This window comes from Populus nigra, chromosome 9, assembly GCF_951802175.1.
Source record: "Populus nigra chromosome 9, ddPopNigr1.1, whole genome shotgun sequence".
Lineage (NCBI taxonomy): Eukaryota > Viridiplantae > Streptophyta > Magnoliopsida > Malpighiales > Salicaceae > Populus > Populus nigra.
Genome location: NC_084860.1, coordinates 17406204 through 17528099, shown reverse-complemented (window position 1 = coordinate 17528099; position 121896 = coordinate 17406204). Strand labels below are relative to the sequence as shown.

The 121896-nt window shown below is 35.4% G+C and overlaps 15 protein-coding genes and 4 pseudogenes across 22 annotated transcripts; 7 read left to right on the top strand and 12 right to left on the bottom strand.

Moving 5' to 3' along the window:
• Positions 1 to 558: 558 nt before the first annotated feature.
• On the bottom strand, positions 559 to 6036 carry LOC133702872 (2-succinylbenzoate--CoA ligase, chloroplastic/peroxisomal). 3 transcript variants are annotated; one of them, XM_062127194.1, is made up of 10 exons: positions 5752 to 6036; positions 4535 to 4628; positions 4260 to 4428; positions 4067 to 4165; positions 3155 to 3252; positions 2772 to 2965; positions 2330 to 2457; positions 1431 to 1810; positions 1000 to 1211; positions 559 to 844 (listed from the first exon to the last, which is right to left on the bottom strand). In XM_062127194.1, the coding sequence occupies exons 1-10, from the start codon at positions 5949 to 5951 to the stop codon at positions 715 to 717; spliced, it is 1704 nt and encodes a 567-aa protein (XP_061983178.1). In that variant the 5' UTR covers positions 5952 to 6036; the 3' UTR covers positions 559 to 714. The 3 variants fall into 3 exon arrangements, with proteins under 3 accessions (XP_061983178.1, XP_061983177.1, XP_061983179.1); XM_062127193.1 differs by having other exon boundaries at positions 1431 to 1819; positions 5752 to 6035; XM_062127195.1 differs by having other exon boundaries at positions 1431 to 1819; positions 4556 to 4628; positions 5752 to 6035.
• A 480-nt stretch (positions 6037 to 6516) lies between these two features.
• On the bottom strand, positions 6517 to 12067 carry LOC133702535 (obg-like ATPase 1). Its single transcript, XM_062126833.1, has 12 exons — positions 11915 to 12067; positions 11660 to 11827; positions 10976 to 11099; positions 10531 to 10622; positions 10201 to 10299; positions 9614 to 9727; positions 9466 to 9530; positions 9103 to 9219; positions 8840 to 8915; positions 7860 to 7952; positions 7608 to 7658; positions 6517 to 6898 (listed from the first exon to the last, which is right to left on the bottom strand). The coding sequence occupies exons 1-12, from the start codon at positions 11999 to 12001 to the stop codon at positions 6800 to 6802; spliced, it is 1185 nt and encodes a 394-aa protein (XP_061982817.1). The 5' UTR covers positions 12002 to 12067; the 3' UTR covers positions 6517 to 6799.
• A 1266-nt stretch (positions 12068 to 13333) lies between these two features.
• LOC133702814 (heat shock cognate protein 80-like) lies at positions 13334 to 14132 on the top strand (annotated as a pseudogene).
• A 192-nt stretch (positions 14133 to 14324) lies between these two features.
• On the bottom strand, positions 14325 to 17756 carry LOC133702980 (protein YELLOW LEAF 1, choloroplastic-like). Of its 2 annotated transcripts, none has more exons than XM_062127353.1 (5): positions 17596 to 17756; positions 16781 to 16867; positions 15979 to 16130; positions 15233 to 15311; positions 14325 to 14762 (listed from the first exon to the last, which is right to left on the bottom strand). In XM_062127353.1, the coding sequence occupies exons 2-5, from the start codon at positions 16830 to 16832 to the stop codon at positions 14566 to 14568; spliced, it is 480 nt and encodes a 159-aa protein (XP_061983337.1). In that variant the 5' UTR covers positions 16833 to 16867; positions 17596 to 17756; the 3' UTR covers positions 14325 to 14565. The 2 variants fall into 2 exon arrangements, with proteins under 2 accessions (XP_061983337.1, XP_061983338.1); XM_062127354.1 differs by having other exon boundaries at positions 16781 to 16855.
• A 4535-nt stretch (positions 17757 to 22291) lies between these two features.
• Positions 22292 to 23920, top strand: LOC133703351 (putative germin-like protein 2-1). Its single transcript, XM_062127823.1, has 2 exons — positions 22292 to 22646; positions 22785 to 23920. The coding sequence occupies exons 1-2, from the start codon at positions 22535 to 22537 to the stop codon at positions 23318 to 23320; spliced, it is 648 nt and encodes a 215-aa protein (XP_061983807.1). The 5' UTR covers positions 22292 to 22534; the 3' UTR covers positions 23321 to 23920.
• A 4157-nt stretch (positions 23921 to 28077) lies between these two features.
• On the top strand, positions 28078 to 33044 carry LOC133702853 (LRR receptor-like serine/threonine-protein kinase GHR1). The gene is made up of 3 exons (XM_062127176.1): positions 28078 to 30051; positions 30207 to 31754; positions 32199 to 33044. The coding sequence occupies exons 1-3, from the start codon at positions 28995 to 28997 to the stop codon at positions 32780 to 32782; spliced, it is 3189 nt and encodes a 1062-aa protein (XP_061983160.1). The 5' UTR covers positions 28078 to 28994; the 3' UTR covers positions 32783 to 33044.
• Positions 33045 to 33316: 272 nt separating this feature from the next.
• LOC133702854 (small RNA 2'-O-methyltransferase-like) lies at positions 33317 to 40824 on the top strand (annotated as a pseudogene).
• A 931-nt stretch (positions 40825 to 41755) lies between these two features.
• LOC133703129 (uncharacterized) lies at positions 41756 to 45919 on the top strand. Of its 2 annotated transcripts, XM_062127562.1 has the most exons (6): positions 41756 to 42165; positions 42954 to 43166; positions 43794 to 43942; positions 44026 to 44094; positions 44230 to 45540; positions 45650 to 45919. In XM_062127562.1, the coding sequence occupies exons 1-6, from the start codon at positions 41947 to 41949 to the stop codon at positions 45651 to 45653; spliced, it is 1965 nt and encodes a 654-aa protein (XP_061983546.1). In that variant the 5' UTR covers positions 41756 to 41946; the 3' UTR covers positions 45654 to 45919. The 2 variants fall into 2 exon arrangements, with proteins under 2 accessions (XP_061983546.1, XP_061983545.1); XM_062127561.1 differs by having other exon boundaries at positions 44230 to 45919.
• Positions 45920 to 47044: 1125 nt separating this feature from the next.
• On the top strand, positions 47045 to 51579 carry LOC133702550 (histidinol dehydrogenase, chloroplastic). 4 transcript variants are annotated; one of them, XM_062126853.1, is made up of 15 exons: positions 47045 to 47201; positions 47369 to 47490; positions 47588 to 47709; positions 47830 to 47882; positions 47985 to 48057; positions 48190 to 48291; positions 48376 to 48477; positions 48597 to 48668; positions 48745 to 48807; positions 48905 to 48946; positions 49420 to 49479; positions 49628 to 49738; positions 50348 to 50518; positions 50903 to 50993; positions 51137 to 51579. In XM_062126853.1, exons 2-15 carry the CDS (start codon positions 47376 to 47378, stop codon positions 51418 to 51420), a joined length of 1461 nt encoding a protein of 486 aa, XP_061982837.1. In that variant the 5' UTR covers positions 47045 to 47201; positions 47369 to 47375; the 3' UTR covers positions 51421 to 51579. The 4 variants fall into 4 exon arrangements, with proteins under 4 accessions (XP_061982837.1, XP_061982841.1, XP_061982839.1 ...); XM_062126855.1 differs by having other exon boundaries at positions 47046 to 47201; positions 47388 to 47490; XM_062126856.1 differs by lacking the exon at positions 47369 to 47490 and having other exon boundaries at positions 47053 to 47201.
• A 1036-nt stretch (positions 51580 to 52615) lies between these two features.
• LOC133702683 (putative germin-like protein 2-1) lies at positions 52616 to 53635 on the bottom strand. Its single transcript, XM_062127006.1, has 2 exons — positions 53457 to 53635; positions 52616 to 53378 (listed from the first exon to the last, which is right to left on the bottom strand). The coding sequence occupies exons 1-2, from the start codon at positions 53566 to 53568 to the stop codon at positions 52843 to 52845; spliced, it is 648 nt and encodes a 215-aa protein (XP_061982990.1). The 5' UTR covers positions 53569 to 53635; the 3' UTR covers positions 52616 to 52842.
• A 1579-nt stretch (positions 53636 to 55214) lies between these two features.
• LOC133702559 (putative germin-like protein 2-1) lies at positions 55215 to 61024 on the bottom strand. The gene is made up of 3 exons (XM_062126867.1): positions 60830 to 61024; positions 60390 to 60663; positions 55215 to 55712 (listed from the first exon to the last, which is right to left on the bottom strand). The coding sequence occupies exons 1-3, from the start codon at positions 60939 to 60941 to the stop codon at positions 55451 to 55453; spliced, it is 648 nt and encodes a 215-aa protein (XP_061982851.1). The 5' UTR covers positions 60942 to 61024; the 3' UTR covers positions 55215 to 55450.
• Positions 61025 to 63091: 2067 nt separating this feature from the next.
• Positions 63092 to 63451, bottom strand: LOC133702813 (berberine bridge enzyme-like 24). Its single transcript, XM_062127127.1, has one exon. The coding sequence runs from the start codon at positions 63449 to 63451 to the stop codon at positions 63092 to 63094; it is 360 nt and encodes a 119-aa protein (XP_061983111.1).
• Positions 63452 to 67155: 3704 nt separating this feature from the next.
• LOC133702646 (tetrahydroberberine oxidase-like) lies at positions 67156 to 68771 on the bottom strand (annotated as a pseudogene).
• A 6372-nt stretch (positions 68772 to 75143) lies between these two features.
• LOC133702618 (tetrahydroberberine oxidase-like) lies at positions 75144 to 76755 on the bottom strand (annotated as a pseudogene).
• A 27288-nt stretch (positions 76756 to 104043) lies between these two features.
• LOC133703214 (tetrahydroberberine oxidase-like) lies at positions 104044 to 105861 on the bottom strand. The gene has a single exon (XM_062127671.1). The coding sequence runs from the start codon at positions 105834 to 105836 to the stop codon at positions 104235 to 104237; it is 1602 nt and encodes a 533-aa protein (XP_061983655.1). The 5' UTR covers positions 105837 to 105861; the 3' UTR covers positions 104044 to 104234.
• A 2360-nt stretch (positions 105862 to 108221) lies between these two features.
• On the bottom strand, positions 108222 to 110118 carry LOC133703213 (tetrahydroberberine oxidase-like). Its single transcript, XM_062127670.1, has one exon. It carries the CDS (start codon positions 110039 to 110041, stop codon positions 108437 to 108439), a length of 1605 nt encoding a protein of 534 aa, XP_061983654.1. The 5' UTR covers positions 110042 to 110118; the 3' UTR covers positions 108222 to 108436.
• Positions 110119 to 110998: 880 nt separating this feature from the next.
• LOC133703926 (tetrahydroberberine oxidase-like) lies at positions 110999 to 112899 on the bottom strand. The gene has a single exon (XM_062128673.1). The coding sequence runs from the start codon at positions 112679 to 112681 to the stop codon at positions 111056 to 111058; it is 1626 nt and encodes a 541-aa protein (XP_061984657.1). The 5' UTR covers positions 112682 to 112899; the 3' UTR covers positions 110999 to 111055.
• A 1512-nt stretch (positions 112900 to 114411) lies between these two features.
• On the top strand, positions 114412 to 115702 carry LOC133702659 (putative germin-like protein 2-2). Its single transcript, XM_062126965.1, has 2 exons — positions 114412 to 114692; positions 115090 to 115702. Exons 1-2 carry the CDS (start codon positions 114575 to 114577, stop codon positions 115611 to 115613), a joined length of 642 nt encoding a protein of 213 aa, XP_061982949.1. The 5' UTR covers positions 114412 to 114574; the 3' UTR covers positions 115614 to 115702.
• A 632-nt stretch (positions 115703 to 116334) lies between these two features.
• LOC133703387 (tubulin beta chain-like) lies at positions 116335 to 119634 on the bottom strand. The gene is made up of 3 exons (XM_062127871.1): positions 118983 to 119634; positions 117928 to 118197; positions 116335 to 117383 (listed from the first exon to the last, which is right to left on the bottom strand). Exons 1-3 carry the CDS (start codon positions 119374 to 119376, stop codon positions 116710 to 116712), a joined length of 1338 nt encoding a protein of 445 aa, XP_061983855.1. The 5' UTR covers positions 119377 to 119634; the 3' UTR covers positions 116335 to 116709.
• Positions 119635 to 121896: the final 2262 nt, after the last annotated feature.

Genomic DNA, 121896 nt, shown 5'->3' with positions numbered 1-121896 from the left:
CATGTGTTGGATTGGATTGTGGTTCTGTCTCATACATGTACCCATATCAACCAGTCATGGTTGAATTAATGGCATGTGCTACTTTTTTTTGGTCACATGTTAGCTGAAAAAAACTATGGTGATGGTGATGTCCCATCTTCGAGGCTGACCCAGTAGACATTGTCTGTGGTCAAGTCAAGCATGCTTAAAAATGCAGGTTAACAGTTAGAACAGCCAGTCTAGCATCATTCCTTGTAATGATTAGCCTAAAAGGTGAGAAATTAACCACCATAGGTTACAAGTTTCTGACTAGCATAACCACCACATCAATTAATATACTACTCTTTATAATATGGCACCTAGATGTGCTTAATTTCTAGAAACTTAATTGCTAGCTAAGAAAAGCTGGAATCTCCATTGAAAAATCACGTATAATCTGTTGCCTTTAATAGTACTCCATATCTTTTCTCAATCCTTTTATTTGTGCTATGACGTCTCGCGTTTCACACAAGCTAATTCTTCTTTACTTTATTCAGTGACTAGGGATATTCTCGGACCACCTTGCGCACCAAGACTAAATTCTCGGAAAACTAGGATATGGCATTTCACATAAGATTACAGCCTTGGATGGAATTTCTAAGCTAGGAAACTAGGATGTGGCAAAGTGATTTCAATGTTTTTACTTTGTTTTTTGCTAGCAAAAATGGTACATATTCAATCAATTATTCATAACAATCAAAGATTGCTGGGGAAGAATTGTAGATGAGACATAACTTCCCTTCGAACTTGGTCCCTTCTTATCTTTCCAGTCGTTGTCAGTGGAAATGGCTTCCTCCATAAAATAAATAGCTTTGGCACTTTAAACCTGCAAAAGATTTATCAGTAAGCCACTAAACATCTTCAAAATACACGTAAAAGGAAGAACATGCAATTGATGAATCTTTGCTGCTGAATATTTATCGATGTGAACAGGCCATTAAGTTAACATTTCTGGAACGGATTTAAAGAGAGCAGCAATACCCGGTTAATTTCTTTTCCCTACAGTAGTCTCTCAGAACCTCTCTGCATAAGGTTAGATTGTTTTCTGCAGATTGTTTACACTTGTTATTGGTCCAATGCCAACTTTGTCTTAATTTAATGCAAGCAACAACCATCTCTGTCAAACGAGCTTCTGGAACTCCCACTACAACAGTGGCAATAACTCCTGGATGTTGCAACAACATTGCTTCCACCTGTAACATTAAAGCAACTACACTTTATAGTAAGGACCGTTAAGGCATAAATCCAGTTACCGATCCATTAAAGACATGAAGCTCAAATTTATTATTGCACGATTCTACAGTGCAGAGGATCCAGCAAATCACTCTGCCCATGATTGTCCCAATGTTAGATTCAGTCGTCATTGCTTGATTATAAAGTAGATTATGAAGGCAGATATATATCACACTTACCTCTTCAGGGTAAATGTTCTCTCCACCGCTCTTGATTTGGGCATTCTGTCGTCCAACGAGCCATACATTGCCACAGTCATCTATGGAACCAATGTCACCTGTGTCAAGCCAAAAATCATTGGTGGATTCTGTTGCCTTCATTGGATTCTGATCCCAATAACTAAGCATTAGATGGGGACCTCTAGTTAAAATTCTGCCAATGGTAGAAGGTTCGTCAGCACTTATCTTTAATTCAACATTTGGTGGAGGTTTGCCAACACATACACCATTTGGTTGGTGAACTGAACTGGATTTAGTTTTATCCACTGTCTGCAGAGTCTGAGCAGGGGTTTGAAGTGTTGGATCATGAAGGGTCATGAAAGTTAGAGAAGAACATGTCTCTGTCATCCCTTCATAAAAAGATAGAGAGTGAAAAAACAAGAGAAAGACACTAATAAATCTAGTAGTATATGAAACATAGCTCATCCAAATTGATTTGTACTTTCAAGAACAATTTAACATAGGAAACATTATATGGAAATACAATTTTTTTCCATAGAGGTGTAAATATGGTTCTAATTTCTTCGTACTTGGCTTGTTTGGGTAGCTCCATTCAGTTCAGCTACACTCTAATAGCCTCATGTGGCTTTGATTGTCTATGAATCACTAGGATCAACACTTTAAAGTGACCTCGTCCATTGGCCAGCATTGTAGTGGTAAATGTTATGCAGAAACAATGAAATAAATTGCAGAACAGCCTAGAGCATCCACAAGCCCACTCCTCTAACACATTAGAAATCAACAATTCAAAATCAAATTCACATCTACAATGTTTTATCAAAAAATTGATCCCAAAAAGAAGATAACATGCCAAAAGATTATATTAAAGAATAAGACAACAAAGATAGACAAGTCGCTACCGTAAGCTGAAAGAAGCTTAGCTCTTGGGAACAATTCAGTGGCATCTTTCATAAGCTCAGCTGACAGACTCCCACCTCCATTTAATAGTTTCTTCACATATTGCCTCCCTTTCCAAGTTTCTTTCAACCTGACAAAATATTTCAAAATAGTAGTTTACTACCATGTGACTTAACGATAAAATCACAAATAAAGCAGTGTGGTCAATATTGGGGAAAAATGAAGAAAACTAAACAGAAGATTTCAGAAGAGCTTAGCAATAGAGATAAAATTTTAAGTGTATGCTGACAAATTGCAGCGTAAATGTTAATCATATAGTTCATGTCGTATGAAATGTAATAATGAATTCCAACGACAAAAACTACTGCGTAAAGATAGCTCTATCCAAGCAGTGGTTAGACACGACTCTGTTAATCTCCATTACAGGTGGGACTGCAACTTTACCTGGTTAAGGAAATCAAATCAGCCATCATTGCTGGGACAGTGATTAGAGAAGTAACACAATGTTGCTTGATAGCTTCTATGGCTAACGAAGCCTCAAATTTTGGTATCAAGACATGGCAACCTCCGACCATTAGCATGGTTATGGCTGATGACAATCCACCAATATGGCACAATGGAGCAGTGTGCAAATAAACCTGCAGAAGTCCAAGGAATAAGGAATCCAGCCACCAGTCATTTCTAGCTACCAATGCTACTATTCTCCAAATTATAAGAAACTCTAGAAATATCCTTAATGGTTTGCATTATCATTATCTCTTTTAATTGCCATGTTTTTCCAGTTACAAGTTCAGATCCATAGAAAACAATTCTTCAGAGCTGCATACATCATCCTCACTGTAACCAACAACAGCAACTTTCGCTAGGGACTGTACTATCATAGCTGAATGGCTTATGATAACTCCCTTGGGCCTTCCAGTGGTTCCTAAAGCCAAAAAAAAATTCAGCCAAAATAATAATTAGATCAGTGGATCATGCCAGTTAAGGATCTACACAGGAGGAACCTGAAGAATGGTACTAGAATTTAAACTTCAATCATATTTAAGATACTATTTTTTTTACATAACTTATTTTCCCTGCTGTTGAAGTGATTCTGTAAGTAAAATGTGCTCTTAGATGAACTAATTTAAGAGAGAAGCACAAAGCATTTTGTAGAAGCACTTTCAGTAGGAATCTTCGACAACGAAACATATCATAAAGGACACTCAAAATTCGAACCAACAGTGGCCAAGTTTAGCTCAAAACATAAAATTTTGAACTGGTCTCAGGGGGTTTGTCATTTGTGATTGGTGACTGCCAGTTGCTGACCTATCATGTAGCAAGGATTTGACATCTATTTCTTGCACATGGTTGAGAAAACAAACAGGAGTAGTAGAAACTGTTGGAATTGTATGAAATAAGTGTCATTTCTGTCAGTTTAATTGCTCAGATCTAAAGAGCTTTCCTTTCTGTGAAGTCATGAAAAGTGCTCTATCAATTGGAATCTAAAAAAGGGAAGCAGCTGATCTTTGAGATCCCTACGCGACGTACTGGGATGGATGATTGAAAGGAAGCAGGGAAACCCTCCCTATAAGGGGGATATGGTTGCTATACACAAATTCAGAATTGTATTTGTGCATTATACCAGGAACATGCACTAACAACACTCCGAAGATAAATTTGGTAAAAATATAATATTCCACTGAACATCAAGAGATTTCTTCTTGAATTTGCTTCCACACACATCGTAGGACTTGTACCTGAAGTGAAGCATATTATGACAGCGCCCTCAGGTGCCCAGGAGTAATCCAGTTGTTTAGTTCCTATGACATGCTTCCTAAGTGTTTCAGTAGTTAACACTGTCAAAATGAAGAAAGCAACAACAACATTATGTCTATCAGAACATGGAAGAAGAATAAAACCAGATGAAGAGATGTGAAGGAAGCTACACACCATTTGATGTTTTTTCAAAACCAGAAGAAAGGGAGCCTGAAAAAACATGCCACTTGACAGAAGGTAAAGCATTACTCTGGAGCTCTTGATACCAGTGTTTACAGCTTTCATCAGTGACCAGCATCACTGGCCTTACCATTAACATTGCTGATTTTGCTTCTTCGAAGCTCTGCAAATGGAGAACACAAAACCTCAATCTAACTCTTTTAGGAGTTGGCTAAAGAATTGCGCAGCAAGTAGATAGATGGCTGGTGCAGATGCCGAACAGCACATACACAGGCAGGTGATGTACTAACCCATCGGTAATTCAAAGGAGCAACTATGCCTCCAACAAATGCAACAGCAAGTAACCACTCCAAATACCAATCACTGAAACAAATACATTCATCAGAATTTGTAAAATCACATCAAATTTATTTAACACGGGTCACTATTTAAGATCACCAGATTATTTTACACCAAAGTTATTAAACTTGTCCCACCCATGACCCAACTCAAGGCCGGAGTCATGAGTTAGACGGGTTGACCTGGGTCAATTCAAATTAGCATTATTTCAAGATTTAAGAAAATAAAACAAAATAGTATTATTATGAATTTTTTAAAAAGTTAATCAGGTTTTGACAACGTCAACAGAGTACAAGTAAACTCACAAGGTCAACACCTACTTAGTTTAATTTAAAGCCTAATTTAAACCAAGTCAGGTAAATCACCGAGTTGACCCACAAGGCAGGGCTAGTTTAATAACATTATTTTACACAATCAACAAGGATTATTATCCATCAATACTTTCTATTTACATTGATGAACAAAAAATTATTTTGGAAGAAAACAAAAAATGGAGGGCTAGATTAGAGTAGTTTCAAAAACTACAAAAAGGTTAGCTAATCATAGTATAAATTTCAATAATGTCCAAACGTAATTTATCCATGATTCTTTATATTTTCAAGATCATAAGTTTTTTTTTAATTTATTTCTTAATATTACCAACTCAAAGATGAAAGATAAAAGTCTTCCATGACTTCATATTAAATTAAATTACATATTTTTTATTCTCTCTTACCAAACTAGTTTTGACAATGCCGCCAATATTATTAAACAAAAGGCTCATAAGCCCATCAATCCTTGTTTAATTAACCTTTGCTTACTTCTCCAAATTAATTTCCTTAATCAATGCAAAAAACCCTTTTGAAAAGCACCATTAATTCTAAGTTTAATACAACTAATTTATGCTCAAATTAATCACAAAACCATGAATGTTCACTCAAGAAATTAATCAATTGAACTAAAACAAGAACCTAATTCCCATTCCACTCTCAATTTCCTAGCAAACCAAACAAGAACATCGACACCAACATTTTCCAACAACCAACTTCCAGAACATCCTTAAAAAGAAAGAAAACATAGCTCAAAGTATAAACCACTGTCTAAAAGAACCTGTTTTTTGCCAAAGGAATGTGATGGTGCAAGGATAGATGATGATGATAATAAGAACCTGTTGAAACCACAGATGGCTACAATGTCACCATTGCCAAGACCAAGTTGAAGCAGCCCATGAGCCAAAGACAAAACATCTCCCACAAACTGGTGTCCTGTTTTTTGCCTATTACCAGAGATGGTAACCACAGAAGTTGAACGTAGAGTTGATAGTCTGGTTAGGCACTGGCAAATGTGGGCTTGAGAGTAATTAGCCATCTGTGTTAACGGCGAATTGGGGATATGAAAAAAGAACGTTTCTTTCTCTTTGGTCTCTTAATGGAAAGCTTGACAGTTGAAAGAAAGCGCGGATAAGATTACCTTATCAGTTTGGTAGTTAGGGTAAGGATAGGGGGATTAGGCTGTGAGGCTACGTAGGTCACAGTAATAAGTGGGATGGTTTAGAGAAAGCCACGTGGCTTTTTCCAAATGGAAGAGATTTTGGGTCTCTTTCTCTCTTTAAGATTTATTTTTTGTCTAGGAAAAAAAAAGACAAAAAAGAAAACAATAAAACATCCCCTGTACCTCTTGTTTTAAAAATAAAACAATTCAAATATCCGTGTCTGTTTCCATCCCTCCAGTTAAACATGTTGTATCTGTCATTTCTTGAACACTAACCAAACAAATCCTTTCTGGTTAATTAATAATTAAAGCCAGTTGCTCCTTACAAGTCCACAACTTCTTGTTGAACATGTAAAGAGAAAAAATCCTAAAAATGATCACTTAATCACTCATCCATCATAGCAAAAGAAGTTCATGAAGGAGAAATTTGTGGAAGGCAGTATGGCTATGAATTCTTTGATCCCATTTTATGGCCTCCCATGGTACTATTCGACTAGATGTATCAAAACAGAAATATATGCCAATACACCATAAATCCAAGAGCTCATGATTCTGATTATAAATTACAATTCTTAAATCATTTGATTTGGGCTGTGATGTTGTGATTTTACAGTCACATAAATGACCGCTCAAATCAAGTGTTTTTTCCAAGCACCAACCAAATTTCTAGCATAGCCACCAAAAATACATCAATCATTGCAGTGGAAGATTTGAAGGATAAAATCTCACTTCTTTCCACCCCCAGACACATTGAACTTGAAGAATATTATGTCTCCATCTTGGACAACGTATGTCTTCCCCTCCTGCTTATACTTCCCAGCAGCCTGAGCGAAATTACAAGAGAGATTCAATTCGTCAATAAAAAGGATAAGCCTGCATATTTTGTACAGCTGGGGTGCGGTGCATATAAATATAGACACCAATGTAGGAGTCATTAATGGGAACTTTACTACAATTTTCCTTTACCGTCACATTTCAAGTTCAAATAGATGCCATATTAAAAGCTCACAATAACAAAGGCTCATGAGGCAACAAGATCAACATCAACCATACTTCGAAAACCACTACCACCACCACATGCATGTGATCTTTTCGGAAGAGTACTGTACAACATGAGCATTTCACACATACATGCAACAAATTCGAATACATGCTGGATTAATAGGACACACTAGTTGATTTCATAATGGTTCCACAGCCAATGATCACTTGATATCATGTAGTTTATTCGGTGCATATTTTTGATGTATTCTGGACATATTCATCCTTATGTCATCAGTTTTACAACCGTGCACTAGATTCTAGGGCTGCTCATCATGTTGCATATTGCAGGCTTCCACGACAGACAATAGTATCTTGTTTTGTTTCCTTTTTTGCATCTCTTAATCTCTCCTTTTACCTATTAGTCTGTCCAATTCTGACTCCAAATAGGTACCGAGGGAATATATTGAAATATGGAAATTATCATTCACAACCCCCCAAACCCCTGAGGCTCTCACAGCAAGCAAACAATGTTTTATTCAAAACGCATACCTTAACAGCTGACTCACTACCAAGCTCCTTCAGATCATCGAATTTCATGACCTAAGCATTATCAGGAAATGCAAAGATAAGAAATCACAACGTTGAATTTTCAGTGGTCACTGATAAAAATCAAATATGCATCAAGACCATTAATTGACTTGGAAATAATGAAAGGCACAGACAGTTGAGATTATAAATTTATTGAGCAGTTTGTTAAAGACTCAGTTTTGAAAGTGGTGAATCCAAAAACAAGAAACAAACCTCAGCACATATAAATCCTCTTTCAAAATCAGTATGGATAGTCCCTGCAGCTTGGGGGGCTTTTGTCTGTCGTCTGATTTGCCAACATTTCACCTGCAAGAGCAAGTGATTCAGGACATTAGGCTTAACTTATCAAGTGATTCAGGACATTAGGCTTAACTTATCAAAACAGAGGCCACAGACAGCTGGCTGTAAAGATATTATGCCATACACAGGAAGGACTATCATGAAAAATATATGCCATCAATGAGAAGGATAATTATCATTGCGGACGAAAGAAAACGTGCACTACAAAATAAAAATTTTGTGTAACACAAAAAACCAAATCCCAGACTAATAGTGTTACAATCAGATTATGAGAAACTAATGAGAGCTTGAAAATCATGACCAAGAGGGAAATAGGCAGTAATAATTGCAACTGATGTTCAAAGAAAATCCATGTACAGGTGCCATCTGCTAAGATCTAACAATTCAGACCAAATCGTAGCAACTAAGTTAATTTCTTATAAAATTTTCCACAATCCACAGTGCAAACTAAAGCGCCAACGTGGAGAAACATTTAGTTGAATGGGGTAAAATTTTAACAAGAGAGATTCCAAGGCTACACTTCAAGTTTGTGAACATAACTATATAAATGATTGGCCAATACTTGCAGAAATAGTTTGTCATTGAAAATTTTCAATTACTGTTCTGAGAAATTGTAAATTACATGTCAACAGTTGCATTAACAATTATCAGGAAACTGCATACAAATGCACAATATGCCTTTATTGTGACATGCCATGGGCATTGGAAGTTCAGAACATGTTTTGGAGATAAGGCGTCATATAGCTGCAAACAAAAGTAAAAAACCACTACCTGCATACTCAATTCAATTGCAATAAATTTTCGAGCTAAGGCTTTCCATAAAACTTGCCGAAGATAAACTTAACAAAGAAAACAACAATACAAAAATTGTATGGGTATTAGGTATACATTACCTCGTCAGGGCCAGCAGTGAAAAAGTAAATTAGATTAATTGCTGAAAATCCAATCTTTATGATCTTTGGAAGGCAACTGCAGCATAAAAAGCACAATGTAATTAAAAAAAAAAGTAAAATATGAGTTTGGGGGGGGGGGGGGGCATGATCATTAGATTTTGTGAACACAGTACTGTTTTTTCTCTCAAATTATACAGATCTTCAAATGAAAAAAAAAAAACAGTTAAGAGATATTTACAAGCCACTGGCTCCTCAATACCAACCTTTGTAACTTGTTCTCCTCGCAATACTTAGCTGCTTCATCTGGTAGCATATCAGCAAGAGTTCTCTCTAATATACAGCTGAAAGGAATAATGGTTTCACCGCCATGTTCCTGCACCCTACAAAAGAAATCAATAACAACTTATTTCTTTTGTAGGAACACAATCTAAAAGAGCGTATGCTGATCAGAGACCACCAGTGAAATTTGACAATCAAACTGTCACAAGCAACAATAACTTTCTACAGGGGTTGTCAAGGAAGACATGACGCAAATTAAGTCACATGCAGGGAATGGAGTGACAGACTTCATAGCAACATACATGAATAGCTTGAAATGGTAAATACGAGGTAAAAAAAGGGCATACCATGCATGTATCTTGGGCAAAAACTTGTTCTTCTTTCTTTGGTAATCCTTTTCATTCATGTTAATCTGCAAATTCAATGCAATCACGCAACAAGATCATCAAAACTGCAAAAGATGAGCCTAAGATGAAAGGAAGGTGGAAAACTTACCAAGTAGACAACTGGCTTGGCAGTAAGCAACTGAAAAGTATTCAATATCTCGATATCAGCAGCTTTCCATTCTCCTAAACGGACATCTTTCTCTTCCTCAAGCCAAGCCTTGACCTAACACGCACCATCATTGCTTGAAATCATTTAAAGCAATAAGCCAGTAGTTATACTCCCTCAGTCACCTATTAAGTGTCCTACTTTCCATTTTTTGATGTTTCAATATAAATGCCCATTCTAAAAGTCAAAGTATAATTATTACCTTCTTTCACTCACTTTCCCTCATTACCTTTTACCATCTATCAAATTTACTCAAAACAAACATTTAACTATATAAATATATTAGGGGTAAAGGTGGGATCACATTTTTAAAATAAACACCATTAATTAATTTATTCAATTCCTAAAAATTTGTACAAAAACAATGAAGAAATTTATTATGGGACTGAGGGAGTATATATACAAAGCCAATAGACATCATTTAACATATGCAAATGAAGAATAAACACAGGCCCTTCACATCAGCATGTGATTAGCCGATAGATTCAAGGTAAAATATTATACAAAGTTCCAGCCACGAGAATACATACCTTTTGACACAACTCCAGCTCTATTTTTAACTGCTTATCATTGCTCCTCTTCATGCTCTTCTCAACATCCTCTATCCTCCTCTCTATGAACTCAATATCCTACAGTACAGTCATCCAGGGTTTAATAATCTAATTCATTTTGACTGATAAGTTTAAGACTGAGTGATCAAAAATACATCACAGTATCTTATAGCACATCCCATTCAAAAACGCATGATGGAGCATACTTTAAAATCAAAAATAAAATTCCAAGACAGTCATTTAGATGTTCAATTCATAATTATGGGCATTATTTAAGTGCCAAACAGTATCTGTAGGTAAATCACATACCTTCAGTCGTAGCTCTGCACTAATAACTTCAAGATCTCTAACGGGATCCACAATGTCGTCAACATGGATAATATCAGGATCCTCAAATGCTCCTATTATACATGGATAGATATGAATAAATTCCACATCAAGTGCACATTTAACACCCATGTACAACAAGCAGGAAAAAAATTCTCAGATATCAGGTTTAGATTGAACCCAATTTCTAATTTCTAATATAACAGCAGCAAATAGAACAGTTAACCCTATCCAATGGAAAATTTTTCTGCTATTCTCCCCTTAAAAAGCAAAGCACCATATTTCCTAAGAAGAATATTTCTTCTTTGACGCACATTTTATTGTCAATTTCCATAAGAGAATAGTAGTTCGGTAAAAAAATTAGAAAGTCACTGCGCTATTTGAATAACAGAAATCTAATTACAAAAAAAAGTGATAAATATCTTACGCAAAACATGAAAAATGCCATCAACAGCACGAATGTGAGATAAGAAACTGTTCCCCAATCCTTGACCTTGATGTGCACCTCTAACCAATCCAGCTATATCATGAATCTCCAAGAATGCTGAAACCTGAGCATTAAAAATTTCAATATATATTGCATAAAGTACTTAAAACCATAAGAATAACATAAAATGTAACTTATCATCGTATTCGATCAAAAATATCACTTCTAACCAACAAAATTGCATTTAAGAAAAAACAAGGAATAAATTGTCATTATTTCCATTTTCTCCCCATGATTTCAACCAAATCTAGAAATACCCTCATTTTTTCTTCACAGTTCAGCAATAAGAACCATGTTAATCAGCCTATTCATAATTCTAGCATATGAAGTATTTAAATAAAAGAACAAACATTATGGAACTACTCATCTCATCTCAACACGTCCCATCCAAAAAAAAGCATAAAGATTCCTAACAGAAAAAAAATGTTATCTTTTTAAAAAACCCAGTACTAAGTTTTCATTATTTTCACTTTCTCCCCATCACTTCCATCAAATTCCAGATTTTCTCATTTCTTTCTTCATTATCCAGCAATAATAACCTTGCTTAATCCGTCAGATTCAGCAGCTAATATCATCAGCACGAAAAACCCACAAATTATATTCAATAACTTCAAGCACACAAACCTCGCTTTTCGGCTTAAACAGCTGGCAGAGCCACTCGAATCTCTCATCAGGAATATTAACCCTAGCCTCATTAGGCTCAATGGTGCAAAACGGGAAGTTTTCAGCCGGTATTGACAGCTTCGTCAGAGTATTAAAAAGGGTAGATTTCCCTACATTCGGCAATCCAACCTAGCAAAAAGAGAAACAATTTTACACATCGAAACACGAAAAAAGAGGTTAAAGTAGGGGAAATGAGAGGGGTGAGAGAATAATTACAATGCCGATCTTGAGGTGCGACGAGAATCGGCCAAGAATCGGCCTCTCTGCCGGTGCTTCTTTGGATTTCGATGCTTTTGGTGGCATTTTTTTTTGGGGGGAGGGGGGGGGGGATTTGGTTTAGGGTTTTTGGGAGTGATGATATGTTTAGCGTGAAACAGCAGAAAGGCGAAAGCAGTGATGGCACTGAATTGGGCTTTTTTGGGTTATTGGAGGGTATGGGCCTTCAGGAACAAACCCATTTGGTAGCCACAAGTTTAAACCTGTATATTAATTACGTTTAAGTTGCTGATTTGGTAACGTGGCTGCGGATGAAGTTCACCCGCAGCCATATTAAATGCCGTTTAATTAAAAAAAAATGATTTTTGATGGTAGGATCCATCAAAATTGAAAGTCTGACCGCATATTTTGGAGAAGCAGCATTTTTGCTTCTTCTCGTGGGGGAAAAAGCAAAACAGTGGAGCATGTCATTCTTCATTGTTTAGAATTGTTCTCTAAAGTGAACAGTTTTTTTTTTTTTGAAAAACAATTTGGAAATTTTAGTTTTTTTTCTTCAAAATCAGTGCAGTTAATTGATTTCACTCGCATTGTTCATGTGATCATGAACAATATTGTTTTTTTAAAAAAAAAAATTAGTTTGAGGTGAATTAAATTTACTCGTACTGTAATCTCAATTTTATTCCTGATAATATTTTACCTAATTTTATTGCACGCTCAAAAAAAGATGGATGAAACTGTAGTTCTTGTCGAATGACTTTTGTACATAATGAAATTGTAATTTTTTTAAAAAAAATTATGTTTTACTTGAAAAACTAGTATTTAATATTATTAAATAACACTACATAAATTAGAAAGATATCGCATGATGACGTAGTATTTGTTGATCGCAATTTCAATTATGTTCTTACCAGGTCCGACCCAGTTAAAAAGAAATTCAATTTTTATTTTTATTTTAATTGTGTTTTATTCAAAAAATTAAAAGGAGATCGCTTGATGACGTAACAAAAAATTCAGTTTTTGTTGTTGCGTGCTTAAAAAACCATGGAAAATATAGTCATTGTTGGATAGATTTTGTATGTGATGATATTGCACATAGTTTAATGCAATAATAAATAATATTTAATATCAATATTATTTATTTCATTATGTAATAACAATAGTTAAATCTACAATATTTAAATTAAAAATCATTAATATATATATATATATATATATATATATATAATCTCAATTTAAAAAGCATTTTTTTAACCAAATACATTAAACTACTTTTTATTCAACCTCAATTTCAACTACAGTTTTAACCAAATATATATTTTTCCAAACTAACCTCAACTAAAAATACTTTTTATAAAACAATTTTTTTAAAACCACAATCATAACAACAATTTTAATACCAAACACACTCTAAATGTGTGTTTATTAAGATTAAGTGTGTTTACTGAGCTCCTCTTGGAGATTGCTGAAAACAAGGAGGATTACAAGAAGTTCTCTGGGTCCTTCTCTAAGAACCTCAAGCTTGGTATCCACGAGGATTACCAAAACAAGTCAAAACTTGCTGAGTTGCTCATATATCACTCTACCAAGAGTGGTGATGAGCTGACTAGGGACTATGTGACCAGGATGAACAAGGGCCAGAATGACATTTACTACATCACTGGCGAGAGCAAGAAGGCTGTTGAGAAGTCTCCATTCCAAGTTGAAGAAGAAGGGTTATGAAGTTCTCTTTATGGTTGATGCTATTGATAAGTATGCTGCTGGCCAGCTCAAGGAATTTGAGGGCAAGAAGCTTGTCTCTGCTACCAAGGAGGGCCTGAAACTTGATCGGACTGAAGATGAGAAGAAAAGGCAGGAAGAGTTGAAGCAGAACTTCGAGGGTCTCTGCAAGGTTATCAAGGATGTGTTGGGAGACAAGGTAGAGAAGGTTTTGTGGCAGTTTGTTACCTCTAACGCAGATATAGCCCTAGTCTTTAACTAGGGAGGTTAGGAGAGAGTGCTTGGTGAATGGTAGTGGTATTTCACATTACCTGGACTAGTGAATTAGCTACACGAACCTTTCGATCAAGGCTCTATGTGCATGTTGGTTAACCTTCGAAATTTACGTTTCTTTAACATTCCTTCTTCGGAGTTCAGACAGGGTCTATTATTGAATCCTGTCTATTATTGAACATGCCATGTCCATCACAGGTCATTGGTGTGACCAGTCTCACCTTTCCTATCGAGTATTTTTCATCCGTCAAGCTAGATATTGATATACTTCTTCGCCTTTTTTTTGGCCTGATACCTTGCGGAGTAGTTGAACCAAAAGGTCTCAGATTTAAGTCCAGGATGGCTTCATATGTACTCCTTTGGAAGGTGAAGTGCATGAGCACCAGTTTTCATGTCCAACATCTTAGAATGACCGGAACGGTGAATTAACAGAAAGCTTTTATTATAGGTTAGTAAAACAAATCCTTTTAGAGGTAATGGAAAACTGAAACAGAAACAATACAACATAGCGTTACAATTTCCTGCTTTGATGTAAGTGACATCAAAAGTTGTCCTATCTCATGCTTATGCTTAATAGCTATCCGTCCACCCAAAAAATTTCGGCTCACGACATATAAGAATTGAAGTGCATAAAAAATTTATTGATTCCAAATCCTTTTTCTTTATCTTCTCCTGCTGTCCCGGTAGTCTCCCTCGCTCTCTTTGTCTTTTAAGAACCCTAGAAAAGCAAGAAAGCCAAAGAAGAAGAATCCACCTGACCAGTTTCCTCCTCCTCCACCCCCACCACCGCCACCATCACCGTCATCACGGGGTGGGAGCCCAGGTCCTCCGTCATCAAGTTGAGGTGTCTTCGTTGGTTCTGGAGTTCAATTGACCAGTATGAGTCATCTTAAATATGATGTGTAGCAACAAAAATAAATTATCCAACAGACAGTTGTATAGAAAACTTACAAACTGGAAAACAACAAAAGCACATTTAATGTGAATTCTAAATAACCAAAAAATGAAGTTCATTAAATATTTACCATGCAAACAAAGAAAAATGTTGAGCAACCAAGACACATTTCCAGAAGACATCGATCCCTAGGACACTCATGAACAATTCAAATAGAACATGCAAATGAACATTGCAAACAAGCAGGAATAGGACTCGTTGATAACTGGAAATAGATGCTGTGTCAATGAAGGAAAAACAAATGGACGTGTAAAATCAATGCATGTACATCACTGTGCTTTTTCACATCCCAAGGAACTTGTGCGCCAAAAGCTAGCTGAACCGCATTCACTACGCAATTTGGCAATTCAGTTGAATATGCAAATAGCAATTACCTCGTACAGGAGCCTTGGTAATTGTAGGTGTCTCCTTGAGAACAGTTTGAGTTTGCCCTGAAGTAGAGCATCTTGCATTCTGCAGGAGAAAGAAAGTTTGTTCAAACCTTGTACTCCCTCATTTCTTAAATTGTTGAATCAGAATACTTTTGAAAAATGAATATTCAACATCTCTGTGCATGCATATGTATAACACTCATATTTCCATGGTTTTTCTAGGATTGGCATTTCCATCTTGTTTTATCAAGAGACATTCCCATGAAATTGATAGATTAATCTGCTTCTAAATCACCTAAACAAACTACAGAAGGGAAAGGTTAACTGAGTATCTCTACGCCAACTCTTGTGCATATTTAACTTGCAATATTCTTTCTCCTTAAGCAAACTTACACATCTCAAAAAAATTAAAGGAACAAGAAGTTCAGAAAGCAATACCCATAAATCCCTGTCCCAGTGGCAAAATGTTTACCTCTACAACCTAGGGAACAACAAAATTACAGGCTTCTTGCTTTAGAAAGCTATTATAGCATGGCTTTGCCTGTTCAACTTGTGTAAAGTGCTAATAGAAGACAGAAAAAATACTTATGGAAAAGGTTTCTCTGGCCAATTGCATTGATTCAGTTGACTATTAATAAAAGGCAAGAGCTCATTATGTTGAAATCATAGAGAAAAAAATTAAAACTTCCTACATTCAAAATATAGCACACGTGTATAAAGTGAAGTAATAGATCCAACAACAGGCTTACCATAGCAGCAGAACATATAATAGAAGCAGATCGCTTTCTACTTGAATGTACAAAGGGTTTTATTCTATCAATAGGCTGTAATTGTGTAGCAAGTCCAAGTGGACCTTGTCCTGCTTGCTTAATTTGGCCCTTGCATTGACCCCTTGTCTTCGCTGTGGGCAAAATATTACAAATTGCAGTATTTAGAATCAACACAGAATCAATCTAACAACCTAGCAAATTTAGCCAAATAACTTACCAGGTACTAAATTTTTATTATCATGTACAAGAAGAAAGCTACTTGCAAAAAGAACCATCAGGAATTTTGGGGGTTGGGGAATAGCCTTGATTGACAACATTCAAGAGAACTGTCAGGGATCATGGGGGATAGATACTATCCATTGCACTAGGGCATTAACAACCTAACGCATACCCACACTCAAACAAAGCTTGATACCACTATATAATATCAGTTCCCCAATAAGTTTAAATGCAAGGACTAGCTAATTATTAGAAAGGCACAGGGTAACCAAGCCATACTAGGGTTGAGGATGGAGCGGGGATCTATTACTATTGCAAATTGTTTATTCATGTTAACAAACAATTCAAAACTGTAAAGTGCTCGGTAGCTGAGCATCATCCACAGATATATATTCAATATATTATACTCATATCAACATGATTAATCCAAATGACTGGCATGCATATTTTATGGCATCAAATACCTGCTCACTGGAGTCTGGTCCACAATTCTCAAGTAAAAACTACTCACTATGAACATTTACATTATATTTTCCAAGCACTAAATTAGGGGAACACGAACCTGGCACAGAAACAGGCACAGAGCTGATATTACTTGCAGAAAAGGGCAACATCTCAGCAACAAAGGAGAAATAACCTGTAAATTTATCTGTTAAAATTAAATGAGATGAAAGATGTCAAGTGAAATCAAATGCTAAATAAGTGCCACCATAATGAACTGCATAGCTTGTAAACCAGATAACTAAAGCCAAAAGAAAGGAAACTTTTCATTCCAAGAAGTGAAATGCATTCTTCACGAGTAAATACGCACATTCCACATAATGAAGCAAACATCAGAAAGCTAAATCAGTACAGTAACAAGGCTAATTGAGTCATTTCCATTACTCAAAATTAAGGTTCAAAAAACCATAAAAATCCCATCTTGAAAAGATTGAAAAACTCTTGAAAATACCTTTTCTTTTCATATAATCCCAATTCAACCAAAACCCAAGTAAAAGCACAACACACCAGCCCTTCTCTAATCCATAACCCACCACAATCACCAAGACTGCGACTTTTCCACATCTTAAGCTACAAAATGTCACCAATTGAATTTTAACCCAACCACTGAATAAAGAAAACATATGACCACAACAAACAGAACAACTAACCAGCTAGATACCTAATACAACCACATAAGTTTCGCCTTAATTAACACGAAAAATGAAAATCAGACACAAATTGGAAGATGGGTTTTTCTGTTTTCACAGTCCTAAATAATGGGTACCTAATATTCTTCCTAAAGGTAGATCCTTTTCTGTCTTTTCTTGAATTTTCTCAGCGACCAACTAGTGTTAGAAAGAAAGAAAGAAAGAGAAAGAGGGGAAAACGCCGTACCTTTATTGACTCAGTGAAAGGAGAATCGGGACATGAAGAAGACCAACTGAATTTGAAAGTTCTGTGATGTTTTGTGGTTTTATTGCGAAAACATTGGATTGGTGGTAGGAAAATGAAGGCGGCGATGACGCTGTAATACGGTGCCGTTTGAAGTTTCAGGTTGTTTTTTCTGGGCTGGCTTAAATGGACGATGGGCTGAAATTTGTCTTTGTGTGGTTTGTGGAGTCCAAAATTATTGCTCAAAAATGATTTTGATATTTTTCCTTTTAATTCCAGTTAGTGATTAGATTAAATAGCAGGTTACTGCCCACGCTATTACTGCAGCTTAGACCAAAAAAAATATTTTTGGAATGTAAAGAAGTAATATGTAGATTTTTGTATTATTATTAAACTTGATATAATAATTAAAATTTTAAAAATCTATTATTTAATTTAATTTTTAAATTAAATTATATTGAAGTTTTCCCAATATAAATTTATAAACTGTGAAGGTTCAAAAAAAATAAAAACACGTGAAGTTTAACTTAATTAACCGGTCAAATTCACAACTTGAGTTATGAATTTCTCCAAATTGAATTAATTTTTTATTTTATTATATGATAAAAAATATAAAAATCAATTCACTATAAATATAAATATAGTACTCAATAATAAAATTCAATAAAAACTTTACATTAAAAAATAAAATAAAAAAAACTAATATATTCAATTAGAAAAATTCAAAAAAGAATTAAGTCTAATTTCTTAATGCAAGATCATGATTTTCCTTGCCCTAGTTCGATTTATTCGTAGTATGCTATTATTGTTAATTTTGCTTATCAAGAAAACTTGAATATACAAAATTCATTGTTTGATCAGTGGAATTTTAAGGAAATGGTAACACGAAATTGGAATCCAATGAATTGTCACAATTTCAAGCCATGAGCCCGTTGAAAAAGATCATCACAATTGCTTGTTAGAAAAGCTCAAGCACATCGGCTCAAGGGAGATCCACATGCTTTTTTTTTCTTTAATTTTTATAAGTGTTGGACGACTCCTTTTTTTAAAAAAAATATATAAACAACAAGTTATGTGTTATCTATTGATTTTAATCACTTTCTTCTTATTATTTATCAACCTATTTAAGCTATGAAATGCAATTGTTAACCACTTGAATTGATACTATCATCAACTATATTTGTTTTATATAGAGTTTTTATATTTAAAAAATTAAAACATAGGTCTATAATTTTTATAAGTACAACTAAATCGAGTTTTGTCATTTACAAACTAAAATTCATAATTTTCAATAGCACTAAAACCTATCTTATTAATTTTGATTTCAACTATTCGTTGATTTTTAAATCTACACTCATCTCCCATCTTGTAATATCAAGTTTAATACCCATATACACCATATCAATATCTATATTTTCTCATGAAAAAATACTTATAGTAAATTTTTTCTCAAATCTATATGAATTATTTTCTAGTTTTTCTATAGTCACACTTGCAATAAAGGAATGGGCAACCCAATGATCAAATACCACATAAACAGGCAGGTGATGTAATAGCAATGTATTTGCAATGACATCGAAAGTAGCTCGAGCTTCTTCTTATGTCATGGTGAATACCCTATCTTGAGTCCGGATACTCTGAGCTCTAAGACGGTCTCTGTTTCTACTAACCTTTAATTAAGTCTACCCACCTAGTCTGTCTACTGTGATCGACTACTGCTGGCTTTGAATCTGCTACCGAATATGTATAAACTCTAACCTTTAAGGGGGTAATCTTTTATAACACATACTTGCCCATGACAATAATAACATTCCTTGCCTAAATATTGATAATCCTTTCATCTATGCTCCCCCCGATATATATATATATATATATATATATATATATATATCATCGTCCAGGTATAGCAGAGTAGTCTCTAGGGTATTTCTGTCCACACTAAGTATAAGTAATTATCTTCTGCTTTGACATTCCTTTAACCAAATCACTCATACCACTATGTTGTCCATCAGTAGGTCTGATACCAGAAATCTAAGCATTCTCAGCTATTACCCCTTTCTTCTTTCTAAATTGACTAAATTAGGACTTTTTTTTAGGATTAAAAGGTCTATTTAAGGAAAAATCACCACCATTTTACTTACCCAACTCTGTTTGGCCTTACTATCCCTCTGTTATAGATGCTTCTAAGGCTTGAGCCATCTCTATAAGCTTTATAGCGAACTCAAACCATAAAGCAAACAGTCCTTGTCTCAATTTCTTGCACAATCCATCTCGCAATCTATCCAGAAACAAACTGTGAAGCAAATAAGGAGAGGTCATAGAACCTCCTTTTATACTCCAAGACTGACAAACCCCCCCTGTCTCAACACTAGAAACTCCTGCTCCTTGACCCTACACTGATAAGAGAAAAAAATATTGCATCTTAAACTATGTTATGAACTCACTCTAGGCCCATAACCTTGTATCTCTCTTGGACTGTATCATTTCCTATCATGATTGAGCTCTATCTAATAACAATTATATAGCATTGCTCACCGCCCAATCCTCGAGTACTCTAATATGAATTATGGTGTTCTTTATTTTCTACATCCATATGTTTGCAATCTCTACATCTTGTTTGCCCAAAAAAAGCTCACATCCCAGCTCCCTTATGCTTTTCACATTATGAACCAGAGCAACTACACTATCAGAAATAATAGTTGTAGGAATAATCGATGCTTCAAGTGGAATTGGAACTCTTGGTGTTACTAGGGCCATTTGACTATTGTACTAGACATAGCCTCGATCAAGCTTTAACTCTTCGTGTATGGTGCAAGGGTTGTTGCTAGTAGAGGTGTTGCTCATTGCCTCTGTAATTCAGATCTCTCAGGCGGTATTGCGCCAACTTAGTTAGAACCAGCCTCATCTCAATGTCTAGACGACTCCCCAACACTCAATTGATGAGATATTGGTGGTATATACAAAGCGTTATCCTCTAAATGATCCACTCGCTGACTGTCAACAGATCTTGTATCATGGTTTCTTCTGCTCGCTGAAGAGGAGTTAGTTATCACACCCGTCCTTATTTGTATCATCCTAAAACAAACCAATACTTATAAATTTTCCATTTCATTTCCTAAGCCCAGATCAGGGCCCTAATACCAAATGTAGTAACACTAACTTTCAAAAACAATATACACATGAATTCCACGATTAAAAATAGAAGAAAATCCAATAAATTTTTTTTTATAAGAAAAACAAATCATGAATTACTCACATTAATGGATTCACATTATATAATTTAAAAAAATCCTTGAATTTTCTTCTTTTTTATCTTGGAATTCATGTGTATATTGTTTCAAAACTTGGGGTTGTTATAAAGACTAAAAAATTGACCTGAGTCAACGTATGTTAACACACCAAACTCATGAATTGGATCATAAAACCGAGACAACCTCATATAAAGTAAACAAAATTAAATCATTAACAAAACACTAAAAGATATGATATTTTTACTGTGTACCACCTTATAAAACACTATTCATTTTAATAGTTTTTTGAATCCATGTTTTTTTTTTCAATTTCAATTTTATCTTTCAATATTTGGTTTGCTAGGGATTAAGTTTCATTATCTGTTTTGGTTTGCTTTCTATAAGGTTATTCTAGTCTAATGATTCAGGTCGTAAGTTTTGCGAATTACCTTATTGACTCAGGTTTTTTCTCCTTTATTTATTTGACTTTATTTTTTTTTTAATTTCATCTTTTGATATTTTATTGATTGAGAATTAAACTTCAAATAAAATGTTAAAAGATAAAATGAAAAAAAACAAAACAAAGTCAATTAAAAAGAAAAGAAAACTTGGGTGAACCAAGTTAATTCACAAAACTCGAGACCCAGATCATTAGATTGAAATAACCCCATAGAAATTAAATTGAAACAAATCATGAAATTTAATCCCCAACAAACTAAATGTTAAAATATAAAATTAAAATTGAAAAAAAAAACATAAATTAAAAAAATACTATTACAATAAATAGTATTTTTTGAGGTGAAATACATTACAAGCACCACCTCTTTTAGTATTTTATTAATATAATGTATAAGATATTTTTTAACATTAACATATAAGTTTTCTAGCTTAAAAATAAAAATTTCTTAAAAATAATTTAGTGATTTTTCATAGAATATGAATAAAAAACATGGGAAGAAAGTGCTAGCGGTGAAAAAGAAATTTGATTTAAAATAAAGTTATGTATAAAATAGAGAATTGTGTTTGTTAAAATAAAAAAATAGTTTATATTCAAATCGGATTCATTTTCATGACTTGTTTTAATAAAAACCTCTATAAATTAATATTTCTTTGGTCATAAAAATTTATTAAATAATCAAGATTTTATTTAAATTTTAAATTTACGTTGGAATCGAACAAAAATATCATTTAGGCTATTAATTTATCAAATGTTACACTGTATAATTCACTAAATACCTTAATAATCCTACCCTTTTGGAAGCAATTTCAAATCTAATCTCAATTGCAGATAAAGTTTGCCACAAGAACCGGCCACCCTTTATACATAAGAGCACGTACATTAAAGGTTAACCTCTAATTAATTAATGCCTTTCTTCCTTCATCTTTGCTTAATTAGTCCCACATGGACAAATCCTAAGGAGATTAACGCATTGCTAATAATGTTTGAAGTTGTCGACTCGGATTTGATCAAGTAAAGGGATGTGATGAAGACTCACTTTTAATGGGACGGCATTACATTACTTGTTAATTAATTCACTAATTAATTTGTTAATCATCTCTTTCACATCTCTCACAGCTATATAAATAGGAATTGGAGGAACCCTGTTTGATGAACACAACTTGAAGTTGAAGAAAATTATATACTCGATCGGTGCACTTAGAAAGTAGAATTGCTACATAGTGTTGAGAAATTCGTACATAGGATCTTGGAAATGGCATCTTCCATTCTTTTCTTCGGATTCCTTGCTTTTTCCTTCAGCCATGTCCTAGCATCGGATCCAAGCTCCCTTCAAGATTTCTGTGTGGCAGATGAAAACAGTAATGGTACGTACAAGCTCACTCCAAGCATTTGAAGGCCATGGAAATCATCCCAATGGCCAGTCTTTGATCTTCACATCGAAAATTAATTAAACTTTAGGTTAACTTCTGGTTCTTTATTAAGATTCGTTTGTTTTATGGCAGTGATAGTGAATGGTTTGGCTTGCAAGGATCCCAAAGAGGTTCAAGCTGATGACTTCTCCTTCAGTGGACTTCACTTGGCAGGCAACACTTCAAATGCTGTAGGGTCTAGGGCAACCACAGTAAACGTAGCCCAGATACCAGGGCTTAACACACTTGGAATCTCTCTTGTTCGCATCGACTACGCACCATGGGGCATTAACCCTCCTCACACACACCCTCGTGGATCCGAAATCTTGACTGTCATCGAAGGCAGTCTTGAGGTTGGGTTTGTGACATCCAGCCCTGAAAACCGTCTCATCAAAAAAATTCTACAAAAGGGTGATGTGTTTGTATTTCCTATTGGTCTCATTCACTTTCAGAGAAATGTTGGAAATGGCGACGCCGTAGCCATTGCAGCTCTGAGCAGCCAAAATCCAGGCGTCATTACCATTGCCAATGCGATGTTTGGCTCCACCCCATTGATCCCAGGTGACATTCTAGTGAAGGCTTTCCAGTTGGACAAGAATGGTGTCAACTACCTTCAATCCAGGTTCTAAACAATGTTGACAAAAATTCATGGAGGCTTTGGGATATAAGTTGTGACCCTGTGAAGGCTTTCTTCTTTGTTGGTTTGCTTGTAACACTCCTTTGTTGAGCTTGTATTTCTGTGTGCCTCTTTGTGGGGGATTCATTGATTCTTTTTTTTTTTTTTTTTTTTGATTATCGTGGGGTGTCCGGGCCAGCTTGCGCGCACTACGACTATTCCTCACAGTCCATTGAGCATCCTGCAAGCCCAGTGAGCAGGTAAGGCACCGCAAGGGTGACAGACGTGCACATAGAGAATCGAACTCGAGACGGGGGCGGAACAAGTCACACGATTGACCACTGATCCAGACCCTTGATTCTTTGGTCTACTAGTTATGTGCTTTTACACCATTGGCACCTCTCTCTTTTGTACAAGATGATGATCCAGACTAGATTTGTTGTGATTGCTTGTTTGAGACGTTGATACATGGCTTAGGCAGAAAGGGATCGGATTTTATGCATTGTGGTTGCTTTTGGAGTGTTGACATTGTTATATGTTAGCAGATATATAGAAGAAATTTGTAAAATAATCAGATTGTTTTAGTAAACGGCTAAATGATCATCTACAGAAACATTCTGGTGAAAGAACAGAAAGCTGCAAAAATCCAAGAATTCCAACAACATTTTCTACAGACTCAAGAAAGGAGAAGTGTCTTGAATTCACAAGAGGCTCGATCAGGATATTTCTTAATCAGATTCATCGAACAAACCAGCTTCAGATGAAATGGTCTGCTACAAGATGTGCACAGAAACAAAGCAATAAACAACACAAAATTTATTGCAATACCCAGTTTATACAACCTAGTGGAGTGGAGGGGATGGAGGAAGATTTACAGTAATTCAATGCTAAAAGGGTTAATTTCAACACCTTGGATAGAATAACTGTACTTGATTATTGTCGTAAACATGTTCGGTTGCAGAGATAGTCTCTTTGTTTCAATTATCTCTGTTTTTTCTGTTCTGAAACAGTAACTAAACATTAACAGTACTTGAAAGTGCAAATTGTCTGATGTAAAGTTACATTTGAGGTAAAATTGATAAATCAAAAGTTCTAGGACTTGGTGATGGGCTACGTTGATTTTCCTCCTTCGTTAAGAATCTTTGATTTGCAGTGAAATGATTAGTGTGTTTTTGGTTGATAATTGCGCTAGCAATTTAAGGGGTCGGGTCTTAGAAACAAGGCCGAAGAGTTCTTTATTTAGAAAAATGTAATCACAACTTCAGAGCACAAATCAAATGATTTAAGAATCATAATTTAGAATCAGAGATTTTCCTAAGGTGTTTGGAGCTTTCTCATATCTCTCATGTTCTTCTTCGATAGTGCATCAAACAGAACAGCAACTCATCGAAATTCATCCTAGTTCATCATATTGCCTCCCACTACTTTCAGCTTCTTTTACAACGTGGGATGGCTAATCCAGGTTTTTCTTTTTTGACTTCAAAATATCATTTTAAAGCTTGCACTACCATTGACAGCTCAACTTGAAATTTGATCATTTTCAAGCTTGGACAGGTACAAATATTAAAAAAAAAAAGAAAAAGGAAAAAAGTTTATGTTCTATCAAGTCAACCTGAAATCTGGCCACTTTTAAGTTTGGATCGATCTAAGCTAAAAATAAATTGAAAAATAAAAAATTACACCTTACTTTATCAAATATTTAAATTGATTTGATATTCTAAATAATCTTGATTCAATCAAAACTCAACTATTAATTTGAAATTAACTTTTTAAGAATTTTTTTGTGAATATAATATTATTTTAACTTTTTATTTAAATGAGTTGGACATAGGGCTTGCTCTTGATAGACTCTTGGAATAGATTTTAAACCTATGCTTTTAAGAATACTTTCAAAATAGTTTGTATTTGAACTGAAATTAAATTAAATTGTTTTAATAAAAACACACCTCTAAATCGCTAGAAATTAACAATCATGTCAAACTTAGACCAAGGCTATGTTTATTTCCCGGAAAGTAGTTTTCGGGAAACCACTTTCCAAACTTTCCTATATTTGTTTGTTATTAGAAAAAATGGTCAACGGAAAACACTTTCCGGTCAAAGAAAAATATTTTCTAGTCAAAGAAAAATTTAACTTGGTTTCCAGGAAAATATTTTTTCTTTTGGCTGTGTTTGTTTTCCGGAAAATGGTTTTTGAGAAACCACTTTTCAAACTTTCATGTGTTAATTTATTTGCCATTAGAAAAGTTGGTTAACGGAAAATACTTTCCAGTCAAAGAAAAATTTGGCTTGGTTTTCATGAAAGTGTTTTTCTGGAAAATTTGGGCGGAAAACACTTTCAGAAAGTTATGAAAAATTTAGAAATGTCATTATTTGCTGATTATATCAAATTTAATCCTTAAACTTTTGATTGCTATATATATTTTGTTTTGAATATTTATTTTTCAATTTCATCTCTTAAAATTTAATTTTTATATTAACTTTGGTCCTTATTTTTATAATTGTTATTTGCTTTTTCCTTATCATTTTTTTATTGAAATTTTTTATCTATCAAATTTAGTCCTTTTTATTTTGATTGTTACTTATTTTATTTGAAATAATTTATGAAATGTTAATTATTATTATTTTAATTTCTTCATCTTTCAATTTTTCTATTTTTTATTTGATCTCTATTATTTTGATTATTATTTATTTTATCTGAAATAATTTATGAAATTATATTTTTTTCAATTTTATTCTCATTCAATTTTTTAATTTGTAAGATTTGTTTCTCATTATTTTAATAAACTTGAAAAAAATAAAATATTAATAAGTTATTTTCCAGCTTATTTTTCATAATATAACTAAATACTGAAAAGTGTTTTCTAATTTATTTTTTATTATATTATCAAACATTTAAAAATATTTTCTCAAAATCACTTTTCTGTAATTTATTTTTTCTGAAATTCATTTTAAAAAAAATATTATTTTCTAGTAAATAAACGGGCCAAGTCTTTGATGTCTAATCAGGTGATAATATATGTATTTGATGTCTAATCAATATGTATAGGATTCTTCCTTTTAATTGATGGCTATCCATCACTCTCACATGCAAAGGAAAACAATATGCACGAGGAAGAGGATTCCCTTTTCCTTTCTTCTCTTTCCAATGAAGATCACACTCTCAAAAGCAAGCAAGCAAAGTCCGCTTTCCATGCTCTGCTTCCATACTTTTGGATTGTCTTTCAAATTATGTTTTCTATTTGATTTTGAGTTTTGTATTTAAATAAATATATAATTCCCTTTTTTAAATTTACTTTACGAATTCTGCTTCATCTCCCTAGCATAGTTATAGTTTAGCTTGCGTCAATTGCATTATATATGGAGGTTTTTTTTTTTTTTTAAATTCAAACAATATTGTTTTGTTTAAAACAAATTAGATTGATATATCAACTAACAAATGGACTTAAATAACTCACAATTCCATATTTAAAATCAGATTAAATTCCAAACTAAATCTTATAAATATACCACGTAGCATTAAATTTATTAAATTTGGATTCATCCATGACTCGAGTCACTGGATAAGTTAAACATGGTTAATTTGAATAATTTTAAAATATAATAACATTTTAAGATAAATAAAATGAAATAAAATGATGTATTTGAATTTATTTTTTAAAAGCAAAACTAAGCTTCTATCTTATAAGATTATGTTTGTTTTCGTGTTTCAAAAGTATTTTTTAAAAAATTAATTTTTTTATTTGTTTCAAATTAATATTTTTAGTAATTTTAAATCATTTTTATGCGCTGTTATTAAAAATAATTTTTTTAAAAATAAAAAAATTATTTTAATTCATTTATGAGTTAAAAGTATTTTAAAAAGCAGCTACAACAACGTCTTAAACATGGTATAAATAAATTGCATGAATCTTTTTTTTCTCAACCTAGTCCAAAACAGTTTGTTTTTGTGTTTCAAAAGTGTGTTTAAAAAAAATTGAATTTTATTTATTTATTTATTTTAAATTAATATTTTTTTGATATTTTTAGATCATTTTAATATATTAATATAAAAAATAATTTTTTAAAAATAAAAAAAATATTATTTTAATATATTTTTAAATAAAAAATATTTTAAAAAATAATTATAACCACATTAAATGACGCTACGGTGTAATATATGATTTTATAACCCCTAACAGAACAGAGAGAAATCCACTGTGGATCAGAACTCGGTGATCTGTTCATGTGATCGCCCTTGATTTGCTTACTTCATAGCAATTCCTACCCAAAAGCAAGACAGGTACCATGCCATAGCGTATTGGCAGTTAAGGGAGACACGTCATGCCCAAGTGTCAAAATATTACTGGTGGTACAAAAAATGTAGGACCCGTTGGTCCCACTCATCATAATTCCTCCACCCACTTCTCCTCTTGTGTGATGCAATTTATTGGAATTTGTAAAGTGAAGTGACCCTCAGAACCCCTAGTCAAAGGGCAGTAAGTGGGGCCCATTTTCCTACGTGGCACTAACCCCAAAAAACTATTTTATTTTATTCTTAGAGTACTTCCAAGCAGAAAAACAATATTAAACCATGCTTGATAAATCTTTTGAAGTCCACCATGTTAGTGCAAGATTCCATGTCTTTTTGGCGGGTAAAACCCTAAATTGTGCCTTGAAAAATGTTGATGACCCCAAAAAAACCCTAACATTTTCCCGCTTTATTAATATTTTACTATCTGACACCAAGGCCCTTAAAAGAAACAAAAAAAACAAGAAAGGGTTTATTTATTTTTTAAAAATCATTCAAAAACCAAGGCAAACAAATTAGGGTTTTTGTTTTAGGAAAAACCCCCCCTTGCCTTAGACAGAGAGGTTTGGTTGTTTCCTATATTAAAGAAAAAAGTTAGTCTTTTTGTTGTACAAAACTGTTTAAGCAAAGCTGAAATGGGCAGTAATTAGAGGGCCTTAAGCCAGAATATTTTATGGGTCCCTTTACATTTATGAGTGCTTACATTTTTGGTTTTTTTTTTCTTTTTAATTTATTGTCCCATTTCCTGTCGTATATCGTTGTAAAGTTCTGTTCTTTGCAAGAAAGTTGTGTTTTTTCTTTCGTTTTTGCTTTAAAGTTTGAGTCTTTTTAGAGTGGGAGATTCTACTAAGCCTACATTGTTAATGAAAGTTGAGATCTTGGTGAGAGAATGCTAAAATTCTTGTTCTTTTTAGATGAATAGATCTCTTTAAAAAAGGGCCCCAGTTTGTGTTGTTGTAGCTCATTTCAGCCATTTAATGCTTGGGTCGGTTGAAATTTTTTTTTTCTTTATTGAAGCTGAGTTTTTGTCATTGGAAGCAGTAAAGGTCTCTTGAAGCTCCATTGTCAGGTAACAGTACTGAGTTGGTGATTTTAGTTTAGTGGTACAGTTTGTTGCTGTCTAAAGTGGTCAATCCTCTTGTTTCTTGAAGGAAATGCTTTCCGAGTCTCTCTTGTTTTTACTATCAAATGGTTGAGACTTGGTTGAAATTGCTGGTTCATTTAGCTTAACAACCTCATTCCCTTACAAGATTGAGCTTGTTTCTTGTTGTCACGAGGCTTGTTTCTTGTAACTTTCAAGCAGCCATTGTTGGGTCTAGTTGTTGAGCTTTATATGGTCTGAAATTTGGTTTTCTAGTTAAATGGTAGAAACCCCCTTGTTAAGTTTTGATAATTGAATATGAAGCTTTTGAGGCTTTTGCTATTATCCCTGTTTTTCCTCTCCGCCATGGGGCAATTGCCTTCACAGGACATATTGGCATTGCTCGAATTCAAGAAGGGTATCAAGCATGACCCCACTGGTTATGTTCTTGAGTCATGGAATGAGGAGTCCATTGATTTTAATGGCTGCCCTTCTTCTTGGAATGGTATTGTCTGCAATGGTGGAAATGTGGCTGGTGTTGTTCTTGATAACTTAGGTCTCTCTGCTAATGTAGACCTGAGTGTGTTTGCAAATCTTACATTGCTTGTCAAAGTCTCCATGGCAAACAACTCTATAACTGGCGAGATTCCTGACAATATAGGTGACTTCAAAAGCCTTCAGTTTATGGATGTGTCTAACAATCTATTCTCGTCGTCATTACCGCCGGGGATTGGTAAATTAGGGAGCTTGAGGAACCTCTCATTGGCTGGGAACAACTTATCTGGTTCACTTCCTGATTCAATTTCAGGGCTTGCATCAATCCAGTCTTTGGACTTGAGCAGGAACTCCTTCTCTGGATCATTGCCAACGTTATTGACAAGACTGAATAACCTGGTGTATCTGAATTTGTCTTCCAATGGGTTTGGCAAGAGGATTCCGAAGGGGTTTGAGCTGAATTCAAATCTACAGGTGCTTGACTTGCATGGGAATATGTTTGATGGTCATCTAGATGGAATGTTTTTTCTTCTAACAAATGCGAGTCATGTTGATCTCAGTGGGAATATGCTAGTGAGCTCTAGTTCTCAGAAGTTACTTCCGGGTATGTCTGAGAGCATTAAGGTTTTGAATCTTAGCCACAACCAACTTAGTGGGTCACTGCTAAATGGAAGTGACTTGCAATTGTTTGCAAGTTTGAAGGTGTTGGATTTGAGCTACAATCAGTTGACAGGAGAATTGCCAGGATTTGATTTTGCTTATGAGCTTCAGGTCCTTAAGCTCAGCAACAACAAGTTCTCAGGGTCCATTCCTAATGACCTTTTGAAAGGAGATTCTTTGCTCTTGACTGAACTGGATTTGAGTGCCAATAATCTCTCAGGTAGCTCTGTAATAACTGCTTTAGCTTTTTGTGAGTTATCTAAGCTGTGCTTACTGATTATTATTATTATTATTATTATTATTATTATTTTTAGTTGGCTTTGTTCTGTTTAGTGTATTTTTCCGTGCTTCTCACATTTTAGCTTCATCTTTTAGGGCCTATAAGCATGATTATGTCAACAACACTTAGTGTCCTTGATTTGTCATCAAATGCGCTTGTTGGAGAACTTCCTTTGGTGACAGGAAGCTGCGCTGTACTTGATCTATCAAACAACAGATTTGAAGGAAATCTAACCAGAATGGTGAAGTGGGGAAACATTGAGTATCTTGATCTAAGCCAGAATCGATTGACAGGGCCAATCCCTGAAGTGGCCCCTCAATTTTTGCGTTTAAATTATCTCAACCTCTCTCATAATTCTTTCACCAGCCCTCTCCCAAAAGTTATTACTCAGTATCCAAAGCTTAGAGTCCTAGATCTTAGTTCTAACCAGCTAGATGGATCTCTGCTGACTGAGTTACTAATGTCTCCTACTCTGCAAGAAATCCACCTTGAAAATAATTTACTCAATGGTGCTATTGAATTCTCTCCCCCTTCCACTACTCAATCCAATCTTCAAGTTATTGATCTTTCTCATAATCAGCTTGATGGCTTTTTTCCTGGTCGATTTGATTCACTCAGTGGTCTTCAAGTTCTCAATCTTGCAGGGAATAATTTGTCTGGTTCCCTCCCCAGTTCCATGGCTGACATGAGCTCGCTTAGTTCATTAGATTTATCTCAAAACCATTTCACAGGTCCTCTCCCGAACAACTTGTCAGAGGGCATTGGAAGCTTTAATGTTTCATATAATGATCTTTCTGGAGTTGTCCCAGAAAACCTGAGGAGGTTCCCTACTTCTTCTTTCTATCCTGGAAATAACAGATTACGCCTTCCAGCTGTTCCTCCTGGATCAAACAATCTTCCTGGTAGAAATTCTGGGAGGAGACCAATCAACACCATTGTCAAGGTGGTAGTCATAGTCGCATGTGTGATTGCTCTGATCATTCTCATCATGCTTGCCATCTTCATACTTTACATTCGTACAAGGAGGAGAAACGCACCAGGTCAAGTTACAAATAAAGGTATCCGTAGGCACACTCAAACAAATCCCTCTGGCACAAGCGGAACAGGAAGTGGCGGTGCATTGATTGTGTCGGCTGAGGATCTTGTGGCATCAAAGAAAGGATCATCATCTGAGATTATCAGCCCTGATGAGAAAATGGCTGCAGTAACTGGCTTCTCACCATCAAAGCATGGGCACTTATCTTGGTCACCAGAGTCTGGGGATTCATTCCCTGCTGAGACCCTTGCACGACTGGATGTAAGGTCACCAGATCGGTTGGTTGGTGAGCTGTACTTTCTTGATGATACAATCACAATGACACCTGAGGAGCTGTCTAGGGCTCCTGCTGAAGTTTTGGGGAGGAGCAGTCATGGGACTTCTTATAGGGCAACTCTGGATAATGGGGTCTTCATTACTGTGAAATGGTTGAGAGAAGGGGTGGCAAAACAGAGAAAGGACTTTTCTAAGGAGGCGAAAAAATTTGCAAACATTAGGCATCCAAATGTGGTGGGTTTGAGAGGATACTACTGGGGGCCTACACAGCATGAAAAGCTCATTCTTTCAGATTACATCTCACCTGGAAGCCTGACAAGCTTTCTTTATGGTAAGATACTGATCTTCTAGCTTTGATCTTTATAGTTTAACTGCTACAGATTCCATGATAAGGGAGGAAGGAAGAAAAGAAACACTGATTTGGTCACACAGATGAAGTGAGACATAATTGTTATGCCTGCGAGATGTGAAGAACAGGAAGAAAGTCTTGCGATTGTGAAACTTGGAATCGTCATGCCTCACTAATTGGGAAATTTGTCTGCCTGACGTTGTTATAGTTCAATTACAACCTGTCTTATGAAAGAACAAAAGTAATCCTGCAATAAAGACGGTTTATTTCCTGTAAAAAGTTCACATGGACAGAGAAGTATAATCTGCTCACCACTTACTAGCTATATGTTTCAACAACATAGGATCTTCATAATATGTTGGTAATGGTATGGATTTCATATATTGGATAGAATTGCCTTTTGATTTTATAAACCTGACTTTTCAGATCGACCGGGAAGAAAAGGCCCCCCATTAACCTGGGCCCAGAGGCTCAAGATAGCAGTTGATGTTGCACGTGGACTGAACTATCTCCATTTTGACCGTGCTGTTCCACATGGGAACCTTAAAGCAACAAATGTACTTCTAGACGGGCCTGATCTCAATGCACGTGTTGCCGATTACTGCCTCCATCGACTCATGACTCAAGCTGGCACCATTGAACAAATACTAGATGCTGGGGTCTTGGGTTATCGTGCACCAGAGTTGGCTTCTTCTAAGAAACCACTTCCCTCCTTCAAGTCAGATGTTTATGCCTTTGGAGTGATGATTTTGGAACTTTTAACTGGAAGGTGTGCTGGTGATGTAATTACTGGGGAAGGGGGGAGTGTTGACTTAACAGATTGGGTGCGGTTGAGAGTGACAGAAGGTCGTGGCACGGATTGCTTTGATCCTGCTTTGCTGCCGGAAATTGTGAATCCGACAGTTGACAAGGGAATGAAGGAGGTCCTTGGAATAGCCTTACGATGTATAAGGTCTGTCTCTGACAGGCCAGGTATCAAGACCATATATGAAGATCTTTCGTCGATATAGCTAGCTTGTAGTCAGTTCCATTTTGTTTGTGCTTGAATCTGAGGTTTTAATATCTCATTGGCCTCTCTTTTCGGATCTTTGTTTTTCTTTTTGGCATTTTAGTGTTAGCTACTGAGATTAACCATCGTTGTATAAAAGGAATGGATAGAAGATTTTCAGTTCTAGGCTATTTCTTGATGATGATCTTTTGGTCAATGTTTGATTGCATGGCTGTGCATTTATGAATGAGGAATTGCTAGTGGTGCTTTTGATGATACTCTAATCATTCTCTTGCGCTCCAGCAATGTCCATGTTACATTTCGCTGTGAAACAAAATGTTATCTCAAGCTGTTTAAGACTTTGATTGCTTTCCAAGTTTTTATAAAATTAAGAATTAAAATTATATCTACTTTTAATTCTATTTTTCTACCTTACTGTCTTCTGTCTATGTGTTTTTATTTTTGATATCTATATTAAATATAGAGTTTTTATTATGAATTAACGTAGTTTTTTTTTTTATTAAACATGTTACTGTATTTGTTACACCACTAACACAAAAACAAACTAGCGTAAAACAAACGCAGCATAAAATAAACTATGAACTATGAAGACCACCTTTCCCTCCCCCGCTTCTCTCTCTCTAAAACCGCAAGAGACCCTTGAGGGAAAAAGCAAGAGTACACTCTCCATAGTCCATAGCATATAAAGAACTCCAAAAAGCCAAACAAACCCACAAACCCCATTTAGATACTTTACTCTTCTTCAGAGGTTGCACCCTCTCTCTCTGTCTCTCTATTTTTCTTATCTTATTGTTTTCGAATGTATTCGTGCATGTGTATTATACAGTACGTACAGGTGACTTTTGAGTGTGGCAGATGGTAAAGTATGTATCTTGGATAATTTTGAATTCTGGGTCATTTAAATTTTTGTATTTCTATGTTTTTCTTTCAATTACAGCTCAATTCTTCTCTGTTTCTCATTGACTGCATAAAGTGTCTTTTTATTTATGGGGCTGTTTGGTTTCTGAGAAAACTCAGAGACCAATGAATTTACTTTTCCAATTGCTTAATTCTCATCCTTGTTTCATATTGGTTGCCTAAAGTTTGTGCCTTTATTGTTGTTGTTATTTTTTTTTAAATGAAAGTTTGCGTCTTTATTAAATACCACCTGTTTGGTTGCTGGCAAAGGAAAAATAGGGAACTGGGACTTTCCCAATTTTGTATTTTAAGGTATAAGTTTGACTCTTTTTTTATCTCTCACTCATTACATTTTAATAATGTGTTTTTGTATTATTGGTTAGAACCTTTGAGTGTTGCTTATGGAAAATGGAGTGAAGCAATTTTTTTCATTTAAAATTGCTTGATTCATCTCTTTATCTAAAGGTTGATTGCCTAATGTTTGTGTTATTTATTTATTTATTTTTATGAATGTAGCTGTTTGTTTGCTGAGTAAAGAAGTTGCAAATTGGGACTTCTAGCATTGTGCATTTCATGATAAAGTTTTATTTTACTTTATGTAATTGAATTGGTTTTGTTATTGACAATGATATGCGTGGTTGTGATTTTTATGAGAACTTTTGGAGGTTGCTTATGGAAATTGGAGTGAAGAAGACAATTTTTTCACCTAAGGCTATCATAAACCAAAAGTTTGGTAGCAAGGCATGTTATAAGGTAGAGGAGGTACAGGAGGAGTCAACTCAGAATGGGTTCCCAGGATTGACAATTCCTCAGAAAGCTCCTCTTTTTCGGTGCCAGCTAGAGCTTCCAGAATTTACTGTTGTTTCAGACATGTAGAAAGAAGAAGGATGCCGAGCAATCTGCAGCAGATTTGGCTTTAAAAAGGGTATGCTTCAGCTTCCTTCTTAATATTATCGTTGGCACTTTTCAAATTTGATTAAACTTGACAGCTGAGGATGAGTATACAGCCTTGTGATTGAATGATATGCCTTTTCTTCATCATGATTGAATTTTTTATTTTATTTTATTTTATTGAGCATTGTTGCTGATAATGTGCAATGAATGTCATTACCAAATTTGGATGGATATGGAATTGATTATTTATTAGTTATGAAGTTGTGTTGGTTATGTAGTTTGCCTGTATCCACTCGTGTTGTGTAACTATGTGACGAGATTAATTTGTTCTTTGGGTAATGCATTTGGTTAGAGAGCAGCTATTGTATTTTTACAAGGTTGTTGTTTATTTGTTGTCTTTGCTTTGAGATTAATTTATTTATCATGCAGTTTTCAGCTTTGCTTCTGCTAAAGTTTAGTTCATTAATACGAAGACAGATGTATATCTTTCTTTCATCCTCACCCTGTTTTTTTTTTTTTTGCAATGCCATTTAATTACTTGACTATTTATTTACTGTTTATCCTGCAGCTAGGCCACCATTCCGTTGCTGAAAATCCATCTGATAAGGATCCTTGTGATGCTTTGATTGATCAGATCAAATATCTATTTTCGGATGAGGTTGGCAGTTTGTATAGAAAAATATTGTGAAACACGTTACAAATAATTGCATTATATGTATAGTATTATTTATTTTAAATAAATTATTTTTATGTACACTTTTTAAAATTATGATACTTAAAACAAACCACTTAATCTTAAAATCAATTAATTGATAAATTCACATTCCAATAAAGAGCAATGCCCATTATAATGAGATTTTTGCATCGAAAACATTATGAATGAAAACAATGGCAGTAGGGTAATTTTGCTCAATTTTTTGGTCATTTTTTTTATGTGAGCATTCATGATATTTTCATTGAAAAAATCGTTTTACAAATCATTAGTCCACCCACCACTTGCTAGTGTTATATCTATTTTCAGACGAGGTTGCTAGTTTGTATAGAAATAAATTGTAAAACAGGTTGTGTTGTACATATAATACTCACATGTCACTTGGTTTTTGCAAGACATGTATGTACGGATCCTTGAACTGGTTTGTCCATAGTGCTGTTCTCTAACCTCTCCTTTGTTTGTGTCTTTGTTAGTTCCCTCTACCTCTTCATCCATTGAGGGGTCACCTTAGAGCAGCTTTGCTGAGAAGAGGTGATCTTTATGGTCTGGTACCTGCTTCTGTCATTACTGCCTGTGATACAAAGACTAGTAATCTGTGTAAATTACTCAACCCTGAGGTGGAATTAAAACCTTCTTTGGCTTTGTCATTAATTATGAAGACTATACCAAGATTGTCAGGCTGTGTTACATCCAAGGGGCAGCTTTCAATTCAGAAGCAAAATCCATATCCCACTGAGATCATAGAGTCATCAGATATCCAGCAATCTGATTCCCCAGAATGCATATTGGTTAAAGCAATACAAATTCCAGCTTCACAGGATAAGACTGTTCAGCCAGTGACTCTTAATATTTCATCCGCCGGATATTACCTGGATGTTATTGCAGAACAACTTGGTGTAACAGATGCCAGCAAGGTTTTGCTCTCAAGGTAGGCGGAAGTGTTTGTAATACAGAAAGCCTGGGATGATGCATCTTTTCACCTAAAATGGGTTCCTCATTCCTTGCAGACATGACATGATGTGATGTTTTTCTTGTTTGGAAGATGCATTACTCTTCTCTTTGCAGCATTATATTCTGTTTTTTTCAAATAAAATCTTATTTTTTCCTATCAAAACAGGAAAGAGTGACTTGTTTTGGAAATACTTCATACTTTTCTCCACAGGATTATTGGTAAAGCTTCCTCAGAGACCAGATTGTATTTTGCTGCTTCTGAGTCACTTGTGATGGATCTGTTGTCGGACCTTGCAAATGTGAAAGATTTTCATGTGGAAGGACCTCCAAATGCAAGGGCAAGTTACTTCTGTGGTCAAGGAATATACGGTGATGCAATCATGGCTTCCATTGGATACACATGGAGGTCTAAAGTACTTTTCCATGAACACGTGTCCCTCCAATCATATTACAGGTCTCTTTTGAACTCTTTCCCATGAATTTCTTGTTTTACCATCACTAGCCTTTCTCTGCAATGTTGCATCAAACCTTAGGTTTGATGCAAACTTGATGTACTCTTTCTGTAGGCAATGCTTAATTCATGTTGAATAATGTCAGCAAAGGATAAGCTTTTTGTTTAAATAAATTTCAAGTTACTCATTCTAATATGATGTCATTTTATTGATGCATTTTCATTTGCACATAATATTCCAAATTATAACTCTTCTTTCTTCTTCTTTTTTTGTTATTTATTTTCTTAATTTATTATGTGAAGTTGAATACTTTCTTATTTAATCAACTGTTGTATGCTCTAACTACTTAAAATCTAGATCATTTTGTCGCTCCTTATTAATTTTTGTGGCAATGAATGGCTCCTACTGTTTATCACCAAAGGCTGCATCTCCTATGCGATGCCTGCAGCTCACATTGTTGCATAATGTACTTTAATACCCTAAGCCTTCAGCTATTCATAATTTAATCAATTTAGATGGTCTTATTCAGGATGCTTATAAGCAAGATACCTAGTGGAAATTACAAGTTGTCTAGAGAAGCAATACTTGCAGCAGAGTTGCCCTTAGTATTCACTACTAAAGCAAATTGGAGAGGTTCCTTCCCAAGGGAAATCCTATTCGCATTCTGCCATCAGCATCGACTATCTGAGCCTATCTTCTCAACTACAAGTGTTCCTTTAAAGGCATCATGCGAGTTACTGAGATCACAGAAGAAGTTGAAGGTTACTGAGGTAGCTGGACTTGCGACTGATTATGCAAATGGAGGAGGTTTAAATGCGGGCGATGGAGAATCAGTAGGACTGGAAAGCAACTTTAGATGTGAAGTAAAAGTATTTTCCAAGGGTCGGGATTTGATCATAGAGTGTTCCCCTAAGGAGATTTATAGGAAGCAGACTGATGCTACCCACAGTGCTTCTCTGAAAGTTCTCTCATGGCTGAATGCATATTTTAAGGACCTTGGCATGCCTTTGGAGAAGCTAAATTGCTCTGCTGATGCCCTTGACATTAGTTTTTCTCTGGAAAACTTTCATAAAGAGTTTACTTTATCCCAATCCATTCATAATGTTCAGCAAAGTGGGACTCAAGGATCCAAATTACCAGAATCAAAAAGTACTGATATGCAATATACTTTGTCAGGACAAGATGTTTGCTTACCTAACATTGAAGGTTCAGATTCTGGTGTTTTCCCCTCTAATGGATCTTTGTTGTGTATAAGTTACTCTGTATCCTTAGTGACAGAAGGTGGACATACAAAAGAGCTTATTGAAAGTAAAGATGAATTTGAGTTTGAGATGGGGGCTGGAGCAGTGATTTCTGCTCTTGAAGCAGTTGTTACCCAAATGTCAGCTGGTCAATGTGCTCATTTCAACATGAATCTGCCCCCTCAAGAGTTCATTCTAGCTGCAGTTGATGATCCTGGAAGGATTCACTCATTGTTATCCTCAGGTGATTGGTTCACACTTTTCAAATTCATATCATTTTTTTTTCTGGATGCATAAAGGCATTAACTGTGCTTCTTGACATCTGATTAATGAATTTCCTAACCTGGAATTTGAATTATTGGTCCCTATTATCAGATATGGATCCTCTCATGTTCCTAATCGAACATGACTGATCATGTTCTAAACCCCACTGTTGATTTTGAATTCAATGATCTAGATTAGATGAGAGAACATAAATTACAAGTCATTAAGTTGTTACCTTTTCTATTATGACTAAATCATGTCAGGTGTGTTAAATCCGGCACATTAAATTTAGATTTAATAGTTTAGGATTTAATGAACCTGCAGAAAGGAAGACTAGAGCATCCCAATCCTTTGTTATCTATCCAAATCAAGATGTAGCTAGCTTAATGTACTGAATCAAGGAATCTTTAGACATGAATCATTGGTTGATTTACATTGCTAAAAAAATGGAAGTATATCTTATCAATTTCTTTTTTTATCTTCGGTTGGGAAATTGGGATTGTTGTGTGCTATTAACTTTTAAGATGAATTGCCCTTTCTGTTTTTAATACAGATTCTTTTTTACAAAAATTAGCATGATTTTTTTCTCTCTAACTGTTAGAAACAAACCAGACTGACTATTTAATGGAACGTATGTTGTACGGCAACTTTTACTCTCTTTGGAAATGAAAATTGTTAGTTTATGACATAAATTCAGGTTAACCATTGGATCTGACATCTATCTTATAGTGCATTGATCTTCTGTGTTCCTGTTTTGGCAGAAGCTTGCTGGTTGGAATACCATGTAACGTTGTTGCGTGTGACAAAACCACCAGAAGAAAGAATGGAGCAGGCTCTGTTCAGCCCTCCGCTCTCAAAGCAACGGGTGGAATATGCTGTGAAGCATATCAAAAAATCTTGTGCTGCTACTTTGGTGCATATTTTGTATTTCTCATTAATAGTTAGTTAATAGGAAATTAGGATTGTAATTTTTATCCCTCATCACTGACATCTTTGTCTCCCTTCATCTCCACCTTTTTTTTAAGGTTGACTTTGGATGCGGCTCTGGAAGTTTATTGGATTCTCTGTTAGATTACCCAACTTCACTAGAAAAGATTGTTGGTGTTGACATATCACAGAAGAGTCTTGGCCGTGCTGCAAAGGTCTGAACCATCACCGAGCAGTGTTTCTCCACTATATACTCTGTGGCCTTTCTTTACTTGTCAGCGAATATCAGTCACATGTCTTGGGTATTGTTTCTGCAGGTACTGCATGCAAAACTGAGCTCAAAGTCAGATGCAGGCATCAAATCTGCTATTCTTTATGATGGTTCCATCACAGAATTTGAACCTCAATTGAGTGGATTTGATATTGGCACTTGCTTAGAGGTATTTATCTTCCTCCTTTAGTACATTTCCTGCTAGGTTAGAGCTCTTGGAATGGGTTTTAGCATCTAATGTGGTGTTTCTTTGGCTGGAATATCATACAATGGAGGCTGTATTAATCAAGAAGCATGTTTTACCTAACTTTTGATATTTTTGGTTGTTTTAGAACATTTAGAAAGGGGATTCATGTGTGCTTTTGAACACACAATGTATTGGATTCTCCATATTTTTTTGGGGTAATTGACACGTTATAGTATATTATTGTGCCAATAGACAACCTCCCTGTGAATGTGGGGAGAGCTCAAATGTGCCTTACAAAATTAATGTTATAGTGGCGTTTTTAAAATTGGTTAGCCCTGTGTTGCTTCTAGTTGTGCCGTCATTCTTATACTTTCCATGTCAGTAAGCTCTATATGCTGTGATGCTGTTAGTTTTTGCATAGGTAATTGTACTGCAACAATCTTTTGGCATGATTAGAGATGTTTCTATAAATCAATGAACTGTTTATCGTTCTCCTGCGATTTTCTTTTTTGCACCTGTATGTTTTTGGAGCTTACAGGTAATAGAGCATATGGAGGAGGACCAGGCCTGTCGTTTTGGTGATATAGCATTGAGATATTTTCGTCCGAAGGTTCTTATAGTTTCCACCCCAAATTACGAATACAACGTGATTCTACAAAGATCTAGTCCTGCAACTCAAGAAGAATACCCAGACGAGAAAAGCCAGTCAGAGTCATGTAAATTTCGCAACCATGACCACAAGTTTGAGTGGACAAGAGAGCAGTTCAACGACTGGGCATCTGAACTAGCGAAGAAGCACAATTACAGCGTCGAGTTCAGTGGGGTTGGTGGTTCTGGTGATGTGGAACCAGGTTTTGCTTCTCAGATAGCCGTCTTTAAACAGGAGAGCCTGCTTGATGAAGATGATCTTCTGACAAAACAAAATTCATCTCAGCATTGCAAAGTTGTATGGAATTGGAACTGCGCTGACAGATCGGTACCCTCTCTAACAAGTAACTAATACCAAGGGTTTTGAAACCACCCTGACAAAGATTTGAGCTTAATCAGTACAGCTTTAGTCTGTACTGATAAATTATATGATTTTTAGGAAGCAGAGGGTATCTAACAGAATTAGACAAGTGCAGGCTCAGAATGGATGCATGTCTTTTGCTCCTAGGCCAATTTGTTTGGTGCATGATTCTTTTTCTTTGAAAGCCCCCATGCCATTTATGAATCTTTTGAAGGGAAATCCAGCCTCGTTAATACAAGTCTCTATATGCAAAACACCCCACCTCTCTCTTCAAGATGAGTGTCCGTCGGGGACATGCAAAATCATATAATCTATCAGATTCGATAAATTTTCCGATTACAGGGATTCTCAGTCTCATAACATCAATCACTTTTGAAATTTCAATACCAAGGGTGATTAAAGCCTCGCACATAGCATGCATTTGTTCAGAATTGATTTTTTTTTAGGTATTTTAAGTTTAATGTGTTTGAAAGTGTTGTTGTGGTTATTTTTTAAAGTGTTTTTATTTAAAAATATATTAAGATAATATTTTTTTTAAAAAAATTATTTTTAATATCAGCGTATCAAATGATCTAAAAATATAAAAATATATTAATTTGAAATAAATAATTTTTTTAAAAATGTTTTTGAAACGTAAAAATAAATATGAATTTAATGATGTAAAAACAAGTTATATTTTATTACCAAACATATATAATTTAGTTTGAGTTTAGATAGAGTTTATCTTAATTTAAAATTTTTTCAGTCTCAATTTTGATTGAATTTCTTGTTATAAAAAAATATTATTTTTTTTAATAAGTGAATTAAAGTTATTTAATATTAAAACAACAATTCCAAATCTTTATTCACATATTCTAATAAAATCATTGAACAAAGTGGTTGTCATGAATTCAGATTTACACGATAAGTTAATTTAAGCCCAAAACCCTTCCATAACACAGAATATTAATGCCCTAATTCAATTCCCCCCCAAAAAATATTCCTTAATTCCAAATGAAAAAAACTATGATTTACTTGTAAAAAAGAAGAAGAGAGAATTAACTATCATGGAAAAAAATTACACCAACACACGTGCCCAGAGGCCAAACGTGCGACTTCCAACGGCTAGTTATTATAAAACGGCTAGTCTTTTCTTTTTCACATTTTCACCTTCTCTTTTGCTTCTCTCAATCATCACACCTCTCTGTGCTTTCTCTTCTCTCTCAATAAAAATTTTCCTTCACTTTCTCTCTAACCAAACGCAAATAAAGCTATCATTCCATTCACAAGAAACCCAATTCTTTGATTTCTTTTTATGTATATCACTTTCTTGTAAAAATTTAAGAAAAAGGGTCTTAAAGATTAGTACTTTCTCTTGAAAATGTGGTCTAACAACAGCAACGACAAGAATTCTCCGTCAAGGGGATTCTGGACACCGCCGGCGTCATGGAGGTCACAACAATCACCGGAGGTGGTGATGATGCCAATGTCAGAGAGGAAAGAAAGGGTGTCTCATCCTAATTGTAAACGTGATCTTTTTCATGTTGTTCATAAAGTTCCTGCTGGTGATTCTCCTTATGTTAGAGCCAAACATGTTCAGGTACTAATTCTCAATGGCTTTTTTGTTGTCTGGTTTAATGGGTTTTTGAAAAAAATTTAGTCTTGATGGGTTCTCTTGAAGAATAGTAATTATCTGTTTGGTTGAAATTGTGACAGAAGATGATAAACTAAGGATTTTTTTTTGCTATGGTATGATTTATTCTTAAACAAAAAATGAAAATGCCAAACTCTTGCATAAGTTGATTTTAGTCTATCTTTTTTTTTGCAAGTTCTTTTGTAATTTCTGGTTCGTGATAAAGTTGAATGTTATTGATCTTTGTTTTTATGAATTTTTGGGTTTGGTCCATTTGGATATTACAGGTTAGTGTGGGATTTGGTGTTGGTAGTTTAGTATTTCTTGTAGCAATTTGAAAAACAGTTACCTATTTTTCATTGTTTGGAATTCTTATCTGCATGAGAAATCAGTGGATTTCACATGGGAATTGCTGTAGGGAAAAAGAGTGAGAAAAGGAAAAGGGAATTGAGTTAAATAGCTATATGCACGAGACATTGTCACCCGATAAGAGGAATTCAGGTACTAAAGTAGTAAAGAACAATACAATTAGATTATACCACTAGGAGATGTCAGGTCATACATTAGTTTCCTCAGGATTGAAGAAAATGTTTTTTTTTAACTCTTCTTGTCTCCATTGACTTCCCATTACAGATTTTGACTTTCCTCAGGTCATCCATCAATGACTGATTTTTGGAACTTAATTGAATAGATTGATTCTCCGGTTTGGTTCCAGTGTATGCGTGTGATTTTGATATTTGAATCTTTAATTACAGTTGATAGAGAAGGATCCGAGCAAGGCTGTGTCCCTATTCTGGGCTGCTATCAATGCTGGGGATAGAGTTGATAGTGCCTTGAAAGACATGGCAGTGGTGATGAAGCAATTGGATCGAGCAGATGAGGCAATTGAGGCGATTAAATCTTTCCGTCATCTCTGCCCTTGTGATTCCCAGGAATCTATTGACAATGTGCTAGTTGAACTCTACAAGGTGAAGTGATCTTTTTTTTTTTTTTAATCTTTGCAAACTGTAGTGTTTTGGCTAGAATTGACCCTGATGATTTGGTAATGTGATTTGTCCGTTTGCATATTGATATTTCATGAGGAAAATCTATGTGAAGAACCCATCTTAAATGTTTTGTGAGTTGTCTTCTTAGTAATGCATCCTTGTAAGGTTTAGTAGTTTTCTTCATTAATGGTGAAGGATCAATCTGTTGCAATGGTGCTGTTTTAAACAAAAATTAAACTCTTTCAGTTCTTGATGTAGTTGAGGTATGAAATTTTCATCTACAAGGGCTTTTCAAGGAGTGCAAATGCTTTACATGGTAGAGATAATTATTATTTTCATTAGGAGACCTAAAATATATTGTTGACTTAGAAGCATATATTTGCAATGTATGTGGCTGAATAATTTTCTTTTTTTTTTGAGGAATCTGGTTAGCAGATCCATTTAGCCAACCCCATCAAGTTTGGGATTAAGGCTTGTTTTGGGTTGAGTTATAGTTTGGAGGAAATCTGATTACATCTTTGGTCTGCACCTGACTGAGGCTGATGTGATGATTCCTGTTCCTTTTGTGTAGCTGTATTGAGTTGTGATGCATGCTTGTATCTTTTGCAGAGGTCTGGAAGGATTGAAGAAGAGATTGAAATGCTTCAATGCAAACTGAAGCTCATTGAAGAAGGTATTGCTTTTTCTGGCAAGAAGACAAAGACAGCAAGATCTCATGGAAGGAAGATTCAAATAACTGTTGAGCAGGAAAGATCAAGGTGATACACCTGCTCTACTTTTTTTCCTGCTTTTACCGTATATCTCTGGATATCATTTCATTTTTCTACATTAAATGATGCAGAATACTAGGGAACTTGGCCTGGGCTTACTTGCAGCATCACGATTATGGTTTGGCTGAACAACATTATAGGTAAACTATATTTCTACGCTGGAAGATATACCTAGACATGAAAATGATAATCTTCTTCATGAAATAAATTTTGTTTCTCAGGAACCTAGACATGAAAATGATAATCTTCTTCATGAAATAAATTTTGTTTCTCAGGAAAGCGCTCTCTTTGGAGCCAGATCAGAACAAGCAATGCAACCTGGCGATCTGCTTGATGCACATGAACAGAATTCCTGAAGCAAAATCTCTGCTTCAAACTGTAAAAGCTTTATCTGGAAGTAAACCAATGGATGATTCATATGCTAAATCTTTTGAGCGTGCTTGTCAGATCCTGGCTGAATTTGAGTCACATTCGAGAGTTAACCCAACTGAACAGAATGAAGATCGCCAAAGATCTTTGACATTGCCTACCACCAGAAATTTGAAACAAGTTGCTGGCTCCCCGAATGGAGATCCATACGTTTCTGGATTCATAGACTCTATAAAGTGCACAGGAGGATTTAATGAAGAGAGAATGCTGGCAGATGAACAGAATACAAGATATTATTGGCAAAAGCCCTCTGAGAATGAGAAAAACTTCTTTGTATACAATAATGGGAGTTCTCATTGCATATCATCTGAACTGAGTGGTCCACAGTCGCCTCTACAAACTGCAGCTGACAATAGCTGGAGGAGAGGTTCTTATTTTGAAAGCCCAGTTGAAAGGCTTGGTTTTGTCAGCAAAATGAAGGAGAATCGGTTTAGTTTCACAGAAACAGGCCCAGCTTCCACGCAGAAGAAGACATTTACTTCCCCAGCACTATTTACACAACCGAGAAGATGCTCCTTGGGGCTTGATAAAGGAGATCAGATTAAGATAAGGTGGGGAGAGGATACAGTTGAGACAAAAAAAGAGAATGCAATTCGAAATCTCTCTGAAGAACTGTTAGGCTTATCTTATGATCGTACAAGCTGGAAAAGAAATGTTCAGGAAAATGTTGGCCAAAGGAAATCTGCAATGGAAGACAGCAACACATGTCTAAAGTGTCCGACAGAACAGACCGCCTTTATTGACAATGCAGGAGTATTGAATGCTTCCACTGATTGTGACTGGGATCAATCAGCAGATACCTCTGGAAGTAAATCTCTCGGACAGGACAAAATACTCAAATCTCGTTGCAAGAGTTGGGCAGATATGGTTGAAGAAGAAGAAGGAGAAGAACAGGAATTGTTTACTGCAGACCTTGGCCAAGGTTTCAATAGTTGGAACTATGAAGAAGCATCTAATGATGAAAATTTAAATGCCAACATAGTTCATCAAAATTCTTATCAAAAGTTTCAGCAGGGAATATGTCAAAAACTTGAAGCAGTTGATCTTCAAGATGGCACTGGTACCTCTATGAATGCTGTTCCGTCAAGGAATCCAACAGCGCGACGCTCATTGTCTTATGAATCTGCGGAGGATGCGAATACAAAGAGGAGAAACAGGTTGCAGGTTTTCCGGGACATTACTCCTACTCTGGATAGTCCATGAGCTTGAATCAAAATATGTCAGCTGTGAATATAATTCAATAATGTTTGAGTGTTTGAACTGCAGTTGATCTTCAAGATGGCACTGGTACCTCCATGAATGCTATTTCGTCAAGGAATCCAACAGCATGACGCTCATTGTCTTATGAATCCGCAGAGGATGTGAATACAAAGAGGAGAAACAGGTTGCAGGTTTTCCGGGACATTACTCCTACTCAGGATAGTTAATGAGCTTGAATCAAAATATTTCAGATGTGAATATAATTCGATAATGCTTGAGTGTTTGAACTGCAGTGATCAAAATCAAAGTAATATTGAGTGTTTATTCTTTTTCCTATATCATTTTTTTTTAACAGCTTGGTGAGTCACTGTTGCATCAAACATTGTATATCTCTGCCATTCAACTCTGTCCATGGTACAAAAAAAAAAAAAAAGTTGTAATGTATGTGAACTATACAAATTATGCATACTGTTAGATTGAAATGTCTTTATTCATCTTTGTTTTAAAGATATTAAACATGTTCATCTCAATGTCTCGGGTCAGAGTTAAGTGAGTTAACTTATGCTACCTTAATTATTTCAAAACAATATTATTTTAAATATTTATTTTTAAAAGTTAAAATAACATGAAATTTTCTCTTCTTTTTCTATCCATAATACAAAAAGAAATAGATTATAGAAGTAATAATTTGAACTATATAAATTATACTCACTGTTTGATTGAAATATTTTTTTTTTTCAGATATGTTAAAACCTGCCCGTTTCAATGCTTGGATCACAAGTTAAATGAGTTAACCCGTATTAACTTGATTATTTTAAAATAATATCATTTTAATATATTTTTTTTAAAAAAAGTTAAAATAACAAGGTTTTAATTTTTTTTTAAATTAAATTGAGTTTTAACTAAATTTTAATTAGATTAATTAGATTACAAGATGATCAACTAAATCAATCAAATCAACTTCTATATATTTTAATTTTAATTTGAAATCTAATCAAGTTAATTCTTAAATTATCAAGTCATCCAATTAATATGCAAAGCAGAAGTAGTTTAATAGCAATGATCTCTTCCTACCTTTATTATTTCCATGTATCCATGTCAATCATCACATTAAATACAAAATCCTCTCTTTATTGGAAGATTATCGACACATTTTACACCTTCTCCAAGCAAACTAATTAATTTAAATTGAAATATGGGTATTGATATTTTTTTTTCCTGTAACTTTTTTTCTTGGATTCAATCCCAATATAGGGAACCTAGTCTAAGGGTGACAATTGAGGGCCAATAATAGAAATCCAATAATCAGAGGAAAAAATTAAAAAGATATAACTTTGAAGGGCCAATAACATAAATTCAATATTTCAAACTATCAACATGAAATTCTAAGTTCCTACTGCAAAAGTGAAAAAAACCCATTTTCTTAATTATTTATTTTTTGAGAAAATCAAACCTTTTTTTTAATTTAAAAAAAGAGAATACAAAAACACCTTCTTTTGTTGACTGGCTCTAGTTTACAGACACTTGAACTTAAAAAGTTAAAGCCCAGCAGCACCACCACCACCACCGCCGCCGCAGCTTTCCATTAACCTTCATAACCACCTTTCTCACTTAATAGGTAACTCTGTAACAATCTCCTCCATATTTGTCTTTTATAACGTTTCCACCTTTAATTTCTCATTTTATACTCTAAAGTTCTAATCTTTAACATAAAGTTTATAACTTTATACTAAAATTCTCATTTCTCATTGTGCCCTTTACTGTGATTAATCTGATTGATTCAAGGTGATTAATGGACTCGCAGCTTCTATTACTTAACAAGACCAACGCTTTAATCAAACCTCCACTATTCAGTTTCTTTGCTTCTTCAAAACCCAGATACAACCCATCTTCCAATTTCTCTTTAGGTATTTTTCACTGGAAAAGTTTCAATTTTGCTTGTTTTTTGTTGTTGATGTTATTGTTAATTTGATGGGTTCTTTTTGTCTTTTGTTGTGGTTGAAGGGTGTAAGTTGAAGAGAGTAATGTGTGCAATGAAGTCTTATAGGTTATCAGAACTTAGTAATGCAGAGGTTGAAAGTTTGAAAGCTCGGCCTCGTATTGATTTCTCTTCCATTTTTGCCATTGTAAGTGACCCTTTTTTGTTTTGTTTTGAAAAGGGTGTAATTTTTAAAATTTAAGTTTGTTGTGTTGAAGTCCTGATAAGGTAATTGCTGATAGGTAGTATTGTTGCTTGTTGATTTTAGGTTAATCCTATTGTTGATGATGTTCGTCAAAGAGGCGATGATGCAGTTAAAGAGTCCGTCATTCTTTAATTAGTATTTTATCTTTATAGTTTTACCATTGTGTTTGTTTTAGTAATGAGGTTAGACCGATGGAGCTGTTTATCTGTTCTTTGTAGTTATACTGCAAAATTTGACAAAGTCAAATTGGACAAGATTGTCGAGAATGTTTCTGAGCTTCCTGATCCGGAGGTGAATTCCAATAATAAAAGAAATTCCTTGCATTTCTAATTTTCTATTTGAAGTTATTTGTATGGTTTGATATTTTTGGTTCCAAATGTAACTTTTGGCTATTATTGTTTTTTGCCTTTTGCTGAATGGCAGCTTGAGGCAGCTGTTAGGGAAGCATTTGATGTGGCATATGACAACATATATGCATTTCATCTTGCTCAAAAATCCACTGAAAAAAACGTTGAGAACATGAAAGTATGTCAATTCTAGTGATTGGTTCTAGCTTTTACTGTGTGTTTCCATTGATAGCTAAGCCTAGATTATTTCCAAATATTTCAGGGTGTTAGATGCAAACGTGTGGCTCGGAGCATTGGTTCTGTCGGTCTTTATGTACCAGGGGGGACTGCAGTTTTACCATCCACAGCTCTGATGCTTGCTGTTGTAAGTTGATTGGGTTTTACCAATTATTTTGGCTGGTTCAGGTTCTATAATTTTTATTATGATTGTCATATTCTAGTTAAGTTCATTTGGTTGACATTTTAGTTTGTTTTGTAAACTAGCCTGCACAAATTGCTGGGTGTAAAACTGTTGTCCTTGCAACTCCCCCATCTCAGGATGGCAGCATATGCAAGGTATTTGTTTGTATTTGAAATGCTATACTTTTGCAAAGCATGTTCTTAATGGGAGTGGATTTGTGGTCTTTCATAGGAGGTACTGTACTGTGCCAAGAAGGCTGGTGTCACTCACATCCTTAAAGCTGGTGGAGCTCAGGTTAGAAAACAAACTTATGGCGATATGTTTTGTGCACTGGGCGCGTTGTCTTTATTGTATTTAGTTCCTAGTGATCTTACTAATTTTTGATTTCTAGGCTATATCTGCCATGGCTTGGGGGACGGATTCTTGCCCCAAGGTATTTACTCATCAACTCGTTTTTCAATTTTTAGTATCCGAAAATCTGATAATAAGAACAAACAATCCTTTTATTGTTCCTCTGTGGAATTTATATTTGTGTTTTGTATTTGCTGTTTGTTAACTTGGGGAGCGTGTTGTTTGCTATGGAATTGATGGACAAAAGGCTCATTGTATTTTCCATATCATATCACTACATTTTTGTTATTTGTTTTTATGATACGAGAATAACCTGCATATATTGGCTCTTCTCTTTACCTCACTGTATCCTCTGAAATTTATGCTAAAATTGTTTTTGAAAAATTTGCAAAGGTTATTATTTAATAATTTCACAAATGAAAAGTCGACTTTAAAACTAGTTTTGTATTAACACAGACATAACATGCTTAAATATGTAGAAACTTTTTACTTACTCTAGAGATGTGTTTCGTTACTAGTTGTAATGTGCTAGCACCTTTCACCTGAAATTTGTAGGTTGAGAAGATTTTTGGGCCAGGAAATCAGTATGTGACAGCTGCAAAAATGATTCTCCAAGTATGGATACTTTCTCTCCAACTGGGCTTTATTGAAGCCTATTAGTCTACATAAATATTTTATTTCTTCTCTTTCTCTGCCTGGGTAGAAAATGCTGATCCTTTTTTCAATTTGACCCAGTTTATCCTTGCTTTTATTCACATAACAGAACAGTGAAGCAATGATTTCGATTGACATGCCTGCTGGGCCTTCTGAAGTTTTAGTCATTGCTGACAGTTATGCTAGTCCTGTTCATATAGCAGCGGATTTACTGTCCCAGGTGCTTTTTTTTTTCTTTTTTAACCATGTTCATATTCATGTTGTGTAGGTGATGCATGTAATATTTCATCTTTCATATAATTCTCCCAAAGTGAGGAAGTTCTAATGTTACAGATACTGATTGAATTAATGGCAGAACAAAAAATTCGATAAACTGATAAATAAAATAAATAAGATTTTACAATGTGTTTATTTATTTCACCTTATAAAGGTTACATGCATGCTCAGTATCAGGACATGTGTTTGGTATTGTGGGGTAGAGTGTTTTTCGCTTGAAAATGCATTAAAATGATATTTTCTTTTTCAGTTTTTTTTCTTTTTCATTTTTTACATCAGCACATCAAAACTATTGGAAAACACTAAAAAAAACATCGATTTAATATCTTTTCAAGCCAAACACACTTTTGAAATGTAGTTTCAACTGCAAAAACAAACAGACACCATTTTCATCTTGTTGCATTTTTCTATCATCAATGTTAAAAATTAAATCAAAATTTCCTTTATGATAATTTCAAAGGTTCAATTATCATGAATTAGATGTTCGTTGCTTTCATATATGCCATAGTTTTATCTTGCCTGATATTTTTATTAAACTCTTTGCATTTTCCAGGCTGAACATGGCCCTGATAGCCAGGTTGTTCTTGTAGTTGCCGGGGATGGTGTGGATTTGAAAGCCATTGAAGAGGAAATAAGTAAGCAATGTCAAAGCTTACCAAGGGGTGAATATGCTTCAAAAGCACTTAGCCACAGTTTCACCGTCTTTGCTCGTGACATGGTTGAGGTCAGTCTTTTATTTGACTGTTTCTGCCTGGATATTTGTAATGTCAATCCAGAAGTTGCTTGCTTTGCATTATTGGGAATTATAGGATGGGGGTTAGAATTCTTATGTGTCTAAGGAATTTAACATGTGCTTTTGAATCACAAAAATAAAAATGAATATGGGGTTGCTAATTTTGCAGACTATGCTAATAATGAGCATGAAAAATGTTTTAACAATCTCTTGTATACTATTCCCCAAACTGTATCGATTAGTTGGTTTGGAATTGGCGCCTGCAAGATTTTTTCAGCCACTTTCATTTGGTATACTCTTGAAAACTGTACATTTAACATTATGCTATGTTATATTTTATTTTCCGAAGCTAACATGATTATTGGGTTTCTTAAGGCTGTCTCTTTTTCAAACTTGTATGCTCCTGAGCATTTAATCATTAACATAAAAGATGCGGAGAAGTGGGAGAGCTTTATTGAGAATGCAGGTATGCTCTTTTAATGCTATAACCTTTTTTCTAACATCTTTGGTGCTATTCTCGAGTTTCTACCTTCGAAGGCAAGTGAATTCTCTCAACTGCTTTAGAGAAAATACATAGCAGATTTAAGCCTTGGATGATTTTCTCTGCAGGTTCTGTGTTCTTGGGCCCGTGGACACCAGAGAGTGTTGGGGATTATGCCAGTGGGACAAACCATGTCCTTCCAACATATGGATATGCACGGATGTATGGCGGGGTATCCTTGGATTCTTTCCAGAAATACATGACAGTGCAGTCTTTGACAGAGGAAGGTCTCATGAAGCTTGGTCCATATGTGGCGACCATGGCTGAAGTTGAAGGGCTGGACGCCCACAAGAGAGCTGTAACTCTTAGACTTCAGGATATTGAAGCCAGACAGGTTTCTAATACGAGATAGTGTTTTAATTAGGCAACCACATATATATATTCATTTTTTTTGGGATGACATTTTTACCATGCTTGAGTTTACCGAAATTTCAAGTTGTATCACTATAAAGTTTTGGCTTGTAACGTAACCTTTCCCATTAAGTCATAAATGAATCTCTCATTTGCTTCATGTCCCTGAATTCATCATTTAAATTGTATGGTAGCATCAAGTTGAGGACTTTATGATATTATTTGGTTATTCTCGCGGGATAGAAAAGAAGATGGTAGTTGAAATAGAAAGGACATGTCTGAGCTCACTTTAATTGAAATTATCTGGAGATATTTATTTTTCAGACTTCATTTCTGTCCCCTTAATTAAACATGTTTTTGTTTATTTTATCACGAGAAACTTCATGCTGCCGTCCCATGTGCTCATCCACCTCCAAATGACACAGGAAAAAAGATAAAAGGAAGGAAAAATAGACTTCTAAATTTATGCCTCACAAAACAGGTTACATCAAGAAGCGAAGACTAGTCATCATATATTGCTCTGTCAAGCCTTTCTCTCACCTTCCATAAGCCATCACTCCCCAAAAATTACAAGTTCAGTGTCCTCGTCAACTTGGGCAATCATTATATCTGGTTCTGACGACGTAATGTGGTTTTTAATCTCCCATCACCAAAAGCCCTCGTCATTGCTAACTGCCCGTCCATGAGCGGCGCATTGCCTGAGCCAACCACAGATTAAGAGCTCACAGAGAGATAAAGAGTCCCCACTCTCACACCTCAGAAGAAAAAAGAATTGTATGCACCTGGCACCAACATTGGCCATAATGAACTTCTCTTTATCAACTAGTATTTCTACGTAACTTCTCTATAACTAGTATTGATCCTTGAGAACCGACTACTCTATCTAAAATCTCATTATTCTTTTATATTTTATTATCTCTTATTTGAATCCAAATGGAGATGATTGAGAGTGAATTATTCCTTCTGAATTGAATTATACATCGACACACCAATGGAATGTCTAAGATCTCATTGGAATTATAAATTAAGCCAGATTAATCAGTTGGATTTGACTGATTCTCTGTATATAGTTAAATTAATTAGCCGTTTATTAGCCATGTGTAGGAGGGACTCAAAAAACTTGGTAATTGATCATCCATGAAAGAGACTTGTAAAATGAAGTCACATCAAGTGGCTAATAAACAAAAGGAGATTAGTGAGAAGAAACAGGGATTTAATACAGAAAAAGAATGATTTAATACATGAATTCAAGAACAAAACACCTTTTAATACATGGAATACAAATCCACTTAAGCTATCATGCAATGAAGCACAAGCACTCCACTGCATGCACACAAAGATAAGAACAAAACCAAGAAAATACAAAAGAACTTAATGGCCTAACCAACTTGTCTTTCTTCTCCCACCATTTCCCATTTCTTGTCTAGAACTTTGATTGCAGGGAATTGACAACATTCTTGTGCAACTGGAAAGCCTTTGCAAGAATGTCGCTAGGAATGTCTGGATTAGACCCAAACACAGCATTCGCAATGGTGATGACACCTGGGTTTTGGCTGCTCAAGGCTGCTAGGGCAACAGCATTGCTCGTTCCCACATTTCTTTGAAAGTGAACAAGATTGATAGGGAACACAAACACATCACCCTTTTGTAAGACCTTGGTAATGAGACGGTTTTCAGGGTTAGATGTAACAAATCCAACTTCAAGACTACCTTCAAGAACTGTCAAGATTTCAGAGGCACGGGGGTGCGTGTGTGGAGGGTTAATACCAGCTGGTGCATAGTCAATGCGTGCAAAAGAGATACCAAGTGTGTTAAGTCCTGGTATTTGGGCTACATTCACTGCAGTTACCCTCGACCCCACTGCATTTGATGTGTTGCCTAGCATGTGAAGTCCACTGAAAGAGAAGTCACTAGCTTGAACACTCTTGGGGTCCTTGCAAGCCAAGCCATTGACAAGAACTGCCATAAAATAATTAAATTGTGTTATTTTCATTTATGAAAAAATCAACAAAAATAACAAATTTACATGATGCATACCATTGCCATCTCCACCTGCCACACAGAAGTCTTGAAGTGGGCTCGGATCTGATGCCAAGGCAAAGGAGAAGGACAAAGCTAGAAATCCAAAGAAAATAATGGTAGCAGCCATTGGGAAATCAAAGGTATGGAAGCTCTGTGAAACAATTAATTGCTTGTGTACCAAGAAAATAATATTAATCGAGCTTTTAGTTGTGAATCAAATACCTTTAATACTTCCTATATATATACACATTTGAGAGCAAGAGGAGATCATTAACTAATTAATCAGCTAAATCAAGCTGTAAACCATAACTCCATGCCGTCCTGTTGGAAGAATCTTATTGCTTACTAGTCTTCTCTTTCTTCTATCTCGTTCATACATACAGGCCATAATTAATAATCTAGGGATCTTTCAGTACATGCCGGCCTTAATTTATCAAGGGCACAAAATAGTTAAGCTAAGATTTGGTCATGGAGGACTGGTTAAGCTAAATAGTTTAATGGAAAGACGGAATGTAATTCTTATTAATTAATTGGAGCCTAACATGTCATCTCATATGCTGCTAAGTGTCAAGTACGAAGGGGCTCCCTCATTATATTCTCATTATATTGTATTTAATTTAATAAATTAGGATGGTGTGATTTAAATTTGTAATTTTTGACCAGAAAATCTTTTATACTATGTCAAAACATCATTTCAACCTAAAAACTAGAATGAATTTGTGTAAATTTCAAGACTAAAGAACTTTCACTTAAAGAAGAGTGTTATAATAATATAAATTAATCTGTCAAAAAACTAATTCAACTCAATAGCTTAAACTGTTAGTTGAGACTCCAAGATATGATTTATATAATTATCTAACATACCCTCTTAAGTGAAAGCTCTTTAGGCTTTAAACTTGTACAGATCCACATTACAGTGCTTAATTTTTATCAAATAGAATTAGGATAGTGAGATTTGAACTCATGACTGCTTAGTTAACAAGACGTTAATATCATATCAAAAAATCAATTCAATCCAATAACTTAAACTGTGAGGTAAGACTATAAAATATAATTTATACAATTCTCTAATAAAATTATATTTTAAAACTTCACCTAATACTTAATCAGAGCAGCAACAACCATAGAAGTAATACAAGCTGCAACGCTATTATGGAGCATAAAAACTAACCAGCCTCACTAGACAAAAGAACATAAGTCCACCTACTTAAATTTGCAAATCAGTTTCACAAGCTAGTACATAACCCTAATGACTTGAATTTTGTATAATCCCATCAGAATAGGAAGTGAATGATTTTGTGAGCCTTAAAAGCTATGGTATTTTCCTCATAATATTCTGATTTGCATATTGTTTTTTTTTAAAGCTAATATTCATTAACGATTAGTTAATTATTAATGTTAAAAAGAAAGAGAAACCAGGTTTAATACTTGTCATAAAAAAAGAATAATATATCTAACCACCATACCAAATACAAGAGACTAACTTTAACAAGTTCAATCACTTAGCATTTGTTAAGAAATGAGTTTGAAATCTCTTCGTGTAAACTAGAAGAACACTGCCAGTAAGCTAGAATTCCACGAATATAAAAGGAACACATTAGTTCCTTTGCTCGAAGTAATTAGTGAAATCTCAAAAACAAAATCAAGGCGTGGCCTTGTCATATTTGTTATCTTGAAGTGAGCAATAAAGGTAATAATATGGCAATCAATAAAGAGAGAATTTCTGAACCACAACACGCATATATTTTATTGAGAGATAAAATTACACAGAATTGAATCATAAATTTCAATAGCTACATAAAGGAATTACATAGCCATGGAAAAGGAAAACTAGAGAAGCAAAGAATTAACAAACAAATTAACAGAATGTCACTTGTATCCGAAAAGAGGCACACAGCAATTCAAGCTAAACAATGGAGTGTTACAAGCAAATTAACAAACAATGAAAGCCCTCACAAGAAGAGCACATCTTATATCCCAAAGCCTCAATGAATTTTTGTCAACATTGTTTAGAACTTGGATTGAAGGTAATTGACAACATTCTTATCCAACTGGAAAGCCTTCACTAGAATGTCACTTGGGATCTCTGGGGTGGAGCCAAACACAGCATTTGCAATGGTAATGACACCTGGATTTTGGCTGCTCAGAGCGGCAATGGCTACGGCGTTGCCATTTCCAACATTTCTCTGAAAGTGAATGAGACCAATAGGAAATACAAACACATCACCCTTTTGTAGAACTTTTGTGATGAGACGGTTTTCAGGGTTGGATGTTGTTGAATTCATGTCTCAGAAGCTGTTGCTGAAGAAGCTGTTGCTGAAGAAGCTGCTGATGAAGAAGTTGCTGATGAAGAAACAGCTGATGTGGAATCTGCTGATGTGGAAGCTATTATGAGTTTTAGTTTTAATAAAACACTAGCTATTTGAATTAGTCAATTTCTGTTAGGATTGATATAATCCTTTTGTTTAATTATTATCCTTTGAATTCTGTTACGTAACAGCAGGAGATAATGTTGCTGTTACTTGCCTTTAAAGCTTTATTTTTTCAATGTTTTCAAGTAGTCTTTATAATCAATAAGAACAGAGAGCAAGAGGTTGATATTCGTTCTCTTTTGCATTTTCATTTGTTAAAATCCAACAAATTGGTATCAGAGCCGATTTTTTATTGAGAGATCTGTGAGACAGAGAGAGCCTAAACACTTACCCTAAACACTTACTATTCCTCTAAAAAACCAATCAAAACAAAATGAATTCAGAAGCCTCCGTAAATTTAATGGCACCACCAGTATTTGATGGAACAAACTATCAAGTTTGGGCTGTTCGAATGGAAGCTTATCTTGATGCAAATGATCAGTGGGAAGCTGTTGAAAACACATATGAGGTTCCTCCTTTGCTTGACAATCCAACTATAGCTCAAATGAAAAATCATAAGGAGAGTAAGCAAAAGAAATCAAAGGCAAAAGCTAGCCTATTTGCAGCTGTCTCGTCTTCAATCTTCACCAGAATCATGACTCTGAAGACAGCAAATGAGATATGGAGCTTTCTAAAAAAGGAATATGAAGGGAATGAACGAGTGAAGGGCATGCAAGTTTTAAATCTCATCAGAGAATTTGAGATGCAAAGAATGAATGAATCAGAAACCATCAAGGATTACTCTGACAAACTTCTTGACATTGTAAACAAAGTAAGACTTCTTGGTATTGAATTTACTGATTCTAGAATTGTTCAGAAAATTCTTGTTACAGTCCCTGAAAAATTTGAAGCTACAATATCATCAATAGAAAACTCAAAGGATGTATCAAGCATCACTTTGGCAGAGCTACTGAATGCACTGCAGGCTCAAGAACAAAGAAGACTCATGAGGCAAGCAGGTTCTGTGGAAGGTGCTTTCTTTGCAAAATCACAGAACAACATGCAACAAAGAAACAGAAATTACAGCAGCAGCAACACAACATTTCCATTGTGTTCTTACTGCAAAAAATCCAACCATCCACAGAGCAGATGTTGGTGGAGGCCGGATATAAAATGTCACAAATGTGGACAGCTAGGACACATTGGAAGGGTATGCAAATCTCAACAACAACAGCAGCAGCAAGGAGAAGTCAAAACTGTTGTTGAACAACCTGAAGAAGAACAACTGTTTGTAGCATCATGTTTTGTTGCCAATAACTCAACAGAGAGCTGGCTTATAGACAGTGGTTGTACCAGCCACATGACCTATGATAAAGAGCTTTTCAAAAGGCTCGACAGAACAATTATTTCCAAAGTGAGAATTGGAAATGGGGCATGTCTTGCAGTAAAGGGTAAAGGAACGGTGGCAATCAAAGGCAACACAGGTTTAAAATTAATTTCTGATGTCTTATATGTTCCTGAAATTAATCAAAATCTTTTGAGTGTTGGTCAGCTGCTCGAGAAAGGATATAAGGTGCTGTTTGAAGACAAGTTTTGCTTGATTACTGATGCACAAAACAAGGAAGTATTTAAAATTCAGATGCAAAGTAAAAGCTTTGCCTTGAATTTTACAGAAGAAGAACAAGCAGCAGTACATGAAGAAAATAGCAGTACAATGCTTTGGCATAGAAGATTGGGGCATTTTCATCATACAGCTATACTCTTTATGAAAAACAACAATCTTGTGAAAGGTCTACCTGATTTAGAAGAAGATCTTCCATTGTGTGCAGCCTGTCAGTATGGGAAGCAGACAAGACTCCCATTTCCACACAATAAAAGCTGGAGAGCTACACAGAAACTACAACTAGTGCACACTGATGTGGGAGGACCTCTGAAAATATCATCATTAAACGGCAGTAAGTATTACATTACTTTCATTGATGATCATACAAGAATGTGCTGGATTTATTTCATGAAGTATAAATCTGAAGTTGCTGATATCTTCTGGAAGTTCAAAGCTTGGGTGGAAAAACAAAGCACACACAAAATGCAGGTGGTCAGATCAGATAATGGAACAGAATATACCTCAGAAAAATTCAACAAGTTCTGTGAAAAGGAAGGCATTGAACATCAGCTGACAGCACCTTATACCCCTCAGCAAAATGGGGTTGTTGAGAGAAAAAACAGAACACTCATGGAGATGACAAGATGTTTATTACATGACAAAGGATTGCCAAAGAATTTATGGGCTGAAGCTGCAAATACAGCAGTGTTTCTTTTGAACAGATTGCCAACAAAAGCTCTGCAACAGAAAACTCCATTTGAGGCATGGTATGGCTATAAACCAAAGTTGCAAAATTTAAAAACTTTTGGTTGTCTTTGTTTCTCTTACATTCCACAGGTCAAAAGAGACAAACTTGATAAAAAGGCAGAACCTGGAATCTTTGTAGGCTACAGCTTAGTATCCAAAGCCTACAGGATTTATCTTCCACAAGACAACAAAGTGATTGTTAGCAGAAACATCCAATTCTTTGAGTCAGAAAGCTGGAATTGGGAGAAAAATAAGCTTGAATTTCAAGAGGAGAATGCTGATGTTGATGATGAATCTGTTACAAAAATCAGATTGATTTCTGATATCTATCAGAGTTGCAATGTGGCATTAATTGAACCTGCAGGATATGAAGAAGCTGCTGCAGATCAACATTGGATGGCTGCAATGAAGGAGGAGCTTATGATGATTGAGAAGAATCAGACTTGGTTGCTTGTGAACAGACCTGCACATAAAAAGGCCATAGGAGTCAAATGGGTTTATAGAACCAAGTTCAATGCTGACGGTTCTATAAATAAACACAAAGCAAGACTTGTTGTCAAGGGATATGCTCAAATGTTTGGGGTGGATTTTTCTGAAACCTTTGCTCCGGTTGCTAGGCTTGATACTATAAGAATGTTGCTTGCTCTTGCTGCTCAAAATGGCTGGACTATACATCAAATGGATGTCAAATCTGCTTTTTTAAATGGATATTTGGAGGAGGAAATATTCGTGGAGCAGCCTGAAGGTTTTGTTGTTCAAGGAGAAGAGGAGAAAGTATATTTGCTGAAAAAGGCTCTCTATGGTTTAAAGCAAGCACCAAGGGCTTGGTACAGCAGGATTGATGCTCATTTGTTAGACTTAGGCTTTACAAAAAGTCTAAGTGAATTTACACTCTATCTCAGAAAAATCAATGATGAATTGCTTGTGGTTTCTCTCTATGTGGATGATTTACTTGTGACAGGAAGTAACATGGAGCAGATTGATGTGTTCAAAAGAGAAATGAAGAAAGTCTTTGAAATGACTGACTTGGGAAAGATGACTTTCTTTCTCGGCATGGAAGTTCAACAAAAGCAGAATGAAATCTTCATATGTCAGCAAAAATATGCCAAAGAGATTTTAAAGAAGTTCAACATGGAAGAGTGCAGATCAACAGCAACACCAATGAATCAAAAGGAGAAATTTTGCAAAGAAGATGGAGCTGCAAAGATTGATGAAACACTCTACAGAACCTTAATAGGATGCTTGATGTATCTTACTGCAACAAGACCCGACATTATGAATGCTACAAGTATACTGTCAAGGTATATGCATTGTGCAAGTGAAATTCACTTTCAGGCAGCAAAAAGAATTGTCAGATATATTAAGGGAACAATTGACTATGGATTGAAGTTCTGTCAAGTCAAAAACTCCATACTCCATGGTTATTCTGACAGTGATTGGGCCAACTGTGTTGATGATATGAGAAGCACTTCAGGTTATTGTTTTAGTTTTGGTTCTGCCATTTTTTCATGGAGTTCAAAGAAGCAAGAAGTCATTGCTCAATCCACAGCTGAGGCAGAGTATGTTGCTGCTACTGCTGCTGTGAATCAGGCTATTTGGATTAGAAAGTTAATGGCTGATCTGCAGATGGAGCAAAAGGAAAGCACACAAATACTTGTAGACAATCAAGCTGCAATTGCAATTGCAAAAAATCCTGTGTTTCATGGCAAAACGAAACATTTCAAACTGAAACTCTATTTCCTAAGAGAAGTTCAAAGAGAAGGTGAAATACAGCTAATCTATTGCAAAACAGAAAATCAAAATGCTGATATTCTAACCAAGCCGCTTCCTCAAGCAAAGTATGAATTCTTTAGGCAGAGACTTGGAGTCTGCAGCTTCAGAGCCAAAGAGGAGTGTTGAATTCATGTCTCAGAAGCTGTTGCTGAAGAAGCTGCTGATGAAGAAGTTGCTGATGAAGAAACAGCTGATGTGGAATCTGCTGATGTGGAAGCTATTATGAGTTTTAGTTTTAATAAAACACTAGCTATTTGAATTAGTCAATTTCTGTTAGGATTGATATAATCCTTTTGTTTAATTATTATCCTTTGAATTCTGTTACGTAACAGCAGGAGATAATGTTGCTGTTACTTGCCTTTAAAGCTTTATTTTTTCAATGTTTTCAAGTAGTCTTTATAATCAATAAGAACAGAGAGCAAGAGGTTGATATTCGTTCTCTTTTGCATTTTCATTTGTTAAAATCCAACAGATGTCACGAACCCAACCTCAAGACTGCCTTCAATGACAGTCAAGATTTCAGTTCCACGAGGGTGTGTATGTGGAGGGTTAATGCCCCATGGTGCGTAGTCGATGCGAACAAGAGAGATTCCAAGTGTGTTAAGCCCTGGTATCTGGGCTACGTTTACTGTGGTTACCCTAGACCCTACAGCGTTTGAAGTGTTGCCTGCCAAGTGAAGTCCACTGAAGGAGAAGTCATCAGCTTGAACCATTTTGGGATCCTTGCAAGCCAAACCATTCACTACCACTGCCATAAAACAAATGAATCTCAATATCAAAGAAGCAGAATCTAATTCAAAGTTTAATGAAACTGTGATATGAATATCAAAGACAGGCCATTAGCATGATTACCATGCCCCTCGAATGCTTGAAGAGCAAGAGAGTTTTATATATTTTTAACAACTTGTACGTACCATTACTGGTTTCATCTGCCACGCAGAAATCTTGAAGTGAGCCTGGATCCGATGCTAGAGCATGGATGAAGGACAGAGCTAGGAATCCAAAGAAGAGAATGGAAGAAGCCATTTCCAAAATCCTATGTAAGAGTTTCTCAACACTATGAAGCAATTCTAATTTCTATGTGTACAGATCGAGTATATCTATCTTTCTTCAACTTTTAGTTGTGTTGATGAAATATGGTTCCTCCAATTCCTATTTATATATATAGCTGCGAGAGAGGTGAAAGAGATGATTAACAAATAAATTAGTGAATTAATTAACAAGTAAGGCCGTCCCATTGAAAGAGTCTACATCAGACCCTTTTCCTTGCTCAAATCCGCGTCCATTAATTAGAAGGAAAACTTCAAACGGTATTAGCAATACGTTATTTTAATGAGGACCTGTCCGTGTAGGACTAAGTAATCAAAAATGAAGGAAGGAAAGCATTAATTAATTAATTAATTAATTAATTAATAGGAGGTTAACGTTTTATTTAAGTGCTCTTAGATATAAAGGGTGGCCGGTACCGATGACAAACTTTATCCACATTTGATATTAAATTTAAAATTATTTCCTAAAGGGCTGGGATGAGTACATTACTGACTTGTCTTTTAATGTTTGATTATATTTTCTATGATTGAAAATTGAAAAGAAAATGAACAAACTCAACCAATTGATATATATTACTTTTCACTCCATTTTTATTTATAAATAGTTAAAGCTGAACTTTTTTCTAATGATTAAATTAATATTTAATTACTCTGAAACATGATCTAATATGAGTAAATTAAGAAAAAAGCATCAAATAGAGAAATTTTATATAAGCTAATTCGATAATATAATACATTACTATCGGCTTGTCGTTCTTCTGAAATAGTCATTCTCTACCATGTGTATAGCTGTCTTAAGACTCGGTTGTTGTTCAGTTTTGCTTGTCCAATGTTTAAAAAATATACACGGGAGTATTCGGATTAACCCATATATGCCGGCCGACCATTAATTTTTCAAGAATGAGGATACTTAAAAGTAGCATGGTTATTAAAACCTGGCCGGGTAGATTGACATAGGAAACACGCGATCTAAAGTCTGATCTGAGTTTGATTTTAATTTGAAACTGGACGTGAGGGAGGGTGTCTATGTAAACACAAGATGCCCATTAATTGTAAATTCTTTTTTGTTTGTTGCTGTTGATTTTGCATAGTTGCCCATAATGTTTGTGATTTTGTTTGGAATATTTTGATGAGAATTCTATCTCGGTGGGGATTTAGTGGATGTTTTTCTAGGTACTTGAATGACGTGTTATATCAATGATCTACGTTGTTTACTGAAAATTTTCAAACAAGAGCTTGGAAGCTTTTATTCTTCTGAACAGCTAGCCTAGAGTGTATGACTAATCCAGAATAATGTTGTCTTCCAGGAGAGTACTGTAGATTTTGATTTTTGTTTTAGCTTGATCCTTTACAGTCTCTTTTCTTGGCTGAAGTCCTGTAATCACCAGTTCGTATATTCAGGATTTGATCTTCTAATCTAATCAGTGTAGATAACATTAAGTTTTTGACAAACCATTACAGGACTTGACTTACTGATGTAATTTTATTTTGTTTTATCTGTTTGCCTTCTCAATGTAAATTTTTTAGTCTTTTTTTTCATGGCTACTATCTAAATAGCCATGTTTTTAATAAAATCAACCATCACCAAATAAAAAAAAGCTCGTTGGTGAATGTCTCAAAAATATTAAAATCTTTTAACTAATTGGACATATAGCCAAGTGTCCAAGATAGTTGAAAATATGAATTCACCTCACAGGAAATTTACAAATTTCTTTTATATATCCGCAAAAAATGTCTTAATGTCAACACTTCAAAAGCAATTACAATGCATAAAATCTGATTAGTTTCTTTCTAAGTCATATATATCAATTTCTCAAACAAGGAATCACAACAAATCTACTCTAGATCATCCCAGGAGATCTTAACAAAACAGAGGTGCCTATCTCCTAGCTGAATGATTTTGAGAGTGCACCTCCCATCTCGGCCAGGTACATTTAGAATAATTTAATAAGTTTTAACATACTTCTTTAACCACCAGGTTTACATCGTGAGATAAATTTTACCAATTATTAATTCAATATAAATGATGAATTTTTTTTAGAAATACTTTTATTAATGTGTCATCCATAAAAAAAAGGTAAAAATTGTTGCCAATTTAAGCTCAATCCATTGGATCAAATCTTAAAATCAAGATGAAAAAGGTGGGATACTCTGTTCATTTCTAATGAAATTGGTAGGATCAACTGCAGACTTCACAGTTGCTAACTTTTCAAAATTATAATATCTCGGACCCCAAATCTTAGCTTGTTGACATGTGTCACCTTGAACCTTATTTACTCCTATGTCAAGATCCATGTAGTTGATATATGCTTCTCGAGGATTTTGTGAAACATAAGGAGTTGTATAATTGTAAAGCTCTCTAATCCAATCTATATGCCTTTTGGATGCCTCTTCACCATTTTGCCTCCAAATTGACAGGTAGTTGATTTTGATTATGTTACCAGCTATATGTGGAAATGGAGTGGCAGATTCTGGAATCTCATCCATTTTTTCTCCTTAAAGAGTCAAGATCAATCTCAACGTCTTGGCTGTTGAAATTTAAATTTAATTTCTGATTTTTCTAAAGAATAAAGAAACTGATCTAACAGTTAGGAATCAATCGACTGGTTGAGAAACGATCGGCTGATTTAGTTAGTAAAATACAATTCATATTTAGATTATAATTTCATTATATTAGTTTCATTTCTTGATTGTCTAGGACTTAATATCTATAAAAGGGCTTGTAACATTATAAAGAAGCATAAAAGGAGAGAAAATAACTTAGAGAGCTTAGAGCAAAATACTTAATAAAAATATAACTTCATTTCAATCTTCTTCTTATTCTTGAGTTTTTGACTTTACATTATTCATTTTGATCTTCTACCACACCCATCCTTCTTCCAACATTGACTTCTTCCTTTAAGAACCTTTCCCACATCCCTTCCTATGTAGTTTCAGGCATTGATGACTTGGTGAAATCGAATTTTGATTTGAAATATGTTGATGAAAAAGGAGTTTTGTCAAGTTAGACATCCAATGATGTATTTTTTTGGAAATCCTGCAATGTAGAGGATGGACTCAATCCAACTCATTTCAATGCAGTCTTGTTTAACTAAACCAAGCTCAGGTAAGCTTTTTTGAATAAGAGGAATAAGTGTATCAACCCTACCAAGCTATAAGTAAGGGAATGAAGCTGCTACTATTTTTTTACCTACTTGAGTAGAATTAACTTTGTCTACGAATATTGGCAGGATGATTCCAGTAGGAAGCTTGCTTCCGATGAATTTCCACCGATTGTTAAGCTTGGTTGCATTGTGTTCCAAGGTTCTTTCAATGTCGAAGACTATCACTACGGGGGAAACTTCACCCTGTTAGAATATAATATAAATCATATCTTGAGACCTTACCTAACAGTTTAAGTTATTGGGTTGAGATGATTCTTTAATATGATATTAGAGCCTTAATGATCAACCGGTCACGAGTTCGAATCTCACCATTCCTATTTATTTGATAAAAATTAAGCACAAAATGGTGTGGGTCTGTGCAAGTTTCTAGCCCAAAGGGTTTTCACTTGAGAGGGTGTGTTAGAATATAATATAAATCATATATTGGGACATCACCTAACAACTTAAATTATTGGGTTGAAATGGTTCTCTAATACAACTAAGTTTATTTTCCATGCTAAAACCACTCCGAAGCTGTTTTCACCAGCGAATTGAAAGGCCCAAAATGTCTTCTCCCGTTAATGCTCTATTAAGGATTCTGCTTTAAATATCAATCAATTTAGCATCTAACACATATCTGTTGTAAGGCGAAATTCACGCGAGATCATGCTAAATCCTCCTCCACTAATATGCCCACCCAAAAGTTGTCATCTAGCTTGGTCCTTACTTGATCATCTACATACACATAGCCAATGTTCTAAAAACCCTTCAAGTGAGTAGCACTGCTTTCTTCCATTTCATGCCTCTTGTGGAGTCATGCCATTCAATTCTTTTGTAAGACACCTATTTGACAAGTAAACAACACAATCTACAACTTCATCCCAAAACTCCTTTGACATTTTCTTGGTTTTGAGCATCCTTCTTGCCATATTTAGGATGCTTCTATTCTTTCTCTCTACCACACCATTTTGTTTTTGGGATATAGACACTGGTAGGAGTATTTCTATAACATAATCTTCACAAAACTCATTAGAACAAAATTCACCCCTTGTCTGTCTTAAGTGATTTTATAGAATAACCACTTTCTTTTTCAACTAATGCCTTCTTAAAACAATTAAACACGTTAGACTTTTCTTGTAAGTATAATGATGTTCTTCTAATGTAATCATCAATAAAAAGTAGAAAATACAAATTTTCATCCAATGAGCATGGTTGAATAGGACCACATACGTATGCGTGTATCTCTTATAAGGGTTGGCTTGCTCTAGATGTATCCTTTGGAAAGTTCTTGTAAAATTGTTTGCCCACTAAACATCATTCACTCAACTGATTTAGATGTTCAATGGATGGTAGACCCTTTAACATCTTTTTTTACACCATCATCTTCAAGCTATCAAAGTTTACATGCCTAAGTCTCTTATGTCAAAACCATGTCTCATATTTCACACATGCCTTTAAACATTTAGGCACATTTGTCTCTATATTTAGAAAAACATTTTGTTCTTTATCATGGTTACCTTTGCAATCATAGTTTCATAGGTATCAAGTAATATCAAAGTATGATCTTTCATCTTAATTTCATAACCCTTTCTCCAAAAATTATCCTAAACTCTATATGTTACTTTTTACAGTTAGGATATAATAAACATCACCAATAAATTAATGACTATCATCTTTCATTTGAATCAGAATCGTACCTTTCTCTTTGATGGAAACCTTTGAATAATTTGCAAATGTGACATTACTTTTAATTGATTCATCAAGCTCCACAAATTTATCTTTGTCTCCACACATGTGATTGCTAGCTCTATTTTCTAGATACCACATGTTTTCTTTGGTTTTCATTCGTTCATCATGGACTAGTAATATGGTGGCTTCTTGATTCTCTTTTACTACTAGATTGACATTCTTTTCAACCCTTTTGGTTGGATTCCAACAATCCCTGGCATAATGACCTATTCTTTGACAATTATAATATTTAACTTTTGTTTTTTCAAACCCGGGTCTCTGATTGCTACTGTCAGTGGAATCGGTCGTTCAATTTGCTTCATTTGGTCAACCAATTGACCTATTGAGGCCGCCTCAACCTCCTCTTCCAAATTTACCTCTTCCTTCTCTTTCTCTGCCTTGTCCATGCCCTCTACCTTCTTGGGTATATCCAGAGTCATCTTACTTTTCTTTTGTATAGAATTTTAAGAAGAGTGTTTGTGCACCTATGTCTTCTTGAATTTTGTTGACTATTTTTTATGAGCCTGTACTTTTCTCATGAGACCTTGAATTGTAAAAAAATTCATATTCTGTGATTTCTCTATCGCGACTATCATATAATGGAATTTCTTTTGCAGCAAGCATAAAATCTTTTCTACCACACATGATTTCTTTCATCTTCTCATTATATTTTTATTCATCTAATTGTTTATGGCCAACACTCTAGAAAAATAATCCGAAATATTTTATGATTCAAGTATATGCAATATTTTAAAGTCACCTCATAACTTTTATAAGTAGTAATAATTCATTATATATATATAAAAAAAAAATTCAATTGCTATAATAAAATTGATTAGCTACCCTATAAACTCGTTCATCTTGCATGCTACTATTGAAATTCGACCATAATTTATGTATTTTTATGATAAAACTTGCTGGTATATTTCATTAAATTCCTGACCAATACTATGTGGCTTTGTAACTCTGTTATTTTCATATTGAAACTCCTCGAAGTCCTTTTATTTTGGCTTCCTATCCATTAATTTATCCGTCTTCAGCACAATGAGCAGCAATGCTGGATGGTATCAAGTCATTAACACACACAAAATATAGAAAAAAAACTTACATATAAAACAAAAATTGAAGTGTTCAAACAACTGATCAATGCTAATTTATTTAAAAAACAAATGACATGTGTTCTCCATTTTTATTGGACTAATACATAAAAACTCTGGCCATAAATGATCACTGACCAAACTCTTATTAATGTCTAATACAGAAGAAAATACCTTTATCAGCATCAAATCATTTTCAAATATAAAAAACCATCTGGTCGCTATGATCACGAAGAAGAGAGTGGTGGGATGCTCTGTTCATTTCTAAAGAAATTATCAGGATCAACTGCAGTCTTCACTTGTATTAACCTGTCAAAGTTATTCTTGAAATATTTCCTGCCCCAAATGCTTGCTTGTTTATAACTTGTGTTGCCTTGAATATTGTTCATCCCTACGTCAAGGTCCCTATAATTGATATATGCTTCTCGAGGGTTTTTTGAAACATAAGGAGCCGTGTAACTGTAAAGCCTTCTAATCCAAGCTATATGTCTCATTGATGCTTCCTTGCCTTGCTCATTCCAAAGCACCAAGTATTGAATTTTGTATAAATTACCAGCTCTATGCGCAAATGGGATGCTAGATTCCGAAATCTGATCCATTTTTCCTCCATATGGAACTAGGACCAACCTAGGCGTCTCTATACCTACTTTAAGAAACCTTTTCCATATCCCTTCGAACGCAATTTCAGGCATAGGTTTCTTGACGTAGTCAGATTTTGCTTTGAAATTTGTTATGTATTGAGGAGTCCTGTTGAGCAACACATCCAAGGAAGAATTACTAGAATATCCAGAATTGTAGAGGACAAATTCTACCCAGCTCATTTCGGTGCAATCATCTTTCACTAAGCCGAGCTCAGGGAAGTTCTCTTGCATTAATGGAAGAAGCCTATCAGCCCCACCAAGAAATAAAGAAGGGAATTCAGCTTGTATTGTTGAAATTCCTTCCTGACTAGAATTAATTTTGGTTATATATGCTGTAATGAAGAGATCTTCGGGAAGCTTATTTGCAACGTACTGCCACCGATGGATTAACTTGGTTGCATTTTCTTCCAAAGATCTTAAGACGGAGAAGAATGTCACTGTGTGTGGAACAGGAACCAACTTCAATTTCCATGCAACAACAACTCCAAAAGTATTTCCTCCACCGCCTCGAATGGCCCAAAACAAATCTTCTCCCATTGATGCTCTATCAAGAATTCTACCTTCAGCGTCGATTAATTGAGCATCAATTATGTTATCAGCAGCAAGGCCATATTTCCGCATCAGCCCTCCATACCCACCTCCACTTAAGTGCCCTCCAGCACCAACAGTAGGACAAGCACCTGCAGGAAAGGCAAGAGTTCCGCTTTTCTCAGCAATGCTATAGTAAAGCTCGCCAAGAGTTGCACCAGCTTGAACCCAAGCAGTGCTGTTTTCTACATCAACATTGATTGCTCGAAGATTGATTAGATCAATGATGACAAAAGGGAGAACAGAAACATATGAAAGACCCTCATAATCATGGCCGCCGCTGCGAATTCTAACATTCATGCCATGTTTTTGGGAACAGAAAATGGTGGCTTGAATGTGGGATACATTCATTGGTGTGACAATAACTGGAGGTTTTGGGGTTGCAGTTGTATTAAACCTGGAGTTCTGTATAGAGCCCTGCAAGACATGTAAATAGGAAGAGTTGTTTGGGGTATAAACGAGCTTGGAAAAGGAATTGGAGTCTTCAGAATAAAGGGAAAGGCATTGTAGAAAATCCTCATGAGTGTGAGCTGAAGCTGACCATAAGAAGGAAAAGAGAAGGAAACACAGAAATGGCAACATTGTTGTAGTGCTTAGACATGTAGTCATCTCTAAAACTACTTGATTTGAGCATAGGAACTAGGTAACATACTCTCTTATTTATACTACATCTATTAAGAGAATGGTTGCATAGGAAGAAAATCGAGGGTATTTGAGGGTGTAGTTGTAATTGTTTTTTAAAGTATTTTTTACTCGGAAATACATTAAAATAATATTTTTAAAAAACTATTTTTGACATTAGCACATCAAAATGATCTTAAAACACCAAAAAAATATTAATTTGAAGCAAAGAAAAAATAAAAATTTTTAAAATTTTTTCAAAAATACTTTTAAAACATAAAAATAAATAGGATGGAAGAGGTTTTGCCAAGAATTTGAACAAGTCAAGCATCTAGACACGGCTAGAAAGCTCAAATCAACAGATATCCACAAAGGCAGGTTTTTTCCCTAGCATTGAATCTGTCTGGTGGCTCAAAATTTAGGACTCGTAGATAGTTCAAATGACCACGCTTGTAAAAATAATTTTCTAAACATATGATAAACCTCTTGTGCAAGTAATTATTATTTTATCCAGAATGTTGAATGTTGAGCTTGTAGTTCTAATAAACTTATAATTTATGGTCTAATAAACTTAAATTAATTAGGGATTTTCAAGCTTTAGAAAAGTAATTTGCTTAATTTCAACCCTCCATCCGTAATACTGTCAAGTGTCCATTCTGACAAGGCTACTTTTTGAGGCAGGTATCTGTTGGCTTTGGTTGATGCATTTGTTCATATTAAAATGTCATCCAATATCCACAAAAGCAGTGCACTTTTTTATTTGAACATGGTTGCTCAAATTTTAGGACAAGTCAATAGTTCAAATGACCACGTCTGTAAATATTAAAAAAATAAATGGAAAAGAAGGTGAATACACTGTTCACCTAGTCACATTGCATTCTAGATAAAAAGAATATTTTCACCTTCTTTCCCTTTTTTTTTTCTTAAAAAAAACACTCATAGGCTAATAGAATTTTCTTTGTACTGGACCGTTTTGATATTTTAAAATTGTTTGGGGACAAAATAGGTTTTGTCTTTTGGATTGCATAGTAAAATGACATTAATGTTGTTAAGAAAAAAAAACAAATAGTTAGGATACCATAAAGGTTATTTTCATCTATTGATATCAAAGTGTACAATAATTAATTGAAGCGAATATTATCATCACGTTGTATTTTTCAATAAGTTAATTTTCAGTTTATTTAAGAACTAAAGTGTGAAAATCCTCTCAAACACAAATAATTCATTCAACAAAGTCTGTAATTTCCAAGCCTTACATTCACTTTCAAAAGGGTATTTATATTTCCCTAAACTAATAACTTAAAGAACTAAGGTCTGGACATGACCTAAATAAAATACAGCATAAAATAAAAACAACAAAAACTGAAATTTGAATTACACAAAGCTGCCGAAATTATTCATTAGTGCTGGAATCTGTCATTTTTGTTTTCATGTGTTCTCTGACTTCTCCTTTACTGCCCATGACTGCCCCATCTTATCTTGTAAGGAATTTGAAAGTGATATTCACTTTGTATGAAGATGCTGCTACCAAAGTGGCTTGCTTGTCCATTATCTCTCTTGTAAAACACATGCTTTGTTGATGTATTGTGCTGGCATATTCAAAGCTTAATTGAAACCACTTTGTTTTACCAAATATTTGTTTTTTTTTTCTGACTCCCAGTTGCTGCTGAATAACCTAGTGTTCACTGGATAAAGAATCCATAACAAATAAGAAGTTCATAAATCAAAAGAAATCAGATATTAGAACCCATATAGTAGCTTCTAGTATGTGTTGCATTTCATTATTGGACTTCGATTGATCTACAATTTTAACCCAACATTTAACAATATGTCTAGAAACTCTAGATAAATATTTAGTATGATCCAACAGTCGGATTGCGAGTTATGTTTGATGTCGTAAAACTGGACAGTTGGAATTTTACGACAGAAACCGAATCAGATCGTTTTTTCGTTGCTCGAATCATATCAATAACCTATTTACATTTGAAATAAATAAAAAAAACTATAACTGATAATGGAGGCTTTTTCATTTTTTTATCAGCACAATAAAAAGACTTGTCTACCCTTGAAATTAAAATTCTTAAACCTTGGATCAAAGGGTACTTTTTTCATGGCGCTACTAGTTAAGTTAAACCTAGGATTTCTTAGAGAGAACTGCGAGACAAAAGTATAGTTGGAGTTCTCCGAGGAACTTTCTTCATGTACTCTTCTTATGAAAGCTTCATGTTACCATTCTATTCCTGATAATTCTCATACCAAGGATTTGTTTTGCGGCTCCCAAATCCTTCAGACAACTATTTCTTTAACTTATTGATCTCATCAATGCTAGGTCATACAATTAGCATATCATCCATATATAGCAATAAGATAATATAGGAGTTGCCAAAATTCTTCCTATAGCAACAATGGTCTACTTGCAGTTTCATGAACCCATTACTGCATATAAAGTTATCAAACTTTTTATACCAGAGCTTGTTTCAAGCCTTACAAACTCCTTTTCAACTTGCAAACCATGTTCTCTTTTCCTTTCAGTGAAAAAATCTTAAGTTGCTTCATGTAGATGTCTTCCTCTAAATCTCCATGAAGGAAACAATTCTTCACATCTAACTGTTCAAGATGTAAATCTTCTGCGGCTACAATTTCCAGTACCAATCTAATTGTTGCAAGTGTCACCATTAGAGAAAGGATATATATGTAATTGATACCTTCCTTTTGTTGAATTCCTTCATGACTAATCTCTATTTGTAATGTTTGTTGCTATCGTGTTCTTCTTTTATCCTGGACACCTATTTGTTGTGCAAAGCTTTTTTTCATGTAGGTGGTTCAGTTAGCTTTCATGTCTAATTCCCTAACAAATAATTCATCTCATCTTTCATAGCCAACTCTCATTTGCTTGATTCTTCAACTTGCATAACTTCATCATGATTTTATTTTTCACCATTATCTATCGACATGGTAGCTTTCCCTTTGGAAGAAGAAGCTTCATATTCCCTTTTCACTCATACAGCCAAGTCTATAATGCCATAATTATGCTTGATTTTTAGCTTCAGCAATAGAAATGCTATGATTTGATGCTGAGGTCATTTACAAGGTGCCAGTTTTCTAACCTCGATCCAAAACTATTGCTCCTTTAGAGCCCTTCCATATAGCTCCCATAAAATTTATGAAAATGGACACTTTCATCAAGTTGTCCCACAGAGATCAAATTCTTCTTCAGTTCAAGTACATGTCTCACCTGTTGTAACTGCCATACAGATCTGTTTGGCGCCAGTTTTATCTCCATATCTCCTGTGCCCACAATTTTCAATGGCTCTCCATCTGCTAGATACGCCACACCATATTCACTGTCGCACGTGTGCGGCGTCGCGACGAATATTCCACTTTATCTGGAAATGTGTATGGTATCTATCTGGCAAATGTGGGGAGACAAGAAAATATTGTCTTTTATCGGTGAAAAATGGAATGGGAGTCGCCACCTAGTATTTTGATCACTAGGAACCCTAACTAGTCTCAGAGATCGGGTACGGGGACTGGTTGCGTAAAGGGAAGGTATTAGCACCCCAAATACGCCCTACCTAAGGTAAGCTGCGTTGTTTATTTGTCTGATAAAATCTAAGGTCTTTTCGTGTTTCCTAGTTGTTGGTATGGTTTAAGAAAAGTCATCCTCGGTAAGGAGATCTTTATCTTATTGGGTAATTCTGACGTTAACAAAAGAATTTAATATCCGGAATACGTCTTGCGTATAAGATCGTAACCCTAGATATTAAAAGAAAACAAAATAATTTTTTTGGAATTTTTGAAATATTGGCCTAGTTCTCATGGCTTGAATAAACTGGTTATTAAAGCCAAAATGCATGTTAATACATATATTGTTTTGAAACTTCTTTTGTTGTATGAAAATATAATGTTATAATATATATATATATATATATATATATTGGAGAGACTAGGCCGCATGCATGAAAACAAAACATTTTTATTTTATTTTATTTTTTTATATCTTGACGAAAACCGGGTATTTTAATACCGGATTTGTATCTTTGCAGTATAAAAATACAAACCGATATTGATCAAAATACAGTAATAAAATTACAGAAAATCACATATTTTTGAAAGGGTGTTTTGGCATTTTCACCTGCACAGTAACATGTTAATTAATTAGCCGGTTACTGTGCACATGCACAGTAACCGGGTAATTATTTTCTTGCTTGCAGAACGTGCATAGTGCACGTTCCGCATGCAATAAGATGAACAGTAAAAAGAGATAAGGGTCAGAGGGATGACCTGTGGTGGCTCTGAAGGCGGTGCTATTGGCGGTTGCTTACCGGAGGATGGCTGGGCTGGTGGTCGACCTTTCTTCCTTTCTTCTCTGCTGTTTTTTTTCTTACTCTGTTCTCCTCTGTTTCTGCTGCTCGCGGGGCTGTTGTCGACTAGGAGGGCAGTGGCAGCTGGCGACGATGCTGGTGGTGGCGGAGAGGAAACCGACAATGCCTCCCGGTGGTTATGAAGATGACAGTGGCTGGGAAGTCCAATGACATCAGCTGTTTACTCCTCCTTCTTCCCCGTGCAGAGGAGCAGGTGCTGCCTTTTCTTCAAATGGTGCAGCGCCGGGTGGGAGGAAGATGATGAGCTGAGGCAGGATGGTGGTGGCGTTTGGCAACGCTGGTGTAGTTGGCGTGTTACTGCGGCTGCTCTTTCTCCTCTCTGCTGTTTCGACGTTACTTGGTTCTGATGGAGAACGACAGAGGTTCTAGTTTGGTGTGGCAACTGGGATGAAGGAGATGATGAGCTGACGGTGGCGTTGCGGCTGCTCTTCCTCCCCTCTACCGTTTCAGCGTTGCTTGGCCTCTTTGTTTCCTTTGCTTCTTTCCCGTTCCCCTCTCTTTTGTTCAAAAACTTTCCCCCTCTTTTAGTTTTCCAGCCCTCTCTCTCGTTCCAAAAACACTACCTCTCGTCCTTCCCCTCCCAAAAACCTCCCCTGTTGCAGCTGCTAAGGGAAGTATTTATAGGCGAAGAGGGAGTGGGGAAGGCGTCGCTACGCATGGGGAGCAGGGGAGCGGCCTGCTGGTCGGCTAGACAGGGGCCGTGGGGCTTTAGGTTCGGCCACTGTTCCATGTTTTAAGGGGGCGTGGGGCTTTAGGCAACGCGTGGAGAGAGAGAGAGATGAACAGTGTTCATTTTATTATTTTTATTATTATTTTCTTTTTATTTTATTTGTGGGGATCCAAAAATAGGTTACAACATTCACCAGCAACATAATTCCGTATGATTTCTAGGTGTGGAGTAGTGTGAAAAGAGGCTCCTGAGTCTAACACCCAAGAATCAAGGGAACTGTAAACCGAAAGTACTAATGCTTCATGTCCATCTTCTGTTATTGCCTAGCAGATTTATTCTCATCATCCTTCGTCATCAAGTTACAGTTCACCTAAATATAACCTAGTTTGCCACAATGCCAACATTCTACTTGTTTTCTGAATTTTGACTTGCTTCGACCTTGACAGGATTTTGGTCTAGATTTTAATCTACCATGATTTGAATATCTATCAAATCTTCTACCTCTCATCTCAAGATTCAAGGTAGAACCAAAAGCTAAAGAATCACCTGAATCTTTTCTATGAACTTCTTCTCTGAGAATCAAGTCTCGAATGCTATAATAGTTTAATTTAGACTTTTCGGCAGAGTTGCATAGCCTCCCAACTATTTGGAAGTGAAGCCAACAATATCAATGCTCGTAGCTCATCATCAAACTCAATTTCACCATATAACAATTGATTCGTGATAATGTTGATATTATTAAGTGTTGTGTGATGGATATTCTTTCTGTCATCTTTAAATTAAATAAATTCTTCATCAAATACACCTTGTTGTTTGCTGATAGTTTTTCATACATGTCGTGCATTGCTGTCATTAGCCCCACAATACTTCTTTCTTTGATGACATTATATGCAACCTTTCTCATTAAGGTTAATCTGACTCATTCTTCTTTATCCATATTTTCTGGCTTTCTTCCTAGCAAAGCAAGGTGAAGTTTCTTTCCGTGGAGATAATCTTCAATTTGCATTCTCCAGTATACAAAATCTCTTCCATCAATTTTTTCAATTCCAGCAACTTTATTTCCTCCACCATTTTTTCCCAAACTTCAAGTGTGAATCTTCAAAATGATGAGTTGTGTTGTTTTTATTGGACTAATACATTTTTTTCCCAAACAAGCAAGCAATCTCCATTTTTATTGGACTAATACATAAAAACTCTGGCCATAAATGATCACTGACCAAACTCTTATTAATGTCTAATACAGAAGAAAATACCTTTATCAGCATCAAATCATTTTCAAATATAAAAAACCATCTGGTCGCTATGATCACGAAGAAGAGAGTGGTGGGATGCTCTGTTCATTTCTAAAGAAATTATCAGGATCAACTGCAGTCTTCACTTGTATTAACCTGTCAAAGTTATTCTTGAAATATTTCCTGCCCCAAATGCTTGCTTGTTTATAACTTGTGTTGCCTTGAATATTGTTCATCCCTACGTCAAGGTCCCTATAATTGATATATGCTTCTCGAGGGTTTTTTGAAACATAAGGAGCCGTGTAACTGTAAAGCCTTCTAATCCAAGCTATATGTCTCATTGATGCTTCCTTGCCTTGCTCATTCCAAAGCACCAAGTATTGAATTTTGTATAAATTACCAGCTCTATGCGCAAATGGGATGCTAGATTCCGAAATCTGATCCATTTTTCCTCCATATGGAACTAGGACCAACCTAGGCGTCTCTATACCTACTTTAAGAAACCTTTTCCATATCCCTTCGAACGCAATTTCAGGCATAGGTTTCTTGACGTAGTCAGATTTTGCTTTGAAATTTGTTATGTATTGAGGAGTCCTGTTGAGCAACACATCCAAGGAAGAATTACTAGAATATCCAGAATTGTAGAGGACAAATTCTACCCAGCTCATTTCGGTGCAATCATCTTTCACTAAGCCGAGCTCAGGGAAGTTCTCTTGCATTAATGGAAGAAGCCTATCAGCCCCACCAAGAAATAAAGAAGGGAATTCAGCTTGTATTGTTGAAATTCCTTCCTGACTAGAATTAATTTTGGTTATATATGCTGTAATGAAGAGATCTTCGGGAAGCTTATTTGCAACGTACTGCCACCGATGGATTAACTTGGTTGCATTTTCTTCCAAAGATCTTAAGACGGAGAAGAATGTCACTGTGTGTGGAACAGGAACCAACTTCAATTTCCATGCAACAACAACTCCAAAAGTATTTCCTCCACCGCCTCGAATGGCCCAAAACAAATCTTCTCCCATTGATGCTCTATCAAGAATTCTACCTTCAGCGTCGATTAATTGAGCATCAATTATGTTATCAGCAGCAAGGCCATATTTCCGCATCAGCCCTCCATACCCACCTCCACTTAAGTGCCCTCCAGCACCAACAGTAGGACAAGCACCTGCAGGAAAGGCAAGAGTTCCGCTTTTCTCAGCAATGCTATAGTAAAGCTCGCCAAGAGTTGCACCAGCTTGAACCCAAGCAGTGCTGTTTTCTACATCAACATTGATTGCTCGAAGATTGATTAGATCAATGATGACAAAAGGGAGAACAGAAACATATGAAAGACCCTCATAATCATGGCCGCCGCTGCGAATTCTAACATTCATGCCATGTTTTTGGGAACAGAAAATGGTGGCTTGAATGTGGGATACATTCATTGGTGTGACAATAACTGGAGGTTTTGGGGTTGCAGTTGTATTAAACCTGGAGTTCTGTATAGAGCCCTGCAAGACATGTAAATAGGAAGAGTTGTTTGGGGTATAAACGAGCTTGGAAAAGGAATTGGAGTCTTCAGAATAAAGGGAAAGGCATTGTAGAAAATCCTCATGAGTGTGAGCTGAAGCTGACCATAAGAAGGAAAAGAGAAGGAAACACAGAAATGGCAACATTGTTGTAGTGCTTAGACATGTAGTCATCTCTAAAACTACTTGATTTGAGCATAGGAACTAGGTAACATACTCTCTTATTTATACTACATCTATTAAGAGAATGGTTGCATAGGAAGAAAATCGAGGGTATTTGAGGGTGTAGTTGTAATTGTTTTTTAAAGTATTTTTTACTCGGAAATACATTAAAATAATATTTTTAAAAAACTATTTTTGACATTAGCACATCAAAATGATCTTAAAACACCAAAAAAATATTAATTTGAAGCAAAGAAAAAATAAAAATTTTTAAAATTTTTTCAAAAATACTTTTAAAACATAAAAATAAATAGGATGGAAGAGGTTTTGCCAAGAATTTGAACAAGTCAAGCATCTAGACACGGCTAGAAAGCTCAAATCAACAGATATCCACAAAGGCAGGTTTTTTCCCTAGCATTGAATCTGTCTGGTGGCTCAAAATTTAGGACTCGTAGATAGTTCAAATGACCACGCTTGTAAAAATAATTTTCTAAACATATGATAAACCTCTTGTGCAAGTAATTATTATTTTATCCAGAATGTTGAATGTTGAGCTTGTAGTTCTAATAAACTTATAATTTATGGTCTAATAAACTTAAATTAATTAGGGATTTTCAAGCTTTAGAAAAGTAATTTGCTTAATTTCAACCCTCCATCCGTAATACTGTCAAGTGTCCATTCTGACAAGGCTACTTTTTGAGGCAGGTATCTGTTGGCTTTGGTTGATGCATTTGTTCATATTAAAATGTCATCCAATATCCACAAAAGCAGTGCACTTTTTTATTTGAACATGGTTGCTCAAATTTTAGGACAAGTCAATAGTTCAAATGACCACGTCTGTAAATATTAAAAAAATAAATGGAAAAGAAGGTGAATACACTGTTCACCTAGTCACATTGCATTCTAGATAAAAAGAATATTTTCACCTTCTTTCCCTTTTTTTTTTCTTAAAAAAAACACTCATAGGCTAATAGAATTTTCTTTGTACTGGACCGTTTTGATATTTTAAAATTGTTTGGGGACAAAATAGGTTTTGTCTTTTGGATTGCATAGTAAAATGACATTAATGTTGTTAAGAAAAAAAAACAAATAGTTAGGATACCATAAAGGTTATTTTCATCTATTGATATCAAAGTGTACAATAATTAATTGAAGCGAATATTATCATCACGTTGTATTTTTCAATAAGTTAATTTTCAGTTTATTTAAGAACTAAAGTGTGAAAATCCTCTCAAACACAAATAATTCATTCAACAAAGTCTGTAATTTCCAAGCCTTACATTCACTTTCAAAAGGGTATTTATATTTCCCTAAACTAATAACTTAAAGAACTAAGGTCTGGACATGACCTAAATAAAATACAGCATAAAATAAAAACAACAAAAACTGAAATTTGAATTACACAAAGCTGCCGAAATTATTCATTAGTGCTGGAATCTGTCATTTTTGTTTTCATGTGTTCTCTGACTTCTCCTTTACTGCCCATGACTGCCCCATCTTATCTTGTAAGGAATTTGAAAGTGATATTCACTTTGTATGAAGATGCTGCTACCAAAGTGGCTTGCTTGTCCATTATCTCTCTTGTAAAACACATGCTTTGTTGATGTATTGTGCTGGCATATTCAAAGCTTAATTGAAACCACTTTGTTTTACCAAATATTTGTTTTTTTTTTCTGACTCCCAGTTGCTGCTGAATAACCTAGTGTTCACTGGATAAAGAATCCATAACAAATAAGAAGTTCATAAATCAAAAGAAATCAGATATTAGAACCCATATAGTAGCTTCTAGTATGTGTTGCATTTCATTATTGGACTTCGATTGATCTACAACTTTAACCCAACATTTAACAATATGTCTAGAAACTCTAGATAAATATTTAGTATGATCCAACAGTCGGATTGCGAGTTATGTTTGATGTCGTAAAACTGGACAGTTGGAATTTTACGACAGAAACCGAATCAGATCGTTTTTTCGTTGCTCGAATCATATCAATAACCTATTTACATTTGAAATAAATAAAAAAAACTATAACTGATAATGGAGGCTTTTTCATTTTTTTATCAGCAAAATAAAAAGACTTGTCTACCCTTGAAATTAAAATTCTTAAACCTTGGATCAAAGGGTACTTTTTTCATGGCGCTACTAGTTTTTTTTTGTTGTTATTATTGGGTTGGGCTAGGGATTATTTAGTCTTTTGATCTATAAAAAGGATTTAAAAAAACATTGACATGTGCATGTCAATCACTCTGTCATGCGTGTGAGTGATTTCAATAACCAAAAAAATCATTCTAGGGTAATGTCTGATTCATCTCGACATCTCTTTCATGATCCTGTGATGCATACACCGAGAAGATATCTAGTTTGGCATTGACAACCATTTCTTTCTTTTCTCTTTCTCTTTCTCGGTATTTACGCCCTACCCTCTAATTTTTCAAATCAACTCCTAAACTTCTCTTTATTTTTTATTTGGTCCATGTTCTTTTAGTTATTATTTGTTTTAACAATTTATGAAATTGGATTTTTGTTTTGATTTCATCCTCATTTAAATTTTTACTTTTTCAATTTTGATCATCATTCTTTTAATTGATATTTTGATATGGGATGATTTTTAGAATTTATTCTTCTTTTTTTTTTGTAATTTCACCCTTGTCATTTTATTTTCCTGTTAGATTTTATCCTCATTCTTTTAATTAATTTTTTGCTTTGCAAAACTTTTTAAATTTTTTTTTAATTTCATGCTTCAATTTTTAATTGATTTGGATTTGAGCTTTTTGGTTAAGCTCATGTCTAGGATTTCACGAATTGCAAGGTTTAGAAATTAACTCAGTTTTAGAAGGTTCACCAAGGATTACTTAGGTTTTTTTTTTAAGCTCATGTTTTCTCAATTTGATCCTTTAGTATTTTTTAATTAGAGATTAAGTGATGTTTTTTATCTACTTTTTACGTCCTTTGTTTTATCCTTCATTTTTATTTAATTGGGTTATCTCATGTGTTTTTATTTGTTGAGTTTATTTTTTAAAATAAGTTTTATTTTTGAATTAAATAGAATTGTCTGGTTTAATATAAGCAGATGCACATTTTATTTTCTTTTGTTTGATTTGCTTTTATGAGTTGAAAGTTGTGTGATTAGGAAAAATTAATGGCACATCGATTTTCTATCAAGAACTCTACAATTAGTATCAATTAATTCTGCATCAATTACAATATCTGCAGCAAGACCATATTTACGCAGCAACCCTCCATACCCTCCTCCACTAAACTGCCCTCCAACACCAACAGTATTGTCGCGGGTGTGCGGTGTCGCGGTGATTTTCCCACTTTAAAATCTAGGATGTGTGTATGGTATTTATCTAGAAAATGTGGGGAGACAAGAAAATATTGTTTTTTGTTGGTAGAAAATGGAATGGGAGTCGCCACCTAGTATTTTGGTCACTAGGAACCCTAACTGGTCTCAGAGATTGGGTACGGGGACTGGTTGCGTAAAGGGAAGGTATTAGCACCCCAAATACACCCTACCTAAGGTAAGCTGCATTGTTTATTTGTCTGATAAAATTCAAGGTCTCGTTGTGTTTCCTAGTTGTTGGTCCGTCTATAGTTCAAGAAAAGTCCTCCTCAATAAGGAGGTTCTTATCTTATCGGGTGAAACCTAACCGTTCTAACGTCTATGTAAAAAAACCATATTTTTAATATCAGGAATACGTTTGTAAATTTGTAATCCCAAATACTAAAAGATTTTTTTAGAATTTTTGAAATATTGGCCTAGTTCTCATGGCTTGAATAAACTGGTTATTAAAGCCAAAATGCATGCTAATACATATATTGTTTTGAAATTTCCTTTGTTGTGTGAAAATACGATGTTATAATATATATATATATATATATATATATATATATATATATATATATATTGGAGAGACTAGGCCGTATGCATGAAAACAAAACTTTTTTTTTTGAAAACTTGACAAAAACCGGGTATTTTAATACCGGACTTGTATCTTTACAGTATAAAAATACAAACCGACATTGATCAAAATACATTAATAAAATTACAGAAAATCACATATTTTTTGAAATAATTTTTGAAGAATTTTTGTTCGAACGGGCCAGACCCGGCCCGAAAGGAGACTGGGCCGAAATCAGCCCAAAATAAAACAGGCCTACTTTCCACGGGGCTGGACTTAGTCCAGCCCGAAACAAATGAATTATAATTATTTCCGGATAGTAACCGCATAGTAACCAGTGAATTATAATTAGGTGGTTACTGTGCTCCACACAGTAACCACCTAATTATATTTCATTTGCTGCAGAACGTGAATTGCTCACGTTCTGCATGCAAATGAAGACAAACAAAAAATGGACAGAGGAGAGAAAGGATTACCTGACGGTGGTGATGGTGACAGTGTTGTGGCAGCAATGGTGCTGTTTCAAACGGTGGAGAGAAAGAGACTTGAGAGAGAGGTTACTGTTCTTCTCTTCCCCTCTGTTCTGCGTTGCTTCTTCTCTTTGTTTCTTTTGTTCCCTCTGTCAACAATGTTCTTCCCTCTCTGCAGCGGCTTCATGGAGGTGCTGGCGGCGGCGGCGGCTTGGGGAGTGGCTTGGACGGTGGTCGACCTTTCTTCTTCTTCTTCTCTGTGTTTTTCTTCTGCTCTATTCTCCTCTGTTTCTGTTTTATTCTTTTGCTTCTCACAGTGTTGTTGTCGACTGGGAGGCCAGTGACAACTGGTAGTGATGATGATGGAGCGACGGTGGTTCTTCCCTGCAGTGGCAGGCAGTGTTTTTCTGCTATTGTTGACAGCGCTGATGGTGGTGGAATGGCGGAGGTTCCAGTGACAGCAGGTGTTTTCTTCTTCTTCTGCTGCTGCTCGCGAGGCAGGCGCTCCCTTTTTCTTCAAGCAGCAGCGCCGGGTGGGAGGAAAGAGATGAACTGAGGCGGGATGGTGGTGGCGTTTGGCAATGCTGGTGTAATTGGCGTGTTACTGCAGCTGCTCCTCCTCCTGGTGTTGCTGCTGCTGCTGGGATGGAGGAGATGATGACGGCGTTGGCAGCATTGGTGCGGCTCCTGGTGTTGCTGTCGCTGCTCTTCCTCCTGGTGTTGCTGCTGCTGCTGGGATGGAGGAGAAAATGAGGTCGGTTTGGGGCTCCGTTGACAGAGAAGGCTGTTTCGGGTGCAGGGAAGAAATGGCCAAGAGAGGGGAATGGCCAGGAGGGGGACTGTTTTTGGGTGCTCTCTCTCTTTCTCGTTCCAAAAACACTCCGCCCCTTTTAGTTTTCCAGCCCTCTCCCGTTCAACAAAACTCTCCTCGTTTTAAACTTCTTCCTCTCTCCGTTTCAAAAAGTTTCTCCCCCCCCCTCACTCTCTGCTGTGTTGGGTGCTATTTATAGAGCAAGTGAGTGTGGCTTTTGCTGTTGCGCATGGGAGCGGGTCTCACGGCGGCTGGTCGGCCATTGGGTGCTATTGTCGAGGTTCGGCTCCAACGACATGGGGCCTCTGGTTGGTCGGTGGGCTCTAGGCGAGAGAGGCCCCGACAAAATTTAAACAAAAGCTCCTTTTTCCTTCTTCCCCGCTGCATGTTCGGGGGAAGAAGAAAGAGGAACAGTATTTCGGTCTCCGCCCCCCATATTTGGCCGCGTGTTTCACTTCAGTTCTTGGTCTCTAATTTATGCAATTTGACCCTTAATTGATCAACAAACTTTCAATTTCTTCAATTTAGCCCCTGATTTAACCTAATAAATTCCTAAAAAATATAGTTTGGCCCCAGAACTTAAATTTCTTCCAATTAAAGCCTGAATTGACTTAAAACTCAATTTTCCTTGCAATCAAAACCTCTATAAATTCATTTCAAAATCCAATTAAGTCCATAAACATCCAAATTTGGGCTTTTCTCCTCAAATTTCAAATTTTCCTTCTCAACAGGGCTCTCCTCCTTCAAGAATATACTGTCAAAAAACCAATCTTTGTATTTTTAACCTCATTGACCAATTTTCCGATCATTTTCTGAGCGCTTCTGCCTCCTGTTATTTTCCTAACCTCCTTTGGCTATATATATATATATATATATATATATATATATATATATATATATATATATATATATATATATATATATTGTGGGGACCCAAAAATGGGTTACAACAAGTATGACAAGCACCTGCAGGGAAAGCAAGAGTTCTACAAGCATCTTACGTAGATTGATCAAATCAAGGATGACAAACGGCAGAACAGACATATAAGAAAGGCCCTCACACTACAACATTATCCAGTTTTACCGACGGACCAATTTCGTCGGTGACAGTAATGAAATCCGTCGGTGAAAATAATACCGACAGACTCACCGACGTACCACGTCCGTCGGTAAATCCCATTTCCGTCGCTAATGCTGTCGCAAATAAAAAAAACCACCTACCGACGAAAACACCGACGATTTACAGACGGATACGCCCGCGCCAAAAAAAAAGTTTCCCGCGGGAACATTACCGATGGAATAAATTCGTCGGTAATTTCAAGGGTAATTACCGACGGCATTACCGCGGTCGCACAAATTAATTACCCTAGCTTCAAACACAACACACAAGATAGTATAGAGCAAGCAAGGGGTCGATCCCACGAGGAAGATTCAAGTCAGATTTTTATGCTAGATGATATGCAATTTGGGGGGGGGGGTTGGACGTTATCTAGGCTAAAGCAAAAGAAAACAGAAAACTATCAAACTAAATTTAATAAAATCAGAAAATTATCAAGAGAACAAATCTTGGTCACAAGCACACATCCACCTACAGAAATCAGAACTGATCATGAAAACGAAACATCAATTTATATTCTGAATATTTATCTCTTCTTAACATTGGTTAGTTAACGGATCCGCCGTATAACTAGCCCTAACCATCAAACAACCACAGTGTCCGCACTAGTAATTTAATTCAATGGCAGCCTTAAGAACTAGATAAGTTGATTAATCAAGAAAACATAACTGTCCGCAGTCTATGTTTGATTTGATTGAATGTTCTCCCTAAGATTAATAACGTAGATCCGCCACAATTATTAAACTCAGTTGCTTCACAAGTTCATATACCACAACTCCGGTTTTGATATCAAACTTAACAATAGATTGTCTACAATAATAACTTAGAGTCCGCTCTAGCAATTAAAATAAACAATCATAGGAAAAATAAGCATAAGAGAACAAACATATTCATCATATAAACTGAAAAGAAAAGGTAAAATAAATCTCACAGTTCTTGAAATCCGAAGGTTTCCGTGTCCTTGCAACCAAGAAAAAGTGTTTAGCCTTGCATGTTTGTTGAACAACTAATCAAAAAGAAGAAAGAATGCATAATTTAGGGTTTCTTAAAGGAAGGGGGCGTTTTTCTCTCCTTGGCTGGCTGCTCCCCTTCTCTTCTCTCATTCTTTTTATATCCTAGGAAACCCTAGGTCTCTATTTTACAAAATAGTCCTCCATTAAGTAGACTGTTTACATTTAAGTACTTCAATAACTATTTTCCTAAAAAGGAGAAATATCCTTGCATGAAATCTTCAAGCTTTGATTTAGAGGAGCTAAATTGCTGAAATAAAAACTTGGATATCGGTTTAAATGCTTCGGAATGTCATTTGAACTCGTTTCTTCACGAAACCTGTTTGCTGGCAGAATTCAGATGTCATCTTTGAAAAATCATATCTCCCTCATATGACATCGTTTTTGGCTGAAATTTTGAGCGTTTATATAACTTTGAGTCATGAATCCAAAAAAATTGAGTTTGCATCAATTGGACTTCTGTAGTTCCAGATATTCAAGTTGGAATGGCCGAAGGTCAACACTGGCAGATTGCGAGATTTGACTTTGAAGGCTGCGATTTCCATGCTCTTCCTTATTTTATTTTCTTGCCTTAGATTTCCAGAAAGGTATGGATGTTACCTTTTTAATTCCACTGGAATCACTTCATTTCAACCTCTAGAGCTCACGCTCTGCACAAAACATCGACTGAAGGTCAAATCTGCCAATTATCTCCAATTTACTCCTTTTTGCATCTTTCATCCAAAAGTGCCTTCAAAACATAAAACAAAGAATATCAAGGCATTTTATATTTAAAACATAGGCAAAACACTAGTTAAATGTGGGTGAAACTATTGAATAATATGGTTGCATCAAATACCCCCACACTTACCTCTTGCTCGTCCTCGAGAAAGGATAGGTAAAACCAAATTGAAGTTAAATTAAATGAAATCACTATGACTAATCTTCTAATCTCCCATCAATATCCAAGAATATATGCATTATAAACAAGAACACAATTAAGAAGGATAAAGAGTATAAATTTTCATGAATTTATTTACATGCAAACTTCAAAACTTAATTAATCATCGGGATTTAAATGAAATCTATGCCATGCCAAAGTGATAGGTCCTCTCATTGATATACACTCCAACACTCACGTGTTTAGGGCTTATGTGTTTAAATCTCTCAAATTCAATCAATGAATATGTTCTACTATAAGCTTGCTCTTCAATCTCATCTCCATTAATAACATAATACAAACAATGCATGAATCAAAAGGTCTTATTTTCTGGTTGTAATGGGGCTAAGGTAAAGGTGAGGTAAAAGAGAGTAAAAGAAAAAGGTTCAAACCAAAGAAAGTAGAGCATTCTGAAAAATGATATTTCAAACAAGATATTCCATCGAAGCACATAAATTTTCCATCTTTAATCACCAATGCTTAACTTCTTTTGATTTCAAGCTTTTTCAATATAAAATCTTAAGAACATAAAGGAACACTTTTTTCTTTTTCTTTTTCTTTTTTCTGTTTTTTTTTTTTCATATAAACTTTTGGCAACTTTGCCCATCTTTTCATCAAACATCACTTCTTCTTTCTTTTCACATAATTTCCAACCATAATTCCATGAAATATCACTAGTATATGCTCTACTAATCCTTGGCCAAGGGAAAAGGAAAACATATATAAAGTTAAGGCTTATACATGGATAAAGCAAAGAAAAGATAAACAAGCTCAAAAGGGGTTTACTAAGGATAATATGCTTTAGGTTGGCTTTTTGGCTCAAATGGTTAAAATTCCTAATGCCTTTATCATCTTCATGTATGTATATAATATGAATGTAATCTCAACAAGATATGAAGCAAGTTCTAAAGATACATATCATTGAAAGAAGGCACAATCAAAGAATATAATGTTGAAGGCTCAAAAGCTTGCATTGGTATAACACTATAAAGTCAACATGGCATATTCTCAAAGTCAATCCCTAAACCAATTAAACCTTAAAACTTGCATGCACACTCCTTCATTCGATTTATATCTTCATCTATCTCAACTAATTCTCATACATAATACTCATATTCTCAAAAACCAATGGGAGTTCAAAAGATCAAACATAATTTTTTTTATTTTGAAAAATAACCAAGAAAACCAAAATTAGAAAACCAACATTCTCCCAATACCCCCACACTTAAAACATAACATTGTCCTCAATGTTAAAATAAAAGAAAAGGAATATTGGAGAATGACAAAAATAAAGTAAAATGCGAAAAATAAAAGACAAGGGAAAAAGAAAGCAAATCTGTTTTTTTTTTTTTGTGCTGGGTTGCCTCCCAGTAAGCGCTTTTGTTTTATGTCATTGGCTCGACATGTTGCATGCTTATTCTTCATAGATTGGTTCAGCTAACTCCGCAGAAGCGGTGAGTTCTGTCGTCCAACCTTCATAGAAAGGTTTCAAGCGATGCCCATTGACCTTGAGTACTTTGTTGGTTTCTAAACTTGTAATTTCAACTGCACCATAAGAAAAAACATTAGAAACAACAAATGGTCCAATCCAACGAGAGCGTAACTTTCCAGGAAAAAGTTTCAAACGCGAATGATAAAGAAGGACTTTGTCTCCAACATTAAACTCTTTTCTTGTAATCATTCGGTCATGGAGACTCTTAGTCTTTTCTTTATAAATCCTTGCATTCTCGTAAGCATCATTTCGAATCTCTTCCAACTCTTGCAATTGCAACTTTCTTGCAATCCCAGCAGCATCATAATCCATGTTACATTTTTTAATGGCCCAAAAAGCTTTGTGTTCAAGCTCCACCGGTAGATGACATGTTTTTCCATAAATCATCCTATAAGGTGACATTCCTATAGGTGATTTGTAAGCAGTCCGATAAGCCCAAAGTGCATCACCAAGTCGTAGACTCCAATCTCGCCGGTTAGGTTGCACTGTCTTCTCCAAAATGGACTTGATTTCTCGATTTGAAATTTCAGCTTGGCCATTCGTTTGAGGATGGTATGCTGTGGAAGTTCGATGAGTCACATGATATTTGCGTAACAATGCTTCCATTGAACGATTGCAAAAATGAGTGCCACGATCACTAATGATAGCTTTAGGGATTCCAAACCTGTCAACTATGTGAGTCCTGACAAAATCTAAAACAACCTTAGCATCGTTAGTTCGTGTGGCTTTCGCCTCAATCTATTTGGACACATAATCAACAGCAAGAAGGATATAAAGATTGCCAAAAGAAGAAGGAAATGGACCCATAAAATCAATACCCCAAACATCAAAAATTTCACTCACAAGAATATTTGTTAAAGGCATTTGATTCTTGTGAGTGATATTACCTGTTTTTTGGCATTTTTCACATGATTTGCAAAAATGATATGCATCCTTAAAAATAGAAGGCCAATAAAAACCACTTTCAAGTACCTTGTGGGCCGTTCTTTTTGCTCCAAAATGCCCACCACAAGAATGAAAATGACAAAAGGTAAGAATGGAATGAAATTCATCTTGTGGTACACATCTCCTAACTACTTGATCCACACAAAATTTCCACAGATAAGGAGTATCCCAAAAATAATATTTAGCATCAGCTCGTAACTTGTCTTTTTGGGATGTAGACAAACCTGGAGGGAATTCTTTGGTGACTAAATAGTTCACCAAATCAGCATACCATGGTCTTGTAGAGGAATGTAACACATACAACTGCTCATCGGGGAATGTCTCTCTTATTGTTTCGGTTTGTATATCCTCAGTCCTTAGTCGGCTCAAGTGATCAGCCACATGATTTTTGACACCTTTTTTGTCTTTGATCTCAAGATCAAATTCTTGTAAAAGCAAGATCCACCTAATCAATCTTGGTTTGGACTCCTTTTTCTTCAAAAGATACCTTAAAGCTGCATGATCAGTAAAAACAATGACTTTTGTACCAAGTAGATATGACCTAAATTTTTCAAGAGCAAACACCACTGCAAAAAGTTCCTTTTCAGTTGTATGGTAATTGCATTGTGCACCGTCCAACATGCGGGAAGCATAGGCGATAACATGCAAATTCTTCCCAATTCTTTGCCCAAGGACAGCCCCTACCGCATAGTCACTTGCATCACACATTATCTCAAAAGGTTCATCCCAATTTGGTGGTTGGATGATAGGGGCAGATGTGACACGCCTCTTAAGCTCATCATGGGCATCTTTACATGCTTGATCAAACACAAAATCCACTTCTTTGGCTAATAGTTTGCACAAGGGTGCTGTAATCTTTGAGAAATCTTTAATAAAGCGTCGATAGAAACCTGCATGGCCAAGAAAAGAACGAATTTCCCTCACGCAGGAGGGGTAAGGCAATGATGAAATAACGTTTATTTTAGCTTTATCAACCTCTAATCCACGTGAAGACACAACATGCCCAAGAACTATTCCTTGTTCTACCATAAAATAACACTTCTCATAGTTTAAGACAAGGTTAGTTTCAATGCACCTTTTCAAGATCAAAGATAAATTTTCTAGACATTTATCAAAAGAATCACCATACACCGTGAAATCATCCATGAAAACCTCAATTATTCTTTCAACATAGTCAGAAAAAATACTCATCATGCATCTTTGAAAAGTTGCAGGTGCATTACAGAGACCAAAGGGCATTCTCCTATATGCATATGTACCAAATGGACATGTAAATGTAGTCTTTTCTTGATCCTCAGGATTAATAACAATCTGATTGTATCCACTATATCCATCAAGAAAGCAATAAAAAGACTTACCTGTTAGGCGTTCAAGCATTTGATCCATGAATGGTAATGGAAAATGATCTTTGCGTGTAGCAAGATTTAGCTTTCTGTAATCAACACACATTCTCCATCCACTCGATATGCGAGTAGGAATGAGCTCATCATTTTTGTTTTTCACCAACGTGATTCCGGTCTTTTTAGGCACCACATGGATTGGCGCAACCCATTTACTGTCCGTGATGGGATAAATGACTCCTGCATCTAACAGTTTTAAAATTTCAGCTTTCACTACCTCCATCATAGGCGGGTTCAACCTCCTTTGCATTTCCCTTGTTGGTTTCACATTGTCCTCCAATAGTATGTGATGCATACACATTGAGGGACTAATGCCCTTGATGTCAGCTAAAGTCCATCCAATGGCCGTCTTGTGATCACATAACAATTTCACAAGTTTTTCCTCTTGCGTATTTGTCAAACCTGATGCTATAATAACGGGAAGTGTATTGTTGTCGCCAATGAATACATACTTCAAATTATCGGGCAAAGGTTTCAATTCTAACTCGGGTGCCTGTAAAATAGATGGCAAAAGCTTTTTATGTGAGAGTACTAAATCAACAAAGACATTACCATGGGGAACAGTTTGCAATGATTGCAAAGCCAATGCTGATTCGTGCACGTTTTGGGGAACACATATGTGCCTCTCCATCTCTTCTATCTCGGTAAAATCATAGCCATAGCTCAAAGCTACGCTTAATCCATCCTCACAATCAAAATCAAAAACTTGCTGCACACACTTATCAACTTGGTCATAGCATGTGATAGAATAAACATTGCTATAAGGATATTTCATTGCATCATGAAAATTAAATTCAATCTTTTCATCTCCTACTTCCATAGACAAAGTATCCTTACCACAATCTATCCTTGTATTGGCAGTTTTCAAGAATGGTCTCCCAAACAATATAGGAGTGCTGTTTGATGAATCACAAGAATCATGTTCCATATCAAGAATATAAAAGTCGCATGGAATGACCAAACTATCAATCTTAACTAGGACATCTTCTATCACACCAAGTGGGTAAACAAAACTACGATCCGCAAGTTGTATTACAATGCTAGTTTTATTCAAAGGCTCAAGACTAAGAGAATCATAAACATGTTTGGGCATAACACTAATGGATGCACCTAAATCGCATAAAGCTCTTTTAAAACTAGCATTACCAATAACACATGGGATAGTAAACGCACCTGGGTCTTTTTGTTTCAAAGGCAGATTCTTTTGAACAACGGCAGATACAACTTCACCCATACTTACCGTTTCATGACCTTTCAGTTTGAAAGCTCTCTTAGTAGTACACAACTCCTTCAAGAATTTTGCATACTTGGGAATTTGCTTGATAGCATCAAGCAAAGGAATGTTGAGTTCTACTTTCTTGAAAACCTCTAAAATCTCTTTTTCTTTGTCCTCTTTCTTTGACCTAGAAGAACTCACAGGAAAGGGTGGAATTGTTTTAAAACTGGAAGTCATTGATTGAGGACTTACCTTTAGAGTGTTGGTCGTGGTTTCAATTTGTGAAGGAGAAGGATGTTTCTTTTTTGTACTCAATTCAGTTTCTATCTCTTCTTCTTCCTCCATCTCAATTTGTTTTGACCTTTTCTCTTCAAGTTCTTTCCCACTTCGCAGCATGATCGCACTAACATTCTCTTTTGGATTCAATGCTTGGGAGGGCAATTTTCCATTCATTTGTGCTTCCAATTTCCCCACACTTGAAGCTACTTGCCCCATTTGCTTCTCCAAGTTGTGAATACTTGACCTTGTTTCCTGTTGAAAAGACGTGACATTTTGTTGCAAGGTCACAGTGTTAGAAGCCAAAGTTTTCATCATCTCACGAAGATCATCACTGGATGACGACCCCATAACATTGGAGTTTGTGAATGAAGGGGGTTGTCTTGCTTGATAATTCTGTTGGGGCTGAAATCCATGGGGATGGAATTGTCGGCCTTGATTGCCTTGTTGAGGCTGGTTCCCATACCGTAGGTTGGGATGATCTCTCCATCCAAGATTGTACGTGTGGGAAAAAGGATCATACTTACGCTGAGGTTGTCCATTGAATGCTCCATCAACTGCATTAGCTTGTTCAATGTAATCTTCTTGCATTGTTGGGCACATATCTGAAGCATGTCCTTGTAAGGAGCATATGCTACAAACTTTCACCTGCTGTACATTGCCACAAGCCAAAGAACGCACAAGAGAAGTAAGATCATTAACTTTATTCTCAAGGTTAGAAATACTTATCTCATTTACTCGTTTATTTGCAAAGTCTCCACGAGTGCCAAACTGTTTCGAGTTGGCTGCCATGTTTGAGATCAATTGGCGTGCAGCCTCGGGTGTCTTATCTACCAATGCCCCTCCACTTGCAGCATCAATGATACTACGGTCAGTAGGCATCAATCCTTCATAGAAATATTGAATGAGCAGCTGATCGGGTATGTGATGATGAGGGCATTGAATGCACAGTTGCTCAAATCTTTCCCAATACTCGGAAAGTGTCTCTCCATGAGATTGTCGAATCCCACATATTTCTTTCCTTATGTTGGCAACTCGAGATGCTGGGAAATACTTCTCAAGGAAGATCTTCTTCATGCCATTCCACGTTCCAATTGAACCTGGGAGAATGGAGAAAAGCCATACCTTTGCTGCCCCTTTTAAAGAGAAAGGGAAAGCTTTCAACTTAACCTGTTCTTCATCAACTCCATTCGGTTTCATGCCAACGCAAACCATATGAAATTCCTTGAGATGAGTATGAGGATCTTCTCCTGCAAGACCATTGAAAGTTGGTAGCAAATGTATAAAACCAGATTTGAGCTCAAAGTTTACATTATTGTCGATGTTTATGCACAATGGCTGATTTTCCACGTTAGGAGCAGCAAGCTCCTTGAGTGTTTGTTGTCGTGCAACAGCCATGGTGTTAAGGCGAGCTTCCTTTCGTAACCTGCGTAAAGTTTTTTCTATTTCGAGATCCAAATGCACTTGACTTTGATTAGTAGAATGGGTTACTGGCATAAATCATCAAGAAAATTCAAAATAAACCAACCACACAAGAGATCGAAAACAATGCAAATTGTACGAAAATCCTACGGTAGAAAACACAAACTGCCTAAAAACCCTAGAAAACAGTGGAATTTGGCCTCGATAGGGTGGGGCTAGTGGTAATTTCAAGGGTCATTACCGATGGAATAAATTCGTCGGTAATTTCAAGGGTAATTACCGACGGCATTACCGACGGAAAATCTGTCGGTAATTGTTGCGATGTCGCGGTCGCACAAATTAATTACCCTAGCTTCAAACACAACACACAAGATAGTATAGAGCAAGCAAGGGGTCGATCCCACGAGGAAGATTCAAGTCAGATTTTTATGCTAGATGATATGCAATTTGGGGGGGGGGGGGGTTGGACGTTATCTAGGCTAAAGCAAAAGAAAACAGAAAACTATCAAACTAAATTTAATAAAATCAGAAAATTATCAAGAGAACAAATCTTGGTCACAAGCACACATCCACCTACAGAAATCAGAACTGATCATGAAAACGAAACATCAATTTATATTCTGAATATTTATCTCTTCTTAACATTGGTTAGTTAACGGATCCGCCGTATAACTAGCCCTAACCATCAAACAACCACAGTGTCCGCACTAGTAATTTAATTCAATGGCAGCCTTAAGAACTAGATAAGTTGATTAATCAAGAAAACATAACTGTCCGCAGTCTATGTTTGATTTGATTGAATGTTCTCCCTAAGATTAATAACGTAGATCCGCCACAATTATTAAACTCAGTTGCTTCACAAGTTCATATACCACAACTCCGGTTTTGATATCAAACTTAACAATAGATTGTCTACAATAATAACTTAGAGTCCGCTCTAGCAATTAAAATAAACAATCATAGGAAAAATAAGCATAAGAGAACAAACATATTCATCATATAAACTGAAAAGAAAAGGTAAAATAAATCTCACAGTTCTTGAAATCCGAAGGTTTCCGTGTCCTTGCAACCAAGAAAAAGTGTTTAGCCTTGCATGTTTGTTGAACAACTAATCAAAAAGAAGAAAGAATGCATAATTTAGGGTTTCTTAAAGGAAGGGGGCGTTTTTCTCTCCTTGGCTGGCTGCTCCCCTTCTCTTCTCTCATTCTTTTTATATCCTAGGAAACCCTAGGTCTCTATTTTACAAAATAGTCCTCCATTAAGTAGACTGTTTACATTTAAGTACTTCAATAACTATTTTCCTAAAAAGGAGAAATATCCTTGCATGAAATCTTCAAGCTTTGATTTAGAGGAGCTAAATTGCTGAAATAAAAACTTGGATATCGGTTTAAATGCTTCGGAATGTCATTTGAACTCGTTTCTTCACGAAACCTGTTTGCTGGCAGAATTCAGATGTCATCTTTGAAAAATCATATCTCCCTCATATGACATCGTTTTTGGCTGAAATTTTGAGCGTTTATATAACTTTGAGTCATGAATCCAAAAAAATTGAGTTTGCATCAATTGGACTTCTGTAGCTCCAGATATTCAAGTTGGAATGGCCGAAGGTCAACACTGGCAGATTGCGAGATTTGACTTTGAAGGCTGCGATTTCCATGCTCTTCCTTATTTTATTTTCTTGCCTTAGATTTCCAGAAAGGTATGGATGTTACCTTTTTAATTCCACTGGAATCACTTCATTTCAACCTCTAGAGCTCACGCTCTGCACAAAACATCGACTGAAGGTCAAATCTGCCAATTATCTCCAATTTACTCCTTTTTGCATCTTTCATCCAAAAGTGCCTTCAAAACATAAAACAAAGAATATCAAGGCATTTTATATATAAAACATAGGCAAAACACTAGTTAAATGTGGGTGAAACTATTGAATAATATGGTTGCATCAGTAATTATGGCATGGCTGGTAATTTTGTTGCAACTCTCTGTGTAATACCGACGGATTATATCCGTCGGTGATGCCGTCGGTAATGATGGCATGGATGGTAATTGTTCAGCAACTCTCTGTTAAATACCGACGGATAGTATCCGTCGGTATATCCGTCAGTAGTTATTTAAAATATATATAAAATAATAATTTATTAATTGTAAAAAACCTTAACAAACAAATAGAAATGCATTAAACATTAATAATGTAAAAGTAATGTTAAATAATATTCATTACAAATTTAATGTGTTTAAAAAGCAAAATTAAACTAGAATAGCGGCGGAGCTGGAGGAGGAGGCGGAGGAGGAGGCTGGTTGTTCCTGGGACCATACGGCCAAAAAGAAGCTGCACAAGTATCGTCACCCATCTTTGATCTCATCTCCATGACTATTTGACGGAGCTCATCATAATTCGTCGAGAGTTGTTGATATTGTTGTTTCAACGCAATGAACTCCTCAGACTGGGTGTTCGATACTGATGGAAAGCTTCCAACAGTTGAGACACTACGAGTCGACCGCAAGTTGTCAGCCGTAGTGTTGGAGAGCCCGTAGACCCTATTTTTATCGGGTCCACCAGACGATCCCGCCTTCATCCACAAATCTGGATCGAAATCTGGATGGGTCGACGGATTGTCCCCATATCTCTCCCTCAACCGGCTATTATAGGTCTCCTGAAAATTCCATCGGTAAAAAAATCATCAAATGCAATTCAAGATGCAATTCAAGAAAATAATAACTTACAAAATAAAATGAATGAACGAACATACCACGAAGTGCTGAGCACGGTTGTCCACGAACTGCTGCACCCCCTTTTGGCGGTCTTGACTCCGCACATGCGTCTCTACAAACAGCTCCATTGGACTCGGTTCACGTCCAAGAGACGCAGCCTGTAAGGAAAAATAGGTTGAAAGTTAAATATATTATAACGAATGACAAATTAATTAACGATATATTTCATTAAAATTAATCTTACCATCCGCTTTGCATGTGCGCTGAATGGGACGGATCCGCTAGTGTGCGTGGTCACCGAACCATAAATTTGCCGGTTCCGGCTGTCGGCGCCAGACTGTGAGCGCCGTGAGAACCGCTCTGAGGTCACGTGTTCAATATATGCCGTCCATATTTCCCCCGAGATGAATGGCGGTTTGAATTCCTGCCAAACCGCCACCTCATTCCATCCTTCAAGACCGTTATCCCTCGCATGTCTTTTTGATTTTTTTTGGGTGTCATACCAAAAATCACGCAACCTACTTCCATAGTAACAAATTAGAATTTAAAACATAAAATTATAAAACAAAAATAAATATTATTTTCGATGTTACCTAGTTGCCGCGTGATTCTCTCATACCCTCCTCACAACATTGTTGTCCGCCCTATCCCACTCAAATTTGTTCTGTGTATATAAATAATTCATATAAAAAAAAATAGTACAAGATATAAAATTATAAAAATTATTTATTAAAAATTAACACCGACCTGAAATCGCTTAAACCATGCATCGATATTAGGTTTCCACTCAGGATGTTTGGAAACCTAGCTCCATTGAAACAATGGAATCTCCATCGACGATTTAAACGCCAATGTTATAGTCCTTGCAGCCTCAATGTTCATGAACCTGAAATTAAATAAAAGTAGTAATTAATATTAATTAGTTGTTCATAAATTATGTTATAAGTATATAAAAAAAACTAAAACCTAAACAAACTTACATTGAGAGGTCATCCTTCCATTGTGCCTGGTACTTGCGGGTGAATTGACCCCGCTGTGAAGGCACACCGCTTCTGCGCTGTGAAACCGCGCTAGAAGAGGCAGCATCACAAGTTGGCGTAGATTCCTCGCTGTGATCAGCACCTAAGGATACGTCCTCCTCGCTGCTAGAAGAACTAGCTGCAACCGTCTTCTGACGACGTGCTGTAGATTTCATTCTACGCATCTACACAAATGTATACAAATAATTACATAATTAACTTCGATTATTTAAAAAAAAATTCGACAGAGTCTCCCCTGTACTGGGGGGTCCCAAGTTGTCGACAAAATCATATTACACTTCCAATTTTATTTCACATCCCGATCCAATCATCCTGGATCTCAACCCAACTCATCATCATCAACACAACATTTTATTCAATAACATCATATAGAATTACAACTATGAACATTCATTGTTAAATTGGTACTAACATTAGATTTAAGTCATACAAATATCCTAAATTAAGATAAACTAATTAAATGCAATTCTATATATATAAATTAACATTTTTAAAATAAATCAACAATAACAATTATATTTATAAATTAACATTTTTAACATAAATTCAACAATAACAATTATAGCAATACAAACAATAATATCCTAAATTAAGATAAACTAATTAAATGCAATTCTATATATATAAATTAACATTTTTAAAATAAATCAACAATAACAATTATATATATATAAATTAACATTTTTAACATAAAATTCAACAATAACAATTATAGCAATACAAACAATAATATCCTAAATTAAGATAAACTAATTAAATGCAATTCTATATATATAAATTAACATTTTTAAAATAAATCAACAATAACAATTATATATATAAATTAACATTTTTAACATAAAATTCAACAATAACAATTATAGCAATACAAACAATAATATCAAAACTAAAAAACTAAAATTAATAAATAAAATTAAAAAACTAAAAAACACTACACAACACACAACATAAACACAAAACAAACAATACACAAAACTAAAAAACATTATATCAATTCAAAATAAATTTGGGAATAAAAAATGCTTACCTTAATAATGTGTTGAATTTAAGATTTTATCTACAAACAATATACAAAACAAAGAACACCAAAAAAAATAATCATAATTAAAATAAAAAAAATAAAAAGATAAAGAAAAAAAAATACATACCTTTTAAAACTACCACCAAAACAATAAAATCCTTCTAAAAGCTAAATATAAATGAGAGAAGAAGAGCAAGGGAGAAGAGAAAGGGAGAAGAGGAGAAGAGGAGAAGAGAAAGGGAGAAGAGGAGAAGAGGAGAAAATGAACAAAGTGGGGGGGGATGGGCGGTATATAAAGCAATATTTCCGACGGAATTTCCGACGGAAATTAATTGTTGTCGGTGCAATTAATTTCCGTCGGAAATTCCGTCGGAAATTAATTGAAATTCGCACCAAAAAGTTTGGAAATCCCGCCAAACTTTTCGATCCGTCTGCAAATCCGTCGGAAATTCCATCGGTACGGGTGCAGACGGACACGTGTCACACATGCGTGATCCGTCGGTAATGCCGTCGGTACTTGACGTCGGAAAGTCCGTCGGTAATAGTGCAGACGGACACGTGTCAGGCATGGGACAGCCCGTCGGTGATTCCGTCGGTATTGGACGTCTGAAATGCCATCGGAAATCTGTCGGTGAATGTGGCAAAATCCCGTAATTTGTTTTGCAACTCTCTGTGAAATACCGACGGTTTATATTCCGTCGGTAAATCCATCGGTGAATGTGGCAAAATCCTGTAATTTGTTTTGCAACTCTCTGGAAATACCGACGGTTTATATTCCGTCGGTAAATCCATCGGTGAAAAGGTAAATTTTTCGTATTTTTTTAATGTAACCCTCTCAAAAAATCTTGAATTGCAATCTTACAACACACACAACACAATAACAAAGGCTGACCCTTAAAGAAGAATAAATATTTCATGTTTCAAATTATTACATTATAAAAATAAGGCTTTATAATATGTTTAGTTAGTCGGAATTTTCATCTTCGTCCTCTATTGAATTGTTATCATCAGCTTTATCGCACTCTTCAATTTTGTTATAATCTTCTTCAACAACATTCTTTTTTCCACTAGTAGAGCTCAGAACAACATTCAACTCCTCTTCGTCAACATCAACAAGACTATCGTTGAAAACACGAAATTCGAATTTTCTTCTAAGTCAATCGATGGAGCAACTCGGTATGGTTCAACCAACTCACTAGCTTGAAAGACTTCATCTATCACACTTGTGTCTTCGTTCTCATCCTGAACAACCTCGACACGACCCTTGGGTTTTGTTTTTAAAACGGATAACCAATCAACTCTTGATCGGTCCTTTCTAAAGGAAGGGGTGTATGACCCGAATGGGTTGAATCCGTCTGTACACAACCCAAGACGCACGTTCCTTGATTTAGCTGAAAAGGGAGGATGCATACTGTTAAAGTGTTTCCAGGCTTCACCGTCAAAAGGATGAACCATCACTCCATCAACCGCATGGTGTGATTGGTGCCATGTCATGTGCTCAGCAGTCCTTGGTGACATGAATAACCTCTGCAGTCTAGGTGTGATTGGGAAGTATCTAAGTTTTTTATATGCCACGAGAGTCTTCCCTCTACCAGTTCTGGGTTTGTAACGGGAATGCCCGCATGTCATGCACTCGGTCATCTCAGCATTTTCAAGGTAGTATAACATGCAGAAGTTAGGGCATATATCAATTTTCTGGTATCCTAAACCGAGGGGTTTCATCATGGACTTGGCAGCATAGAAGTTCTCTTTCAGCCTGTTCCCTTCAGGTAAAATGCTTCTCGCCCATTCAATAATCTTGTCATAACCAGCCTCACTCAACCCGTGATCTGACTTGATGGTGAACACCTGTGCTACGGCTGATAATTTACTGTGGTTCGTGCAGCCATCCCATAATGGTTCGTCAGAATCTCTCAACAGATCAAAAAACCTTGCTGCATCTGCATTAGGTTCTTCTTCTACAATTGGACATTCCCTGACATTACCTTCACTCATTCTCATTGCATCCATAACCATATTCCTGTAAGGATTACTGTTCTCATTTCCAACTTCATGCATGTTGCTAGCACTAGAAGTTGACCCAACCACCTGTTCTTCCATGCTCTCATCAGGAACAAATAGTTCTCCGTGAGCATACCAACACAGGTAATCTTCCATGAACCCTTTGGTTAGAAGATGCATCGTTACAACATCTTGATGCAGAAACTTTAAATTTTTACACTTCCTGCATGGACACCTAATACCGCCATCAGTAAAATTCCTCGGAATAGATGTTGCGAAATTAATAAAACCCTGGACACCGTTACAATAATCCATCCTCCGCAATCCTTGGGGTGAGTCCCGATACATCCATGAACGACATCCATGACTTCTATTGAACCTCTATAAAACATAACAAAAATATTGGTTTTCCCCGACATTATCCAACAAACTAAAACAACACTTATGTTAAATATTCATTATCAATTATCAACTATCAACGTTCATACAAACAATTTAACAACTACAAAATTATACATTCATACTACAAGTTTCTTTGACAAATAACAATTAAACAAGTACAAACATTAACAAAATACATATACTAAAACAATAAAATTCACAATTAAATATTAAAACTAAAAAGGATAGATTTACTTACAAAAAAATGAAAAAATCTACAAGAAACGGATATTGTGACCACGTACAAGATATAAGAAACTTGAGTGCTCGTGTTGAGAATAGTGGAGAGTTTGGGATGGGTGTTTGGCTGTAGTTTGGGAGGGGAGCTGTAGTTTGGGAGGGGAGAGGTGGGATGGGAAAGAAGAAGAAGGAGAAACAGAGGAAGAGAGTGTCGGCAGATGGGTGCATATAATGGTTTTTTCCGACGGACTCACCGACGGACTCCTTCCGTCTGTGATTCCGTCTGTGATTCCGTCGGTGATGCCGTCGGTGACAGCACCACGTCACTGTACGGCTATCTCAGTTTGAATCCCTCGGTACTTTCCGTCGGTAAAATCGTCTGACGTCACCACGCCGTTGCATATTTCCAGACGAACTGTATACCCCATCGGCGAAACCGTCGGTATATACCGACGGAATTTTTCCGTCGGTATATACCGATGGAATGACTGACGGAATAAATCCGTCGGTATATACCGACAGATTTGGAGACAGAATTATTTCCGTCGGTAATAATTACCGACGGAAAAATTCTGTCGGTAATTCCGTTGCTTTTCTCCGGTTTTCTGGTAGTGTCATAATCATACCCACCACTTCGAATCCTAATCTGTAAATTGTGTTTCTGGGAACAATGAATGTTAGCCTGAATATGTGACAAGATAGTTGGTGTAACAATGACTACAGGAGTTAATTTTGAAGAATTGAACCTAAGATTTCGTATCGAGAACTGCAAAACAGTGGCATATGAAGTGTTGTTCGAGGTGTAAATGACCTTAGAAGTGGCTGCGGAGTCTTCCGAATAAAGGGAAAGACATTGAAGAAAATCCTCATGAGTGTGAGCTGATGTCCCCCATGAGAATGGAAATAGAAGAATCAACAAAAATGGTAGCATTGAACTACTAAGAGAAGTTATCAATCACTATGGTTTCGAGCAATGAAGCTTGCAAGGGCTCCCTCATTTATAGTATCATCAAGAAGACTTCTTATCCAAGGAAGAAAGAAATTGAGGACATAGCTAGAAAGGTCAGATCAAGAATTTGTCATATTATATTAGTCAATGCATCAACTTTTGAATTTTGTGCCAAGAAAAATCGTTAACTAATTGCTACAAGTCAAAAGCGGCTTCAAATCTCCTTAGCATAGCAAAATCTTTCTAAGTTATATCGTTAGTATAACTAAATCTTTCAAAGTTGGAACTTACTACGAAGTTCAAGTAGGCCTAGAAGTCAACCCATTGGGTTAAAGAAAGCTTATTTGCATGTTATTGATTGTTGAAATTTCAAAGATATCGACTATACCCAATCATGTTAATTATTATGTCTACAATTCATATTCATATTCATATTCATATGTAGTGTTGTTATTATTTTTGGGGCTCATATAAACATAAAAATACAAAAAAATAAAAAATACATATATATCAGTTATGTCAAGACCCGAATCCCGGATCCATGACCGGCACATAGGCAAGGTTCCCCTCCAAGATTCCATACCTATGCGAACCCAAATTTACACACAAACTTATCCTAACTCAATCAGAGTTAGGACGCAGCATTAATAACAAAATCAACTTCATAATATAATTGAATTGTCTTAATACAAGAGTATATATAAGTTCAGAGTTTTGGAGCACTAACTAGACATAAAGGAAAGGTACAAAGTACAACCAAAGAGCAAGTTCTGAAGGTCCAACAAAATGACTTCCTATCAAGCTATAAGCCTGAAAAGGATAAATAATGAGATGGTGAGTTCAACAACTCAGTGAGTAGATAACGTTCAATATACACACACGAGGTAATAAAACAATGAAAAATATATAAACAAGTATGGCTCTAGGTTCTTATAGGAAAGTTTCACAAATAGGCCATAACAAGAATATCAGAAGGTAAAGCTCGTCAGAAAATCAAAATGCAATGAGCATGAGGCTCCGTACTGTGGGATGATCAATCCACACAGATTAGTGACTCCCCCGAACAACTAGGGTTCAAATACGATGTGCACAAAGACTAACACTACCCTATTAGCATGGGTATTCTGACTGACATACTATAGGTTCATAATCATAATCAAACAGACATATTCATATCTCAATGCTCAACTCATGACATCAATCAAATGAAGAGCTATCAATTCAGAAGTCAATTCAGAATATATACTGGTTCATATCAAGAATTCAGATTCAACAATTGATCATGCTTTATCAAAACAAGGATAATAATCAACATATATATTATCAAGAAGCATGATCCAATTCATATTAACAAATCAAATATTTATAATATTTCTCATGCATATGGAAAATTATCCACTCACCTGACTAGAAAGCAAACAGAAGTCAAAAGCAGACACCGAAGAAAATCCTACTCACGTCCCGCCGGTAGAATATCAGGATTATCTGAATATAAAGGAGATGTTTTCAAGAACGACTCAAAAGAACATATAACCTATTTAATATACTTATCTAAGGGCATATTCCATAACCCTATATGTCTTTAGACTAAACTAGTTATTTTTCTAAAAATTCAAAATCTAACGGTTTTTCCGAAATCTAATCCATAATAAAATTGATAATAATTCACTAAATAACCCTCAATTATTCATCAAACCATCTGCAAAAGCTAATATTACAGCTAGGGACTAATCTGTAATTTATCATATTTTTAAGGGTCAATTTGTAACTTTTGTCAAATTGAAGGACCAAACTAAAATATCATAAATTCATGAACATAATGGAATTATGTCCATAATTCATCCTCATTTCTGTCCAGAACCTCTAATTATGCTCCAGGGACCATTCTGGAATTTTTTCACATTTGTAGGGTCAAATTGTAATTTTTGTCAAATTGGAGGACCAAATTGAAAGTGTTAAAATTTCATAACTATACAGGAATTCTGCCCATAATTTATTTTCTATTCTGTTCAGAATCTCGGAATATGATCCAGGGATCAATCTGTAATTTTTCAAAGTTTGGGGACTAAACTGTAATTTTTCAAAATTGAGGGACCAAACCGAAATTTTGTCATCTTCAACCTCCAACCCAGAATTTTAACAGAAAACCTACTGTCCTCTCCAAATTTCTAACACAAATTCACCATTCAAACAAAACCATAACTCAAAATCATCATTTTTATCTACAATCTCTCAAATTCAACATAACAATCCATTACCCACAACAATCAACCTTATAACATTCAATTTAATTCATCAATTAAATCCAAAACACAAATTTTCAAAACCCTAACATTCATCAAAACCTAAATTAAAGTTAAAGAAAACATATTATACACATTAAAGCATAATCTTACCTTTTTTACTTATTTCCTCCAACTCCTTTCTATTTCCCTTCTAATTTCCCTTTTTTCTCTTCTTCTTCTTCTTCTTCCTCCTCCTCTCTCACAGTTTACTCTCAAAATATTCAGATCTCTTCTTCTTCTTTTTTTTACTTCCTATTTATATTTATCAAGTTTTGTTGAATTACCACTATACCTCTTATTTATTTATTCCAACTTTTAAGCCTTCAAGGGCTTTATTGTATTTTCCAACTCATTAATTCAAAACGTTACAAGTTAAGAAGAACATATCATAACTCTTAGGAAATTGCCAAAGATTGGTTAAGAAAGATCAAAATACATAAAATTGAGAAATTTGATAGCATATTTTCAACTAATGAAAATCCTACTGGCAAAAAAATTCAATTTTGAGAAGGAAAATTCAAGATTGTATGTTTAAGGACTGAATTGAAATTTTTCAAAGATTTAATTGAATTTATTGAAGGTTTAATTACAAAAAAAAAATGATTCTTGAAGTCAACAAGAAAAATAAGAATTAAATAATGTCATTTTGATTAAAAAAATATAATTGACTTATATTGGACCGGTGACTCATTGGTTGACTTGATAGCCCAAAAACCCGGGCCTTTTTTCATGGTTAGCTCTTTGGACTAGGTCCGACAATTATGGGAAGAAACAAAGATTTCAAATCAATTAATAACTTAACCAAGAAAAAACTTGCCACACAAGAAACCTGAAGTAAGAAATTGATTGTTAATATAAAAAAGATTTCCATAATTTCTTGGAAAAAAAATTTTTAATCAGGTTGCCTACCAATGTAACTATTAAAATAACTCTTTCTTATTTTGTTTTATTGGAGCATTATTTTCCTAGTATTCGACATTTTCTATTTCGGTTTTGATTTCGTCAATGTAGAAGCTATTGAAACTTGGTTTTAGAAATTATATATCTTTTTATTATAATTCGATAGCAGATTCAGATTTCCTTGCATGTCATTATTCGAACTTGCCACCAATTTCTGATAAGCACAACTATTCAAGCCATTAAATTAAAGAAGTTTAAAATGCTATTAGTCATTTGAAGTTCTGAATTTTTCTAGTCATTTTCGAAGATTTTTATTAAAAGAATGATTTCTCATGTTCAAATTTAATATGTGGTTTGATCATAATTATCAGGGCTTGATCTCTGTAACCTTTGTCCAAGTGATCTGACACTGCTCCGTCTTCTCTGTTTCTATTTACAGACTACTCTGTTGTTCTTGGTTTAGGTCCTGTATCTGTCTGTCTTGAGACCATAAACTATTTTAAAGCTAAATAACTAGAAATTTCCAAGTAGATGATTCCTTTTGATGATGTTTTGTTCTCCATTCCTTCGTCTTCAATTATAAATGACCAAGCAGAAAATATACAGTTCTGCAACACTCAAAAAGGAAGTGAGCAAAGAATAGACATCAGGCTGAACCTTGCCTTCGCCTTCACAGCCATGATGGAATTGGAGGAAGTTTTTTATGACAAGGTGGAAGAAAATTAAAATAAATTTTCGAGGATATAATCTTTGATTAGGGTCAATTTTTTTGACAAGGAAGAAAATCAGAATTTTTAACATACAAAAGACAACATCGTATTGAATTTGTGTGAAATCTCACACTTTAGATCATTACAAAAGGAAATTTTATGAACTAATTCACATGATCTAAATTATTATTGGGCGATGCTGAACTCTCATACATAAGAGAAGTATTATTATTAGCATTAATCTCATACATAAGAGAAGTAGCTCCTTTTGATCACCAAGATGAGAGAGGTGGGATACTTTGTTCATTTCTGAAGAAATTGGTAGGATCAACTTCAGTCTTAACGCGAACCAACCTGTCGAAGTTGTTCTTGAAATACTTCCGACCCCAAATGCTTGCTTGTTTATAACTCGTGTATCCCAGGTTGTTCACTCCTAGGTCAAGATCTCTATAATTGACATATGCTGCTCGAGGATTTTTTGAAACATAAGGAGTCATGTACCTGTACAGCCGTCTGATCCAAGCTAGATGCCTCTGGGATGCCTCCTTGGTTTCTTCACTCCAGGACACTACGGGGACAAATATGTATCGATTGCCAGCTCTATGAGGGAATGGAGTGCTGGACTCCGAAATCTCATCCATTTTCCCCCCATAAGGGATCATGAAAAATACAGGCACCTCGATGTCTTTCTCAAAGAACCTTTTCCATATCCCTTCAAATGCAATTTCAGGTATAGGTTCCTGGACGTAGTCAGATTTTGCTTTGAATTGTAATGAGGGTGGTTGAGGAGTCCTATCAAGTAACACATTCAAGGATGCGTTGCTTGGAAATCCAATAATGTAGATGACAGACTCAATCCAGCTCATTTCCGTGCACTCATCTTTGGCCAAACCAAGCTCAGGAAAGCTCTCTTGCATCAAAAGAAGAAGCTGGTCAACCTCACCAAGAAACAAGGAAAAGAATGCAGCTTGTATTGTTGACTTTCCTTCCTCACTAGAATTAACTCTGTTTACAAGCACATCGATGATGATGTCTTCAGGAAGCTGATTCGCAACGTATTGCCACCGATGGATGAGCTTGGTTGCATTTTGTTCCAAGCTTCTTGCTGCAGTAAAGACGGTCACTTTTGGTGGAACTTCAACCAACTTGATTCTCCATGCGATAACCACTCCAAAGCTTTGCCCTCCACCGCCTCGAATGGCCCAAAATAAGTCTTCTCCCATTGATTCTCTATCAAGGATCCTTCCTTTAGCATCGATTAACTGAGCATCAATCACATTATCTGAAGCAAGGCCGTATTTGCGAGAGATCGTGCCATATCCTCCCCCACTAAAGTGTCCTCCAACACCAATAGTAGGGCAAGAACCTGCAGGGAAAGCAAGAGTTCTACTTTTCTCAGCAATTCTATAATAAAGTTCCCCTAGTGTTGCGCCAGCCTGAACCCATGCAGTTTTATTGGTTGCATCAACAGTGATTGATCTAAGATTGATCAGATCAACAATGACAAATGGGACTGTAGACATGTAAGATAGACCCTCAAAATCATGACCGCCACTCCGAATTCTAATTTCTAACTTGTGTTTTTGGGAACAGTGGATGGCAGCCTGGATGTGCGATGCATCCGTTGGTGTAACAATGACAAAAGGTTTCAGTTCAGAAGAATTGAACCTGGGGTTTCGTATAGCGAAATGCAAGATAGAAGAATATGATGAATTTTTTGGGGTGTAAATAACTTTAGAAATGGCTGTGGAGTCCTCAGAATGAAGGGAAAGGCATTGAAGAAAATCTTCATGGGGACGAGCTGATGTTACACATGACAATGAAAAGAGAAGACAAATTAGAAATGGCAGCATTGAAGAGCTCATAGAAGTCATTTTTCTTTCTACTATACGCTTATGGTTTTTTGAGTGCAGAAACCTGCAAGGCAGTCCCAAATTTATAGTATCAAGGAGAATTCTTGCTTGAGAAACAAGTAAATTAAAATGAGAAGAGCTGGAGTTTCAAATAGATTAAGAATTAAAAAAAATGAACTTCCTCCGCAAGAAACTTGAAGTCAAAAATTGACTGTTAATATAATTAAGCTTCCTTCATGATTTACCTGCATAAAAAATATTATCTGCGAATTCTCGGTTCTTAGTAAGCACTATTTACAAATTATCTGATAAATAATATTGCAAGTCATTTGAATAGCAGAAATTTCTTGGATACTTGCAATTAATAGGTGGTTTCGATGATCATCCACCTCAAGACGTGCCCTTAGTAACCTTTGCCCTTGTCACTTATGAAATTAGTGTGCTTTCTCTGTTCTCATCTACTCTGTTTTTATCTTCAAATTAGTCTATTTTCTGCTTGGTTTTTGAGACGGCTGAACCTATTCAGATTAGGATTCACGAAAAGAGTCTACAACAGGAACCCTATCCATTCCTTTAATTACTAAATAAATTATTCTCTAATTATGTACCTCTTCAAAACAAATTACAATCCTTTAAATAAGTAATAAAACTAAATCAAACAGTATCTTCTGAGCCCTTTTTTAAAGGCTTTTCTGATGTGAACAAGCTGGCCCTCCTATAGAACAAGGACTTTAGAATCTTCAGAAAGTTAATGTCGTTGGGCACAGCTAAATTTCTTATTAGGCTTATATCTATCTCACTAGTTCGTAAATGTATCTAGTAAGCTTTCCATATAGTCTATTAAACAAATCCACATCCTATTGTTCAAAACCCTCTACATCAGTTTTGGTTCTTATAAACTGTGTTCTCAATTAATATGTGGTTTAGATGTAAGCGTTTGATCCAAGTTCAAAGTTCAGCCCAAATTCAACCCAACTAACCTATGTAAATGCTCGTTGATCACATCCAACATATACATAATCCAGTTGTCTACTACGTAATTGAGTCATGAAGGTTAGTATTTCATGGATATATCTTTGAACTTGGACTGCTTTGATCTTGTGAGACCTATATTCTTGGCTCATTAGATCTAAGATCAAAGTTCAGCCCAAATTCATCCCAACTAATCTAGGTATTTAAAAAAAAAATTATCAGAAAATTATTTCTCTTTCTTTTCATCTTTTCGTCCCTCTACTATAACTTCCTCCCTCGAATGGAGCTGTCCAAAACAACAGTACTACTTTTCTAGTATTCGACATTTTCTATTTCAATTTGATTAGTCAATGTCCAAGCAGTTGGATTTTGATTCATAAATAATACTAAAACATCTTAGCACAGTTCAATGATGGCCTTGTGTGTCGTCATCTTGGAGCATGCAACGAAGTTCAGATGAACACGTTTATTCAACCATTGAAGGATGCTTATAATATTTCTAGACATTTAAATTAATAAAGTTTATGTCATTTTCAAAAATATTTAATAGAGAGAATGATCTTTCAACACCTACCCTTGGTCATCTTTGTCCTTCGAAGTATTGAAATTTCTCTGTTTTCTCTGTTTTTATATTAAAAATACACTGTTTTTCTCTGTTTTCTTCTCATAAACTACTCTGTTTTCTTGGTTTTGCCTCTCTGTTTCTCTTCCTCAAAAATATAGATAATAGTGTCTGCTGATGCTTACCCTATGATCATGTTCAACTGATGCATAATCTGGAAGACTTATGCCGAGGGAAATGAATCGAAGTAAATTTTCGGCCAGTCACCTTGACCATCCACTGTTGCTATGCCTCGTTTACAAGTCAATTACTTCACTGCAAGGTTTATCTTTTGGTTTTTGTGGTTTTTTCTTGATTAATCCTTCTGCTGAAATACTTTTAACAAATAAATTGCAACTGCTTTGATGAATTAAAAATATCAATAATTCTTGACTATTCCAATTTGTTTAATCTCATGAAAATTAACATATAAAACTATTTAAATAGGAGCCGAAAAAACCTAAATCAAATAAAACTTTGAAACCTAATTAAGAAAGGAATCCTAAAATAACCAGAGAAAATTCCGAAACAGCATTTTCTAGGTTTAATTTGAACATGTTCTTGACCTCAGTTGTTGCTAGCCAGCTAACCTCATAAGAAACATGTAGAACACACACATAAAATTTTAGCCCTCAAATTTATGTTCTTTTTTTTTACCAGAAGACTCATTAGACACATCTGAATTTTCTCTTGAATTTGAGCCTCTGATACATATCCCACTTCAAGAGCGCAGGCATTGACCAAGACCAATTTTTCGTTATGCCAAGGGAGAAGATCGAATTACAAGAATACAAGAGCGACATATCATATTTAATTTGAATGAAATCTCACAATTTAGATCATCATAGAAGGAAATTTTATTCATTCAAATCACATATCTCCATTGACCATACTTATTTTTATTACAATGATCAAAATATTGGACCATGCATGAAATGCCATGCAATAAATGTTGATGAAGTAAACTTTATGGACATCTAAAACAGAAAATTATGTTATTAGTGTGATGAATCTTCTTCCAACCTTGTCATGTGTTATCCCCCTCCGATCACCAGGACGAGAGAGGTGGAATACTCTGCTCATTTCTGAAGAAATTACCAGGATCAACAGCAGTCTTCACGCTTACCAGCTTGTCAAAGTTGTTCTTGAAATACTTCCTGCCCCAAATGCTTGCTTGTTTAAAACTTGTGTTGCCTGCCAGGTTATTCATTCCAATGTCAAGATCCCTGTAATTGATATATGCTTCTCGAGGATTTTTCGAAACGTAAGGAGTCATGTAACTGTAAAGCCTTCTAATCCAATCAACGTGCCTTTTAGATGCCTCCTTGCCTTCTTCACTCCAAGACACCTGATGCTCAATCTTGTATATATTTCCAGCTCTATGTGGAAATGGAGAGCTAGACTCAGAAATCTGGTCCATCTTTCCTCCATAAGGAACTAATAGCAGTCTAGGTGTTTCAATGTCCTCTTCCAAGAACCTTTCAAATATACCTTCCAACGCAATTTCAGGCATAGGTTCCTTGACGTAATCAGATTTCGCTTTGTAATTTGTTACAAATCGAGGAGTCCTATCAAGCAACAGTTCCAAAGATGTATTACCTGGAAATCTGTTAAGGATGATAGCCTCAATCCAGCTTGTTTCAAGGCAATCATCTTTTGCTAAACCAAGCTCGGGGAAGCTCTCATTCATCAATTGAAGAAGCTTGTCCACCCCTCCAAGAAAGAAACCTGCAAATGTAGCCTGTATTGTTGGATTTCCTTGACTGGAATTAACTCTTCTTATATATGTCGTGATCATGAGATCTTCATGGAGCTTGTTTGCAATGTATTGCCACCGATGGATAAGTTGGGTTGCATTTTGCTCCAAGGTTCTTAAGACATTGAAGACTGTCAACGTAGGTGGAACTTCAACCAATTTTATTTTCCACGCAATAACCACTCCAAAGCTGTTTCCTCCACCTCCTCGAAGGGCCCAAAACAAATCTTCTCCCATCGATTTTCTATCAAGAACTCTACCATTAGCATCAATTAATTCTGCATCAATTACGTTATCCGCAGCAAGACCATATTTACGAAGCAGCGCTCCATACCCTCCACCACTCAAGTGTCCCCCAACACCCATAGTAGGGCAAATACCTGCTGGGAAGGCAAGTGTTCTACCTTTTTTAGCAATGTGGTAGTAAAGTTCCCCTACAGTTGCACCAGCCTGAACCCATGCAGTTTTATTAGTTACATCAATGGTGACTGATCGAAAATTGATTAGATCAAGGATGACAAACGGCAGAACAGACATGTAAGAGAGACCCTCAAAATCATGGCCACCACTTCGAATTCTAAATTGTAAATTATTTTTCTGGGAACAACGAATGGCAGCCTGAATGTGTGATACATTCGTCGGTGTAACAATGACAAGAGGCTTTAGGGTAGTAGAATTGAACCTAAGGTTTCGTATTGCGAAATGCAACACAGAAGGATATGAAGAGTCATTCTGGGTGTAAATGACTTTGGAAATGTCTGTGGAGTCTTCTAAGTAAAGGGAAAAACATTCAATAAAATCTACATGAGTGTGAGCTGAAGTCACCCATGAGAATGAAAAGAGAAGAACAAACAGAAGTGGGAGCATTGAAGAACTAAGAGAAATCATTTCGATCATTTGATTTTTAGCATAGAGCCCTGCTGGGAACCATCTTATTTATAGAACTGAGGAGAAGTGCTACCATAGAAAGAAAGAGAAATTTGTAATAACAGATTAAAAGTAGAAAAAGTAAATTAATCGATGTTTGAACTTGCGTCGCAAGAAACTTGAAGTTGAAGAATGACTGCAAATAACAAAGCATTTCCTCCAGGACTATCGGTTATCTGCATTGACAACAAATCAAGATGAAAGATATTAAATTGTGTTCAAATGGAGATGATCCTATTTTATAACGTAGTATACGAAACGGTATCTCATCATCCACACATGCAACGAGCCTTTCTGAAATTTCTTTCCAAGATTCTGACCTTTTCCTTCCAATTTTGATTAGTTAATTCCCAAAGTTCTGAATTTTGATTCACCAAACTTCTGAATTTTGATTCACCAAACTTCTTTTACTTAATTATTTCAATTAGTCAATAATGTAAGCACATTTAATCAACATATAAAATTAAAGAATGCTTATACTATTGCAATTCATTGGAATTTCTATGTTATTATGAGTCATTTTCAAAGGTTTGGAGTTTTAAAGTCTCACCATTAATTCATATGGTCAAAGTTTTTAACATTTACCCCTTGTATTTTCTTTCTGATTTGGAAATTACTCTGTTTTCTCTGTTTTCCTTTTGAAACCACCCTGTTTTCCTCTGTTTCAGCTCTCTGTTTCTGTCTTCAACTATGAGTAAACCAGTCAGAAACACTACGTCGAATTGCAATACTCAGCAGCAAGAACCTGTAGAATGTGCTGGCTGTAGAGGAAAAGCCTTTTTCATTACAAAATCTGGATAACCGATGTTAATTTTTCACTGAGCTAACTAGCCAAGGGACAAAGTGAAAGATATGGGAACACAATTTTTCACCAAGCTAATTAGACTGTGTATGCGTGAAATCGCAGGCCACAAATTGTGATAAAAATGAAGGAAAAAAACTATTTTTGACGACATCTTTATTATCATTTAATTTCATCTCTCCCTATCTCCCTCCTTTTGCTAGGATGAGAGGTGGGATGCTTTGTTCATTTCTAAAGAAATTAGTAGGATCAACTCTAGTCTTCACAGACACTAACCTATCAAAGTTATTGTCAAAGTATTTGATACCCCAAATACTTGCTTGTCGATAACTTGTGTTTCCTTGAATATTGTTTATGCCTATGTCAAGATCCCTATAATTGACATATGCAGCTCGAGGGTTTTTTGAAACATAAGGAGTTAAGTAATCGTAAAGCCTTCTGATCCAGCTTATATGCCTCTTAGATGCCTCGTTGCCTTCTTCATCCCAAAACACCAAGTGTTGAATCTTGTACAGATTCCCGGATCGATGTGGAAATGGAATGCTAGTTTCTGAGATCTCATCCATTTTTCCTCCATAAGGAGCCCAGACCATTTGAGGCGTGTCGATATCTGCTTCAAGGAATCGTTCCCAAATCCCTTCTAATGCAGTTTCCGGCATAGGTTCTTTCACATAGTCAGATTTTCCTTTGAAGTTTCTGTTAGTTAGAGGAGTCCTACCTAGCAAAACATCCGAGGATGCATTACTTGGGAATCCGACAACATAAAGGACAGACTTGATCCAGCTCATTTCGATGCAGTCTTCTTTAACCAAACCGAGCTCGGGAAAGCTCTCTTGCATCAATGGAAGGAGTCTATCAACTCCACCAAGAAACAAGGAAGTGAATGCAGCTAATATTGTTGTCTTTCCTTCTTCACTAGAATTGATTCTCCTTAGGACTAAGGCGATAGTGAGATCTTTGTGAAGCTTACTCGCAACCGATTGCCACCGATGGACAAGCTTTGTCGCATTTTGTTCCAAGGTTCTTGGGACAGTGAAGACAGTCACTGTAGGTGGAACTGGAACCAACTTCAATTTCCATGCGACAACAACACCGAAAGTATTTCCTCCACCGCCGCGAATGGCCCAAAATAGATCTTCTCCCATCGATGCTCTGTCAAGGATTCTACCTTTAACATCAATCAGTTGAGCATCAATGACATTGTCAGCAGCAAGGCCATATTTCCGCATCATCATGCCATATCCTCCTCCACTAATGTGACCACCAACACCAATAGTAGGCCAAATTCCTGCTGGAAAGGCAAGAGTTCTATTCTTCTCAGCAATTCTATAGTAAACTTCGCCGACAGATGCACCAGCCTGGACCCATGCAGTTTTATGCCTTGCATCAACTGCGACTTTTCGAAGATTGATTAGATCAACGATCACAAATGGGAGTGAATATGATACATAAGAAAGGCCCTCATAATCATGGCCACCACTCCGAATTCTAATATGCAAGTTTTGCTTTCGGGAGCAATAAATCGCAGCCTGAACGTGGGATACATTCGTTGGCGTAAAGATAACTACAGGTTTTGGATCAGCAGTTGTATTGAACCTATTGTTTTGAACCGAGAATTGCAAGACAGAAGAATATGAGGGGCTTTTTGGGGTGTAAATGAGCTTAGAAATGGCTGTGGAGTCTTGAAAATGAAAGGAAAGACACTGAAGAAAATCCTCATGGGGATGGGCTAGGGTTAACCATGAGAAAGATAAGAGAAGAAGAAAAAATAATGGCAACAAGGAAGAGTTTAGAGAAGCCATCTCCATTGTTTTTTGAGCATGGGGAACCTGCAAGAGATGGACTTTATTCAGGCGAGCTGATCAGCTTCTTGTCAACAGCAGGTGGGAGTCATAAACTATTTTGATCAGTAATTGAGGAACCATATGATTCAAGTTTGACCATTATTCATGTTTTTGGCTTTTAAATATTGCTCTGCTTCTATCAACACTACCAAGAACTTACCTAATCTAAGTTGAAAAGTATTCAGACATGGAAGTTTAGAGCAATGCTTATTGCAGTCATCATGAGCATATGCAGAGAGTCAATGTGTTATAAGTCATTGCATAAGGTATTTTAATTACGATGCCTTGTGTTTAAACCAAAAGCATTGAAAAACTGCTTTCCTCGGTTATTGCGCATGGCCTCACACAAATCTTTGATTAGTCAAAGCTCAAGCATTGGAATTTTATTTTTAAGAAAATAGAAATAATATTTAATATAATAATAATTCAGTGAATCTCCTTGCTTGATCTTGCCGCTAAGAGTGTCCGAATAAAACTTTCATTTTTTTATTTGGCATGTTCTAGAAAGGTTTTCAAGGAGCTTGACCACAATCAAATGTTAATTATAATTAAGTCCTTTTAGTTTAATAAAATAAATCAATTAATTTCTATAATATCAAAAATGATTAAATGGTCCTTTGATTAGGGTTGACCATAATAGTATTTTGTACTAAAAAATTCTTTCATCCTATCTAATTCTTTTTTATCTTTTCTATTTTTTTTAAATAAAGAAAAAAATCAAAATAAGTTGAAAACGAGCATGAAATGGAAAAATGGTTGAATTTTAAATGAATTTAAAAACATGGAGATTAAATATATAGTTTCTAAAACTACAAGGACTAACTAAATTATTTTAACTAAACTACAAGTAGTACTAAGTAATAAGCAATAAACAGGAAGTCATCCTGAGCATATGCATAGTGCCATGCTTGGTTTCTTCATTTCATCATGAAAAATGGTTGAATATCATGGCATTTGAAAGGAGGAGAAATATTAGGTAGCGTTGAATTACTATTACGAGATAAAATTCAATTGTTTTGAGATAAAATAAATAGAGATAATAAAATAAGAATAGATATTTTTATATATTTTAAAAATATAAAAATTCTTTCTAAAACTATTCAAGATACAATTTATTTTATGTTGGTGTCTTTTTAATTAAATATATTTTTATTTATTTTATATATATTATAAAACAATTATTAAATACATTGTATTTGAAATTGTGTTTTGAAAGTGCTTTTAAAAAAATTTAAAATTTTTTTATTTTTTTTGTTTCAAATTAATATTTTTTTGATATTTTTAAATTATTTAAAAATAATTTTTAAAATATAAAAAATATTATTTTAATACATTTTAAAATGAAAAATATTTTAAAAAATAATCAATACTAAACTTTTAAATTTTGAGATTTTAAACGAGCATAAGGACAGATTTGAGGGGGGTTTTAATTACTGGAAAGTATCTTGACTTTACACGCAAGAATCAACCAAAAAAATAATGGAGATAAATCTTGGGATTTGTTAGAGAAGTTTATGGAATTGATTGATTTATCTTATTATAAATATAATTGATTTCTTTCTCTGTTTTAATATATAATATCCATTACAGAATTTGACTACTGAATTTCATTTTCCTTTTTACCTTTCCATATTCTTCGAATCTGAGATTTTAATTTCTTAGCTAACAAATTTATTCCCACATAATATCCGAAACCAAATAAGAACTTAATGCATCGATTCTCAAATCGTAAAGAAATTAAAATAAATCCATATCTACCCTACAAAATTCACTATACATATTATTCCTTGAAAGAATTACACTCAAATCTCCAGTCACTTCTGTTTCTGCCTCAATCTCCAACCTCAAGCAATCCAAATGGCTTCCCAGATATTGGTGATTGTTAGCTTCCTAGCCATCTCCTGTTCCTTGGCCGCTGCGGGCATTGAGCCTGGTCCATTGCAAGATTTCTGTGTTGCAGATCCTACTAGCTCAGGTGGGGGTCTAATTGATTTACTCAAATTACACTGCAATTAATTAGCTTTAATCATATTCAAGAAATTAATTATGCTTTCATTTTATTTTAAGTTATTTCAATCCATTTTGTATTTGAGTCACGCTCATATATACTGGTCCAAGATACATATGGGTGGCGTAATTTCAGACTTTGAGAACAGTATTTACAAAAAATTATTAAGTTTTTCTGATTTTATTATCATATCAAGTAGGGATTTTATAGGAAGAGTAATTCTCATGAATGATCATTTTGGGCGTCAATGATCCGGCAGCAAAAATTCTCAACGCGAGAAAGCTGGCCAAAAATATTTTGTTGAAAAATTAGCCAAGTCAAGTGAGTACTTCCACTAACAAATTCTTTTGCGATTATGGCCTAGCTTGCCTGGATCCGAAGTTGGTAAAGCCTGATAATTTTTTCTCTGGAGGCTTCCATGTTCCTGGCAACACATCAAACCCCTCTGGCTCCTCTGTAACCTCAGCTTCTGTCGCCCAAATACCAGGCCTAAACACCCTTGGACTCACACTCATTCGCTTTGACTTCGCACATGGTGGTCTCGTCACTCCTCACATTCACCCTCGTGCAAGTGAGATTCTTACCGTCTTGGAAGGCAGCCTCCTTGTTGGGTTTGTGTCCTCTTCACCGGAAAACAGGCTCTTTTCCAAGGTCCTTGAGCAGGGAGATGTCTTTGTTTTTCCCATAGGACTTGCTCATTTCTTGAGTAATGTGGGCAACGGAACTGCTGCTGCTATTGCTTCTTTGAACAGCCAGAACCCTGGTTTTATTGCTATTCCTAGCAATATATTTGGAACCAATCCACCCATTGGTGATGATGTTCTAGCCAAGGCTTATAATGTCGACAAGTCCATTGTTGAGAAACTTAGAGCACAATTCCACAGTTAAATTCTGAATTTTCCTTGTTCATGCATGGTTGGTGTTACTTTCACGAGTTTGTAATAAAAAATATTGCAAGAAAATAAAATTATTCCAGATATTAACAAGCAAGGAACAACTCATTGGCATTTCCTTGTTCTTACGACTCTTGGTGCATGCGTAATCTACCAGCCTTGTCTTGGGTACCCCAAAGACATGGGCATTGGACGGCAGCAAGTTTCCTTCGAAGACTAAATTCTTGGACTGTCGATCCATCGCCATATATAGGAAGAGTTCCTGCGTACATACTACATCAATGATCAATGCTTTACGTAGTTTACCAGTCTCTTTGTAGTACCCCAAAGAATTGATATGGATAGCCACAAAATTGTTGGCTACTGCAAGTTTTCTAGCCATCATTTGTGCCCTGGCCACTGCCTTTGATCCTAGCCCATTGCAAGATTTGTGTTGCAGAGCCTTCTGGCTCTGATTGGCATCTGGTTGTCCATAAACCCTATATTTTTATTTATTCTGTTTCCTTTTCATTATCTTATCTAGTCGGTTATGGTCTCCACGATTTAAAAAAAAAAAAAAAAATTGGTGTTCTTTTAATGTAAATAAATTGTTAAATTGTTTTGTTGTTCTAATTTTAATTTTACTTAATTTGATCGAATATGATCGAAGTTGATATTTGTTAGATTTCAAAATTAAAAGCACTCATTGCAAGTTTTTAAAGATACAAACATTCAAATAGAAAAACTAAGGATATACACTCAAATAGGAAAAAAAATTACAATTCCCACCTTGCAACACTAATGGCATTTATAATGCCGCGAGAACCTGCCTTGCTAATAAAACCATGCCTATCACACAAATTAATCCAAGGAAAAATGCTACAAGTTTGAAGTGATAGATGACCAAACACTCGTCTACTAAATACAAGACATCCATCATTCAAATTTAAATGCAAAAGGAGTCACGAAATCCCATCTTCAATACAAGGAACCACAACCCATACATCAGCAAGTCAATCTAGTTTGACCCCCCAATGAGAAACATACCACTCACTTAAATAGAGCCAGGGAAATACATACTTCAGACATGGTGAAAAGAATTTCAAGCTATCTTAAGTATCATGTTCCTCTTCCTCTTCCTCCTCGTACTCCTCTTCATCGATAGTTGCATCCTGGTATTGCTGATACTCAGCAACCAGATCGTTCATGTTACTCTCAGCCTCGGTAAATTCCATCTCATCCATTCCCTCGCCAGTGTACCAGTGCAAGAAAGCCTTGCGCCTGAACATAGCTGTGAATTGTTCACTGACACGCCTGAACATCTCCTGGATTGAGGTTGAATTCCCTATGAAAGTGGATGCCATCTTCAGACCCTTTGGTGGGATGTCACAGACACTGGACTTGACATTGTTGGGAATCCACTCAACAAAGTATGAAGAGTTCTTGTTCTGGACATTTATCATTTGTTCATCGACCTCTTTAGTGCTCATCTTACCACGGAACATGGCTGAAGCAGTTAGATAACGGCCATGACGTGGGTCAGCAGCACACATCATGTTCTTGGCATCCCACATTTGCTGGGTTAGTTCAGGCACAGTCAGAGCACGGTATTGCTGTGATCCTCTTGATGTCAAGGGTGCAAATCCAACCATGAAAAAATGAAGACGAGGGAATGGGATAAGGTTAACTGCGAGCTTTCGTAGGTCAGAGTTCAGCTGTCCTGGGAAGCGAAGGCAGCATGTGACACCGCTCATGGTGGCAGAAATGAGATGGTTAAGATCCCCAACTGGGATATGGCAAAACAAAACATAAGGTACCAGAGTCAGATCATGATGCTTCAAAACCTTACATGGAACATACATGCATGTGTTTGGGCATGTTCATGTACACATATCATGCATCTGTTCGTATGAATTACATGTGTATTATCTGCAATCAAATTGAGCTGAAGATATTGCATATTCTGGAAGAGGGAAGAAGACTAAGTGAACAGCAAGCTGTACAATAGAAGTTGTTGTTGTAATCTTTATTTGTGGGGCATAGGGGGTGGTGGTTGTCTAGGTTAGAGGCAAGGAGAGACAGCAAACCATGTGGATTTAAATACCAATAAAAAATAAGAAGTCACAAGCAATCAATTCCCTATCAACCACCAATGAGAACGAGAAGTGAGCAGCCAACTAAGAACTAAGCATTTTATTATTGTTGTCCATCTCAACATTCATTTTCAATCTTTAGGTAGAAAAGGCCAGATGGTTCTTTTAATTAATTCCAGATTTAATATCTTTAAATTATGTCTTTCAGTTCACAGAAAGCGCTTTCAATTAACTTACAAGTGGGGGTAGCAAGCTTGAGAGTGCGGAAGCAGATGTCATACAAAGCTTCATTGTCCAAAACCATGCATTCATCAGCGTTTTCTACAAGCTGGTGGACAGAAAGAGTTGCATTGTATGGTTCAACAACAGTGTCAGATACCTTGGGTGAAGGGAAGACGGAAAATGTCAACATCATGCGATCAGGATACTCCTCACGAATTTTAGAAATAAGAAGAGTTCCCATGCCAGAACCAGTGCCTCCACCCAAAGAATGGCAAACTTGAAATCCTGTTCCACCAAATATATTAAATGATTCTTGAAAACAGACAGGAAAACTAAAAATGTAGCATCAATGAGAAAGGACAGTTCTAGATAGACCTTAAATTTAAGAGAAACAACAATAATGGTACAGCAATCAAATGACCACAAATTAAAGAGAAACACGGAAAATTGCAAACGAAAACCAAATCATGAAAAAGATAGAAACCAAACTTCCAACCATGAGTATAAACCACACTTGAATCTAAATAGACCTTGTTACATACTTCAAGTCCCGGAAGATCATTTTCTCATTATCTGTTATCAGCTGTGAAAACCAACGACACAAGTTTCCAGCCAAAAAAAATTCAGAACTAGCCTAGCATATGGAGCAGTCAGCAAAACCAGAAAACAGGATTTAGTCCAGCATTACGATGTCATTGAGCACCATGAAAGAACGAGTCATGGAGGCACCATCATAAACACACGTTTAGCTTCCCAGCAAGCCAAACAAAATAAAAATGAAAAGCTCCTCATTTTCATAATACAAAAAATCAACGGCACCAAGAAAAATCTCAAAAAACCTGAATATAAGACCAGATCCAATCAAACCCACTTGTATTCTTTGTATTCTAACAAACTAACCAAAACCATTTTAAAAAATAGATATATCCGATCAAAACAACCAAAAGCCATTTCTCAAAGCATTAATCCCTCCCAATGCAATATCAAACAAGCAAAATAAACAAAACTCATAAGGGTTCAATCAAAACAACACAAAAGGCACTAAAAAAGACATCTTTTTAAAAAATTACCTTGCAAGCAATCACAATTTTCAGCTTCTTTCCTGACAACATCAAGAACAGAATCAATCAATTCAGCTCCTTCAGTGTAATGCCCTTTAGCCCAGTTATTACCAGCACCGGATTGGCCAAAAACAAAGTTATCAGGCCTAAAAATCTGTCCAAAAGGACCAGATCTGACTGAATCCATGGTACCAGGTTCAAGATCCATAAGAACAGCACGTGGCACATATCTTCCACCACTTGCTTCATTGTAATACACATTAATCCTCTCCAATTGAAGATCTGAGTCTCCACTGTACCTCCCTGACTGATCAATCCCATGTTCATCACAGATCACCTCCCAAAACTTGGCCCCAATTTGATTCCCACATTGACCCCCTTGAATGTGAAGGATTTCTCTCATTTTGGCACCAAAGTTTGCACCTCTTTGGGGTTCCTGAAATGGTTTTTAAGTGGGATCTGAAGGAGAGAGGGAATTGAGGAGGAAGGAGTGGAGGAGAGCATATAAAGCAGGTTTCTTTGGGGTTTTTTTTTGGGTCTTTGAGGTGATTTTATTGGTTACTTGCATGGGATGGGGTTCAGGATGTGTTTTTTCTAATCATTTTTGGTTGCAAGTGAGTTGGAATGTACGTTTGAGTGTTCTGGAAGGAATCACCTGATCAGTTTATGTCTAACATGACAAGTTTATCCCCTTGGGATCATATATTAACAATATACTAAAAGGCGTGAGGAAAACACTGTAGTTTCCCCACACCTTTCACATCCTTTCACTTATTAATATATTATATTATTATAATTGTTATATTATTATTATTATTATAGAACTGTTTTTATTTTTTATTTTTTTTAATAAATATTTATTTGTTTAATTTAGTTTATTAATGTTATTTTTTTTTATTTAGTTATCAGATTTTCATGATACGGATCTCGAGTTTGATGGGTTAACCTGATTTGACGAGTTAACCCGAATTTTTTTCTTTTTCATTAATTTTTTTCATTTAGTTTAGTTTGTTGATGTTAAATTTATTAACAATATACTAAAAAGCGTGGGGAAAACACTGTAGCTTCCCCACACCTTTCACATCCTTTCACTTATTAATATATTATATTATTATAATTGTTATATTATTATTATTATTATAGAACTGTTTTTATTTTTTATTTTTTTTTAATAAATATTTATTTGTTTAATTTAGTTTATTAATGTTATTTTTTTTTATTTAGTTATCAGATTTTCATGATACGGATCTCGAGTTTGATGGGTTAACCTGATTTGACGAGTTAACCCGGATTTTTTTCTTTTTCATTAATTTTTTTCATTTAGTTTAGTTTGTTGATGTTAAATTTCTTTCTATTTAATTTTTATACTTTCATGATACGTATCATAGGCTTAACGGGTTAGCTTGGTTTGATGGGTTAACCCAGTTAAATCTAGGTAAACCCGTCAATTTTTTTTTCTATTTAGTTATCAAACTTTCATGACGCGAATCTCAGGTTTTACGGGTTAACTTGGTTTGAAGGGTTAACCCAATTAATTCAATTTTTTTTTCTTTTTCTTTATTAGTTTTTTTCTTCCTGTTGGTTTTTTTAATTAATCTATTTAATTATCACACTTTTATGAAACGATCTTATAGCCGGACCCACATCCAATATTCTTGAATCCAGTGTTGCAGTCAGGTTCAGTTAAACTTGGATCATGTAAGTTTAATGTTATTATTAATATTATAAATATTATTTTTAGATCAGGCGTTGCAGCCCAATCCAAGACTTTTGGGTATAGCTTTGCAGAAAAACTCAAAACTTTTAAATTTTAGTTTTTTAATATATTTTTTATGAAAAAAATAACCCGCGGCATCGCGCAGGTTATGTAACTAGTAAGAACTCTAAAACGCGTGGGTTTTTTACTGTAGCAGCAGGGTTTTTTTTTTTGGTTTTTTTTTTACATGTTTTTTTTTCCTTTTTTTTACCCAAAATTGATTTCTTCTTCTTCTTCTTTTTTTTTTTTAATTTTTTGTTTCAAAATTATCTTTGCTAATTTTTTAAAATATTAAGCTGGTTCAAAATTTAACTATGTAGTTTTTTTCCTTAAAACATTGTGGATTGCTATAATATTCTCATAAATTATTATTTTTTCTTTTTTTTTTCAAAATAGTCTTTGTAGATTTTATTTTTTTTATATTAAGTTGGTTGAGAATTTAGCTTTGTAGTTTTTTTTTAACCCAAAATTGATTTCTTCTTCTTTTTTTTTGTTTCTTTTTTTTTAATTTTTTTTGTTTCAAAATTATCTTTGCTAATTATTTTTAAATATTGAGTTGGTTGAAAATTTAATTTTTTTTTCTTTAAAACATTGTGGATTGCTATAATATTCTCATACATTGTTTTCTCTTTTTTTTATGATTTCTTTATTCTTTTTTTTTCAAAATGGTCTTTGTAGATTTTATTTTTTTATATTAAGTTGGTTGAGAATTTAGCTTTGTAGTTTTTTTTAAAAAAAAATATGGATTGCTACAGTGTTTCCTCTACATAATTTTTGTTTTGCTGCAGTGTTTTCCCATATATTTTTTAAAAAAATTATCTTTATCAAATTTATTTTTTCAATATTAAGCTGGCTGATAATCTAGCTTTAGCTTTCCCCACATTTTTTTTTATTTTTTTATTTGTTTTTCTTTTTTCCCAAAATTATCATTTTTTACATATTTTCTTCTTTTTTTTTTTGTTTTTTTCAGAATTATTTTTGTTGATTTTATGTTTTTACTATTAAGCTATTTGAAAATTTAATTTTTCTTTTCTTTTTTTTTAAACACTATAGCTTCCCCCACGTGTTTTTTTTCCGCTTTTGTTTCTTTTTTTTTTACATGTTTTTTTTTCATTTCTTTTACCCAAAATTGACTTTTTGTTTTTTTTAAATAGTCTTTGTCGGTTT

Excerpts from the sequence above, each read along its gene's own strand:
- LOC133703214 (XM_062127671.1), bottom strand. The coding sequence starts at position 105,836 with ATGACTTCTATGAGCTCTTCAATGCTGCCATTTCTAATTTGTCTTCTC.
- LOC133703926 (XM_062128673.1), bottom strand. The coding sequence starts at position 112,681 with ATGGAGATGGCTTCTCTAAACTCTTCCTTGTTGCCATTATTTTTTCTT.
- LOC133702872 (XM_062127193.1), bottom strand. The coding sequence starts at position 5,951 with ATGGCTAATTACTCTCAAGCCCACATTTGCCAGTGCCTAACCAGACTA. Across the intron at positions 2,458-2,771 it reads GATTTGATTTCCTTAACCAG|GTTGAAAGAAACTTGGAAAG; the intron begins GTAAAGTTGCAG and ends ATATTTTGTCAG. Across the intron at positions 1,820-2,329 it reads TAAGCTTCTTTCAGCTTACG|GGATGACAGAGACATGTTCT; the intron begins GTAGCGACTTGT and ends CTTTTTATGAAG.
- LOC133702659 (XM_062126965.1), top strand. The coding sequence starts at position 114,575 with ATGGCTTCCCAGATATTGGTGATTGTTAGCTTCCTAGCCATCTCCTGT. Across the intron at positions 114,693-115,089 it reads TGCAGATCCTACTAGCTCAG|CTTGCCTGGATCCGAAGTTG; the intron begins GTGGGGGTCTAA and ends ATTATGGCCTAG.
- LOC133703351 (XM_062127823.1), top strand. The coding sequence starts at position 22,535 with ATGGCATCTTCCATTCTTTTCTTCGGATTCCTTGCTTTTTCCTTCAGC. Across the intron at positions 22,647-22,784 it reads GGCAGATGAAAACAGTAATG|TGATAGTGAATGGTTTGGCT; the intron begins GTACGTACAAGC and ends GTTTTATGGCAG.
- LOC133703387 (XM_062127871.1), bottom strand. The coding sequence starts at position 119,376 with ATGAGAGAAATCCTTCACATTCAAGGGGGTCAATGTGGGAATCAAATT. Across the intron at positions 118,198-118,982 it reads AAATTGTGATTGCTTGCAAG|GATTTCAAGTTTGCCATTCT; the intron begins GTAATTTTTTAA and ends TTGGTGGAACAG. Across the intron at positions 117,384-117,927 it reads CAAGCTTGCTACCCCCACTT|TTGGGGATCTTAACCATCTC; the intron begins GTAAGTTAATTG and ends GCCATATCCCAG.
- LOC133702980 (XM_062127353.1), bottom strand. The coding sequence starts at position 16,832 with ATGTTGCCCTTTTCTGCAAGTAATATCAGCTCTGTGCCTGTTTCTGTG. Across the intron at positions 16,131-16,780 it reads TGTGCCTGTTTCTGTGCCAG|CGAAGACAAGGGGTCAATGC; the intron begins GTTCGTGTTCCC and ends TTTTGCCCACAG. Across the intron at positions 14,763-15,232 it reads TACCAAGGCTCCTGTACGAG|AACCAACGAAGACACCTCAA; the intron begins GTAATTGCTATT and ends ATTGAACTCCAG.
- LOC133703129 (XM_062127561.1), top strand. The coding sequence starts at position 41,947 with ATGTGGTCTAACAACAGCAACGACAAGAATTCTCCGTCAAGGGGATTC. Across the intron at positions 42,166-42,953 it reads TTAGAGCCAAACATGTTCAG|TTGATAGAGAAGGATCCGAG; the intron begins GTACTAATTCTC and ends CTTTAATTACAG. Across the intron at positions 44,095-44,229 it reads TTGGCTGAACAACATTATAG|GAAAGCGCTCTCTTTGGAGC; the intron begins GTAAACTATATT and ends TTTGTTTCTCAG.
- LOC133702813 (XM_062127127.1), bottom strand. The coding sequence starts at position 63,451 with ATGGATGAGATTCCAGAATCTGCCACTCCATTTCCACATATAGCTGGT.
- LOC133702535 (XM_062126833.1), bottom strand. The coding sequence starts at position 12,001 with ATGCCACCAAAAGCATCGAAATCCAAAGAAGCACCGGCAGAGAGGCCG. Across the intron at positions 11,100-11,659 it reads TGTTTAAGCCGAAAAGCGAG|GTTTCAGCATTCTTGGAGAT; the intron begins GTTTGTGTGCTT and ends TTTAATGCTCAG. Across the intron at positions 10,300-10,530 it reads GTGCAGAGCTACGACTGAAG|GATATTGAGTTCATAGAGAG; the intron begins GTATGTGATTTA and ends ACTGTACTGTAG.
- LOC133703213 (XM_062127670.1), bottom strand. The coding sequence starts at position 110,041 with ATGATCGAAATGATTTCTCTTAGTTCTTCAATGCTCCCACTTCTGTTT.
- LOC133702559 (XM_062126867.1), bottom strand. The coding sequence starts at position 60,941 with ATGGCTTCTTCCATTCTCTTCTTTGGATTCCTAGCTCTGTCCTTCATC. Across the intron at positions 60,664-60,829 it reads GGCAGATGAAACCAGTAATG|TGGTAGTGAATGGTTTGGCT; the intron begins GTACGTACAAGT and ends GTTTTATGGCAG. Across the intron at positions 55,713-60,389 it reads CTTGAGGTTGGGTTCGTGAC|ATCCAACCCTGAAAACCGTC; the intron begins ATCTGTTGGATT and ends GAATTCAACAAC.
- LOC133702550 (XM_062126853.1), top strand. The coding sequence starts at position 47,376 with ATGGACTCGCAGCTTCTATTACTTAACAAGACCAACGCTTTAATCAAA. Across the intron at positions 47,710-47,829 it reads TCTCTTCCATTTTTGCCATT|GTTAATCCTATTGTTGATGA; the intron begins GTAAGTGACCCT and ends TGTTGATTTTAG. Across the intron at positions 49,480-49,627 it reads CTGCAAAAATGATTCTCCAA|AACAGTGAAGCAATGATTTC; the intron begins GTATGGATACTT and ends TTCACATAACAG.
- LOC133702683 (XM_062127006.1), bottom strand. The coding sequence starts at position 53,568 with ATGGCTGCTACCATTATTTTCTTTGGATTTCTAGCTTTGTCCTTCTCC. Across the intron at positions 53,379-53,456 it reads GGCAGGTGGAGATGGCAATG|TTCTTGTCAATGGCTTGGCT; the intron begins GTATGCATCATG and ends ATTTTATGGCAG.
- LOC133702853 (XM_062127176.1), top strand. The coding sequence starts at position 28,995 with ATGAAGCTTTTGAGGCTTTTGCTATTATCCCTGTTTTTCCTCTCCGCC. Across the intron at positions 30,052-30,206 it reads GAGTGCCAATAATCTCTCAG|GGCCTATAAGCATGATTATG; the intron begins GTAGCTCTGTAA and ends TTCATCTTTTAG. Across the intron at positions 31,755-32,198 it reads CCTGACAAGCTTTCTTTATG|ATCGACCGGGAAGAAAAGGC; the intron begins GTAAGATACTGA and ends CTGACTTTTCAG.